The 143,548-nt window shown below is 34.5% G+C and overlaps 2 long non-coding RNA genes across 2 annotated transcripts; one reads left to right on the top strand and one right to left on the bottom strand.

Annotated features, from left to right (window-relative positions):
• Positions 1-22,916: 22,916 nt before the first annotated feature.
• Positions 22,917-84,856, bottom strand: LOC126979867 (uncharacterized). The gene is made up of 3 exons (XR_007732906.1): positions 84,760-84,856; positions 81,651-81,733; positions 22,917-23,052 (listed from the first exon to the last, which is right to left on the bottom strand). It is a non-coding gene; the product is annotated as an uncharacterized LOC126979867 (long non-coding RNA).
• A 23,404-nt stretch (positions 84,857-108,260) lies between these two features.
• Positions 108,261-112,652, top strand: LOC126979865 (uncharacterized). The gene is made up of 2 exons (XR_007732904.1): positions 108,261-108,937; positions 112,494-112,652. It is a non-coding gene; the product is annotated as an uncharacterized LOC126979865 (long non-coding RNA).
• Positions 112,653-143,548: the final 30,896 nt, after the last annotated feature.

Below are 143,548 nucleotides of genomic sequence, written 5' to 3'. Positions count from 1 at the left end.
CTTCAGACCGAAACACAGTAATGCTTAGAAATAGGCGCCGTTGTGGTACCCATAATCTAGCTGGCATCCTGTGCAAAGGAGCCTCTCACTCTTAATATAAACCTGTAGTTTTCCGGATCCGAACTGTCTTCTTTTTGTTGAAACGGATGGACAAGTGCTGATTCCCACGAGTCAGTGATTACGCCTTTTGAATATGAGTGCCGGAAAAAAAAACGCCTTAGCTCCGGACACCCATATCCATTATTTGCATAGTTTTGGGGATAAATAATTCTAAGTTGAGGGGCGTAATAGTTATATATGCAACTTTGTGTAATAAGCAGTATTAAAACACGAATGTGGGTTTTGATAATAATATCACACCACACAGTTTTAATACCTAATAATTATCAAGTTGCATACAAGATTTTATCTATACCCATAATATGAATCCTCTATAAAAGATTCTGAAACAGTTAACTTACTGCTAACATTAAAAAAGCCAGTCCTAGTAACTATAATATCATCCAAAGTAGTGTTATTATGTATTATGAAAACGGATGGTGTAATGTTGTACTGAATTTCATTACAACACTCGTTTGGATGATGTAATGGTTATTAGGACATTGATTGTTTTAATGTTGGCAATAAGCATAGATAAAAAATAAAATAAGGAAGTAAGTAGGCATGTCGTGTAAGATGTTTGTACTATAAGGCTTAACCTAAAAGAAAATAGCGAATATCTACACAAATAGTCACTGAATGACATTTCTAAAATACGGAAAATCGTCTCCAATAAGATGAAAAGGTGCATTTTACCACATTTTACTTCATTAGGTTGTTCCTTTGAGATGCTTTACGCGTTCATTCAAACTTCACACGGTCTACTTCTAGAGATAAAATGTAAAGAAAATTGTACAAGCTTGAGGACATTTCCTTTAAGGACGTAATGCTTTCTTTAAAGGTAATGTATATCTGTCTTTTATCAGAAAAAGATGGCCGGCCGTTCGGGCACGAGTAACGTAATGGACCGTTTAATTGCTACCATGAACTACCTCTGGCAGCTTCTTTTTATTAAAATATATTTTGACGACGTCATTTATAAACTATTTCTATTTTTATAAGTGATAACCCTTACATCTGGGATTAATAAAACAAATTTCATTTGAATTCTAAATTTATGAACGATGCGGAACTCGAACCTTAGACCTCTCGCGTTTCTTGCGAGCGCTCTTCCACTAAGCCAACTGTTCCAGTGACGTATCGTCATAAAATCTTGTATGCTTTGTTCAACTCTCAGGTTGTGGCTTCATTTACAGGATCTACTTTACAGTTGATAACCTGATCAATCCTAATAAATGCATATTAAAAAATTGACTTGAGATGTCGCTTTTTATTTTATAAATTGTTATAAAGTGATGTTGTTCATGCAATATCCAAGATGAACCCACAACCAAAGAGTTGAACAATACATTCAAGATTTGTGACGTCATTTCTTCTTCCAGTCCCAATTAATATGAAAACTTCATTTAGTCCGCACCGACCAAGCCATCATTACAATTAAACCAGTTAGCTGGCACTGTACGATTTATGGCAGACACTAGCATACGAATTTATATTTGATAATTAAATGATAAGATAGAAAAGTAAAAATATGGGAGATTAAATTGCCCAATAATTAGAGGAGCTCTCTAGAGGTTATTGAAAACGGCCGTAAAACTATATTGGACATAACTATGGATAGATAAGATCTTGTCATTAAGCGGTGACAGCAATGTATCCGTAAATTAAGCTAAGGATAGTAAAGTTATTGAAAACGGCCGATAGTCCAATGCTATCTGTCAATAGGTTATTGAAATGTAAGTAAGCCTAAAAGGATAGATTTGTCTACCACTTGTAAATTAAACTAAGGATAGATAGTTTATTGAAAACGGCTGTAAGTTCCCAAACATACGGTTACTGAAGCCAACATAAAATTTTGAATTTCTGATATTATAACCAGCAAACACTAACCACTAGTTGCAGAAAGCATTCTGAAAGAAAGTTAATGTTTCATTAAATATAATACCGTCACTTTCTTTTCCATTTTGACAGTCAAAGATAGCATGTGATATAATGAAACATTAACTTTAAAGATGCTTTGTGCAACTAGCGGTAAATGAAGCAATCTTATTGGACCTGCGTTCAAGGGATTCATTGAGAGAAAAGTTTAGTGCAATAAATATTATGACAGTACACTGCCAGTACATATACGAGAACCTCCTATACGCCCATAAGAATATTAGCCAATTTAAAAAGAATAGTGATGTACACAGTGTGAATACTCGAAACAAACATAAACTCGCGTTTCCATCTACTACGCTCCGTCAAATTGCTAAATCTTTTAAAGTGGATTGTGTTATATTTTATAATTAACTCCCAAATGAAATTAAAATGTTACCTATATTAAAAGGTAACATTAGTATGGTAAAAAATAAATTAACATCCAAGGCCTATTATAATGTGAAAGATTATTTGAATGATAAAGATAGTTGGAATTAATGTTCTAAATTTTGTTAATGAATATTGTTATACTCATTTGAATGCTATTGTAACTTTTGTACTTCATCCTGACTTGCACTAAATAACTTATAAAGTTTAACAGTGAATAAAGATTTTTTGACTTTGACTTCGACTTTGACTTTGCAATATATTGAGGCCGTCAGAATGTCTTGCGAGTAATGAATTGACGTAATCAAGTTACTCTGCTCAAAGTCAAGGTGCTCTGTCCAGGCTGTCAAACGGCCATTTTATTTTAATCTCAAGTAGGAGATAGACTGAATATTGCGATATTCAGTCTATCTCCTACTTGAGATTAAAATCGTTACTATCGTTGACTTTTCCGTCCCAATAAACTTATCGACGGTAACTCACGGATCGGAACAAACTGTCTGTCAATGGGACGACGTATATCTTACCAGCGATAGAAGTTTGTATGGAAATTGTAATTGTCGCGTCCCAATATAAGGCGATAAGAATGACGTATCAGGTATATTGGGACAACTTCAGATTATTGACAGCTACTTACTGACGGTAGAAGGTAGTAATTTATCTCTATCTGTAGATAGTATATTGAGAACGGCCGTTATTGAATTCTACCTAATCCTTACTACGAGATCTGTTACAAATGAAAATATAATCCTAACAAAAGGTACTTACAATAATTTCTTACTTAAATTAATAAGACAATTTATGCATATAAGTGAATTTGTTAGAAACTCTCATAACCATAATCTTAATACCAGGAACATACATAAACTTATAATGCCTACTACTCGGCTTAGTCGAGTAAGTAAGTCTATTGCGGTGTGATTTATATGCTTTTACAAGAAGATCCCAGAAAATGTTCAAAACAAAAGTACCTATTACGATATTCAAAAGAATTGTTAAAAAACATTTGTGTGGTAAAAGCTACTATAACATAAATGACTTTCTTAATTCTAACACAGATTTGTTATGGAGCGAGCGCCCTCAGGCTATTAAATAATGAGTTTAATTGTACGATATTACTTGATAACTATGTAATCATTTTTATGAAAAAAAAAGCTCGCTGAGTTTGTTGCGCTCGTTCTTCTCAAGTCTTAGGAATTTCTTTGGAAAGGGTGGTAGTTTTTGACTTTCAATAAGTGATTTTACACCCTATTTTGAATTATAATATTTGAATTGAAGTTGAATTTGAAAAGGCTCGGCTTTGGCCCACGTTTTGTTAAGACATTATGTTCTGTCATATTATATCAATATCAACTATTAGATTCTTGTGTGCCTGGCATCTTGACAATCAATGGTATCTTTAAAATTTTGTAACATACGCTTTCTGTCTTTCTTTTTTCTTGTAGTGTTATTTACAAAGTTTTACTAAGCAACCGGCATTTTAGTTTCAATTATTAGCAAAGTTTAACAGAACATGTGGAACGTCACACATTGTTCGAGACTGGCTAGAGTAGGAACGCCCGCTTGGGCATAGAATACTTTGCGACTATGCCTTCGGAATCTAGTTGGAGCGCAGCGGAATCCAATCCTTAATCTAAGACTCATGGCATAACTATGAGATTTTAGTTACATCGCTAACAATTAATAAACTATTTGATTGAGTTTAATTTATTTGTAAAACATAACAATAAAATTAAAATTAATTTAAGCCTTTTGCATCCTATTTTAGTGAAATAATACTATCTATCATACAGGCATAAATCATAATTAAGTCATCCAAATACTTAAAGGTAAAAAGGCATAAAAGGCATAAAAGGCATTAAAGACATTTATTTTCTCAAACTTGATTCCTTTAGAATTCTTTTTGATGTCATTTCTAATAACTACTAGATACTACTACCGCTTCGGAAACAAATGGCGCTCTGAGAGAGAAGAAGCGGCGCAAGAAAATCGCCCAGCGTTCTTTTTTTGCGCTCTTTTCAATAAAAATATACAATATTGTACAGTCATTTCTATCGCTATAAAATAATAACAATCAAGTCCCAGGCTGTCCGATCATTTAGATATTCAGCAGTGGAGTAATAGGATTTACGACAGAGCAATTTTTTTATAAAACATTTAAATATATTTATAGATAATCCCTGAACAGTGGAAAGTAAAGTACTAAACTTTTACTGTACGGCTATTCAAAGAATTCTAATTAAGCAGCTGCAGAAGTAAAGGTGCACTGAAGTCACGATGAACATAATTACAAGCGATGTCAACAACACGAATGAAACACCCACTTATCTTAGGTATACTGAATATATATATATAATATAATATATAATATATATATTTTCTGAACTGGCTTTATTTTATTTTATTTTAATTTTATATTGTAATCGCAGCGTTTGTATTTTTTGTTGTGTACTATATTTTTTTATCAAGTTTTGCATATTTTGTATCTTTTATATTGGTAATTTTTGTCTTTCTTTATTCTTCAATGTTGGTTTTTCTACGTATAAGGTATTTGGGTAGGTTTTTAGTTTTAAGTAAGTCTGTGTTATGCTGTAAGTAATTAAAAATTTTAAAACGTTTCCAAACCACAGCGCGAGTTTGTCTCGTAATGGGCTACGCTGAAAACCAGCTGTAGCATTTGCTACAGCATACGCTGAGCGGTGTCCATTTTCGCATCATTATCGATTCTATTGTAAAATATATAATTATGTTCACAAATATTATTTAACTTTAAGCGATATTGTTATGTTTGACTTTAAGGTGTATAATAAAACTTTGTAAATTAAATTGTGTGATGATGATGTGAAATAAAATATGTCTATGTCTATGTCTATGAATGTACACAAAATGCTTTTCAAGTGGAAATATCTCTGAACATATTGCTGTTAAACGGTATATTGAAACATCAGGGTTGTTCACTGTAAATTACGTCATATAAAACCAGATAATCATTTATTCTTTGGAATAGAATATACAGCTATATCACTGAATACTTTAATACCTTTTACGTGTATACTTTATTTTAATATTTACAAAAATAATAAAATAAAGTGTACACGTATATTCGAACACAACGTATAGAATCTCAGATCGATTAAAGTCTTACAATTTATAATGTATCTTCAAATTACATTTTATCATAAAGGCAACGGAGAAATAATTCAGTTTTATCTTACTACATCGCATGTAACCCTCGTTAAAATGTCATATTCTGTCTCTGTAGAGGAACTGAATTTTATTTGACATTTATATCTCCAACAAGGGATAACCTAGTGAATCATATATTTTTCTGAGAGTAATACTTTTCGCTGTTCACAGGAATGTTAAAATCAATACGAAATTGTTGTACGGTAATGGATAGATTAATTTAATTATCTTAATTAAAATAAACATTTTATTTCCTTCTACGACCGTACCACAAGAAATGTATGAGTTTTCTTTCTCTTTTCCTACTCACAATACCGTTAATGTTAAGCGACGCTACTCGTAGAGGACGAGCAGTGCCACTCGGGGGAGGTGTCTCTTCATCCATGGATGCTCAGGAACTGGAATACTGTGATGATTTGCTCCTCTTAGCTCATGCTACGGCGGAGCAGGGGTTTCAGCTAACCTGCAATTTGAATAAGTGCCGTATTTATTGTTTGCTTTGTATTTGTAGACTCGCACCGATTGGTGACAAATATACTTTATCTTTCTGAAGGCACCGATATTAATCGGTGCTCTTCGGGAGCGTCACTTGATACCTCGGACGCACTGGCGTCACCCTTGAAGGCGACAACTTTGGTGGGTTTGAACCCCAGTTCCTGTAGTGCACTACCTAGCTTCTCTGCGGATCTGTAGTTGCTCACCGGGGCTAGAGAAGCCCCTCTTCATGTCACAAAACAATCACTGGTTTAACTTATCACTGCCCCGAATATCTAAGAAGCGCGCGAGAGGGGCGTGTATAGTTGAGTATAAGACAACGAATAGTGTAATTATGTAAAAAAAACAATGTATTTTATTGTAAAATAGCGTGGTATTTCCTTTTATTTCATCACTAGCTGACCCGGCAAACGTTGTTTTGCCACATAAATTGTATTGATCTTGTGCTTGCTAGTTGATAAGAGATGGCGCTAGTTGTATTCATTAGTAACAATCACACTTCTTTTATATTTTGTATAATTCACACGATAGTTTTATAAATTATAGCCTATTTGTTATTCTGGTGTGTAAGCTATATGTTTGTAAAGTTTCATCAAAATCTATTCAGTAGATTTTGCGTTAAAGAAGTTCAAACATACATCCAGACATACAAACTTTCACATTTATAATATTAGTAGGATACATCACTTGGTAATGTTAACCAATAAATAGTACAATGGTATTATTTGCTGGCAAACAGTGCCAGAAGTCTATTCATCTACTCTTAAGGAAGAGGATTACAAACGAACATAGCGTTTGGGTCCTCTGACCAGTGGCTGTTACTCCCTTGAAATATCTGAGGAGTTACTAGAACATAGCCTACCGTATTTATACGTAAGCTTTAGCCTGGAATTACCAAACATTACATGAATTCGAAAACCGAAAATAGAACGTAGCGGGCGATCGAAGCCGGGGAATTGAATATAATGTTCCAATTCTATTTGTTTGTACAAAGTGCGAGTAAATTACAGGATGAAGATTCCAAGCTCAGGGAAAAGGGAGCACAATCTAGTTCAATTTGCCTTTGTGTTGTCAGTATCGACAGCCAGGCAGAAGTAAACGAAACAGAATATTGAATGAAAAAGTACTATGCCATGCATAATGTTGTCTGTGGAATATAAACTACTCAACTAAATGTGAAAGTTACTATTTTTTAATGTTTTACTTGTGAATAATTGAATTGTATTTATTGGACAAATTTTTGTATAGCTCTTTCATAACTGTATACCAGTTAATGATAATAATAATTAGTGATATAATATAAATCATAGCAAACATATATAAGTAACAACACATTAATTTATTCCGAGCTATATTCGACGTTTTCGCGGGGTTTTACTCAACATAAACAACATAACATGCCTGTCAAAATTGGTATAACCATTCTTGAGATTACCCGGAATAGACAGAAAAGGCATTTGGTAATGTCTCTCTCGGGAAATCGTCAACTAGTGCCGGATGACACATGTGTTTTCTATCGGGTCCTCTCTTGAGAAGGACGCGGAATCGAGTTGATGAACCTTGTCCAATTTAAGACCCCAGAAGACGTTTTGCGCGTTTACCACAACAAAAAACCCATTTGCTGTATCACCGCTCTTCGATAACACCTCCTTTGAAGCCTCACCTAGTATCGGAATACTGGTTCTCGAGCAATTGCCAATTCCACGGTTATCTGCACCTCAAAGTCACATTGGCTTCGAAGAAGCTGGGTGTAATAACTAGAGCATTCCAATACTCCAATCCGGCCCACATTCTAGCGCTCTATAAAGCTCAGTGTTCCAAAGAGCTGTTTCTCATGATTCCTGCGCAGAATAACACTTTCGCACGATACGCCACACATTAGGTCGTCATCCTTATCATCTGGATGTGTGGCGTTCGTCCACAGTGCGGTTTTCAAGAAACTTTCTTCCTAATACCACGAAGCTGTGGAATGATCATCCTTGTGTGGTGTTTGCGGGACGATACGACATGGGATGATTGCAACTAGTAGCGGGCACTTCTATTTTGTTACTTAGCCTAGGCTGGTTGTTATATGCGTACAAACGGTAACAATACATAACAGAACTCAAAAACAATAAGTGTGTTAGTTTTGCTTTCACGCTGTTGCTATACAGCCAATCAAGAAATTACACGCACCATGTGTTCGAAGAACATAGGGTACATTTTACTGCAAATATTTAAGATTTCCTTAAGATTAAAATGATGAATGAAGATTCCGGTATTTACGTCAGTAACCAGTCACGTGATCTAACTGTACACAAATTTTAATCAAGATCTTGTGAGCCGTTCTTAAGTTACCAAAGGATATACAGACAGAAGGACATGCAAAACTTTTAAAACTCAAAGAAGTTCTGTCAGTAATTTATTCATAAAAAAAATCACAAAAAAAATTTACTAGAAACAGAGGGTAGAGATTTATATAGTACATAGCAAAGCAATAAGAAATAACATAAGATAATTTTTGAATTATTTTTTAAAAAACCAACACTTTTGCTTGTTTATTGAAACAAATTTAATATTGAAAACGAACCGTTGAATTGTTTTGAAACGAGTGAGAATGTTCCGATCGTTAAAATGGTCTGCCATTAGGAAAGCAATTTATTTGGCTCCTGTTAAGTAATCCTCTAATCTTGCGTTTCGAGTGAGTGCTTGATTCCTAACTTTACACGAATTCGTTCAACTTGTAAACTAATTTTGACGATTAGAGGAGCTTTATATACGAAAGTTACATCATTTATCTTATTCTTTATAATTTATATATTCAAGTAAATTTCATATGTACAATCTGCCGACTCAATAATGCTACTTACAATAACCGCCGGGGCCGCAGCACACTGATTCCAAAAATAACAATAATCTAGAATAAAATTAATTACCTAGCCTTGCCATACATACAAAAACAAAGAAAGAAAAAAATTCCATTCCCTTTTTTTTATGATAATAAGGGACGAGACGAGCAGGACGTTCAGCTGATGGTAATTGATACGCCATACGCCATGCCCATTACAATTCAGTGCCGCTCAGGATTCTCAAAAAACCCAAAAATTCTGAGCGGCACTACAATTGCGCTCGTCACCTTGAGACATAATATGTTAAGCCTCATTTGCCCAGTAATTTCACTAGCTATGGCGCCCTTCAGACCGAAACACAGTAATGATTACACATAGTAATGTGAATTATTATATTATATTATATTATAATTAATGTAATTGATATGCTCTACCCGTAACAATGCTGTGCCGCACAGGATTCATGAAAAACCCAAAAATTATGAGTGGCACTACGATTGCGCTCGTCACCATGACGACGAGACATAAGTTGTGAAGTCTCATTTGCCCAGCAATTTCACTAGCCACGGCGCCTTTCAGACCCAAAACACAGTAATGTTTACACATTATTACTTCACGGCAGAAATAGGCGCCGTTGTGGAATCCATAATCTAGCCGGCTTTCTGTGCAAAGGAGCCTCCCACTGGTAAAATGTACAAAACAAATGTTTTTAGGAAATTCAAAAGAATATTTAAAAACACTTTTTATGTGGTAAGGTTACTATAACATTGTAAATGATATCACAGATTGGAAATGGAGTGAGCCCGCGACCTCTCGCGTTCCGTGCGAGCGCTCTTCCACTGAGCCAACCGTTTGAGTGACGTGTCGTTAATAATTCTTGTATGTCTTGTTCAACTCTCTGGTTGTGGCTTCATCTACAAGGTCTACCGTACCGTTGATAACCTGCTCAACCCCAATATTTACATATTAGGAAATTGACTTGAAATATTGTCGCTATTTCAAATCTAAACAATTTGTTTGGATTTGAGAGAGTTCAACAAGGTTTGAGTCCCGCATTGTTCATAACTTTTTTTTTCAAATTTAATTTGTGTAATTAATCCCAGAAGTGTAAATTATAACTAATTGTAAAAGATCGAATTTAAATAACCACAAAAAACAATATATATTTAAGAATATGTTTCATACCATATGTTGTAGATTTTATATAATATAATGTAATATTGACACACTTTTTACACAAATTATCTTGCCCCAAATTAAGCACATATAGCCAGTGTTATGGGTTACAAGACAACGATTTATTTAATACAATATACTTACTTAAACATACATAAATTCATATAAACTTACATAAATAAATTTAAGCATCCATGACTCGGAAACAAACATCCATAATCATCATATAAATGCTTACACCTACCGGGATTCGAACCCGAAATATATATGTATATTGTTCAAGTTAAGTATATTCTCCGTATAGGTTGAGACGTCTGTTAAACAAATTGAGTTTGTTCTTTATTTATGGGCGCCATCAATATGTCTCACCTTCTATATGTTATTCCTTCACTATGTTACAATCATTCGTAAAACTATATAAATGATTAAATACCTAGTCTATGATTATATTAAATGAAACGCAATTTCATTAAATCATCTTCAACCAAAAATCGACGCATTATATATGAAAGAGCTATCAATTAAAATAAATAATGGTATACAAAGAGTATGTGATAGATCACATATTTTATTAAAGTGCCGGTGAATGAAGTGTTGACGAGGGTCACACCTTTGTACGCAAAACTTCGGTTTCTATGAAAAATTCTGAGCCAATAAAATATTCTATCTTGTCCTCTATGGTGTTTCTATACGAAAGATGAAATACTTTTGATGCCAATACTTCAAGTTTTCTACCCTCGTCAAATAAAATTTATATTTCTTCGAGAAGAAAATAAAATAGGGTAAATATTTAATTTATAATATTCTACGATCTAATAATTAATCACCTCCATATTATATATACAACGTGATAGTTTTCGATGAATTTTCCCCTGTACCGTTCCACTACTAGTCAATTGAAAATTAACTTTCTTCTTCTTTGTCGTGGTGATTGAGTTTCTGGAGACTTTTCCGCTTTTTTTCCATTTCTGTATCTACATTAAAATATATTTTCATATATAAAGGAACAGTTGAAGATGATTTAATGAGGTTTTGATATCATAAGGTAGGTATTATAAATAAACGTATAACACAAAACAAACAATAATTGTTTCATAAAATAATTTCATATTTTACTAGAACTGATTGAGTATAGATCATATTTACATACATGTATTATAAAAACAAGGTAAATAATTCATCATTATTTAGTATAAAGGTGATAATGAAAGAGCTAGTTTTGTTCCAAAAGCTCAATGTTGAATTAAGGATAAACAGGTCACATAGGCCCCTAATTCTGCCGTGAAGCAGTTATGCTTACACATTAAGCGGTCTGAAGGGCACCGTAGTTAGTAAACTAACTGGGCAAATAAGACTTAAAATCTTATGTCTCAAGGTTACAAGTTTATGGTAGTGCCGCTCAGACTTTTTATTTTTTTCAATAATCCTGAGTGGCACTGCATTGTAATGGGCAGGATGTATCAATTACCATCAGCTGAACGTCCTGCTCGTCTCGTCCCTTGTTGTCATAAAAACAAAAGGAAGCAAGATTTTTTTCATTTTAGTGAAATCATAAACATATTAGCGTATGAAGTCTGACCTAACACTAAACAGTGCAAGACCATGCAGATAGTATCACAGCCACCAACCAGCATGTGCATTACTTTAAACACGCAGCGATATCACAGAAAACACAAATAGATTAAAAAACCTGTTTTTATGAGTTTAGTTAACTCACAGACAGATGTACAATCATATACTTTACTTGATAATAGGTGATCTCACTCAATACATATCTTTCAGATCTAGATGTTAGATATTTTTATTCTTTCGGGTTCTTTTGACGCAGGCAGCGTGTACATTGTTCTCAAAGTGTCGGTGATCACTTCTCAAGAGGTAATACGCGCCTGATACTTGGTTTATTAAACCTATTTTAAAACTATCCTAAATTTAAAAATTAATTTTATTTGATTCCTTGAGAGCTTTTTATTTAATAATCAATCCATCTCTGTATAATGTGAAAACCTGGCTGTATAGATTATACATAGGATTTCTGAAGCATAAAAAATATTAAAAGACCTTATATAAGGTCTTTCGTTCTAAGTCAATTATTTGGGAGACTTATTTTGATACCCGTAAATTAAAATTTCTGGCGAGCTGTGTAACGATCTATTGCCTACGTTTTATGCAATCTATTATTGCTATACTATTGAACAGCTTTTATTCGGAAAAATTATGAGCATTTTCAAAATGTTTTCTTAATTCTTTAATGTATAATTCTAATACTTCCATTTGTAATTTTTTTATGTATCTATATATTAGCATTAATTTGGATACTTACGTTCAAGATCTCATAGAAATGTAAAATAATGAAATTTGTCTTTTTTTTTGGGAAAGGAGGACAAACGAGCGTATGGGTCACCTGGTGTTAAGTGATCACCACCGCCTACATTTTTCATTCAACACCAGAGGAATCATGAAGGAGGAGCGGTGCCAACCTTAAGGAAGGTGTACGTGCTTTTTTTTAAGGTATCCATGTCGTATGACGTATCGTCCCAAAAACACCACACAAGGAAGTCATTATTTGAAAATGCTGTGTATACTTGTAATATGTTAAAATATTGTATAGTCATTGTTCTGATGCTTTGCTGTATAAGAGTATCTAAATAAATAAATAGACTTTTCTTATGTCAAAAGGATCCGTTGCAATACAGACTGCAGTGTTTTCAAATCGTTTCAATAAATAAGTTAATCCTATATAATATAAGAAAACGCTTTTAGCTGGTTACGCTTGGTTTTCCTTAAAGGCCTGCAACGCTCCTGTCATTCCTCGTTTGTCCTCCTATTCCAAAATAAGAAATAAACATTTTAGTGTATAGATCTGCTTCAAGTTTTAAAATTTAGGAAAAAGCAATCGTATTTCACAGATACTTTGTAGTCTACATATACCCGATCCATGTTATAAAAATAATCACGGCATCTTAGAACTGCTTAGAATTAGTATGGAGGTGGTATTCTATTTTCTATTAGGGGGCAAACGGGCAAGAGACATGATAGGACAAACTAAAAAAAAATAATATTTTTTAAATTTCGTTTTCAAGCGATGGACAAGTTGATCTATTTATTTAAAACATAAAATATATTTAATATTGATTAGATCAGCTACTTATGTATCAACTTAAGACAGAAGGACCCTTAAGTAGGGCCTAAATAAATTGACCGACTTGGTATTACATGGATCTCACAAATTTTTACGGTAGACGAGTTGCGAGACTTGGTTTTATTACATGTTGTGTTTTTGATGGCGTTTATGTATTATTGTTATCTTATTTTGTAATAAATAAATACTAAAACTACTTGAATTATATAAAAATCAGGGCTGTATTTAATGTGTAAAAAATATTTATCGTATACCTTCGCACGACACGCCACAAGTTACGATATCATCCCCACCATCTGGATGTGTGGCGGTCCTCCACAGTGCGGTTTTCAAGGAGCTTTCTTCCTCGTACCACGAAGCTGTGGAATGAGCTTCCTTGTGCGGTGTTTCCGGGACGATACGACATGGGTACCTTCAAGAAAAGCGCGTACACCTTCCTTAAAGGCCGGCAACGCTCTTGTGATTCCTCTGGTGTTGCAGGAGAGTGTGGGCGGCGGTGATCACTTAACACCAGGTGACCCGTACGCTCGTTTGTCCTCCTATGCCATAAAAAAAACCTATTGTATTATTGTAATAATAGGGTATATAAGTCGAGATAGCGTCTAGTCCAAAAATTCGTAGACACTATATACGATTTATTTTCAAAAATACTCGTTTTAAGGTGCAATGAACCTGAAAAATAACGATGTTGTTGTATAAAAGTAAACAAAAATATTAACATGAAACTCAGCAGTATCATGATAAAGACTGAATATAACGGTAAAAATTCTTAGCTCGCTTGAAAATAGGTTCTGACCTAATTTTATCAAATTGATGTCAGATCATTTCAGGCTATTACTGAAAGGGCTGCAAAATTAGTTATCCGTTCTGAATCATCTCAAATTGTATGGTAATTGATACGCCCTACCCATTACAATACCCAAAAAATTCTAAGCAGCACCACAATTGCGCCTCGAGACATAACTCTCACAAGCTACGGCGCCCTTCTGTGTTTCGGACACAGTAATGCTTACACATTACAGCTTCACGGCAGAAATAGGCACCGTTGTGGTACCCATAATCTAGCTTCCTGTGCAAAGGAGCCTCCCACTGGTGGTGGAGTGTAACTAAATTAAAAGACTGCAAATGGCCACCAGAACTTCTCTATATAACTTATTATTATAAGGATTTAGATTATTATAGATAAAATATCAATGTTCTAGTGGAACACGTGATTGGGCGTATCACGATATTGAAACTATCTAACATAATTTACACGTCTAGGAAGAACCTCTTGCTGTTAGACAATCGATGAAAACAGGCCAGGTTAATTACTTTAATGTGAGGGACAAACTACGTCATACACTCGCGATTTGTGTGACACTTTGTGTTAGTGTGCGTGAATTGCTCAAAATAGAGGTTAGTTCTAAACTAAATTCTTTTCGACGTTTTCACATCTTTCATAGTCTATTAGCTGACCCAGCAAACGTTGTATTGCCGATATTAAAATCGCGATACAAAAGTAACGGTTGATCGTAGATGGGTGAAAATTTGAAGTTGTATGTATTTTTTAAGACTGACTCTAAATTAAACAAATTTCAAAAAAAATTCAAAACAATTAAAAAAAAAATCGTGTGGACCACCCTTAACATTTAGGGGGATGAAAAATAGATGTTTGCCGATTCTCAGACCTACTCAATATGCTCACAAAATTTCATGAGAATCGGTCAAGCCGTTTCGGAGGAGTACGGGAACGAACATTGTGACACGAGAATTTTATATATTAGATTATACAGAGGCGCGGAGAATGTTCAAAATACTATCTTCGCGCCTCAATAAGGCTACTGGAAACCCAAGCGCTGGCAGCTATTTCGGTGAACGGATCAGCCTTGCTATCCAACGCGGTAATGCTGCCAGTATTCTTGGTACGCTTCCACGTAATGATTTTATGTAGTCGTAGTATTGTAAATATTGTTATAAGATTTGTTTTGATTAAATATGTTAATATTTAGATTATACATATATTTTAGTACTCTTTAAAGCCTATGTCTGACCACATAATGGACTTGTATTTTCTTCACTGGTCAGCTACTACGTCAGGTACTGCACCCCAGTATCAGCATTTTGTACACACTAACAAGCTCACAGCACAGACAACACAACACTTATATAGATCTCTATCAGACCAAATATTAGTATCTACCAAATATTTCAATTTACTGCCCATCGTATCACCGCTCTTCGACAACAACAACAAGGGAAGTCCTTAAAGCCTCGCGTAGTATCAGAATACTGGGTGTCGAAATCTTGAGCGATTGCCAATTCCGATGTCATCTGGAGGGCAAAGCCAAATTGCCTTCGAATCTGGGCGTCATTAATAGAGCACGGCAATACTTCAAGCCCGCCCACATTATATCGCTCTACAAAGCGCAGGTCCGGCCACAGAGGGAGTGTTGCTGTCATCTCTGATCTGGTGCACCCCAGTATCAGCTTGATCCATTTGACAACGTGCAACGCAAAGCAGATCGAATTTTCGGGGACCCAATGTTCTGTGAACGGCTGGATCACTTGGCGTTGCGTAGAGACGTCGCTTCATTGTATTTCTTCTACCGCATTTATCACGGGGAGTGTCCCGAAGAGCTTTTTAACCTGATTCCTGCCGCCGAATTCCACCTTCGCACGACACGCCACAAGTTGGGATATCATCCCCACCATCTGGATGTGTGGCGGTCCTCCACAGTGCGGTATTCAAGGAGATTTCTTCCACGTGCTACAGAGCTGTGGTATGAGCTTCCTTGTGCGGTGTTTCTGGGACAATACAACATGGGTACCTTAAAAAAAAGCGCTATCATCTTCCTCAAAGGCTGGCAACGCTCCTATGATTTCTCTGGTGTTGCAAGAGAATGTGGGCGGTGGTGATCATTTAACACCAGGTGACCCGTATGCTCGATTATCCTCCTATTCCATAAAAAAAATCCTTCAACCTTATATGAAGCCGACACACTCTCAGGCCGAAAACACCATCCACCTGTATGCATATTGCAATATTTAAATAAGAAAAATTAACATCTCTCTTTTAAAAAATAAACATCTTTCTATTCTATAACATACGGTTGGTTCTCTTGTAGCTGCCCGCCCGCTGAAGCGAAGAGGATTTTCGCGATAACAAAGATTACACGAAATATACCTACGTGCGAATGCGACTACTTTATACAGTGTCTCTTTTAAATTGATTAGTTACAAATGTATAGCCTATTTTGGAATTTCCCTTATTCCACCACCTTCTTCAATGTCGACTGTCTGAAAGAGCGTAATTTATTCTGTAAAACTCTGCGGTAAAATTGTTGTATAAGAATAGTTGGTGGTATGAAAGTCCATTTCGTGTGGTCAATGCAGCTCAACGTTGTCATCTTTTGGGACGACTTTCGCTTTACTACATCACTTAGAGCGTTCTCGCACTAAGTCCGATCCGAATCCGATCCGAACCCATGAAAATACGGTCCGGTGTAATCGTTTACTATTTCTAACGGTTGCCGGAAAGAAATTGGATGACGGAAGCCGGAGCTATACAATAGAAATAGTTCTACGACTACTTTGGACCGTGTTTTCACGGATACGGATCGGACGTAGTGCGAAAGTGCTCTTACTTGCAACGCTCCGGATATTGAAGGCAATTTGACATAAGATTAACAAGTCTCATTTGCCCAGTAATTTCAGAAGCTACAGCGCTCTACAGACCGATTCTTACATATTATAGGTTCATTTCAGAAATAGGCGTCATTGTGTTACCCATTATCTAGCCGGTATCCTGTGCAAAGGAGCCTCCCACTGGAAACAAATCTATCGTCACCTGTAAATCGACATTTTAAACGCGGCTTTGTCACTTTTAGTAAAGATTTTTTTGACTTCTGCAGCAGATAATCTGCCCAAAAATGTGACAGCTTAAAGCAAGCCATCACAAAACGAAATTTTCAGAAAATATTTATTTAGACAAGAGTATGTCTGTCACCGTATTTTATTAAAGAGTAACAGTGTTGTGCCCTTACAAGATTGTTTGCTTAGAATTTTAGTGAACAGGAAAATTAATACATAAATCACAAGATTAAGAATCTTAGTAAACAGCGAAATTCAGAAGAATTAATTATATTTACGACAGGCGATTTCCCTGCAAGGAGCTTAAGCAATTAAGTCGTTTTCAACATTGACGAGGCTATTAAATGTCTTTATTGAAGTCTTTACATAAATTGAGCCTTTTTACTCAAGCTATCTTAATTGAAACTTTAACAAATTACATTTTCAAACACCTTCAAAAATATAATATAGTAAAAATCTCAATAAAAAAATATAATTATTACTCATCATTATATCTTTTTTTGTACTATTTTTTCATTGTAAATAGAAGTATTATTTTAAATTTAATACCAATTTATATTAAATTCAATCGTAATTAAAATTATCGGATATTATAATTATAATTCATTTCCTGCTTTTGGCATTTGAATTAGTGATCTGTGGAATTTGTTCGTAATCGCTTTACAAAGCATATAGATGGGGATCCATAGGATTAATAAAATTAAACGTCATATTTGGCCCTAAAATTTGAAAAAAATAATCAATACATTACATCAAAATGCCGGTACCTACTGTTTAGTGTACTAGAGTTTGTCGAACACAAGACAAAGCGGAAACGAAAGTAAATAAATGTTGGAGAGAATAAAACTGCCGGTAAAGCAATTCTATTCCAAAGCCGAATAGAATTCAAACTAATGAAATAGCAAGAGGATGCTTTAGCTATTTCGAAATGTCTCCATTATCCCTACCAAAATACAAAAACTTAAATGTTGGAAAAGAAATTTTTTTTCATCAAAGAATATTCATCATTGTGTTATTTTATTTCGTTCATGGCGTGTTGGAATTAACATGTCTATCCAAGAGGTAAATAAAAACTTCAAATATGTTTAGCAAGAGACCTATCTCTTAATATTGATATCTAGATCGCTTATAGCTAGTTAAATTAAGGTACTTTTTAATATAGTGATAATGCTTATTAAATAAATAAAAGGCATTTACTTCGGGCATAATAAGACCCATAGTTACAAAGAAAATTAGACACTGAAAAGGGGTGCCAAGTTAAAGGTAAAATTAAATTAACTCAACGTTTATTGGCACTTCAACAGTTAAGGTAGATCAGCGCTGCAACCAGTATTGGTTTTAAGTACAAGCTTAGCATCGGCCTTTTCTTTTGCTACACAGCATATTTAGTTAAGTTAGGATTAGGAATATACATTAAGTATTTAGATTGTATTTTTATGTGTGGCATGGAAAAAATGTGTGTTGCCAGTGTTGACTTACGGTACGCAGGCGTGGTCGTTAACCATGGGCCTTATGAGGAAGCTCATTGTCGCTCAGAGGGTAATCGAGAAGGCTATGCTCGGAGTTTCCCTTCGAGATCGAATCAGAAATGAGGAGATCCGCAGGAGAACCAAAGTCACCGACGTAGCCCATATTATTGCGAAACTGAAGTGGCACATAGTTGGACGAACAGTTGGCCGGTGGGGCAGAAGAGTACTCGAATGGCGACTACGTGCCGGAAGACGCAGTGTTGGTAAGCCCCCCACAATATGGACTGACGATCTGGTTAAGATCGCCGGAATACGTTGGACGATGGCAGCGCAGGACCCGTTGCGTTATCGTGGAGATCTTTAGGGGATGCCTTTGTCCAACAGTAGACGTCTTTCGGCTGATGATAATGATTACCGAATTTTCATAATAACTGGTGTGACTCAGCGGGACCTGGAATAGAGACGTCTGTCTTGTGCGAACTGTCGGCACTCATAATTGTAAGAATAGTTCAGTTAGCTCTATACTGTCGATCCAACCTATGCTATGAAGGAAAGAGAGATTTGCTTATTTAAAATTTCCACATAAAAAATAGATTAACAGTACACGTCAATACATTGAAGTATTAAATCATTTAAAACACTTATTGTTTAAATTTCCACATAAAAAATTAAGAAAGATTAATAGTACGTTAATATTTTCATGAAAAATGTAGCTATTTTTCATGAAAATATTCTATTTAAAGCAACAAAGTAATCAATTCTCAATAATCCGCGTTATACGTAAAAATTGCACGCTCTGTGAAAACATGGATTTAATAGAGTAACAAATGTGAAATGTTTTCACTGTGTCAGAAGCTTGCAACTGCAATAATGAACTGTGAGCTTTCTGTATATTGTTCGGAGCTACTCTAAAAGCATTTCCTGAAGAAATGTGATAATATAATATTGATAATAATAATATTGACACACTCTTATACAAATTATCTTATGTTATGTTTGGAGTTAGTTTGTCTTGTGACAATTTATTACTCCGTAGTCTAGTCCGTCGGACTAACTATGATAACTTTGAGAAGAACTTGAGGAATATTTCTGGAATCTTACAACATATTTTACTAAATTAATATGAACAACAACATTATTTCACATTACAAATATTCTAGAAGTGAAAAACATGAAAACAGCAATTGATGTTTTGTTTACAAACAAAAACACGTGTCTTACAATATAAACAAACCAATCTGTTCAAAATGTCAATTGTTTGAACGTTCAAGTGGACAGGCCTCATTTTCAGTGTAACTCTATGGGAAATTTAAATTATACACTTTTTAAAGGATTAAAACGCGTGTAATTGTAACTTTGTTTTGCGTTGAAGTTAAATTTTTATAATATTTTAGCTAAATCGACGTTTCAAGACCTTTCCAGATCTCGTTTTCGGGGTGACTGCAGATGAAATGAGTCAAGATAGTATTTGTCAACATAGGTAGTTGGGTGTCTATAAACTGGTTTGTAACTGTGACCTGTCTTGCATTGGGCAAACCAAACGCAATATCTCAAGCTGACTTAACACATTGCGGATATCAAACACAGACATCACGATCATCACATCATAAGTTAGCTATATTTTGTCTACTGTGGCTGTATGTGGACACATAACAGACCGTCCTAACCACTACATACACTTTGACCAACCAAAAGTTTTAGATTTAAATGGGTAACACTAGCGTTAATTAAAGAAAATACTCTATGGGAAATGTTTGAGCCTTATGATCCCGACCACCTGGAAAACCAAATTCAACGATTTTAACCTTTTCATCAAGACCTTTCGAACGATATATTATGGGGATCTGTACTTATTGCGGTTGTTGTTGCCTTTTCTGTGTTTCATACATAGAGATAATAAATTGACATGAGTAAATACATATAATAATCCCTACTAATATTATATTTGTGAATGTAAGTATGTTTGTTACGCATCCACACCTAAACTACTGAACCGATGAAATTTAGTACAGAGACACAAGAGCTTAGGGAAAGGATATTGGCTACCTTTTATCGCGAATAAAAGGCTTGGTGGGGTTGAAATAGCGGTTGGAAATTAATATGAAAGTTCGTCATTATCGAAGATAACATCATGAAAATTTGTATTAGGAACTTGATAAGAAATAAATAAATATTTGTTCTATCGTTTATAGAATTTAGACCTGTGTGGGGATGAAAAAGGGGGGTTAAAGGTCTATACTTGGCAGCTTACAAAAATGTTAACCACACCAGTTTGTTGTGTATTAATTGCAAAGTGAGAATATAAAAAAATACAATTTGCTGCCCAAAGTAATAAATACACGCGCACGAAGTTGCGGGTAAAAGCTAGTATCTAATAAAAATATATTGAATTGAATTATAACAATTACATACAATGAAATTATTTTACACAAACCAAATGACATAACCCACTTTAATGTTTTTAAAAGCAAATAATTTAATTTGTTTATCTTAAATTCATAACAATATAGAGACTTCAAATTTTCGCTTCACTTCAACTGCACAATCGTTAAGGAGATGCCTGTTTCGTATAGATAAAGGCTTAAAGTTAGCATTTATCTCACGTTTCCCTTGAAATTGCCTGAATCCAATGATAAATATGGTACAAGGGTCAATGGTTTTAGATAAAACGTTGCAGAATTCGACAATTTGTTCCCTTCTAAGATATTTATTATAGCTTGCAGAAAATGTTTCTTCGCATTTAAATTAACACTCAACAGATTTTTTTTCAAAAAATCATAATCGTCTTCTGATCTCTTCGACGATTTGTCCTGCGATGCCCTCATCCAACGTATTCCAGCTATCTTGACCAGATAGCTGGAAAATAATTCTTTTATGGCTTAATAAAACAAAGATCTTAAAAAAAAATCCTCGTGCTATATTGTAGGTAATTAAGAAGGTAATAAAAACAATTAAAATATTATTCTACCGAATAATTTAGTTAAATAAGGTGTAATTAAATATCATTTAATTATTTTTATATAACTAGAGAGATTTTATTTTTATTTTACAACTTGTTCATTACTTGAAATTATTTCTTGAAATTTATTTAATTCTCGTCCATTGGTCATGGTTCAGAAGACATATGAGTTACAAGAGGCTTGCAATGGTCTAGTTGACCAGTTAAGGTCAGGGTGTCGAATTTGCGTGACGGTGTGATAATTTTTCCCTAACGCACCAAAAAAATATAATGTCAAAAATGCGACAAGTAATTTTGCTAGTCTTCTTTTGATCTTAACCTGACACTGCCTAAATAATTCTGAAGAGATCGAAACAGGTGGAAATCTGAAGGTGCAAAGTATAGCGGATTTATTCCCTCCCAACCAAACTCAATATTTTGCTGAGTGACTGAAGATGTGTGTGTTGTGGTCTTGCGTTATCGTGATAAAAGACCACACCTGCAAATTATCAATTTCGGCCGCTTTCATAAATCTCTTGGTGTACCCTCATCTGTTGTTGATAGTAGAGATCTGAATGGTGAAAGTATACTAATTACAAAAAGTCTACATTTTGACCGCAAATGCCATAATAAGTATGTGGCTACAATTAATTCATAAATGCAAAATCCATACTGACGGTTCAAGGCCGGTCACATAGTCAGGATCTTCGTGGTTGTTCTCTTTTTTGCAGGCGTTGAACACGATAGCAAGTAAAATACAGTTTTATAAACATTGCAACTGTAATGGTAGGTACCTACACTTCACATAGCTATATGATGCTTGGTGTTTCATGTATGCGCGTGCGAGACAACCGCCTCGCTCGATGGTTCTTCCCCGACTCACTGCTGGGCGCTCGCCAGACACCCGATCTCGACCGAACTCGCACCGCACCCCGATTACATACGAGCCAAGACGAGTACGGAAACATCTCTCTACTCGCTCGTGCCTCGATGTTCTTGACTACGACATATATAATAAAAAAATGAAACCTTACTTTAGAATTACATTAATTTTAGTTCAACAATAAAAAAAATGAAAGCAGTAACTTATGATATGTAATGTTTTCGCTTGAAAAATCATTATTAACTTATCTGTTCATAAAACATTCACAGCATATGAGTGATGATATTGGTAACTTTATTACAAAGCTTTCACCCTATATGAATCCATTTTGAAATAAGGTCAAGTTTCAGAGCTCTCTGTTTAATAATTTACGAGTACTGCTCTTATTCTATTTGCGACACAAATAAGAGTCGCGTAAATTGTAAAAAAATAATATCTTACCAAGTGTTTACTGACAGCTTCTAGTATCGTTACAAATCGTGTATTACGCATGCAAAACATAAATTGTATAATAGTAATAAAATTAAAAAAAAATAGAATTCACATCAGTATAACAGTTAATTAATAAAGGTATGATCAGCAATCCCATGGTATTTGACAAAGAAGGCTTTCTATAGTACAGTAGATTATAATATAGAGGATAATGATGTAAAGTTCTTGTCTGGTTCTGCGCAGGCCACCTGAAATTGTATAATATTATATCAAATAGGCTAATTTGTAAACAATATGTTATGTTTTTTAAAGTGATAACATTCACTTCTAGGATTAATACACAAATAAAATTTGAAAAACAAAATTTTATGAACGATGCGGGATTCGAACCCACGACCTCCGGCGTTCCGTGCCGGTGGTCTAATATGCAAATATTGGGGTTGAGCAGGGTATCAGCTGTAAAGTAGATCCTGTAGATGAAGCCACAACCTGAGAGTCGAACAAAACAAACAGAATTTTATAACGAGGCGGTACTCGAACGGTTAGCTCAGTTGGTTACAGCACCAGCACGGAACGCCGGGGTTCGAATCACGCATCGTTCATAAAATTTTGTTTTTCAAATTTTATTCGTGTAGGCTTATTTGTTATATGATTTACAAGATAGGCTGGGAGATGAGATATATATCCCATAGCAAAGCCACTTCATGAAGTTACATCGGTTCGTAAAGGGGCTTTATTTATTATTAATTTTTATTATTATTATTATTATTATTAATTTTCTTTGTATAACTGTGTGTGTTCTATCCAAATAAAGTGCTGCTACTTAAACAAGAACAATGTAAATACTGTTATTATCTGTCTGATCCAACGTTTTGAAGTCTTACAAACTTTAACCCTCTGCTTAAAACCTCTTTTCAGACTACGCTATACTATTGTGATATATGTGTGGTATAACAAATAAGAATCTAATGCTATACAATATAGCATGGCGTTCACATTACGCGATATAATTGCAAGTATTTATTATTTGCAAGTATATAATATAAGTACAATGCAAGCTCAGTTGCCCGCCATCTTTGAAGAGTGTGCACACGATCTACACTATCGATTAGTACTGGATAGTCTTGAAAGCTCACCGAGGGATGATGACAATGCGGAATTTGACACCATCTTGCCATTAATGGTATGAAAATAGATAAATGCCAGAGCATGGATATCAAATCATATAAAGTTCAGAGGAGAGCGTGGTGATTTGAAACATTTTGAAGATGGAAGAAGGAAGACCACCGGGACCACCTACCAGTGGGAGGCTCTTTTACACAGATTGCCGGCTTAATTATGGGTGTGGTACCCATAATTAACAGTAAGAAATGTGTAAAAATTACTGTGTTTCGATCTCAAAGGCGCTATAGCTTTTGAAATTACTGGGCAAATGAGACTTGACATCTTATGTCTCAAGGTGACGAGCGCAGTTGTAGTGCCGCTCAGAATATTTGGGTACTTCAAGAATCCTGAGCGGCACTGCATTGTAATGGGCAGCTCGCATCAATTACCACCAGCTGACCGTCCTGCTCGTCTCATCCCTTATTTTCATTAAAAAAAATAGAGCTTAAAGACAGCTGATACTATACAAACTTATTTCTTTTATTTTCTTTTGTTTTATTGACGTTTGACGTTAAATTTTCAGAAAGTTAGAATTAAAGTAATATGGTCTTACGGCCGTTCCCAATATTCAGTCTATCTCTTACTTGAGATAAAAATTGTAACTATCGTTGACTTTTCTGTCCCAATAAACTTATCGACGGTAACTCACCTTATCCATACACGCTGTCTGTCAATGAGACGACGAATAGCTTACCAGCGATAAAAGTTTGTATGGAAATTGCAATTCACGCGTCCCAATATAGACAGATATAGATAAGAATGACTTATCGGGTATATTGAGACAGCTTTAGATTATTGACAGCTAATTACGGACAGTAGAAGGTAGTAATTTATTTCTATTTGTAGATAGTTTATTGGGAACCGCCATTAGATTATCAAAAAATTAGAATTAAAGTAATAATAGATCTTATATTATTTAATAAGTATATCTTGTTAATCTCTGGCATAATGGCATGCAGATTTACCATTTTTTTTAGCTTGTGTTTGATTAAAATATGCGTTTGGAGATAGAATTTTTGTTGTAACTTTTTTCTGACTACGGTGTACACAACAGGATAAAAACTCGAGTTTGAAATAGTTTTTGAATTTCTCTCAGTTTACTAGCAAGTAACACAGAATTGGTTCAATATTTAATCTGATAACATGGACAAATATCAGCGTACGGTATTTTCCAAATATTAGCTTGAAATATTTAATAGAATTGGAGAACGATGTTGTGTTATTTGAGAAGGCTAATAGAAAATAAATTAAAGGTATGTAAAGTTTATTAAATCATAAATTTTCGCTATTAAAGCCAAAAATTTAATTTTTATTTTATTTACACCTGTAAAGTAAATATTAAATTTTATTCCACATTCCCCATCGCCAGATGTCTCTGAGCAGTTTGATATAGTCTTACACCGGATGAAACTGTTAATTGGGTTTCTTTGTTGGCCAGAAATTGTTGTTGTTCACAGCGATAATAATACAATATTTGTTACTTTCAGCCATTCATTTGGGGATAGTCGTTGAAAAATTAAATCTAGTAAAGACATTTTTAGTCCGTTTTACTTTTACAAAAAAAAGAACATTGTGTAAAATTTTAAAATAGAGAAGTCGCCATTATTATTTCATTACTAGCTGATGCTACTTCGTCCACGTAGATACAGGATTTCTAAAATAATAAGCAGAGTTCCATTTTTACCCTTTGAGTACGGAACCCTACAAATAGAATAGTAGAGTAAACTTTATTCTATGTAACTATTGGATGTAGTAGGACAGTACTTGTATAATAAAGTTTAGTCACGCTTGTTTACGGAACCACATTTCAGCTTCATGGTAAACTTAATAACAACTATCCCTTCTCGTCTCCACTCAACACTCTATGACGACGTTTTCGTAACAATGTTAAGTGGTCAATGTAACTTTGTCTCAATCGCATTATATGGACATTTGGATCGTGGAGCGGGTCGTTCCCTTCCCTAAACTATGGTCGTGGGAGGTGATGGCTGGTCCATGCGCCATGTTCGTGAACGGGCGCCGCTTGTGGTGTCCGAATGATTCTCTTACCGGGAAATCTGATGTATGTTTTGTTATTTTTTTCTTTATTTTTTTAAATTAAAGTTATTATATTATTTATATAATAGCTAATAAAATGCTCGCAAAATGCGTTTATTTTATTTACGGTATGTTGATATTGATGCAGTGATTATATCTTTAAGTATGTACACAATAACTATAATTAAGATTTTACTTATTAATTTACATTTTTGATTTACTCGTGTAAGGCATTTTTTAAGTGACGTTTGTGTATTTTTTGCATCACTTTGCATATTATATTGTAATTAAAATGATTTGTAAATTTAATTGAAAATAAGAACCTGTAATACCATTCTGTTTTGAAAAGAGCAACCATAGAGTTTCTTGCTCGTTCTTCTCTAAGGAAATCTGCATTCCGAACGAGCTGTATATAAAATTACATATTTCAAGTGTAATGCAACTTACCTGCGAAATAAAATATTTTTGATTTGATTTAATTTGATTGATTTGATTCATGAACTTGGGAAAACTTGAATTATGAGAGACCATAAACGAAAAACGTGAGCTTTATTATAATAACAATTCTCTATTCTGTCACCCAGATACTTTTAATATTTCCATTAGCAATAATTATTTTGGTTTTAACTGGAAATAGCTCAAATAATATGGCAAAAGGGATATTTTTAAAAGTAAAGTAATGGCCAACATAGTTTCCCATTATCACTTGAGTTATGAGAGATTAGTAATTCCAGGTTTATGAATATAAAGTTATTCAGATCCTAAGTGATGTATAAGGGGTCTATAACCCCCTTCACTTATCTGTAAATCATAACTTCCATGTTAATTCTTTGATGGAACAATTCAAATATTTCAAAGTTTCTATCAAATTTAATTGTTAAGCGATCGTTGCTAACTTGTGCGTGCAAGGGTTGGTACAAATGTTTTATAATAATATTATTTACAAGAGAGAAACTTATTATGGTTTATAAAATATCAGATCCGTATTTATAACGTGGACTGTTCTGAAGAGCTGTTTGACCTGATTCCTACCGCCCAAATTCATCTTCACACGACACGCGACAAATTAGAATATCATCCCCACAATCCTGGATTTGTGGCGTTCCTCCACCGTGCAGTTTTAAAGGAACTTCTTCCACGTACAACCAAGCTGTGGAATGAGCTTCCTTGTCTGCACAAGTCTGTCTGTTTCTGAGACGATACGACACAGGTCCTTCCTTAAAGGCCGACAACGCTCCAGTGATTATGCTAGTGTTGCAAGAGAATGTGAGCGGCGGGGATCACTTAACATCCGGTGACCCATACGTTAGTTTGTACTCCTTTTCCATAAAAAAAACTATTGGCTTTAACAAAAAGCTCCAACTCTTCGAGGCTCGTGTTGGACCTAGGGAGAAGACTCAAAAGAATTTAACCTTAGTGTAGTGAAAACTCTGTGGAATTATGTGGAGTGAACAATTGAGTTAAGGCGAAGACACTATAACAAGAGACTGTAAGAAGTGTTAACTGACACTTTTTTAGTCTTGAATTTACAAATTAACATAAGATTATTAATAATATAAATAATAGTAATTTTATTCAAAAAATATATCAACATCATTAATTTTCGCCTATATCTGCCGTGAAACAGTAATGTATATAAGCATACTGTTTTTTTGGTCTGAAGGGCGCCGTAGCTAGTGAACTAGGCAAATGAGATTTAATATCTTATGTCTCAAGGTGACAAGCGCATTTGTAGTGCTGCTTAGAATATTTGGGTTTTTCAAGAATCCTGAATGGCACTGCATTGTTATAGGCAGGACGTATCAATTACCATCAGCTGAACGTCCTGCTCGTCGCACCTTATTGTCACAAAAAAAAATTGTTTGACCAAAAAAACACGACACCATCCTGTTTCCAGAATGATACTACATGGATACTTTCAATGAAAACGTGTATACTGTTCTAGAAGACTGGCAACGGTCCTGTGAATTCTCAGGTGTTACAGGCGAATCTGGGCGACGGTGAACACTTATCATCAGGTGATGTGTACGCTTAATAATCCTCTTACATGTAAATGTTACGGGCAACGTGATTATCTGGGCATTATTAATAAGGACCGGCCATTATTAATAATGCCCAAGAGCGATGGGCAAAGTGATTAATTTATCACTTTGACCGGCCATTATTAATAATGCCCGACGACCCGTGGTCCATGTAATAAGTCCGTGTTTGATATAGCTTGAATTTTTCACTTATTACTTTCTTAATAACTTTCTTGCACAGTCCTTAATTATTTAATATTTTTGTTGATTTTTCTCAGCTTACTAATTTTTAAACTATTTTTTCTTAAGTAATATATTTGTCAAAATAAAAGTAGTTAACTAATGATTTTATTACATTTTTAACTGTTTATTTTTACTACTTTGTTCAATAGTTTATTTTTTGCTAACTTTTCATGATAATTTTGTAAGTTTAATTTCATTTAATAAACAAAAATACTACAGTTCACCTAGTTTATTACTTTGCCCAAGATAGGGTGGGCTTTATTCATAATAAAAAAAGCCGGGAAAAGTGATTAATCATGCTGTTTTAATCATATTGTCCAATTGAGTCGGGCATTATGAAAAAAGAACGGCCAATATTAATAGTGCCCGGACTTATCAAATTGCCCGTAACATAAACGACAAATAGCTATGTTTTACAAAGAAGTAAAAGAAGCTGTTGTTAAATAACTTTAAAGGGAAGAATATGACATATGTAGTACTTTTACTTAAGATATAACACTCGAATGTATATCAAATATCTTCTGAATAAAAATATTTGACTCAAAATGCGGCTATTCTGATAAAGAGGCGAGAATTTATAAATAACAACTAGGAAAAAGAGATTTTCCCTCAAAATATTAAATGAAAGATACAAAAAAGATTGGTTGATTTGATTTTTATTTCCCCAGATATAATATTCCAAATTTCACGTCTTTAGAGATTTCTGCGTACTATTTTCCCTTGAGTAATTTCCACTGATTGAATATAAGATACGGATAGTCAAGGATTTTCATGAATTTCGTGTATTCTTATTTCTATAAATACCTCATTCGTTCAATATTATATCTGTGTAAAACAGATTCAAGTTTTGGTTTCAATCTCAGGTTGTGTTTGTCCCCAGTAATCCTTGAAATAGCGGAAGCTCTGCAATATGCGGGGTATATCAACTACTATTAACGGCTGTACAACGATATTGGACATAACGATGGATAGATAAGATCTTCTCATTAAACGGTGACAGCAATGTATCCGTGAGTTAAACTAAGTGTAGATAGTTTATTGAAAACGGCCGATGAACACGATACTCATCCGTTAGCTGACATTGAAATTTGGTAGGAATATTCTTTTCACCGAGTAAAGGTCAGCTAAGAACGGATTTTCCAAAATTCCATCCGCAAGAGTTTATTTTTATTATGAACAGAACAACGTCTGTCGGGTCAGCTAGTTTGGAATATAAAACATTATTTCGAATTTAAAAAATTTCACATCATACATTTGACCTATCAACCAATAAATGTAACCAAAAAACAAACATTATTGTTTCACCAAAAGTTTATTTAATTTTACCTATAGTTTGCTACAATAGGATAAAATTTTCAACTTTAGTGACATCAACCAACAACCAAATGTTGTCAGGACAAATAATATTAGCTAAAATTTTGCAACCAATAAAACTATCGATAATTTTTTTATCAGTTAACTATAATCTAATATAAAATATCAACCAATACTGACTGAATAAAGATAACATTAAGATAAAAAATTGCGTAAAGCGTACGTTGTTTGAATTAAATTATGCACTTTATTATTATTTGAATTCCCGAATTAAGTACTTTAACAGAGAGTTGTTAAAGTAGTTATTTACGGTATTATCATTCTTGATGATCGATATTGTTATTACGAACTCTATAAATAAAACTATGTTTACATAATACCGCTGTTTTTACAGTAAGCGTTGATTTATGTTATTTACTCAAATTATCTTAGGAATTTTTTTTGATTGATATTCTTTTATTAACTTCCTGAAGTAAGCCTAAACGTTTCAAAAGCCAGGTTCGTGTACTAGAAGTTGTCTCTATGCGTAATCTGTGATCAAGTATGTTTTGTCTTCTTGGGGCCTATTTCATCAACGTTGTAGCAATCTTATTCTCGGAATAAAATTTTAATAACTCGCGAGTAAGCCCATTTTACGTTTCACCAACATTTCATCTCTATAGGTACTAGACTAAAATCATAAACCAACGATTTCGGTCGAGTAAGCTGTTATTCGTAGATCAGTACTGTTACTATATCTGTCACTGTGTACATTATAATATACTGAAAGACGGGATCTCTGTCAAGCTCACGTATTATCCGAACAAATAAAAGAATACGTAGCGCTATTGCACTGGCATACGTCAAACTGTCTATTTTACTTGGGTGCATTACATATTCATTGACTTCATTCGTTCAACGTCATAGAGTAAGAATGCGAGAGCAAGATATCTATAGACTAACGTGATGAAACGAAATTGAATTAACCGTCGAATTAACCGACAGAGTGAAGTTATACTGGGATAGACTCTAGTGTAAATTAAATTTTTGTGAAATCGGGCCTAAGTTGTTTAAAAGAGACAAAATACACTTGACCAAGAATTACGTATTGAGAAGCCTATACAGCTTATAGTATTTTGTAAAATTCCAAAGTTAAAAGAGTCGCTTTAAAGATGTGACAATAAGTTTATTCAAATCAAATCAAAAATATTTTATTTCGTTGGTAAATTGCATTACACTTGAATTATGTCATTTTTTTCATACAGCTCGTTCGGAATGCAGATTTCCTTAGAGAAGAACGAGCAAGAAACTCTAAGGTTGCTCTTTTCACAGCAGAATGGTATTACAGGTTCTTATTTTCAATTAAATTTACAAATCATTTCAATTAAATTATATGCAAAGTGATGCAACAAAATACACAAATGTCAATTAATAAATGCCATACCAGTGGAAGGCTTCTTTGCACAGGAAGCCGGCAAGATTATGGGTACCACAACGGCGCCTATTTCTGCAGTGAAGCAGTTGTGTAAATGTGTAAACATTACTATGTTTCGGTCTGAAGGGAAGTAGCTAGTGAAATTACTGGGCAAATGAGACTTAACATCTTATGTCTTAAGGTGACGAGCGCAATTGTAGTGCCACTCAGAAATTTTTGGTGGCACTGCATTGTAATGGGTAGGGCGTATCAATTACCATCAGCTGAACGTCCAGCTCGTCGTTATTTTCTTTAAAAAAAGTTTAAAAATGTCAATTAATAAGTAGATATATCAATCAACACATACTTTTGAAAAAAAAAAGCCCGCTAAAGTTGTTGCGCCCATTGTTCTCAGGCCTGAGGCATTCACTTTGGAATGGGTGGTAGTTTTTTTTTTGACTTTCAAAAAGTGATTTCACATCCTATTTTGAATAAAAATATTTGAATTTGAATTTGAATACCGTAAATAAAATTTTGTTTGGTAAATCGATGCATTTAATCTAACTGTTGTTAAATGGTATAATATATACTGAATTTTCTCCTTCATAAGAATAATTTCTTGACCAATATAACTAATGTTTTGTTTTATTTCATTTGATTCGATTTAATGGGGGTTCTCAATACTTCGTCACTGCAATGAGCATGTTTTAGTATGACAATAATAGCGAATAAACTATTAGCTCAAAACAAGGAGGGTTGTTTAATTAAACTAATTACCAATCGCTTTCTTGACTCAAGCGTGTGACATTTCTTAATCGACTGTCGCGAGTCTGGGAAACTTTGACATTTGTTAGATTGGAGTTCAAATTAAAGTCTTTACGCGACTATGACGTTTCTTGGAAGAACCTCTTTTATAATCACAACGCAAATTCTGTTTGAAAATAGTACTCTTTAAAGGTGTCTATGTTTAAATAAATGAATTAATAAATATTGATTATAAGCATTTAGCATGTTAATTTACGAACATTTCAATTATGGAATACTGCAATCTTAAAACTATAAAATAATGTGATTTAGATTTTATATTTTATTATCATAATTGTTTCATTAACACTATTAGTGACGTAGTAAAATATAGAATTTTAAAATAATTTAAGTCACACGATAGGGAAATAAAGAACATTCATACTAATAATATATTTAGTCTGTGCAGGCAGACGGGCGCAGTTCGAGTTAATTTGGTTTGAATCTTCTTACGCTAACAACCATTTTGTGATATTTTTTTACGACACAGAACGTATTGTCATAGATGGGGTATCTGCTCGAACGAGCTATTATTTTGATATGAAAAACATTTTCCAAAAAGACAATAGCATAAAGAACAGATCAACAGCCTCTCTACAATACAAGAATCTGTACGAGAGACTTGACTTTATTTACATAAAACTTTAGTTCATTGTTGAATGGCCCTATCGAATCACTTGTTCGAAGTTCTTAACAAAAGAGGCTTTTACGCTGAGAGAGTATTGAATTTTAATGCATACTCAAAGAATACAATCACGTTATAATACACTTTTCACTGGGAAGTTATGTAACTCTTTTAACTTAGCGATACTAAATTATTAGAAGAAACTTGTATTTTTTTCTACATACCCAAGGGGTATATATATTACTAGCTGACCCAGCAAACGTTGTATTGCCGATATTAAAATCGCGATACAAAAGTAACTGTTGATCGTAGATGGGTTCGGGAAAATTTGTAGTTGTATGTATTTTTTAATGCTGACTGATAATCAAACAAATTTAAAAAAAAATGTCAAAAAAATTAAAAAAAAAAAAATTCGTGTGAAACCCCCTTAACATTTAGGGGGATGAAAAATAGATGTTGTCCGATTCTCAGACCTACCCAACATGCACTCAAAATTTCATGAGAATCGGTCAAGCCGTTTCGGAGGAGTTCAAAGTTTAATACCATGACACGAGAATTTTATATATTATAAGATTAAGGTATTCGTTAATTGAAAATGCTCTTGATATTTTTATAATTTGCTGATTATATTAGAAACACTATTACTAACTAGTTTCGATAAATACATTAGTCTAGTACTAACTATTAATTGAGATCATATAATTAGTAGTTTCGAAAAATTGAAATATTCTTGTATTATCAGCAAAAAAGAAATTGTTATGCAACACAAATTAGTACGACTTGTAAATCGTTAGCTTGTAACTTGTATTATTCTCTAGTATTATTAGTAAACTTATGCAATAGGACCCTGGTTGCTATTACAGAAAAATAAACGCTCACAAAAATGGATCGATGCATCCAATTTTTTAACGGCCGTTTTCAATAACGTATTTCTAATTACGGATACATTGCTGTTACCGTTTAATGACAAAATCTTATCTATAAATAGATATGTCCAGTATAGTAATAGTCCAATGCTTTATGTCGATAGGTTATAGAAATGTAAGTAAGCGTATAAGGATAGATTTGTCTTACCTCTAGTAAGTTAAACTAAGGATAGATAGGTTATTGAAAACCACTGTATGTGTGTCTAATCTCAAGCTACTGAATCTATATAGGAACTTGTGTGTGGAAAATATCTTGGCGCAAATAGTTTATCCCATGGTGAAATACTAACGAACAAAACGTGAGCAAAGTATGACCATACAGATGAAAAACAATTGTCGACGAAATAGTTAACATGTTAGACCAAATCCAAATGAATTTTTTTGAATTCGATTCTGTGAAGAATTTGGAAAATATAATGAATTATGCAAATCTAAAAATAATGAAGTATTTATATAAATAACCTGGATTAAAAAAAAAACAATTTAATTTTATTTTAATTTTTTTGACCTCTTCTTTATCCTCGCACTACCCCATTTTAGTTGGGGTCGGCTCTCCTAATCAGTCTTCGCCAGGACGTTCTGTTCTGGGTCGTCTGCGGATCTATTTGGGCTTTTTGTAGATCTTTGTCTATTACTGATTTCCATGTTAATCGGGGTCTTCCGCGTCCTCTTGGTCCGGTGTTAATATATAATAAGCACTCTTTTGGTCATATGATCTTTTGGACGCCTCATGACATGCCCATACCACCTCAATCTAGTCTCCAACAGCTTTTCTGGGATTAGCTTTACTCTAAAAGTGCCGCGGATGTGCTCATTCCTCACATTGTCCAAGAGAGTGACGCCACCATACCATCTGAGCATTTTCATCTCGGCGACATGCATCCTGTGTTCCTGCTGCTTTTTGAGCGGCCAGCATTCCGAGCCGTACATTAGTGCTGGTCTTACGGCAGTTTTGTAGACTTTGCCTTTTATTGATATGGGCATTTTAGAGTCACACAGCACACCTGTTAGCTCCCTCCATTTCATCCAGCCAGTGTTAATGCGGTTAAAGACGTCGAGCTCTATGGTGCCGTCGCTCGTCAGGATAGAGCCAAGGTATTTAAAGAAGTCTACCCTTTTGAGTGGGGTGTTCTAGAGTTGTATGGTGCCATGTGTTGAGTTGGAGAAGCTACAGTGCATATACACAGTCTTCTGTCTGCTAACTCTCAGTCCAGCATTTTCCAAAGCACTGCGCCATTGTTATAGTGTGGTCTGTAGCTCCTCCACGTCTTCACTAATGAGCGCTATGTCATCTGCGTACAAGATGTTCCACGGGGGCTTTTTCTGAAGGTCTGCTGTAATGTGGTTCATCACTAAGTTAAAGAGTAATGGGCTGAGAGCTGAACCTTGATGCACGCCGACTTCCACGTCAAATTGGTTACTCAGACCAGCGGGGCTGCGCACCTTAGTTTTCACTTCTCTGTACATGTCCATCACCAGTTGTACTAGCCATTCTGATACGTTCTGAGCTCACAAGGACTGCCAAATGAGATCTCTGGGGACGCGGTCGAAGGCCTTTTCTAAATCTATGAAGACCATATATAGATCTTGCTTACTCTCCCTTTTCTTCTCCATAAGGACTCGTAATGTGTGGATAGCGTCGATGGTAGACTTACCATTGACAAAGCCACATTGGTTTTCAGTCACGCTGGTGATTAAATGGAGCCTTCTGCTAATTACTCTTTCCCAAATTTTAAGGGTGTGGGATATTAGTTTGATGGCTCTATAGGTTTCACATAGTCTTATGTCACCCTTATTTTTATAAAATGACACAAGAAAGCTGTCACGCCATGTAGCTGGTATCCCATCTGTGATAATTCTGTTGAAGAGGTACGTGAGAAAGGTTTCTCCGTGCTTTCCCAATTTTTTCCAGAGCTCTGCTGGTATGTCATCGGGCGCAGTGGCCTTGTTATTTGCCATGAGTCCGATGAACGCTCTGACTTCGTCTGGAGTGACAACCAAAATTGGGCTTTCAGTTGGTGGTGTTTTGATGAGTTTTTTGCTCGGATAGGCTTCATTTAATAAGTGAGAGTAATATTCTTTCCATCTCTTGCAAATATCTGCGTTGCTAGTAAGTAGAACACCCTGCTGATCCTTGATGTACTTAATTGTTTTAGTATCTCTCGTATTATTATGGCGTTGTTTTGCTATCTTGAAGATATCCCTGTCGTCCTTTGTATTATGTAGCCTCGCATAGAACTCTTCTGCGGATTTGGCTTTTGCTTGCGCCACAGCTCTCTTGGCTACTTTTTTAGCAGTTCTCTGTACGCCTCGAGATCTGTTTCTTCTTTGCTATTTTGCCAGGACTTGAAAAGGATTTTCTTCAGTTCCAGCTTTTGCTTGACATCATCTGTCCACCACTTGGTATTCTTGTTACCACAGACTGCTCCTTTTGATACACCTAAATGCTTTGACGCTAATTGGATACAGTTGGTTTGGAGATGAGTCCATATTGCGTCGGCAGTGCCTTGTGGTTGGTTTAGAGGTCTGAGCATAGCTTCTGCCCTTCTTCTCTAGCTAGTTTATGCCAGTTGATTTTTGGTGCCCTTTTTTCTTTTCTGACTTTTATTGGTCTTGGCATGTTATAGTCTGCAACCAGTAGTCGGTGTTGTGATGTGAGAGGCTCCCCTGGTATCACTTTGCAGTCGCGGAAGGTTTTGAGAAGGTGTCGATCTGCCATTATATAGTCGACTTGGGTGCTTTTTCCTCCACTTTTATGAGTGATGAGATGTTCTTGTGGCTCTGAGAAGAAGGAATTAATGATAGCAAGGTCATATGTTGTGGCGAACTGCAGAATATCCTTGCCTTGAGGGTTGATTGAACCGTATCCGTAACCTCCATGCACTCTCGCGTTGACAGGTGATGTTTGTCCTATATGCCCATTGAAGTCTCCCAGGATGTATTTTATTTCTATAGTGGGTATCGACTGCATTAGGTCGTCCAGGTCGTTCCAAAAGATTTCTTTTTCAGATGTTGTGCACCCAGTTTGTGGTGCGTACGCTGATACGACATTCATACATGGCTGATTATCAAGGAAAAATTTGATTACCATATGCCTGTCGCTTACGCGGTTGACTTCCACTACGCGCTCCTATAGGTATTGATCGATCACAATGCCCACTCCGTTTTTATTTGTGATTGAGCCGTTATAGAGTAGCTTGAAACCGTTTCCAATATCACGGGACTTGGACCCCTTCCATCTTGTCTCTTGTATAAGGCAGATGTTTACACGTCTTCTAAGAAGGACTTCACTTAGCTCTGAGCTGCGTCCGGTCATTGAGCCCACGTTCCAGTTCGCAATGCGCAGTTTTTGGTTAAATTGGTGTGCGGCAATGACCTTTTCGTCGCTTCTTTTAATTTTTTTGACCATTATTTGTAAAATAAAGTAATGTTCTTAGTATTATCAATGTGCCATATTTAGCTCAAACAACTGATTGAGTTAAATGTGAATTTGAGTTTCTCGTTATGTTCCAATTAACTTAACTTAACTTGTTATCTAGCACTACTCATTAACATCGATGTAGGTAAGTGTTCGTTAAGTTGTTAAGTTATAAAGGCGAAGCAATTTTGTTGTGCAATCAAATGGAACCGCCCTTGGGAAAATGTTAAGACATTAATAAGGATGATTTAGTTTACCTGCAGGCTTTCAGTATATATTCCTATTATATATTCTTATTATTATATATACCTTTTATTCGTCTCTATAATTGTTAGATCTAATTTTTGATATTTGTGGGGATATAATACGAATATTAATATTTGCAAATTTGCTATAGTTATATTATTATCCGCATTTTAGTTATACATATAATTTTATAACACACTTCTCAAATTCATTTGAAAATTTAAGCATTAGTAAGGTTTTAGTGTATTATTGTGAGCATATATGGTAAGTACCTAGTAACAGTATTTATATTATACTAGCTGACCCAGCAAACGTTGTATTGCCATCATAGTTAACAGCTGTAGTTAATCTACTAAGTATAGGTAGCTACAATAAAGTTCGTTTTTACCTCCCGAGAAACAAATATTCTAATTAGTTATTCATTTTTAAGTATTCTTTCAATTTGATTTCTGAACGACGCGGACGGGGGCACATCAAAGGAAAATCAGAATCGTTGGTTTTATTTAATTCCGAGCATTTTCATATTTATTCACTTTTTAAACCTTTCCTGGACTTCCACAAATAATTCAAAACCAAAATTAGCCAAATCGGTCCAGCCGTTCTCGAGTTTTAGCGAGACTAATGAACAGCAATTCATTTATATATATATATATATATATATATATATAGATTATAATGAAATACTTATCAAACGAAAATATGCGATTAATATATAAATCGAGCAAGCTCTCGCACATTACATAATGAAATATGCAGAGGAGATATTAGCAGAAGCCAGTGAACCGTGAAACAAGACAGAATCACCAGTTTCCGGGCAATATTCACGCCGCGCTACTCTATGATAGAGCCTTATGCAATATTCAAAGCCTTGGACTAATTATAAATTCCTCCCTTGTAAAATTTCACTTTTTCATATCTACCTTACCTTGTTATTAAATTGATACAAGGAATTTTGTTTTCATCAGTGTGCGTTAGTTATTTGATAAAATATTCTAGGAAATAAGAACAACAGGGTTTTTTTATAACAATTGACAAATTTTAATACTGTCTACTAAAAATTCACAAACAAGCTAACATCTGAATAATTTACTTTTAAATCAAATAGATCAATTTGTTAAGCTTCTAAGAATAAAGATATATAATAGCTTATATAAGATACATAATAGCTTTAAGGGTAAATGTATTCACTTTTATAATAATGTCCCAGCCACTGTTCAGGTATTATCTATAAATAAATTTAAATGTTTTATAAAAAAAATGACTCTGTCGTAAATCTTATTACTCCACAGCTGAATATCTAAGTGATCGGACAGCCTGGGACTAGATTATGATTATTTTATATCGATAGAAATAACAGTACAATATTGTATATTTTTATTGAAAATAGCGCAAAAAAATAATGCTGGGAGAGTTTATTGCGCCACTTCTTCTCTCTCAGAGCGCCATTTGTTTCCGAAGCGGGGGTAGTATCTAGTATATTAGAAATGACATCAAAAAGAATTCTAAAGGAATCAATTTTGAGAAAATAAAAACGTTTTAAGCCTGTTTTTTAACTTTAAATAACACCATGACTAATATTAGAACAGAAATCGGGCAGAGTAACGACCTAACTAGTCAACGATTGCAGCGGAAATGCAAACAAAGGGAAAGGGCTACCCTCCGGGATAACGACGGGATCCCTCCCGGTGGTGAATGCTCAAGCATACCAACGCAGCCTAAGTCTGCGTCAGTAATGTGGCACTCACACAAAACCTAGGTGCCTACCCACTGAACACCACCTGAGGTTGGCTTTGGCTCTAAGCGTTCATCGAGGGCGACCTTCTCTTGGGGAGAGAGAGGCGCTGCACTCCCTATGGAGTATCCGCTGAGTTGTGTCGATGCTAGGGAGACGTCGCCTTTTATTGACATCTTCACCCTGTCCACCTGTCACTGTCAATAATATATTACATCATTTAAAAAATATGAATTTCATGTTGGCATTCCAAATATAACAAACTCATAACATACATAATGACACTATAAAATATAATCATAATCATGGGATTGGATAACTAAGAGTTTTCAGTTCTGAGGAAGCCAGAAACTTTCCAGTTACGCATTAGATGGAGCTTCACAAGCTAGGATTGAGTCTTTTGTTAATTTTTATTGTAAAAAAAAGTTAACAAAAGCTTATATTTTTGTATATATACATCATACAGTCCTTCAAACTGCACGAATACATATTTCATTATTATTTTGTTAACAAATAAACGCACAAATGTTCACAGATTTTAATTTTGAAATAGATTTCAAGAACAACCGTTAAAACGATAAGTGCACGAACTAGAGAGAGAAATATTATAGAAATCTCAGAAGCATTCGTGCACAGAACCACACGTGAAATATGTTTTCAGTGTTCAGGAAAATGTAGACACTTTGTTCGAGTTCCATTTTTAAAACCCAGCTAAAGCTTTAATGGAGACAGTAGTAGTGAGATACGTAGTACATCCTTCTTAATAATAGTTTTATTTCGCATGATTCGCTAAAATCTGCAATACATCACCGCTCTTCGACAACACTTCCCTCAAAGCGTCGCCTAGTATCGGAATACTGGGTTTCGAAATCTCGAGCGATTGCCAATTTCGTGGTCATCTGGAAGGCAAAGCCAAATTGGCTTCAAAGAAACTGGGCGTCATTAATAGAGCACGGCAATACTTCAAGCCGGCCCACATACTAGCGCTCTACAAAGCGCAGGTCCGGCCACACATGGAGTATTGCTGTCATCTCTGGTCTGGCGCACCCCAGTATAAGCTCGATCCATTTGACCGCGTGCAACGCAGAGCAGCTCGAATTGTCGGGGACCCAGTGCTCTGTGCACTTGGCGTTGCGTAGAGACGTCGCTTAATTGTGTGTCTTCTACCGCATTTATCACGGGGAGTGTTCCGAAGAGCTGTTCAACCTGATTCCTGACGCCGAATTTCACCTTCGCACGACACGCCACAAGTTACGATATCATCCCCACCATCTGCATGTGTGGTGGTCCTCCACAGTGCGGTTTTCAAGGAGCTTTCTTCCTCGTACCCCGAAGCTGTGGAATGAGCTTCCTTGTGCGGTGTTTCAGGGACGATACGACTTGGGTACCTTCAAAAAAAGCGCGTACACCTTCCTTAAAGGCCGGCAACGCTCCTGTGATTCCTCTGGTGTTGAAAGAGATTGTGGGCGGCGGTGATCACTTGACAACAGGTGACTCGTACGCTCGTTTGTCCTCCTATTCCATAAAATAAAAAAAAAACCAAACAATACATAAGATATACCAAACTACTTCCTCTGAAATGTCACAGATTATATGTCGAAAATTTTGTAGCAATTGACACGAACGAATAGAAAGCAATTATTTAACACATCAATGACGGGACTTTATTATTTTGTACAAATTCACATAAAGGCTTTTGGTCAGCATTGCATTATTTATAGAGTATCTATCCATAATAGTTCTGATTGGAATTCAAGTTCGTCGAATATTTTAGTATTTTTTTGTTCCATCGTGTTGCAAATTATGTTCAAATATTTGTAAAATCTGAAAGCTGTTAATATTGATAAATTACGAATATTTATATCTTGTCACTTCTCATTTAAGTTTTTATTCTAATTCACAAATAATCTTTTTTCCTTAGTGATGGCACATCGTAAAATGTATTTATGACATGCACATTAATTATAAGCTTCATTATTTGGTCTGATTGAATTTATGAATTTTGATTCCTTTCGTGAGTCATAATTTATTTATTTATTTATTTATTACACTTTCCTGACACCACATTAACCAAATATAATTTAACTACTAACATACACTTCATTGTGTGTCCCCTTCCGCATTTATCATCGGGAGTGTTCCGAAGAGCTGTTTCACCTGATTCCTGCCGCCGAATTTCACCTTCTTACGACACGCCACAAGTTAGGATATCATCCCCACCATCTGGATGTATGGCTGTCCTCCACAGTGCGGTTTTTAAGGAGCTTTCTTCCACGTTTCACAAAGCTGTGGAATGAACTTTCTTCTGCGGTGTTTCCGGGACGATACGACATGGGTACATATATCTTCAAAATAAGCGCGTACACCTTCCTTAAAGGCCGGCAACGCTCCTGTGATTCCTCTGGTGTTGCAAGAGAATGTTGGCAGCGATGATCACTTAACACCAGGTGACCCGTACGCTCGTTTGTCCTCCTTTTCCATAAAAAAATACATAATAACATCATATCGTGCAAATGGCGGCCTTATCACTATATAGTGATCTCTTCCAGGCAACCATTTCTAATACAATAAGAGAGAAAGACTAACTTATTTAGTAATATGGTGACTGTAGTGGGTTTGCGATAACGTCCCGTCTCTGACTCCCGTCATCGCGAACCCACTATACTCACCCTGATAAAGGACCTCCGAATAGTCCGAAACTAGTCGGTACCCACACCGACAAATCATGAGTAAAGCCGTATTACTAAATAAATTTCATTCTGTTTGATTATAACTATAGCTGACAAAATATTAAAGTTGCCATATTCAAATTCAAATTCAAATATTTTTATTCAAAATAGGATGTGACATCACTTATTGAAAGTCAAAAACTACCACCCATTCCAAAATGAATGCCTCAGACCTGAGAAGAATGGGCGCAACAAACTCAGCGGGCTATTTTTTTCATCGAAAAAATATGTTTACAAAGTAATATTGTACAATTAAACTTATTATTTAATAGCTTGAGGGCGGTCACTCCATTCCTAATCTGTGGTATCACTAAGAAAGTAATTTATGTTATAGTAACCTTTACCACACAAAGGTTTTTTTACAACTCTTTTGAATAACGTAATACTTTTGTTTTGAACATTTTCTGGAATCTTGTTGTAAAAGCAGTTACATCGCCCCACAAAAGACTTACTAACTCGACTTAGCCGAGTAGTAGGCATCATAAGTTTATGTCCTGGTGTTAACATTATGGTTATGACAGTTTCTGGCAAATTCTCTGATGTGCCTATTAACATATTACATTAACAAGAATGCATTGAGAAGGAACAGTCAAGATGTTAATTTCTTTGAATTTTGCTCTCAATGATTCTTTAGGACCTAGGTTATAAATAGAGCGAATAGCACTCTACTGCAGCACATATATTGTATAAACATCGGCAGCGTTGCCCCATAGCAATATAAATACTGTAATAGACTCTTTATAATTAATTTGTTACACATAAAAAGTTTACAAAGTGGGTAAATACAGATTTCTCGTTAATCAATACGAACGGTAATGCTTTGTTTCACACCACTATCAATTAATAATAATAATATTTCACACACTTCTACACAAATTATCTTGCCCAAAACTAGGCATAGCCTATTTATACTACGGGTACAAGACAACGATATATACTTACATAAACATACATAAAAACATATAAACATCCATGACTTGGAAACAAATATTCGAACACGGGACCTCTAGCTTAGTAGTCAAGGTCACTAACAATTCGGCTATATGGGTCGTCAAGTATCGGAACTTTGCCACAGTTTCAAACGGTTACCATCTTGAAGGCTCAAATTGTGACGCCAATGGTGCAAAACATGGTTTATCATCATCGGTAAAGAATAGCACCTTACAAACTAAAGACCTACCACATAAATATGTTTAAATCTTCTTGTAATACAAGTTAAGGCATTTCATTTAATTGCCATTATAGATAATTATTAAATACGTTTTCTATGTTATGTTTATTCTACTGAGGAAATATTATAAGAAAAAAATCTTACAGAATACTGAAATGTATAGAATGTTTTAATGAAGAAGTCATCCGTAGATTTACGTTTCCAGTCGTTTACGCCATAGCAATCCCAATTAAGTGAACAGAGTCTATTTACTTTTCCAATGAATTGAAACATAATTCAATTTTGATGTTTGAATCAACTTTGAAAATTTGATTCAAACATTTTCAAATTCCATCGTTATAAAGGTTAACAGATTTATACTTTTATCGTTTTCCATATCCAATCCTCATTGCATAATATTATATTCAAGTGAAGACTTCTTTAGTTTCGTTCTTTATTTTGTGGGTGTTTAATGAGACTGAGCTGTCCCGCCAGGTTATGTAACGATCGTTTGTAAAGTTGGCTCGAGTTTATTAGGAGCGTCATCAGTCAAAGTAACCAGAGTAATTTACATATAATTAAGTATGTATATATACAGGATGTTACAAAACTACCCGCAAAGCCGAAAGGATGTTAAATGGGGCTTTATATCGAGTTAATTCACAATATTTAAGAACCGTAGCAACGCTGTATAACAAACCCCAAATAAAAAAAAAATATTATTATTTTTACTGATGTAAACCCTATTTCAGTAAAATTAAACTACGCAGAATATACCTACATTTCTATCTATTTATTTCGGACTTAAAGCAAAGATTCACTATCTGTGATACGAATATTATAAATCTACAGCTTATATACATAATAGACGATGCGAGAATCTAAAAAATAAATGGCAATCACACAAACTCAAATAAAACATATTCTAGTAGTATTATTCCACTTTTAACTATTGTACTATATACGAGTGTCATCATTAAATTTCTTCGGATAGTTGAGTCCTTACGAGTGGCCAACCCGTCATATTTTTCATACAAACGTCCGTGCACCGTTATAGCGTGATAAAGGATCTTTGTTAAAAAATATTACTGATAGGTATCTTATGCATTGTAAGTGCGTTTCTATCGCTACAGAAAATACAAATTTCAAGAAACAAATTCAGTATAACCCTACAAATATCTGCTTTATTGCACAAACTTTACCTGAACTTTGGCTGTTCATACTGTACTCATAAAATGTAAAAGTACAGAAAAGATTGCAATAGAAACCTCACGTATATAATGGAGATTATATATGATAAAGATATATTTCACAAATTTCTAAGGGTTACTCAAAAACACGTATTTACTGGAAGACGTTTTATGGAATTTCTGCACACTATTTTTTGTTCAATGTTATCGCTTTCTCTTGCTTGTCGTCAACAGACGATATCTCTCTCTTCTCAGTAATTTCCCTCACTGCTCTTTGGAAATTTGGTCAGAGCACCGTTTGGGACTCGGGCCTCTCGGTCTCTTTCTTTCTACCTTCCCTGTCACCATACGACGCTCGAAACTATTGGCATTTTGTGAACAATGTGGCCGATATGCATTGGTTGCAATAATGTGCTTTTCGACCATGTTCGCGTTGACGATAAACAGGATTGAGAAGAATCTCTTAAAGGGTTTATGTATATTTTGTGATTTCCATCCACTTTAAACTCAATTTCCTCTGGAACTCCGTACCAGACTCCTGCGATGTTACATTTGGCCCATTGTTTTATACAGTTGTGAGGCATTGAAGCCTTCGAGATGTGCATTTATCGTGGAATGCTCCGCATGAGTTGGAAGGCTAAAGTGTCTAACGCAGAGGTCCTTGTCCGAATGCATCATCGAGCTTGTGAGAATCATGAAACAGGGTACGATCTCGTACCTTGGTCATATACTGCGCAACTATAGCTTCCGCCTGCTGCAAACTTTTTTTATGGGGAAAATTGCTGGGAAAAGAGGTGTTGGAAGAAGAAAGAAGTCTTGGCTCAGAAATATAAGATATAAGGGAGTGGACTGGTATCAAGACAGTCCAAGAACTGTGCCGCGTAGCCATGGACAAGGAAAAATTTAAAAACTGACTGCTGACCCCCAGTAAGAGAGAGGCTCTTGAAGAAGAAGATCCACTTGAAAAAGTCAGATTATAATAAAACTTAATAATTAATTTTCGTAATCTCGTCCTTATGTATATCCAAACCAGGTTCACCAAGATATATCCATATATAGGAGATAAGAAAAAAAATCTTAAATTTTAAAATATTTTCTTTTTAACCAACTTCAAAAAGGAAGAGGTTCTCAATTCGATCGGTATTTTTTTATGTATGTACACCGATTATCCTGAGATTTAACCAACACTTAGAAGTAAAAAATAAAACAAACTTCGTTTGAAAAAACCCACTTCAAAAACTGAAAAGTATCAAATAACTAAGAAATTAATTTAATACACCTCTTATGCAAACCTCTACCTTTTAAATTAATAAAATACTATTATTTGTATATGCTACATATTGAAAGCATTGAAGTCGGTGCCAAGCCAAATGTATATAATAGTAGGTACCTACCTACACTAGCCACGTGTGACTTTAAGCGGGATAGCTTCGTCTAGAACAAAACAACCCAAACGGACAGACGCACGTGGCCAGACAACCTTATTAATTGCAGTAAGTAAGCTGTTTATAATATTAAGTTTTATTTTGTTTAGGACTTGGCACCGATTTAAAACCTATCATTAGATAGCTCATATAAATAATAATATTTTATTAATATATAAAGGAAGAGTTTTGCATAAGAGATGTATTAAATAACATATTTAGATTTTTGATACTTTTCAGTTTTTGAATTATTTTTTTAAACCTAGTTTTTTTTATCAAAAATATATAAAATATATATTTTTAGTTACCTTGTAAAAATATTTTTGTTGTATTTGGTTCATATGCTTATAAGACGTTGAAAATATAGACACATGTTGCCAAAATATTAAGGAATATGCAGGAGATATTAACAGAAGTCAGTGGACTGGGTACCAAGACGACATGATCAGTCTCAGGGCAATATTCAAGCTGGTCTGTGTTAGTTGCTTAAATATGGAATATTCATAACCTAGGTGCTCGTGTTTGCCATGAACGGTATATCTTATATCTTTAAATGAGTAATTCGTGTATAGTCTAGTTAGACTATGTCCCCGTAACTTAAACAATTACTTAATTACAACACACAATATTATATAAAAAATACACATTGAAAAAATATAACAAAAAACAAAAACCAACCACATTATTAACACATATTACGAGCGACCGCACGGCCATTCGAATCATATTATATATTTTTGATTTTTATGTTGTGAATTACATAAGAAACGGAAAAACAAAAAAAAATAAGTAAATCATTAATAAAACTTCAGAATGGTCGAGCTTTAACGATAAGATGTGACAAGATACTGTAACATTCAGCACACACTCTTCGTACCGGCTTCATGATAAGAAATCTCATATTTCACTTTATCAGTGTATACAATATGGTTATTGGTAGAATAGATCGATAACGATTTTCATATCTTTTAAATCAACACTTTAAGCTTTTGATTTACAAATAATTTTAATTATAATCTATGTAAATTGATATAAGAACTACTTGTTTTCTTCAGTTTGTAAATTTGCCCAATAATAAAACTGGACTTAAGTATTTGTAATGTTTACATATACTCAGCAATCAATACATATATAAGAAATAGTAAAATAAAAGAGAACTAACATATTTGTCACGTTGACCCACTCATCTTGTACGTTTTTCTAAAATTAAATTATCCTGTTAACATGCCCAATAAGAGCTAAAAACGCAACTAGCGTATTTAACCACCATTTACAATACAATTGAGTTTACCAATAATAAAGAGTACTGGAGTCCGCATGTCTAAATTAACTGCGGATATGCTTTCAAACTTTATAATATATAATAAGTTTTTCAAGTTCAAGTTTTTATTCGTATATACACTATTACACGTCATACATACTTAATTTAATACAATTAACTTATAAATTCATTATATGAGTAGAACGAGCGTTCAATGAGCCACCTTTTAAGTTTATATTTAAAAATGTTAAAATTTGACACGTTTGTGATATAGTCCGGGAGTTTATTATAAACCAGAGGGCTCATAGCATGTATTGTGAGGGAAGCTTTTTGCAGGAAGTTATGATTAGCTGTGACTGGGTTACAGTTAATTAAGACAGTTGTACGGCGAGAGATGGACATAGAATATTAAGTTTGTATTGTATTGTGGATTATAGATTTGTATATTATAGTGGAGGTAGAGCCATTGTAAGATTAGAAGCTGCTTATAATATACTGCATGCAGGACCTCATACAATAATTTACTATACCACGGTTATTGTAAAATATTCATTGATTTGAAAGGTTGTGTTTCATAAATGTTCTCACGAGCTCTACTTTTTCCGCACATAGATCGACAATATCTTAAACGAAATAGTCATATCAAAAGCGTCTGATTTAAGTTTATTTGACTTTTACGTAAATTAAAATTTAATACACTTACAATGAAATATTTTTTATTCGAGGATTTTATTTTAACTTCTAATAATTAGGTTCACACAAATAGATACCAGATTATCAATATTTATCATTAGACCTTAGGCCGTCCGCGTCAGTTTTACTGACAATAACACAAAGTTCTATATGATTAAGGTTCATGTTGTCACGCTTATGAAACTTCCTAAGTTTGTACAAGAGTAAATTAAATTTTAGTAGACAGGATCAAAGTTTCAAGGAACATAATTGAATAGCTCTCGTTGTATCACTAAACCACGTGGTTTATACAAGCGAAAGCGATAGAGAGTATGTTGGAAACGATATTCCAGAACTAAACTAACTAATCGGGGATTTTAGGGAGTTAGTAATAAGAAACTTATTAAGAATCAAGTGGGCGTGATACTGTGCCTGGAGTGTGATCTAGATTTAGTTAAAAAAAATCAAATTACTCAATCACATTAGTGAAAAGCATAGCGTCCAATTAGCGAATTCTCAGAAAAGCATAAACGCACAGAAAAACCGAAAAGTAGACGTAACTTCATAAAATATCTTAACTAGGTGTACAAATCGTTTATAATAATCATTATGAAAGTACAAATTTCCAGTACTGGGGCCTGAATGTGGGGGAGCCGATGGAGAAATGTTCAGTTCCCCCAAATGAACAGTCTGAACTGATAATCATATGCATGGTTAACTACGTAACATCGCACCATCAAGTTGTCACAAATATAGAAAAACTTATTCTGTACTATAGTCGCCCATGATTTTTTGTCGAATAACACCACAAACATGTCACTATCACCTGTAATATCCATATTATAGATGGATATAGTATAGACTGCCTGACGGCCGTTTTTAATAACCTTTCTATCCCTAGTTTAACTTACTAGACGTAGACAAATCTATCCTTTTACGCTTACTTACATTTCAATAATATCCTATTGACAGATAACATTGGACTATAACTGTATTGGACATAACTATGTATAGATAAGATCTTGTCATTAAACGGTGACAGCAATGTATTCGTAAGTTAAACTAAGGGTAGATAGGTAATTGAAAACGGCCGTGAGTCAATACCATTAATTATCCATGAAAAATGTCATGACTAGCAATTTAGAAAACAGGCTAACGGTAAGTTATTACAAGATTAAATAATGCAAATGACATATTGCAATGCTCTGAAAATAAATGCAGATTCATATATTAGAAAATGTTTTAATAGAAAACAAGAGTTCCATAGCTACTGCTAGTTGGCGCTGCACGAAGCTTAACATGCGGATGCCCTATATCTAACAAGAGTTACAAAGCTACTGCTAGGTGGCGCTGTACGTAGTTTAACATCCCCTATATATAATCACTCAAAGTTATGTTAGCCCTGAATTTTACAAGTAACCGTCACATTTAATAAAGCAAGTTGTTAATAATATTATTTGGTGTTATTAAGTTGTTAGCTATTTTTGGGTATCCTGTCCTGCCGTCTTAACGGTAACGACAGGTATTAAAGATGAATGGTGGTTGGAGTTGTGTCATTGAAGATTTAAAATTAATTTAATTTAACTGTGTTATGTCAATGGTCAACAGGATGAAAAAACTGTTAAATCGTCAACGGGTTTTGAAAAATCGGTTAATGCATTTATTTAGGTTTTTATTAGGTTCATAATATATTAATAACATTGCTAAATGTAATTAGTACGTAGTAGCTATTTTTTCAATGTAATATCAACTCAACGTTTTCTTTCGCAACTTCGTCAACTGTTTTGAAGTAGGCTTTTTTAGTGAGGCATTCAATCATTAATTTACTGTCGTTGTTTTGGCGGAAGTGCAACTGAAAAAGGGATAGGTGCAAAAGGGTCGGAATTATGCTTCATTTATTGTATGTATATGCGAGTTACGGCCCGGGCCGTTGATTGAATTTATTAGCTTATTATGTTAAAAAGGTTTTTTCGTTGAAAAAAAAAACAGTTAATTCGTTAACGGATATAAAACTGTTAATAAAAACCGTTTATTGATTTAACGACCACCTATAAATTGGTGATTGGTGATATCGATCATAATTAAAATTTAGAATTTACTCATGACACAAAGATTCCATTGAAATTCTCTATTAAACACACACATCACTGCACTCGCCATATCATATATCTACGGTTTTCCATTCACATAATTGGTTTATAGAATTCTTTATTTGCATTAACACAAAAAAAAGTCACTTACATAAAGAGATAAGACAAACTAACGGATTGCAGTTTGCACTCCAAGAAGGCCGACAGAAGTGAAAACTTGAACATTAACGTTGTGCATTTTTAACATTTCGGAATAGTTAGGGAATAATTTCGCAAGAATTACTCTATTTATTCTGATAAATAGAGTTATTCTTGTGAAATTCTAGAAGCTAAAACAAAAGAACTAGAATTTATGTGGTTAAAATATAAATTTCATTTATTGCGCTATCGTACACAAATATGACAATTTATATTACTAGCCAAATTGGCAATCTACAATCCTCAACGCTTATAGAAACCTAATCTAATATGGCAATGACGTCACAAAAACGTTAAGGTCACGTGGTCAAAACCAACGAATAGAAAATTGGTAGCCAAGTTTACATCGTTCAAAATGATAGAATAGATATGTAATCGTTTCTACAATGTTGATTTCTACCACAGGCTAAAATCGCTACATCACATGTTATATCGTAGCCAAGTTTTAATTTTGACAAGCGCTAACGAAACACAATCTAAGTTTTTGTGCGACATCTTAGCGTTCGCCGAGACGCACTTGAAAACGATAAAAAAATGGCGTCATTGGCGTTTATTTGATCCAGTTGTGTTGAGACGGAGAAATGTTTTGTTTAATAGTTGTTATGGTAACTAAGTGGCGAGACGTTGAGCTTATGGTAATTTATACGCCCTGCCCATGACAATGCAGTGCCCCTCAGGATTCTTGAAAAACCCAAAATTTCTGAGCGGCACTACAATTACACTCGTCACCTGGAGACGAAAGATGTTGTCTCAGTTGCCCAGTAATTTCACTAGCTACGGCGCCCTTTAGACCGAAACAGAGTAATGTTTACACATTACTGCTTCACGGCAGAAATAGGCGCAGTTGTGGTACCCATAATCTAGCCGGTATCCTGTGCAAGTAGCCTCCCATTGGTTTTTGCAAAAGTTGGCCCTTAAAATAATTCACTGCGGTTAGTTTCTTATTTTTGGCTTGAATTATTATATAGGAAGATCAATTTTGAAGTATGTTTTGGTTCTCCTGTATCTCTTTTATAGTTAGTTGTTTTTATGTAAGTTTATGACTTAAATAAAACAAACATCTATTATAGCACAGAGGGTCAAATGGCCCCTTTAGTCCTATATTATTTATGTATTTTGTTTAAGATTTAGGATTAAGGGGCCATATTTATCGTCTATGACAGCAATCAGCGATGTTGTCTTTTAAGTTCAAAGTCAATATCACTCTACTCAGATACTTCCTAGTTTATATAAAGCCTACAAGCTTTTGTCTAGCCCAGATCGTAACCCCTGAACTAAAAATCACGAATTTTCCAGAATTAAATTAAAACTTCCCAAGAAAACAGTGCGTAAATCTATAAATTCGTGTCCAGAGAGGTTAAAGACCTGCATGTAAACAAAGAAAGTAATTTGAATATATTTCTATTTACTTTGCTTGCTGGGACTTCAATAAATATAATAATAATAACAAAGCCTTTATTAATGATTTTCCATTTGATTTCTACATTTTAGTGTTAGTATGTTAGTACGGTTAGTCGACAAACATGATTATTTTATTATTAACTTTTATGTTAGTAAGTTATAATGCATGCACTATGTTAGTTTTCTTGATTATTTTCAAATGGATCCCAGTAGGGTAAAGGCCTCCTCCATTCCTTTCCATTCCTTTCTATTTTTTCCTTTTTCGAGCCAATTAGTTCCGCCAGTCTCTCTCATCTCATCGGTCCACCTTTTATGTGGTCTGCCCACATTTCTCTTTCCTACAGGTCCCTTCCATGTTGTGGTCTGAATAGTCCATCTAGCGTCTGTTAGTCTGGAAATGTGTCCGGCCCATTGCCACTTTAATTTTAATGCTTGATTTAAGGCATCAGTTAATTTTGTTTTCTGCCTTATCTTCTGGCTATGTATCTTATTAATTTTTCTTAATTTAAGCATGCTTCTTTCCATTCCGCGCTGACATGTCCTAATTAAGTGTTGTATTTTCTTCGTAAACACCCATGTTTGGCAGCCATATAACAAAGTTGGATGAACACAGGATTCCATTACCGTTTTTTTGAATTCTAAGCTGTAGTTTCCTTTTAAAATTTCCTTCTGGCTCCAATATTTTTTCCAGGCTAGATTTATTCGTCGGTTTATTTCCTCTTCATGACTTATTTTATTGAAGGATATCAGCTTTCCTAGGTATATATATTCATTCACAAAGTCAAGTGTTTGTGATCCGGCGCTTATTGGTACTGATAGACCATTTGTCATAATTTTTGTTTTCTCAAAATTCATTTCCAAGCCTACTATGGCACTTGCTTCATGTAACTGATTAACCATAGATTCCAGTTGCTTTGGGTTCTCATTAAAGATGACTATATCGTCGGCAAATCGAAGATGACTTAAGAAATCTTTATTGATCATAATACCTCTATTCACCCAGTTTATGTTGTTAAAAACTTCTTCTAGTACGGCTATGAATAATTTAGGAGACAGTGGGTCTCCTTGTCTGACTCCTCTTTCAATCCTGATGTCTTTTCCTTTAGTTTCTAATTTAACTTTGCAAACACTGTTCATATATATATATTTTTTATTATCTTTATGTATTTTGAGTTGACCTTTAGATTATTTAGAGTATTCCATATGGCTGTGTGGCTAATGCTATCGAAAGCTTTGCTGTAGTCCACAAAGGCTATGTAGAGGGTTTTATTATATTCTTTGTACTTCTCAATTATTTGTTCGACCGAATGTATATGATCCATTGTTGAGAAACCGGATCGGAAGCCAGCCTGTTCTTTGGGTTGTGTGGCATCTATGCGTTCTGTGATCCGGCTTAGTATTATTGATGCAAACAATGATGAATGAATGAATGAATGATGATGTTTATAAATACTAGACATAAGACTAATGGGTCTATAGTTTGTTATATTATGAGGGTCTCCTTTTTTGTATACAGTACTATTTCTGAAATAGTCCACTGCAAGGGTATGGTTTCTGTGGTTAATATTAAGTTGGAAAGTCGAGTGAGATGAGTTGTTATGTGTGTCCATCCGTACATTTATAGAGCTTCCTGTAGTAGACAGTAGCCTGTTCTAGTATGTCTATTCTTGAATTCGTTTCTATTGATCCCCTACTCAGTTTTTGGATCCATTTTTTATGTGATATTAATTCTTTCTTTGCCTGTTTTGTACTTTTATATTTAGCCAGATTGGTTTCTATTATTCTTTTTCTATATATTTCGTAGTCCTGTTTAATTGATTTTTTTGTTTCTTTGAATATTTTACTAAGTTCTTTTCTAGTTTTTCTATCTTTAGGTTTTGTTTTTATAAGTTCTGATCTTTTTTTAAATAGGCTTTTTATTGTGTCATTTAAGATATTTTTTGACTTTTTTGTATTTAGTTTTAAATTTAATCCCTTAGTAATAGCTTTTTCCAATGTATCGTAATATGTTTGTACATTATTTGTGTTTTGTTTTCCTTGCTCGAATTCTGATAAACATTTCTTTAGTTGTGTGATATATAGTTCTATTTCTTCTAGTGTGGTCGGGTGTTTTAAAGTTGTTTTAAAGTTTGTTCTTTTCTTCTTTTGAGTTCCAATGTTTAATGTAGCGCGTAGGGGTCTATGGTCTGAAGCAAAGTTAATATTTGTAATAACTTCTATATTTGTAATAAGTTTTGGTTTGCTACATTATATAAAGTCGATTTTATTTTTTGTTAATTGGTTTGGAGATATCCACGTCCATTTTCTACTCTCTTTTTTTTTGAAGTACGTGTTCATTATTGACATTTTGAATTCATTTGCAAATGAGATAAGTTGCTCACCTCTTTCATTTCGTTTACCATAACCGTATCTGCCCATAATAGGGTATTCATGTTCTTTCGGCATTCCTATCTTTGCGTTAAAATCTCCTATAATGAGTATAGTACCGTGCGATAGGTCGAGAGCCGTTCTGATGTTATCATAGAACATTTCTATTTCATTTTCCGGTGCTTTCTCAGTTGGGGCATATACTTGTATGATAGAAAGATATAGCTTTGCGAATTTTAACTGTAGGAGGGCTTCTCTTTCCGAGATTCCTTTATATTTTATTATATTGTTTTTATGAGTTTTATTTATAAGGAATCCGACTCCGTATAAGCCTATGTAACATAATATATGGTCAGTGTACTCTTCGATGTTGCAGTTGTTCCTTCTTACTTCAGAGAGTCCCATTACGTCGAAATTGATGTTTTCAAGAGCGTGTAATAACTCTAGGTACCTTTCATAAGATGATAAGGATCTTACATTGTATGTACATATCCTTAGTAGATTGTTTCTTGGGTTAGTCTTACAATTTTGTATGTACGTTTTAGATGGAGGGTATTGGTCTAATTTCCCACGAAGACCACTCGGGTTGGGAAATGTTTTTCTAATGTTATGGTTACTTACTTGTTCTTTTGTGTGCGGGTTGTTTTGGTGGCCGATTGCTATTTGCTAACTACTGTGCTCTCCTGTGTTTTGTTGTTTTGATGAGGATGGATATGAATCTGATCTGCAGCGTATTAAATCGAAAGCGTCGACGAGACTTGTATTCGTTGTAGTTTTTTTGTTATATGAGGCGTATTGCTTTCGCGGATTTTGTGCTACCTCTGGTGATGTCAATTCTTTTCTTTTGCGGTTCTTCTGGTTTCTGTGTTTACCTTCCTTGATTATTAGTTTGTCATAACTTATTACCGCAAAGTTTCCTTTCTTTCTTTCTTCCATCATTTTTTCCTGTAGTTGTTTTCTTATTGCTAGTACTTCCTTGGGGAAATCTTCTGTGATGTAAGCATCTTTCAATTTTCTTTGATTTTTTAGTAGATCATTTCTCAACCAATAATTTGTAAAGGATATTAGTATTGGTCTGGGCTTACCTTTTTCTCCTTTTCCAATTCGAAAAATGTTGTCAATATCCCTGTTGGTAACATTTTTTGCATTTCATTTTTAAATTTTTCGACTGTCCATTCTAATAATTGTTTCTGTGATTGTTCCATTTCTTTTATGCCGAAAATTATTAAGTTTTTCTTCCTTTCTTTGCGCTCGTACATTTCCAATTTGTTTTTTAGATTACTGTTATTTCTTTTTAGTTCTTCAATTTCGAGTAGAGGTTTTAATTTTTCGTCTATTTGTGATAAAATTTCTTTAGTTTGGTTGTTCATTTCTGTCTTTATTTTGTCAAAAAACAATTGTAATTGCGATTCCATGTTGATTCTTAAAGTTATACTCGCCCGTGGACTATAGTGGAGCGTAGCGGTTCGTTTAAGCGAGACGTAGTATTGCGTAGGTCGCTACGTAGCGGCAGATACTTGTTTCGTAGCTGGGGTAGCACGATGACGTACACTCGACTCGGCGACGATGTTTGTGTACTAGAACCGGTTCGTGTGACTTGCCGTTCTCTGAGCGAAGTGCTCGCTATTACACGTCTTATGTGTCGTAGGTCATGGTTTTTTATTTATTCACTGCACTGGTCTTGGAGTTTTAAGTGATTTTGCAATTAAATAATTGTTTTTGGCACTATTTATTATAATACTTTATTAACTTATAGTACGTATTTGAGTATTTTACACTTTTTTTATTTAGGGAAACTGTTTATAGTAATATAAATATAATTAATTCACGGAGCGTAAAGAGACGCAGTCTACTCTTTCGGCGCGCGCACACGATTTCAATATTTATTTATTTATTTATTTATTTATGATTCCTTACAGCTAACAAAATGAAAAGAGTATATTAAAAATTATACAGAATAGATACGCCAATTAAAAGGAATACTATTAACAGTACAATAAGTATGTGACAAAGTAGTTTAAGACAAAAACGAAAAATACTAGAAAAACTTACAAGAAAAAATTACATAGAAAGAAAAGAAGAAATCGTATCCATATTGAGTAACTGAAACGGTGAGTAGGTTGTGTGGTGTGAGTAGTGTGAGTGAATGTGAGTAGTGTGAGTGAATGTGATTGGTGTGAGTGAATGTGATTGGTGTGAGTGAATGTGAGTGGTGTGAGTGAATGTGAGTGTTCGAATATAATGTTTAAATTACGATGTGAGACTAATAATTTATCCTGAATATACTGATGATTAACTCCTGCAATTTAAACAGTTTAATATCAGTTTTTTGAACCTCAGACGTGATAAGTTGAAAATGTCGACGGAAGAAAATTTCTTATTATATATGTCAGGAATTCGAAATAGAGGTGAATATTTAAGATACTTAGTAGAGGCAAAGGGAATGTTAAATAAATTAGTATTCCTAGTACGTAATGTTGGTACCTGGAATGATATTTTATTTAAGATATCTGGACAGTCAAATTTATTATGTAATATATCATAAAGGAGTAACATATCAATTACATCTCTTCTATCTTCCAAGGTATCGATTTTATGATAATTACAGGCTTCTTTGTAGTCTATAGGAATGAATTGAGATTTAAAATTCAATTTTTTTATAAATATCTTTTGTATTTTTTCAAGGCGGTCAATATAACATTGATATGTAGGCCTCCAGATAGGACTTGCGAATTCAAGGATGCTTCGCACGTAAGCATAATATAGCACTTTTAGGCACAAGATGTCATTGAAAGGTTCGCAAGTGCGAAGAATAAACCCTAGATTTTTATAAGCCTTCTGTGTTATTATTTCGATGTGGTTATTATGGGTTAGTTTGCTATCATGGATCACACCTAAATCCCTTATTTGAGTAATTTTTGGAATAATTTCGATTTCTTATATACGATTCTATGAGCGAATGAATAATTCTGTAAAAATTATCCACGGCCTCTTCAACGGAGCCATTTAGGATGTCGGACCAGTTTGTATTTTTTAATTTTAAATTTATCGTCTCATAGTCACCCTTAAAAAATTTTTTTATCACGCAAAAATGTGGTTGTAGGGCTTTCATAAAAAGGTCTTTTACGACGATAACCAGGGGACTATGAAAGTGGTCAATATTTACAAGTGAATCGCTACATATGTTACACTGTAAGTAAATATGATTTCAATAAATATATATTAGTTTAATTAAGATTACATTACTTCATAAAAATACTTGGCCTGGCTATAAATACTGTTACAATTAAAAATAAGCGAAATATTACATTTGAATTTGGAATCTGTCATTTTTATATGATTTTTCATTTAGTTTTCCCATTCTGGCGCCCATACATTATACAATATATTGCAATATTGAAATGGAGTGGGGTAACACAGAGAACCGAATCGGTTAATATTAATTTATTAAACAAAATAGGTATTGAGCCAAATGTAATTTTTAAAACTCTCCATACGCTTGGTCCATTATGAGTCCAATTGATACGAGTATTCTCAGTGTAGTTCTCAGCCATAGCCGCTAGGTAGGGCTGTTGTTAATACCATTGTTTTTTCGGATTACTCACATAAAAAGCCTATATCCTTATATCATTTGTACGACTATATAGACTGTGACAGCTGTGAAAACGTCGAAAAAATATTATATCTGAATAAAACCTCTTTTTGAGCAATTCACGCACACTAACACAAAGTGACATACAAATCGCGAATGTAAGACGTAGCTTGACACGCACACTAAACTAATATTCCTGGCCTGTTTTTATCGGTTGTCTAACAGCAAGAGACTCTATCTAGACGTATAAATTATCTAAGCCTTTATATCCAGAAGCCTTATTGTAGTAATCATATTCATCACGGAATTCAAACTTGGCTTAATTCGCATCTTAAGTATAAATTACTAACTAGGCAATAAATTTGCGTAATATCTATGTTGATTATTTTAACATTATCAAAGTTTTCGTTGAGATATACAAAAAAAATACCCCACAAATCACTCAAATTCACGAAGTGTAATTGTGAATTTAAATAATCCACGAACGAGAAAAAGCGGGGTAAATAATATGAAAATAGTTACTTTATCATTAAGTAATATTTTTTTTTATTAAAATAAGGGATGAGACGCGCAGGACGTTCAGCTGGTGGTAATGAATACGTCCCGCCCATTACAAGGCAGTGCCGCTAAGGATTATTAAAAGCCAAAAATTCTGAGCGGCACTATTTCAAGTCACATCAAGTCTTATTTGCCCAGTAATTTCACTAGCTACGGCGCCCTTCAGATCGAAACAAATTGATGCTTAAACATTACTTCTTCATGGCAGAAATAGGCGCCGTTGTGGTACCCATAATCTAGCCGGCGTCCTGTGCAAAGGATATAAATATATATAAAACGTAAAGTTAAAATATTTTAGTATGTGATGAACAACAATAAAATATTAATTAATAATTAAATGATTTGTTAATATAAAAGTACTCATTAGTGACAATTATGTTTCTACTATACAGCATAAATTTGCAGTTTTAAAAAGTTCTGGTTTATAACAGAAAGGGTATATGAAAAGCGAAATGCCGTGGAACTTTTTAAGGAAAAGGTAATAATGCAATAGGTTGGAAATGTAAAAAGTATTTGTCGCCGTCTGGAGAAGAGAAATAACCGATGCGTCACTTTATCCATCAGGAGGGTTTTATGGCCTCGGTGATTTTATAAATGTGTAAGGCAAACATCTGAGAACTAACCAGAGCATGACTGATTCCATCCCTGCTTATGACTTCTATTATATTTGAAGTAGAAAAATCCTGCTAATATCGAATTAAATATTATCACAGACTTTAGATAATATTTATTATATTCTCTTAATTACTTTTGTTATTTAATTTTGCCTTTAAAAAGCAGAATATATTAAACAAAAGAACTAAATAAAATTATATTATTGGATTTATTGGATTGTATGAAAATACGCGATTTATTTTTATAATTTTTAGTCAATGACGTTCTATGACGTCATTGTTTTTAGTGCATTTAATATGTACTATGACAGATAAAAGTAGTGGAGTGGAGCAATATTTAATTTGGTTTATGAAAATGTAAGTTATTCAATTTACTTTGTATCAGAATAAGAGTTTATGTTAGTCATAAACATATAAGTATCAGATGCAAGGATAGTTCCACTCATTAATAAAAGAGAGCTCTAGTAATTTACCTTTGTAGTATCAGAGTTCTTCTACCAAATTTGGGGGAATTGTTGTGCTTCTTATTTTAAAAAGTAGTACAGGCCCTTATAACGTCTTAAAATGCTTTATAGCCATATTGCGATTTTCCAGTTTAACGCGTTTTTACGACTTCTTAATTCAAAATAATCATAATAATTAATAAAAATTCGTTTTTTCAACTCTTTGCCTAGTTTCACTATTTTATTTAGGTTTTTAATACACAAATATAATAAAATAAATTAATTTTGTTATAACACATACACAGAATTTCGACACATGTGCATTGGTACCCGAAGCTAATTATCATACCGAAGAAAATCATTATAAATTTGACAGTACAGAAATATGTATATATGGGAAAGCCCGAGTTATATGGGGACTCCCCCATTCCATTCTCCCTGTGTTATACGGCCGATTGAAATCGCGTAATATTAAAACGCGTTATAAGCCCACCGTGTTATAGGACGCATAACATTTCTACATTTTTTTCATTCATATCATTCCTAATTAAAGAAGTTATAATGTAAGAGGTAGCTCCTACCTTTTGACTGTACATATAGATACAAGCAAATATCATGAAATTTTCAGATGGTATTAACAGTAACAATTTCAATGAGAAGTAATTTCATTTGTAATTTGTAATGTACCCATTTGAAGACAAACACGGCACAATACATTTTTAATTCTCCGAACATTCCGGAGCTTAGGCCTCGTCATCAAAACCTCAACCAACCTCACGATCTTTACGTAGAAATTATGTGAAAGTTGTTTCATTCAATTCCCTTTACTAGTGAACAAGGGCCGATTCAATTAAGATAACAATTAGTTGATTACACTAATGCATTACTAAAAAATTATAACTATATAATAATACAAGAAACAGACCAATCAGAGACGGCCTCATAAATTAACGACTAGTTAAATAGTCAAAATACCATTGTCTTACAATATCACTATAAAGACTGAAAATCAGGCCGTAAATTGTAAGAAATAAAGTCGACTAGCTGACCAAAGAAAGAGGAAATTGCCAATAATATTTCGAAACATCAAGAATTATTTCGTAACAAATGCTCCTTGTTGTTCCAATGAAATTATTTCACAGCAGAACTGTCAAACAGTGCGTCAATAAATTCTCTCACAGAAAATATGTCCATACAACACATATATTGGAAATAAAAATAATTATGGGTCCCAAATCGAAATAATAAGAATCCTATCTCTCAAGGTAGACTAAACTGCACTCCATGAAGTAATCCCCATTAAAATCAGTTCTTTAGTTTAGGAGTCCATCGTGGAGAAACAACGTGTCACGTAATTTATATATATTAGGATTGATAATCTACCGGTTAATTATAATATAACTAGTGAAATTATATTATCACGCCTATGACAATATACCTGCGACATATGTAGAAATTTAAAAAAAATTGAATACATGTACGAATAAATATAATTTATTCTTCCAGTACCTGTAGAAATAGTCACTTTGTAATAATATTCGATCTAATTTCAACATGGAACTTCAATAGAAACACATATCCTTCCTTTATCTTACATCTTTAAACGAGCAATTTTTCACATAAATTGTAGTGGCCTTACAAATAAACTTGGTATAAAGTTATAACTAAGCATACACAAAGAATATGCAAAATCTTTACAATATCGTTGACAACTCGTATCTCGTATCTCGAATTCCGAGATTCTTAACTAATTTAAGTTTAAATGACTGGACTAAATTCTGAAGTTTTCTGAATGACAAGCAGCCTTGCAAATAAACGTGGGAAACGTTATATGTTCGAATAAACCAATCATAAGCGAAATGTCTATTTGTATACATTTTGCATATGAAAATGGTTTATGATTAGTTATAACTTTATGCCAATTTTATTTGTAAGGCCGCTATAGTTTCATCCGTGTTCTAATGAGAAACTGCTACAATAACATTAGAATACAAAGCTAAATTTCACCACTATACAAGACTATAATAGCTCAAATGGGACATTGGGTACCCGGTTCGAATCCAGTTGTCCTATGACTTTTTTTTTGTTCAAGTTTTGTACCTTCTTAAAAACCCATGCAAGGCTCGGTGGTTCAGATACTTAAATAAAAAAACTCAAATGTATGTCATAAAACTACATCAATATACACATAATGTAAATAAATAAACGTTTTAAGCGAATATAGACAAGTATTACTTGTTCGGTTGTTATATTCTAAGTAAATTGTCCCGTAATAAACAGTCTGCATTGCATCGTAGTAAGCACTAACAATTTCCGGCCACCAAGGAAACCCAATTAGCAGTTACATCCGGTGTGAGACTATAACTAACGCTTAGCTGCAACAAACAATATTATGGAATATGGTACACATTGTAAAATTAACTAAATGGCATATGCATTGATTTAATAATATGTTTGGCTTAATTTTATTGCAATAGCAGATGTTAAATTGGAAGATAAATTTTTATTTGTCAATTTGTGCGTTTAATATTCAAAATACAATGGAGCTAGTGCCAAACGTGGCTGACTATTTACGACCTTTCAATCGAAATCGGTAACAGTAACAGTGGATTTGCTTACCTTTTCTATTTTACTGTACCTCTATTAGGTATGTTTTCTCTCTTATAGGAACAAACAAGAAACATTAAGATTCAAATTGATGATCTGTTAATGCTGAAATAAAGTTGACAATATGTAATATGTCCGTCTAAAAAAATAATTTTGAAGATACCTTAAATTCAAATTCAAAAACATGTAGGTCACAGAAATGACACTTATGAATGTCAAAAAAAAATAGAAAAATATTGTTTCTTATTGAATTTACCGCTACTTCGTAAAGGGTTGAGCTAATTAGAAGTAGCAAGAAACTCATTGCCACTCTTTTAAGTCAAGATTTACATTTTAGTTGTTTTACAAATCATTTTAATTACAATATATGCAAAGTGACGCAACAAAAATATCAAAAACTGAAAGGCTTAATGAGGCTTACATGAGTAAGTCAAAAGAAGAAAAAAAAGTAAATTAATACTTATAAACACAAGAGTTATTGAGTATAGTAGATGCATCAATCCACACATACCGTAAATAAATAGAGGCATTATGTGAGCATTTCATTAAAATAAAATATATAATAACTTTAACTTTAAAGGAAATAATAATAATAAAAAAACACATCAAGCAGACCTCCCGGTAACAAGATCATGAAATACATTTGAATACACATGAAACACATTACACATACACATACATACCTTGATACATGAAATAATATATTAACAAATTGATGAATATGAAAACTTTAACAGTAAACAATTGCAGCTTAATCCACGAGAAAGGAAAACACACAAAAAAAAGTTGAGTTTAAGCCTTTATCTGTGCGAAACAGCAAATTCGTTATTCCCGTTCAAGTAATTTAGCTAGCTTACTTAGTGCCTTTATTTATAATATTTAATTTTTCATTTAGGTGTTTACTAAAAAGTGTTTTAATTAAAAGTATAATAATATTATTAGTTTGTTGTATATTTATTTTACATGGTGTTTTTCCTCCATAATATGGTAAGGATACTTGGATAAATAAATGCAAAAAATTATAATACAGACACTAGAATTTTACTGTGCTTAACCACCTTTTATTTTTTTTAATGAAAATAAGGGACGAGAGGAGAATGACGTTCAGTTGCTTGAAATTGATACGACCTCCGCATTACAATGCAGAGCCGCTCAAGATTAATGAAAAACCCAAAAATTCTGAGCGGCAATACAACTGCGCTCGTCACTTTGAGACAAAAATGTCAAGTCTCATTTGCCCTGTAATTTCATTAACTACGGCGCCCTTCAGACCGAAACACAGTAATGCCTACACGTTACTGCTTCACGGCACAAAAAGACGCCGTTGTGGTACCTAGCAACCGGTGCAAAGGAGCCTCCCAAGGCGCTAAGTTAGATGGCCATAGATATTATAAAAATTAAAACACATTTAATAACAATCGATCGAATGTGTCACTATTATTTTATATATTACTAGCTGACCCAGCAAACGTTGTATTGCCGATATTAAAATCGCGATACAAAAGTAACTGTTGATCGTAGATCGGTGAAAATTTGAAGTTGTATGTATTTTTAATGCTGACTCAATCATAATCAAACAAATTTAAAAAAAAATGTCAAAAAAATTAAAAAAAAATGTTGTGTGGACCACCCTTAATATTCTCAGACCTACCCAATATGCCATCAAAATTTCATGAGAATCGGTCAAGCCGTTTCGGAGGAGTTCAATGTTTAACACCATGACACGAGAATTTTATATATTAGATTATTTAAAATTCTCACCAATCTGTTTTTTTTTATGGAAGAGGCCAATCGAGCATACGGATCATGATTGTAAGTGATTCATATTCTCTTGCATCACCAGAGGAATCACAGGAGCATTTTAGAAAACTGTACGTGCTTTTTGGAGGTACCCACAACAGCGCACAAGGATGCTCATTCCATATTTATATATATTTTAAGCTTGGTTGAAAGTGGACGAATAATCCTTGAAAAACAAACTGCGGAGGAACGCCACACATCCAGATGATACGAATGATATCCTGATTTGTGGTCGTGCGAATGTGGAATTCGGTGGCAGGAATCGGGTGAAACTGCTCTTCAGAACACTCCACGTGATAAATGCAGTAGGAGACACACAAAGAAACGACGTATTTACGCAACGCCAAGTGATCTAGCCGTTCACAGAATCCTGGATCCTCGAGAATTTGAGCAACCCTGAGAGTCGAGAAGTTGCACGCGGTCTAATGGTTTGAGCTGATACTGGAGTGCGCCAGACCAAAGATGACATACTCCATTTATATATAGCCTGCGCTTTGTAGAGCGCTTAAATATTTATCGGATTGAATTATGCTGTATTTATGACGCCCAGCTTCTTCGAAGCCATTTTGCCTTCCAAATCACCGCGGAATTGGCAAACCTGCTGTATGGTGTTAAAAGGGTTAGTACCTACTTTGAATTAGAGTCATATTTTAGTGAAAAAGGTGCCAAAACGTCGGCACTCTATATCATGATATGGTAATTGTTAAACGTTTTAACAACACCAAGTTTCATAACCAATTCACGAAGCTCCATGTGGTTGGCAACGAAAGTTCTTGACTTCATCAGAGCTGAAAACTGGCTTTCTTCATTTTTTGGTCTTCAATCATACTAATGTATAGACTTACGGACAATAAATATCACATACAATAAAAGAGTTTTTTTTTTGTAAAAATATCTATGGCAATACAAGATAACTTAAAAGTAAAAACATAAAACTGTAAATAGATCAGTTCTGTAGCATCAATCGTAAAAAGACGAACGAATTGAGAACTACTTTTAAAGTTGCTTAAGATATTTTCAAATGTAATTATTTTTATTACACTTTCACACATATTTTCTTGCTTCAAACTAGGCATAGCCTATGGGTACAAGACATCGATATATTTAATACAATATACTTACTTTAAACATACATAAATACATATAAACTCGACTATAAATGTTGGCACCTAACGGGATTTGAACCCGGGATCTCTAGCTCAGTAGGCAGGGTCACTAACCACTATTAGGGCACAACAAGGCTATCGAATCTATATAATAGAATAATGTCTTCTCTAATTATTTTAATAATTCGAGCTATTATAGACAGCTTGTAATCTACTGACTGAAAACCTATAACAGAAGAGAGATAGGTTTGTTAAACTCTCACAGGACATTACTGCTAATTGCATCTACTAACAACCGGAAATAGTATAAAGTTTAATTTAACATGAGTATCTAGCAACCATTACGCAGTAACGGTAATTGTTAACTAGCTGGAGACAGCTTTGAAGTAACACGATCTCTGTCTTAATAGCCACATGATAGCACCCTCAGACAGAACATATTCTTTTTTCAAATTATAATTATTTTTAATTTTATGATAGGTAGAGTTACAGTGGAGTGATAAAAATGGTATATATTATTTATTTAATTTAGGTACAAAAACGATTACAAAGTAAAACATGTGTAATATAAAATAAAAATAAAGATCTTATCACTATAAAATTGTTAATCTAACTATTGTACACAGCGTTATATTATTTACAATCACATTGAAAATATGTAAGTACAACTAATATTTGAGTTATATGGTACAGTGCTTCTTAATTGTTATTTTAAAATTATATAAACTGATTAAATATGTCAATTTCACAATTTTTAATACTATTTAACTCGTTATATAATTGGCACATACGATGAAGTGGATGCGACATTGTTATAACAGTGCGGTATTGCAAAAATTGTAGGCATACGAGTGGCTTGCTTGCGAGTAATAAAGTGAACATCTGTTAATAAATCATTGCTAAAAGTCCCATGCACAATCCTGTGTAGGATAGCCATGTCAGCAATTTCTGGCCTGCATTTAAGAGTTTGAAATTTAAAATATACCAAGTGGTCCTCATACTCAGGTATGGCTCGTCTCAATCCCATTCTTATACATAATTTTCTAATGAATCGCTTTTGAACTGTTTGTATACTATCTTTGTCAGCTTTGTAAATGGGTGCCCAGACTGAGGAACAGTACTCAAGTTGCTGTCTTACTAGTGAGGTGTAAAGTATCTTTAGCGAATCTATGTGCTTGAATGGTTTTGATGTGCCCATCATAAATCCTAGCATCCTACTAGTTTTTTTGACTATGGTTTCATAATGATATTTAAAATTTAATGATGAATCGAACCACACACCTAAATCACGTAGAACACCAATCCTAACTAAATTGGTACCATCTATGGAATAGTTAAAATTTATTGTATTCCTTTTTTTTGTGAAGCTAATAAATTGACATTTTTTTATATTTACTGACATGTCGTTAGTTTTACACCATTCATTTAAAGTATTAACGTTATCCTGAAGTAAATAGCAATCTTCAATTCTTGATATCTGGGTGTATAATTTAATATCATCAGCATAAGCTAAGCATTTACATGTCATTTTATCAAGAAGGTCATTGATGAAGATCAAAAATAGCAGGGATCCTAAATTTGAGCCCTGAGGGACCCCGGAAGTGGGTTCAAAAGGAATAGATTCAAACCCATACAATGCAACTATCTGGGAACGATTCATGAGATAACTATGTAACCAACGATGAAGATTACCATTAAAACCTAAGTGTTCTAGCTTGTTTAAGAGAATAAAATGATTGACCCGATCAAAAGCTTTAGAAAAATCAATATACACTGAATCCACTTGGGATTTACTATTAAAAGATTGACATAAGTAATTTGAATATGTTAACAGATTGGATGCAGTAGACTTACCACTGACAAAGCCATGTTGAACCGGATTGAGTCTATGCTTGAAATGATTATAGAGTGAATTATAAACTATACTCTCAAATATTTTGACAAAACAGTTTAATATACTAATAGGCCGGTAGTTTGTTGCGTCAGTTTTGTCACCTGCTTTATGTATGGGAGTGATTTTAGCAATTTTCCATAGCTCAGGAAAAACCCCTTCACTTAGTGATTTGTTTATAATAATTGTCAAAGGTACTTTCAGAGACGACGCACACATCTTAATAAATATTGGTGGTATCATATCTGGTCCACTACCTTTTTTAATATCGATTTTGTTGATGTGCTTAAAAAGGCATAAAAGGCATTTATTTTCTCAAAATTGATTCCTTTACTACCGCTTCGGAAACAAATGGCGCTCTGAGAGAGAAGAAGCGGCGCAACAAACTCTCCCAGAATTCTTTTTTTTGCGCACTTTTCAATAAAAATATACAATATTGTACAGTCATTTCTATCGCTATAAAATAATCACAATCTAGTCCCAGGCTGTCCGATCATTTAGATATTCAGCAGTGGAGTAATAGGATTTACGACAGAGCCATTTTTTTATAAAACATTTAAATTTATTTATAGCTAATGCCTGAACAGTGGCTGGGACTTTATTGTTGAAGTGTATACATTTACCCTTAAAGCTATTATGTATCTTATGAATCCTACTAGAATTAATTACAAGCAATCCCTTATTTCAAGTGTTATAATAATGAAAATCACTATTAAGAGCAAAAAGGTGACGATTTTTGTGAACATATATTAAATTTTCATAAATGTACTGACAATAAACAGTCATAATATTTATTTCTTTAAAATTTTCTTTGAGAGACTGTCTATAACCAAGCATATATATAGCACGAACAGCTCTCTTTTGCAGTGCAAATACTATATCAATGTCAGCAGCATGACCCCATAGTAATATGCCGTACGTCATGATGCTGTGAAAATAACTAAAGTACACTAATCTAGCGGTCGCAACATTCGTGTACTCTCTAATCTTTCTAACTGCATATGCCGCAGAGCTGAGTCTATCTGCTAGATGGGTAATATGTGGACCCCACTGAAGCTTTTTATCTAACGTGATACCCAAGAAGACCGTAGTGTCCACAAGTTCCAATCTCTGGCCATTTATAAATACGTTGGTTTGTACCTCCGCTGTGTTTGGTGTAATGAACCGTAAACACTTTGTTTTTTTACTGTTTAAGTGCAGATTATTCGTCTCAAACCCACGCACTATCTTTGAGAGTGCATTGCTTACCTCGTCATCAATATCCGCACGTCGCTTCACTTTAAAAATAAGTGAAGTATCATCAGCAAACAATACAATCTCATGGCTATCATCTACCACAAACGGTAGATCGTTAATATATATAAGAAACAAGAAAGGACCGAGAATAGAACCCTGTGGAACACCTATTCCCACAGGTTTACCCGAAGACCGTTTGCCATTTACATCGACTATCTGAACTCTTTCGCTTAAAAATGATTTTAACAGATTAAGGGCTCTATTTTTCACTCCATAATGCTTTAGTTTTAGAAGTAAAGTTTCATGGTGGACGCAGTCAAATGCTTTTGACAAATCACAAAAAATGCCCAATGCATCCTGTGACTCTTCCCAGGCGTCAAAGATGTGCTCAATGAGTCTAGTACCCGCATTAATTGTTGATAAGCCCCTAGTGAAACCAAACTGATTTTTGTTCATTAATTTACAAAAATGCATTTGTAGCTGTTGAAGCAAAAGTTTTTCAAACATTTTACTAAAAACAGGCAGCACAGAAATAGGTCTGAAATTAGCAGGGTCAAAAGAACTGCCCGATTTAAACAAAGGTATAACTTTGCTGTATTTCATGAGGTCAGGGAACACACCCTCATCTATGCATTCATTAAATATTATTGCTAATTCAGGTGCTATAATGTCAAGTATGTATTTAACAATATTAGTCGAATGGCCCCATAGGTCTTTTGTATTTTTTAGGTTAATTAATTTGAAGATTTTTATTATATCGCTACCTGTTACATACTTAAATTTCAAGTCAGTAGAAGATACTGGTACGTGTAATTTAAGCATATCATATGCTGCTTTTGGCGAAGAGTTAAGGTATTTGGTCGTGACAATCGATATTTCGGAGAAGTATTTATCAAATTCATTTGCAATTTCTATTTCCGAATTTATAACGCGATTATTAATATTTAAACAGATAGAGGTGTTACGGCAATTCGATCTACCAGTTTCATTGTTAATTACACTCCAAGTCGCTTTTACTTTATTATTACTGTTTTTAATTTTATCTGCAATGAAACGTGTTTTCGCTTCATGACAAACTATTTTAAAGAGCTTGGAGTATTTTTTTACATATATTTTAAATTCTTCACTATTATTGTAATGTTTCTCATAATAAAGGTCATATAAGCGTTTACGACTTTTGTGGATACCCATTGTTGCCCAATCATTAAAACTATGTTTGTTGTTTACTGTCACCGTTACTGGAGTAAAAATCCTGTCAAATTCCTCACAGAAGAAATTGAAGACTAAGTTGTAGTGAAAATTAGCAGTTTCGCCACAGTGTAAAAATGGTATTGTATTTACCAAATTATTTCTAAACCTCTCAAGACGGCTACCCGTAACTAGTATAATCGTCACCTTTTTTGGTCTGACATTGTCCAATCTTGTATTTACTTTTATAAGTTGCCCACTATGGTCGGACTGAAGATTATTAATTATGAGTTTACTAGTAATAGTAACATCTGTAAAAATATTATCTAAACAGGTTGCTGTTGTAGAAGTGATTCTAGTTGGTTCCCAAAATACATTGAACATATTAAAACTTTGAAATAAATTTTTAAGGCTAGTACAATTGGCCGAAGGTTCAAGCAAGTTTATATTAAAATCTCCACACACTATAATTGACTTGCTAGTTTTGCTAAATTTTGATAGTACCTCCTCCATTCTATGTTGGAATTGTTCATATGATGCAGTGGGGGGGCGGTATACACTTACAATAGTAAATTGCTCTAGTTCTATACAAGCTATCTCAATTAGTTGTTCTATAGAGAGATTAACAATATCTCTTCTATTTTTACATTTTAATCTATTATTAATAATAATTACCCTCCATGTATTGCCCTACTTCTACAAAACGAACTGACTACTTTATGTTCTCTAAAACTAAACTGGAGCTGATGACTCTTACGCCAATGTTCTGTAATACATAATATATCTATATTACATCAGCTCAAAAACAGTTCAATTTCTAATTCCTTACTTGAGGTACCTTGTATATTCTGGTGAACAATATTTATGAGCTTTATATTATGATTATCTATAGCAGTAACATTTATATTTGGTGAATGTTGCCTATTTTGTATGATATTGCAAGAGTTGTCCTCCTCCTCCTTGTCAAATAACTTAATTTAAATTAATTGAAGAAAAATCTTCATTGTTATATTTTTGTACATTAGTACTAATACATTCTCCAATTGGGGCTTGTATGTCGATTATTTTACAATTTTGCCCAATAGAGGCATGTTTATTAAATAATACTACAGAGGAAGTAGTTTGTTGACTAAGACTATAAGCTACTAAAGTAGCCAGCTGTCGCTTAACTCTAAATGGTAGGTATAGGTTACCATTGGTTATTTTAGTTTATAATTAATGAATTTATTTGTGTCAAATAAAATTAAATTTTCATTGTTGTGGAATGTCGCATTATACAAAGTTGTATTTAATTTAAATATTTTTCTATTTTGCTCCTGTGTCAAATCCGAGGAGTATGGGAATGTACACATCATCACTTTAGATTTTGTGTTATTGGAAATATTAATTAATTGTTCTATATTTTTAATTAGGTCCTTATTTCTAATATTATGAGAGTTATTACCAAACATTATACCTATGATCGTTTTTTCTTTTAGATTTATTTTTGGTATGGAATTTATGAGTTAATTGAAAGTTATATTGGGTTTACATATATTTATCAACTCACAATTCTTTGCAACTGCATTATTTAATAAAGGTCCAAACCCTTGGCGAATTTTGTCTGAAAATAATATAAACCTACTTGATGCACTTGTCCATACTTTGACTAGTTTTTAATGGGGATACACTTAGGTCTTGATAATTTTCTAATTAATGTTTATTAGTTGTGCTGGAGCAGTGGCACATATTATTATTATTATTATTATTATTGTTTATAAAGGATTCAAAGCGTTCCATGTTTTCATTGCCTAATTTAATTAAGCAATCAGCCTGCTTTATATGTTCTGATATTTGCTCCTGCGCTGAATTATATTTTTGAGTAATGTTTTGCAACATTGTTTCTAGAGAAGATATTTTATTATTTAATATATCTGTATCAATTTTATGTTTTGCATGGGACTCTGTTAATTCTTTATTATGTTTTTGTAATTTTTTCAGCAACTCTTGGTTTTTTGACCTAATTTTGCAAAATTTTTGGCCTAGGAATTGGTTATTAAGGAGTTTGCTACTTTTTGCTATAAACCTTTTGATTTTTAAATATTTCTTTACTTCATATTATACTTAATTGAACATATTCAGAAAATTTAATTGAACATATTGAGTAACTGGAACTTGGAAAATCTGGATTATACGCTGTAGTTGAGTTATTAGATTTGTAAACAGATGAGAAGTATTCGTATTAATGGTATATATTATAATGGTATATATTATAATGGTATATATATATGGTATTCAAACCAGCAAACATGCTGAGTTGGAACGACTTTGTGACGTATAGATACTCCACAGTTTTTTGATCTCTCTTAGGCCTGCTTTTACCAAAACTGTATTTACATTAGAAATCTATGAGGTGGTCTACGATTTTACTCTAGTATAAAGATTACTCTAGGTTAAATGTTGGTGAAAAATAAAATAGGCTAATTCGCGAGTTATTAACAAATTATTTTAGGAATAACATTTATGCGACGTTGGTGATATCGGCCTTTTAAATATTAAGATCTTGTGTATTAAAACGTACTATACGTAATAAATAAACCTTTTCCTTCCTTTCTTTCTTTTTATATATATAGACATGTCACAAATTATACTTCTTTGGCACTACTATCTACATCTGTGTCCGCTACTTTGTTAAAGTGGACTTAAAATCTTTCTCGACATGTTAATATAAGATTTAAGGCATCACGTCTTTATTTGCTAAGTATACTTAAATAGGATTCGGTAATACTTATAATAATAAATTGAATTTCCAGGGATGTACCCTTTTTTGCGGAATATATAAACGAGAAAAGCAAACTCTCACTTAGCTACTCCTAGAAGGGAAAGAGTTTTTCTTTATACTTTTTTAAAGTTACTAAACATCAAAACATAAGCATAAGCTCACGAAAATTATATGTACTATATTATAAGTGTATTTATATTCTTGTCTTTATTATACTGTTGGCTGCTTTGGCCATGATATATACACAATAAAGGGAAGAGATCACTAATTTTTTAAATAGAGGAAAATTCATTACAGTTTAAACGTTGGATAAAGTGAAAATACCATCTAACGTAAAAAACTGAAAAGAAAACCTCATCATCAAACTACAAAAGATTTCCTGGAGATTTAAATGGTCTCGTAATAGTTAAAAGGAAGGTAAAATAGTTGCACGATTAAATGAAAACTCATATATCTCATATATCTCATATCATGAGTATATCATATATATACTCATAAAATCACAGTACTCATATAATGTGTGAAGTGTGAAGTTGTTCAGTATACCTCTGTGTTATTTTTAATTTAATAAATAGTTAAACGCAAATATCCAGATTAAAATTGAAATAGATATATAAATTAACAACTGACTTAAGTGTGCTTAATGTGTTTTTTAAGAAATAGTTAATGTTTACATTATATTTAAGAAAACCAAATTACTAAGTGTGTGTGTTCGCAGTACATTGACCTTTGTTTAATCCAGCAGTTATTTTGTGTTCTTATAAATTTAAAATAGTGAAAATTAAATACTTATCCCTGTGAAAATTAATAAATATAAAGATAAGTAAAAAAAAGTGTTCATAAAAAAGTAAATTTTAAAAATCTAAAGTACATATTGAGGGTAGGAGTTAAAAACTTTGCTGTTGATTCGACCTAGCATATATTGTGTTGTTTTGCTCAATTACGGAACGCTATTTACAGTTTCAACGTCACGAGCTTCGTGGCAACATGCGTAACTAGTGTGATAAGCATTAACGCTGATCATCGAACTGAGTTCGAATCCCATCCGCACCTCAGTTTTTATTTTTATTTTAAAATTTGTCTACCGATATAAGTCTCTGCAAGACACCCGTCGACCCCAAGTTCATAGATTACATACTTATTGAGTAAAAATTATTCAAGATATTGATTGTACTATGGATTGCAAAGCTTGCACCGAGCAGTTAAAACCGGAAATATCAATAAAATGCACTGCATGTCAAGGTATATTCCATTACGCATGCGTGGGCTTAAGTGAAATTGAGTTCAAAAAAATTTTACCCATGAATAAAATTAAATGGAAATGTCCCTCGTGTAAGCCGGGTAAGAAATATAGTCCGGGCAATTTACGTTCTGACTGTAGTTCTATTATAAATATCGATGCAAATGCTATCATGGAACATTTTGATATAAAGTTCAATGAATTACGAGTATCCATCGATTCTCTTAAGACCGATGTTAATGATCAGCTGATGAGACTCTGGGCTACTGTTAATGCATGTGATACAAAAATGAATAGCTTTGCATCTACCATCTCATCAGTCAATGCACAGCTCTCGGATTTAAACGAAAAGAATCGTAAATTAAAGCAGGAGCTCGACAATTTGTGTTCAAATTTGAATGAGATTTCTGAAAGTAGCCATCGTAATGAACAGTGGGTTCGTCGATCAAACATTCAAATTAATGGTGTTCCTGAGAAGAAAAGCAAGAACCTTTTGAGCATGGTAAAGTCTCTAGCAAACAAATGCAATTTCACTATCAACATAGACACCGACATAGATTTTGTAACGCGAGTAGTGGTCAAGAACGATGTTGATAATGAAACACCTAAACCAATAATATTAAATTGCATTCCAGATTTAAAAAATATGATTTTTTACTATCACTGCGCAAAGTAAAAAACTACACCGCACGTGATATTGGTATCCAGGGCGCACAGGGCGATAAGAAAATATTTTTTAACGACCACCTGTCTGCAAGGAATAAATTCCTACTGAGAGAAACCAAGCGTTTAGCTAAGGAGAAAGGCTACGCGTTTTGCTGGGTAAGAAATTGTACGATCATGGTGCGCCGGAATGACCAGTCACCTGTAATCCATATCACGTCGAATGATTCGTTAAAAAAAATAGTATAAGTACTATGGCCGCCGCTTGTGTTGATCTAATTTGTTGGTATTTGTTATTTTATTTCAATTATTATTACTTAAGGATTCCTTTTTCAAGTTACAAATTTGTACAAATTAATAATTATAATGAAATTAGTTTAAATAATACTTGTCAATGTGTTTTGTTGCAAGCAGTAGTGCTGTATTACATCTATGTTTTAAAAATATACAGATGTCCATTGGAGCTACCAAAATATTCGTGCTGCGTATTATTTTATTTTATCAGTATGGTTACGATATTATATTCAAATATCATAATAAATTTATTAGTTACAATGGGTCTTAGTATATTTTATCAAAATGTTAGAGGAATTCGAACTAAAGAAAAATTTTTTTACAAGAATGTGCTGAACTCTAATTATGACATTATATGTTTAAGTGAGACATGGCTGTGCCCGGGAATATATGACACAGAATTATTTGATTCTCGGTACACAGTGTATCTAACTGACCGTGATTACATCAGAGTAGGTGGTCAAAGAGGAGGAGGAACCTTAATTGCAGTTCGTAGTGGGTTAAGTATGCAAGGCTTGCAGTGATTACCGTACGTGTATGACGCTGATATGACCTTTGTTAATATTTTCTTAAATAAAGTATCTACTATGACCACGTTACGAATATTTTGCTGCTATTTTCCACAAAATGATACCCAAATACTAGCTGAATAGTCTTTTTATGAATATATCTCTGACCTCAAGATTAAATATCCTAATGATATTTTTTTATTAGTAGGAGACTTTAATATTAGACTAGCTAAATGGATCCCAGATCCCAATTCATCAGGTATCAAATTATGTCTAGAAAATCCCTACGAAAACACATTAACATCTCAGATATTTGAGTTTTTATGTTTTAATAGCTGGTCTCAATATAATTATATTAACAATAAGAATAATCGACACTTGGACCTGGTTATATCTGACTCTGAATGTTCGGTGCAACGTGTTGACCCATTGTCACTACCTGAGGATGGTCATCATCCCTCTTTCTGTATAGATTTAAATATTAGTTATACGTTGACTTTGCGCCCAGCGACTCGAGTGATACGACGTTTTCATGTAGCTGACTATGACAAAATAAACTCAGAACTGTCGGATATTAATTGGTCAACTCATCTCGATTCAAATAACATTGATAATTTAGTAGAATCCTTTTATAAAATAGTTAATAGTCTAATAGACAAGTATGTGCCTTATAAAGTGATTAAAACTAATCACAATTACCCAATTTGGTATAATAAGCATCTGATAAAATTAATAAATAGGAACTGAAATATCATAGGAAATGGAAAACATACGGTAGGCTAAATAATTATAGCGAATTATCGATTGCACGATGAAAAGTTAAGGAATACATGATTCAGTGCTATGATAAATATGTAAGTCATACCGAAGGAAATATCCGTTCAAACACTAAGTATTTCTGGTCTTTCATAAAATCTAAACGGGATAGCAGTGGTATACCTGATACTCTTTTCTTGGGTGGCATCCATGCATCCGACGGTCAAGAAATAGCGGATTTATTTAACACATTTTTACAGTCTGTTTTTGAACCTTCCTCTACTGGCAACACATAGGTACTGGATGCAATGATTGTGTTATAAATTCTGTTTATATTAATAACTCCGTGGTTGAAAAATATCTAAAGAATCTTGACGTTAACAAAGGAACTGGTCCCGATGGTATTCATCCGATTTTTCTCAAGTGTTGTAGTAAACAACTAGCAACTCCTCTTGCTTATATTTTTAAGGTTTCTTTAAGAACAGGTGCTATGCCCAGAAAATGGAAAAAATCTATCATTGTGCCCATTTTTAAACAAGGGGATAAGCATAACATTGCTAATTACCGCGGTATCTCCAAGTTGTCTGTAGTGCCTAAGCTGTTTGAAAAGATAGTATATGATTCATTATTACCAGCAATTAGACCGTTCATAATAATGAATCAGCATGGATTCATTAGTAGTAGGTCCACCGAATCAAATCTGTGTGAGTTTCTAGAATTGACATTAGACGCAATGGAGAAGGGATATCAGGTGGACGCCGTGTATACCGATTTCTCAAAAGCATTTGACAAAATTTCACATAATCTATTAATAAGTAAGCTTAATAACATCGGTATACATGGTGACCTCCTGACATGACTATCGTCATATTTACACGATAGGTCCCAAGCCATAGCAGTAAAAGGCGAAATACGTCTAGTTTTGTACCAGTTACATCTTTTGTGCCTCAGGGCTCTCATCTTGGTCCGCTTCCTTTCAACGTTTTTATCAATGATGTGACAAAATGTTTTCATCATTCCAAAATTTTACTGTACGCAGATGACACAAAAATATTTTCCTTTGTTAATTCTGTTGAACATTGCCGGCGTTGTCAAGAGGAGTTAAACACATTTTATGAATATTGCTCTGTAAACAATCTAAAGTTAAATATAGGTAAATGTCATGCCATGACATATTCTCGAAAGAAAAAACCGATCCGTTATTATTATAGGTTAAATAACAAAACAATTGATAGAGTGACCAAGGTCAGAGACCTAGGAGTACTACTTGACAGTGAACTAAACTTAGCCACTCATATTGAAAATATTACAGCTAAGGCTTATAAAATGCTGGGTTTTGTTTTCCGACAATCTAGTGACTTTAAACATATAAATACGTACATTATGTTAAACAACTCCTTAGTTAGAAGCCAATTGGAGTATGCTTCTTCGGCATGGAACCCCTTATATTCTACCTATATTAATCAGATTGAAAAAATCCAACAAAAATTTTTAAGGAGACTAAGGTACAAATTTGGTGATTCAGTGCCGGAATTACATACTTTAGAATTAAGGCGTGAACACAGAGATCAGACGTTCTTGTACAAAATAATTAACAACTTTGTTGACTCTCCACTCCTTCTTAGTCGTATTTGCTTCAAATGTCCAATAATAGGTCATCGATCCACCGATCAAATATGTTTAGTGCTATTCTTTAGGACTAATTATTGTAAGAATAGATTTCTTATCAGAGCTTGCAGAACACACAATGACTGTTATAACCACATAGACATATTTCGATGTAATAAGTACGATTTTGTATCTTTTGTTAAAAAAATTGGTATCTAAAGGTTATATTTGTATCAGTGAATTTATTGGCTCTTTAAACTTTCGTTTTTTTTTTTTTTTGTAATTATTTTTAATAAGTCGTAAAACTTCACTATGTAATAAGCATCGTTAGGAACTATTTTGGCTAGTGTAATATTTATAGATTATCATACCTTTATGTAATATAAATAGCTGTAAGTTTCTTTATACAAATAAATAAATAATAATCGACAAGATAAAGTTACCACTCTCTATATTCCTTGTTAATTTATAGCAGATGTTCTGGCAGAAGTAATGAGATCTTATATTAACATACTAGCTGACCCGACAGACGTTGCTCTGTACATAATGAATATTTTTTTTTATGAATTTGGCAATAATATTTCATAACATTAAGAATTATTTTGTAAAATATACTCCCTGGTATTTGAACGAAATTGTTTTACAACAGAACTGCCAAACAGTGCGTCAATAAATTCCCTCATAAAAAATATAACTATACAAAACAGATATTGGAAGTGTCATAAACCAAGTATAGTAACTAGACATCATCGGTTTGGCGTGGCCAACATGAGACAGATAATATCCTATATATTATATAGGTACCATAATATAACACAAGTGTTTGTTCACTATCACTTTTACATCGTAAAATACAACACCGCACTAAATTTCGTTCGATTCTACTTAAAATTAAGTTTATATTTTTACCTCTTGAGAGAGATAGAAAGATATAAAAATTCTAATTTGTTATTCATTTTAAACTATTCTTTCAATTGTTCTTTGAACGACGGGGGACACATCAAAGAAAAAACAAAATTATTGTTTTCATTAAATTCCGAGCATTTTTATATTTATTCACCTATTAAACCTTCTCTGGACTTCCACAAATAATTCAAGATCAAAATTAGCCAAATCGGTCCAGCCGTTCTAGAGTTTTAGCGAGACTAACGAACAGCAATTCATTTTTATATATATAGATAGAGAAGAGATGATAATATAAAGCGTTTAATTTTCGTTACAGACATGAGTTAATTTTACGTTGAAAATGCTCTTTTACAAATTACTTACACAATATTAATAATGACATAAAAATTGTTGAATTCAATTGAAATGTTAAACTCTTTTATGGAACATATAAGTTTTTATCTAAGTGTTTTAGAACCATGTCAGAGGATCTCTATCTCAATTGGATTTTATACGGCTTTGATGTACAATTGCTTAAAGCGCTGTTTTATTTCTTCAAGCGAATGTCCTAAATTTCAACTCACGTAAAGTTCACAGACAATCTGACCATTGAATTGTATAACGGACACAATTTCGTGGGTTATTTTTTACATGGAATATTTCATATATAAAAGTAACCAAAGATACAAATTTGCCTAATCCGTTTCTGAGATTAACTGGAACAAATCGACAGACAGACGAAATTAGTTCAATATGTTTTCTGCCTTTAATTCATGTTATGAAGGATTGGCTAATAGACAGACTTAGTTCTGTAGCATATGCGGTTAAAAAAATTAGACAATTTACTGATATAGATTCGGCGCGACTTCTTTACTTGTAATTTTCATAGTATTATGTGCTATGGTATATTTTTATGGGGTAGTGCAGTGCATTATTAATACCATATTTGAGCTGTAGAAGAGGGCTTTTCGCGCTTTTTATAACCTAGGTCCTAAATAATGAAGATATTTTTTTATTAATAAACATATTAACTGTTGCAAACTCAATATATTCTCTATAATATTCTGAATGTTCATACCATAACATAAATTACTTTTGTAATGATACCACAGATTGGATCCGCAATTTCCTAATATGCAATTATTGGGGTTGAGCAGGATATCAATCGTAAAATAGATCTTGTAGATGGAGCCACAACCTGAGAGTTGAACAAGACATGCCAAGAGTAACGAACCGTAGGCTAAGTAGATAAGGACGATGGGACGGAACCCGAGGGGTGGTGGGTTCGAGTCGAGAAATTATGGGTACAAATCTAATTTGTATAAGTATCCCCAGAAGTAACGGATATCACTTTAAAAATAACAAAGTGTTTGAATCTAAGTCTGCTGAATTTCTTGCACCCGAAGGTACTTGTCAGGTCTGAGGCAAAAATGATGGCGTGGATGGTAGATTTTGAAGTTCAAGAAATGATTTAACTACTATTGAGAATGTAAATATCTGAATACGGCAAGTGATCACATGGTAGGTAGTAAGAATCGTCACTCAAAGAAAACCTGTAGCACCAGATTATATAAGAGATGCAGACAATTTAGAAAATTAAAAATAAAGAAATCTACTTATCTACGAGATAAAGGTACAAAAGCAGATTTAGTTGAGCTTTTGAGCGTTGAGCGGCACTACAATTCCGCTCTTCACCTTAAAACATAAGATGCTAAGTCTCAATAGACCAGTAATTTCACTAACTAGCGCGCCCTTCAGACTGAAACACAATAATGTTAGACATTATTGTTTCACGGCAGAAATAGGCGCCGAGGTGGTACCCATAATCTAGATGGCATCCTGTGCAAAATGTATCCACTGGTAAAATGGAACATGATTGAATTAGATTGAACATGATGTGGAAAGGTCTCGAAACATCGGGTTAACTAAAATAATAATAATTTAACTCACCTCAACTCAAAATCTAATAGTAAAACTCAGTTACAATTACACGCGTATTAATCTTTTAAAAAGTGTTTTATTTAAAATATGTGGCAACACTCGCGTTAGTAAAAGAAAATACTAAATGAACATTGAGATAAATGCCAAACTTCCGAGACACCGGGTTCTGTACCCCGAGTTTGGATATCAAATATGGATCCACAGTGAACATAAACATCATATTATTAGGAATGGAGCAGTATTGTTCTGTGAACGGCTGGATCACTTGGCATTGCGTAGAGACGTCGCTTCATTGTGTGTCTTCTACCGCATTTATCACGGGGAGTGTTCCGAAGAGCTGTTTAACCTGATTTCTGCCGCCGAATTCCACCTTCGCACGACACGCCACAAGTTAGGATATCATCCCCACTATCTGGATGAGTGGCGGTCGTCCACAGTGCGGTTTTCTAGGTGCTTTCTCCTTCGTAGTACAAAGCTGTGGAATGAGCGATCTTTGTGCGGTGTTTCCGGGACGATACGACATACCTTCAAAAAAAAGCGCGTACACCTTCCTTAAAGACCGGCTACGGTCTTGTGATTCCACTGTTGTTACAAGATAATGTGGGCGGCGGTGATCACTTAACACCAGGTGACCCGTACGCTCGTTTGTTCTCCTATTCCATAAAAAAAAAATTAATACCGTATAATAAAAATTGAGATGAAACTGGGTAGCAATACGGTGAAATCCGCTAACGTTGGTGAAAATACTCGACGTGATTGTATCAAATTAATGTCAGATTTTCCATTTCAGTAATTTCTGAAGAAGTTTTTTCAGCGAAACAGATAATTGAATTAAGGCTATGTCAGTTTATTATTTATGCCGGAAAGTATGAATTTTACAACTTTGAATTGGACTCAATGCTTAAATTTGTTGTTAAATTTTGACGGTAGAAATAAACTAATGGACTACATATATTTACCAGGAGACTCCATTGCTCCGGATGCCAGCTAGATTATGGGTACCACAACGGTGTCTATTTCTGCCGTGAAGGACTAATGTGTAAGCATTACTGTGTTGCGGTTTGAAGGGTGCCGAAGCCAGTGAAATCACTGGGCAAATGAGACTTGACATCTTATGTCTCAAGGTGACGAGCGCGATTGTAGTGCCGCTCAGAATTTTTGGGTTTTTAATAATCTTGAGCGGCATTGCATTGTTATGGGCAGGGCGTATCAATTACCATCAGTTGAAAGTCCTGCTCGTCTCGTCCCTTATTTTCACTAAAAAAAACTTATTTCGGGGTATAATCGCATGCGTATACCCCGCTGCTCGTACAATGAACTGTTAGTTAAACATAATACCCTATCCTTGAGTAACCGTAGACGGTTAATTGACGCAGTGACGCTGTATAAAATTTGTAATAGCGAGATAAAGTCATCCCAATTGTTGTCTGAGATTAATTTCCGTGTACCATCTATAGCCACTAGATCACAAAACTTATTTCACCTCTCTAAAACTAGGGCTAATATTGGTAAACGTGCGCCACTTCACAGAATATGTACACTACATAATCTCACGTTGAATAACATTGATATGTTTTCGTGCTCCCTTTTTACCTATAAAACTAATCTTAAAAAAAAATTCAGTTCTAATCAAACTAAAATCTTATTATTTCTGTTTTCTACATTCTAGTTTTACAATTATATAGCTTACTTTTACCAAGTTTTACTTACCTTTTCTACGATTAACTTGTATTGTAAATTGTACGTGCCCGCTTGCACCTAAGCAGATGTTGCTTTTATCTTTAACATCTATGTTCTCAGTGAGACGTTCCAAGGGAATAATTGTAATTATTTTAGTTAGTTATAATTTGTATATGTATTTAATCTTTTGTTTCTGTTTTTGTCTCCAATAAAGTAAATAAATAAATAAATCGTACCGCAAAGGTCTGAATAATGATATACCTAAGGTAACCCTTAGAGAATACTCCCCAAAGGAGGGCAGTACCTCTGGTATTGTAGATGTCCATGGGTGCTTGCCTGACCACTTTCCATCACATTAACCTTTTGCCTTTCTTATAGTGAATTTTGTATTAAACACTGGATAACCTTTCGAATACTTGGCACCATAACAAGTGACTTGCTCACAGCTTGACTGGTAATTGAGATACAAACATGAATCTATTAAGAGCAAAATATATTACTTTCTTCCCTCATTCTTTGTCTTTTGCTTCTTATCAGACAGAGATGTTTTCTCTTCATCGAAATTATAATTACTTTAATTACTTTAAAAATTCCATCTCACTTAATTATCATATTATATTCTTGTTTTTTAATTACTTATTTTAATTATATCGCAATATTCATGAAAACCAAAATATTAAAGCGGATTATGTACAATTCAAATTTGCGGGTTATCCAAATTGCATTTATTGAGAGTTGTATTGACCTTTCCGAAGGGTTCTTTCAGTCAATTGCACGACAAAATTGCTTCGTCCACATAATTGACTGCTGTAACAAACATTGGCTTGGAAAATTTTAACGGTATTACGAATTCGTTTTCAAATCTGCTTTCGATCAACCAATCATAATATCAACATTAGTTGGTCTAAACATATATCGAGTTGGTTGGTGTTAGGGACTTTATGTTTCATGTAGGATAAAAGATCATAGGGTCACTGGTTTGGCTCGTTTAATGGATGTATTTATGTAGTCACTTGCAATCAACCAAGAATCATGAGGTAGAGAGAGAAGTAAAATGCACTCCACTAACCTTTGAACACTCCCACGTCACTCAGGTGGCGGCGACGCAGCAGCTCCAACGGTCGACTCTGGTATTCCAAGGTGAACGTTACTCTGGCGATCGCAAGCATGCAAAATTTGCATGAATGAGTACGAATGATACTACATCGAACGTCAATACTGGTGGAGAGTCACGCAGCTTGTGGTAGACTTGATGACCACAGGAGATACCTCGAGGTAAATACGGTTTACAGATGTAGTGTCAGTGACTACGCCCGAGCAAAGCTCAAAAGCCTCTCCACGCTTGTCAACCCAAGTGCGACTTATTTCATTAGATAGTGGAGCACGTACAACTACCCTCATTCCTAATAAAATCAACGAGTACCGTACAGTTGGTATAAATTAAATCTTTAAAGTGTGGACGTGTAGTATTCACTTATATCCACGTTGTTCCTTATTTTCAGCATACTTTTTGTCATCGAAAACCTCGACCATACCGTAGAAGGTTTTAATTTTGCTGAGAGTTCGGAGAAGAATGCGAACATAACATTTTCTGAAAAACTATTTGCTGTTTCTCTTCTCTCCACGCAATATATTCATCGTATGTAGATATGTAGCAAGTTTTTGACTTTTCCGATAAAATGTTCTCCGGAGCATTTAGTGCAATTATACTGAGTTCCGGTGGTAATATTTCAGATAAAATATCGTCGAAGTTACTCATTTTGTACAACAAACAACTAAACTCGTAAAAGAATATAAGCAAAGATTTTTTTGTTTTCTTCACCCCTGGGTAGGCAAAATTAACTATTCAGCCAAGTCTTTAGTAGATTTTTTTTTATTGATATGAAATGAAAATGAAATTTAATGAAATGAAATGAAACCTAACCTAATTCATTGAATCAAATCATTAAATCTGATATTTAAACAAATTTGTAGCTTCTTTTCAGAAATATTTGCATGAATCATAGAAACTTCTAAGATATTTTTTTTTTTGTAAAAACTTTGTGGTTGGTTTTTTTCTTTTTAATAGACGTTATTTTGACAGTTGTGAAAGAGGACGCACGAGTTCGGAAAAGGTAAAGAAAAAGCTCGAGTATGTTATAGCCCACATCCCGAACGCTATAAGTCCCTGCAATACGCCACTTTTTGAGCAACTGTATTAAAAATACATTTACAAACTTAGATCCTGAAACATATGTCGGGCTCGCCATCATGAACAAAAAGGTCATGGTAAAAGGTTAAGAGGGTAAAAATCGTTCCGAATCCCCCTACCAACTAAAAACCACCGCTGAGCTGGTAGCTCGTAAGCTTTTTTTTTATGGAAAAGGAGGATAAACGAGCGTACGCGTACGTAAGTGATCACTGCCGCCCACATTTTCTTGCAACACCACAGGAGCGCTGCCGGCCTTTAAGGAAGGTGTACGCGCTTATTTTGAAGGTACGCATGTCGTATCGTACCGGAAACATCGCATAAGGAAGTTCATTCCACAGCTTTGTAGAACGTGGAAGAAAGCTCCTTGAAAACCGCACTGTGGAGGACCGCCACACATTCAGATGGTGGGGATGATATCCTAACTTGTGGCGTGTCGTGCGAAGGTGGAATTCGGCAGCAGGAATCAGTTGAAACAGCTCCTCGGAACTCCACATGATAAATGCAGTAGAGGACACAAAGTGAAGCAATTTTCCAACGCAGTCGGGCGGGGGCTGTTTATTTTAATAATTACTGACAGTAAGGGTCGAGACGAGCAGGACTTTCAGCTGATGGTAACTGCCCATTACAATGCAGCGCCGCTCAGAATTCTCGAAAAACCGAAAAATTCTCAGCGGCACTACAATTGCGCTCGTCACCTTGCGACATAAGATGTTAAGTCTCATTTTCCCATTAATTTCAAAATCAATCCAGCATCCTGTGCGAAGATGCCTCCCACTGGTATGCCAAAAATATAAGCACGGGGCGTCTCGCCAGGTTGGATGGAGAGAAGATCACTAACGATCTAATAAAGGCATAAAAGGCATTTATTTTCTTAAAATTTATTCCTTTAGAATTCTTATTGATGTCATTTCTAATATACTAGATACTACTATCGCTTCGAAAACAAATGGCGCTCTGAGAGAGAAGGAGAGGCGCAAGAAACTCTCCCAGCATTCGCTTTTTGTGCTCTTTTCAATAAAAATATACAATATTTGACAGTCATTTGTGTCGCTATAAAATAATCACAGTCCCAGGCTGTTCGATAATTTAGATATTCAGCTGTGGAGTAATAGGGTTTACGACAGAGCCATTTTTTTATAAAACATTTAAATTTATTTATAGATAATGCCTGAACAGTGGCTGGGACTTTATTATAAAAGTGAATACATTTACCCTTAAAGCTATTATGTATCTTACGAAGCCTACTAGAATTAGTTACAAGCAATCCCTTATTTCCAGTGTTATAATATAGGAAGTGATTAAGCAACCGCCCATGGACAGCTGCAATACTAGAAGTCAGATTATCTTGAAGGTCCTTGAGTCGTTGAAACAAACGGTTAAAGAATGTATTAGGCTGCTGGTATCAACAGGAGAAACTCCCCTGAGCACTCATCGTGAGTTAGAACACAGTCAGTAAGGAATCAAAGTTCAATTATAATCGTATCGTGTTCAACACAAATCAACTAAACAATTTGTTTTTAAGTGATAACACTCACTTTTGGGATAAATTACACAATTAAATTGTAAATATCATCAAAAATGGTTCAGTAGCTCAGGCGTAAAAGCATAACACACAAACTTACATTCACATTTACAGTATTAGTAGGGAAGTAGGGATGAAGCCAAAGTCTCTCAGTTCATTCTTGAGTGACAAGTTTTTTGTAAATTGTTGTGAAACTGGATCGTTATTTACTCGGACACGTCTCTCTGCGTCGAGGACAATAACCAACGCGTTTTTCTAAATGTCACAAACGTGAGTTGAATTTCATTATGCCTATTTTAGCGTGAGGATGGATGGGATTCATTTGGGGGAACATTGCGGATATTATTAGAGTAACAATATTAATTGTATTTACATACCAATTGTAGTTGCGTGTGCGTAGGAAAACATAATATTCTATAAATAAAATTGCAAAATCAGTTATGGCTAAGTAATTGGCCGTCGTACCTGAGATTCTGAGGCGCGATGGTCTGCAGCTGGGGGCCCCCGCTAATCCTCTTGGAACTCCTGGTGCTAAGGTGCGTGTAACTTCCTCTCCGCGTGTTTAAGAAAAGGTTTTATGCGATGCGTTACACCGAGAACTAAATGCGAGGCGATTAGGTCGTTGATCACTGATGACGTCTCAATTTAATATTATATTAAGAGTATATTATGCGTACGACTCGGTGACAATTTGGTTTTGCGGTGTATGCGACTGTCATTAGATTCGCCTCTCAGATGATAATACGTCTGTTGTCTATGGTATTTCTCCATGTTTTTTTTCTTTCTTCAGAAATCGTCTGCACTATAATTTGCCATAACAAAATTACAAGAATAGAGCATGGATAATTGCGGCGCTTCCACCAATAGGAAATTTAAAATTATGTGGTAAATGCTTCAGTGGGTTTTAATTCAAAGTCAAAGTTAATTTCAAAATCAAATTATACTTTCTTCAAATAGGCATAAACGAAGCACTTTTGGATCGTCACTTAGCTTTATGTGTTAAAAAATAATTGTATTTACCCTTACCCTAGCATGTTGTCTCGGAGATTTTAATTTGGCCTGTTATAAATAAAACTTTGATAAGAAATAGCTTAAGGTTAAGATGGCTTTCGTCATGTACCTCAATTAAATGAGAAGATTGTTTTTATTTCACTTATTACTAATATAAATATATTTTTTTTGTTAAAACTAGGTAACACTATTATTAGAAAAGCAAACTAATATCCTATGGAAATATAATATTCTTATTTATATTCTTATATTATTTATTAGCAAGCCGTATTACTGATATTCTTCGATATTCTTATCTTAAATTCTATCAGTGGAAAATTGTTAGCAGAAAATCTGTGATACGAATCGAGATTATTATGTCCCGAGATATAGAAATCAAATCAGGTAACTCTACTTTCTAAATAAGTATGCTACAGTAAATATGTATTTATGGCAATAATGGACGAGACGAGCAGGACGTTTAGCAGATGGTAATTGATACGCCCTGTGCATTACAGTGCAGTGCTGCTCAGGATTCTTGAAACTTGAAAGACTGAATTGAAACACAAATTCTGAGCGGCACTACAACTGCGTACTCGTCACCTTGAGACATAAGATATTAAGTCTTATTTGCCCAATATTTTTACTAGCTACAGCGCGCTTCAGACCGAAACACAGTAATGCTTACAGATTACTGCTTCATGGCAGAAATAGGCGTGGTTGTGGTACCCATAATCTAGCCGCCATCCTGTGCAAAGGAGCCTCCTACTGGTAAATAATAATATTCGTACTGTATATTTTTATGATAATTGGTAACAGGAAGCATCCCTTACTGTACGTTAGATTCCAATGTCTTTCAGGATTCTTCATAAACATAAATTCTGAGCTGCACCACGGTGACAAAATACAAGTCAGATTTTCACGCAGGCGAAAGCAGCATCATCAAACAGTTATAGTATAAACATAAAAAGCAAAAACAAATGGATTTTATAAAAATATAACTAAAGGCAAGTCTGATTGCCACGTAGACTCGAAATAAGATCAAAAGGTGTTTTTTTGTAACAAATTTTAATACCAACCTTCTAAAATCAAAAACAAAAGCTAACATCAAAATAATTACTGTAAAAAAATGTGAGAAAAGTTTAAAAGAAACGACATCTAAGCTGGTAAGAATAATTTACGAATAATGACACAATTACTAATATTCGAACAGTAACCGGCAGAGTAACGCCCTAAGTCGTCTGCAGCGGAAGTGAGTCGACGCAAAAAAAAAGGTCTAAGTTATATTTAATATTAACTATTGAAATATGTACATATATATATATATATATATATATATATATATATATAATAATAATAATAATAATAATAATAATAATAATAATAATAATAATAATAATAATAATAATAATAATAATAATAATAATAATAATAATAATAATAATAATAACAATAATAACAATAATAACAATAATAACAATAATAACAATAATAACAATAATAACAATAATAACAATAATAACAATAATAACAATAATAACAATAATAACAATAATAACAATAATAACAATAATAACAATAATAATAATAATAATAATAATAATAATAATAATAATAATAATAATAATAATAATAATAATAATAATAATAATAATAATAATAATAATAATAATAATAATAATAATAATAATAATAATAATAATAATAATAATAATAATAATAATAATAATAATAATAATAATAATAATAATAATAATAATAATAATAATAATAATAATAATAATAATAATAATAATAATAATAATAATAATAATAATAATAATAATAATAATAATAATAATAATAATAATAATAATAATAATAATAATAATAATAATAATAATAATAATAATAATAATAATAATAATAATAATAATAATAATAATAATAATAATAATAATAATAATAATAATAATAATAATAATAATAATAATAATAATAATAATAATAATAATAATAATAATAATAATAATAATAATAATAATAATAATAATAATAATAATAATAATAATAATAATAATAATAATAATAATAATAATAATAATAATAATAATAATAATAATAATAATAATAATAATAATAATAATAATAATAATAATAATAATAATAATAATAATAATAATAATAATAATAATAATAATAATAATAATAATAATAATAATAATAATAATAATAATAATAATAATAATAATAATAATAATAATAATAATAATAATAATAATAATAATAATAATAATAATAATAATAATAATAATAATAATAATAATAATAATAATAATAATAATAATAATAATAATAATAATAATAATAATAATAATAATAATAATAATAATAATAATAATAATAATAATAATAATAATAATAATAATAATAATAATAATAATAATAATAATAATAATAATAATAATAATAATAATAATAATAATAATAATAATAATAATAATAATAATAATAATAATAATAATAATAATAATAATAATAATAATAATAATAATAATAAATATTGACACACTTTTTACTCAAATTATCTTGCCCCAAGTTAAGCATATATAGCCTGTGGTATGGGTTACAAGATAACGATATATTTAATACTATATACTTACTTAAACATACATAAATTCATATAAACATACATATCAACATACATAAATACATTTAAACATCCATGACTTGGATGGTGGGGCTGTTATCCTAACTTGTGGCGTGTCGTGCAAAGGTGGAATTTGGCGGCAGGAATCAGATGAAACACCTCTTCGGAACAATCCCCGTGATAAATGCGGTAGAAGAGACACAATGAAGCGACGTCTCTACGCAACGCCAAGTGATCCAGCCACAGAGCACTGAGTCCACGACAATTCGAACTGCTCTGCGTTGCACTCGGTCAAATAGATCGACCTGATACTGGGGTGCGCCAGACCAGAGATGACAATAATACTATATGTGTGGCCGGACCTGCGCTTTGTAAAGCGCTAGAATGTGGACCGGCTTGAAGTATTGCCGTGCTCTATTAATGACTGAATGAAATATATTAAATTATGTAGATCTTTTTTTTATGAAAACATAGTCAAAAACTTTTGGTGCGTAGGCGCTAATATAAGACGCAAAAACAATTAGAATCCTTAAAACTGTGCTCAAATTATCACCCAGACAAAAGCAGCATGTCAAAATAATGTGTCGCTTAATATATTACAACAACGTTAAGAAATTTTCGTCAAAGAGGTTTAGTGCGTAGGCGCAAATATAAAAAGCAAATACCATTAGAAAAATTGTGCTCAAAGACATGTCAGATTTCCACGCAGATGAACGTAGCTAACGCGCTTTGAATACAAAGCCACGCAATTACAAAGCGTTCAGTGAAAGACTGACCAAATAACAGCATATACAAACTTAAAAAGGATGGAGTATTACAGGTAAGTGCTCCTTTAATTTAACTTAGATATTTAATCACTAGCTAACCCAACAGACATTGTTCTGTGCATATTAAATAAAATACTGTTCTTTATGAATTTGTCAATAATATTTCATAACGTCAAGAATTATTTCGTAAAATATGCTCCCTGTTGTTATAATGAAATTGTCAATTGTCAAAAAATCATAGAAAATAAGTCCATACAAAACAAATATTAAAAACTAGCTGACCCGGCAAACGTTGTTTTGCCATATAAATTGTTTTGATCTTTTGCTTGCTAGTTGATAAGAGATGGCGCTAGTTGTATTCATTAGTAACAATCACACTTCTTTTATATTTTGTATAATTCACACTATAGTTTTATAAATTATAGCCTATTTGTTATTCTGGTGTGTAAGCTATATTATTATAAATTTTCATCAAAATCTATTCAGTAGATTTTGCGTTAAAGAAGTTCAAACATACATCCAGACATACAAACTTTCACATTTATAATATTAGTAGGATAAAAATTATTATTATGGGTCCCAAATCGAAGTAAAAACTATCCCAACTCTTAAGTTGGACTAAACTGCACACCATGAAGTAATACCCATTAAAATCCGTTCATTAGTTATATATTATTTAGGTATTGTGTGGTGGGAACAAACATCAGGACACTGGATTTATGTAGGTTAATATTTTGCAAAATTATTTCGTTTCAATTGCTAAAACAAATAGCTATTAAAACAAAATACTTTGCCAACGAATATATGTGAACAATCAATGAGCTTCTTATCTGCCACGAAATAAGGTGTTAAGTTGAATGAATGGTTTTATGTTATCTCTATATCTGTTAATGTATGTATGTATACATAACGCAACTTGGACATTAAGTACGTCAGTTGTCAAAATTGAAAAAAAAATCCAAATTTTCCAGACATTTTCACATTCGTCTCGTGCCAAAGATTGGCGAGTCAATATCTCCTGAGGATGTCTCGTGTCTCTACACGACTCTCTAGTTCGATCGTATCGAATTGTTTGAAGACAAATATTCGCAGAATAAACACTAAAGAAAACTCAAAGCATTTGTATAATTATAGATTTCCGCAAAGTAACGCCTACTTCAATAATTCTTTATAGTGTTAGTGTGAAGGCAAAAAGGCGCAAAGAAAACTAAGAGTTGCTCATCCATTAGATATCAATATAATTGGACCATATTAAGCAAATAAACGATGTTTGTTTTCCCAACAAAGTAAATCCATTAAGGGGAAAACTTTTCTGACCGTAAATCAATATTTGCGGCGTGCTATAAAATCCTTCATTGCTTGGATTTTGCACGATAGGGAATATTAGAGAAGTTATGATCAATAAAATTATGCACAATTCACTGAACACTTTCCAAACATATTATGAAGATTTAGAAGTGTATGTTAGAATATACTCATTGGTTACTGTGATAAGTTACAGGCGAGAAAATTAAATCTAGTGTCATCGTGTCTAGTGAGTGTTAGTTCGTATGAAACGTGCAGTCATTTGACATAAGTTTGAAATAGTAGTAATAACAGTATTGCGATTGGCCACGAATTACAATCCAGCTAAGTTTGACAGTTGCTTGAGACGTAGTGGATTTCGGCTATCACCGTTTTTTACAAGATTATAGCCGTCATCTGTCAATCTGTCCATGACTGCACGTTTCATACAATCGAGTGAGTCGCTTGTTTCGTCGAGAGTTTCGCTAGGCTGCTTCATAATTGTTAAAATTTCGTTAATAGTATTCCCAAATCTATTTTACCTTAGTAGGTATTAAGAGGAATTTCGTTGTCCGTACTTCAACAACAAGTCAGGTATCCGACGCATATTTCCCGTATATCTTGCACCAGCAATGTAAAAGGTTCCACTAGTTTAATAAAACATTCTCATCTACAGTTTTAATAGATTCTTTTTTATGACAGTAAGGGACGAGACGAGCAGGATGTTCAGCTGATGGTATTTGATATGCCTTGCCCATTACAATCGGCAATGGGCACAGCTGCCGCACAGAATTCTTGAAAACCCATAAATTCTAATCGGCGCCACAATTGCACTCGTCATCTTGAGAAATAAGATGATATGTCTCATTTGCACAGTAATTTGACTAGCTACAGCGCCCGTCAATCTGAAACACATTAATGCTTATACATTACTGCTTCACGGCAGAAATAGGCGCCTTTGTGGTACCCATAATCTAGCCGGCATCCTGTGAAAAGAGCCTCCCACTGGTTTGTTAAATAACATATTTCTTAATTGGAATTTTCGATTCATCTATAAATTACCTTCATATAGTAAAAACATACTGAAAACCATTAAATCTAAGGTTGAAATTAAAATTATATTCTTTTTAAAATAATCATTTTCCAAAAGGTTAAATTCAGGTTTAATTATTGCTTCGATAAAGAAAAAGTAGATTTGCAAAGAACCTAGAGCATTCACCAATAAATGGAGGCCCCGCAGTTAACACCTCGTTATATTACTTATGGATGAATAATTATAACTCAACAAACCTACAATAATTCTTTGACAGCTTGAGTGTTAAGCTAAAGAGAATTACTACGGTTTATTCCGCACGCAAAAATAGAAAGTCTGAAATGCAAGTAAATAGTTAAATAATGAGTTTCTTGCTCCTTCTTCTCATTAGCTCAACCCTTTACGAAGTAGCAGTAGTTTCAATTAGATAATATTTTTTTGACATTCATCAGTGTCATTTCCGTGAGACCTAAATGAATAAAGTTATTTTGATTTGATTTGAATATGACCCATTTTTACCATTTCATACCTCCCTTAGCCGAATTTATCCGCACGATCATTACACGTGTGACAGCGTGACAGATTATGATAGTTTTAATAGTAATCTATTATTTCTTCAATAACAAATATTGCTCTTATGAATATTAATATGAAAGGCCCCGCAGGGATCGAAGTAGATTTTTTTTGCACCACAGACTTAGTTTCATACAAGACCCACAAAGTGCAACCAAGTTTTCACTGCAAAATAAAAAGAGCGGGCAAACAAGTCGAAGTCCACAGTTCGAACTAAAGTTAGAATAAGTAATTAGACAGTGCAAAGTTTACTTTGCAATCGATATTATAAGTATCGTGTGCTTGACTTACTTGATTTAAGTTTCTATTTCCCCCAGATACGGGAGAGTGCAACACCATTAAGGACTTTTTTGATTTTCATGTTTTACTAACTACTACTGGTGTTTCCAATAGTCTTCTCCTTGTAGCGTGGTAACGATGGTCGCTTTTACATCACATCTCTTGGGGATTCAAATCTAGGAAGAGCTTTATACTACTAATGATGTTCTCATCAGAATCCCTTCGGATTGTTTGCCAATCGAGTTCCAGTTAACTTGTACAGGGAGAACTTTTTTGACACTTAATATCATGATAAGTTCCGTGGGTTAATTTGATTCAATTCCGTGTAAAATTATTAATTAGGCTTATACGAATGATTCTTTTTATTATGAATAAAAAATAAACTTCTAAATCTTATCTTTATTTACAGCTTCACGAGACCGCAGACGTTAAATATTTAATTTTAATTTCGACTTGATCTTTCCATGCTTTGAGAAAACATACAGATTCTTTTTGTAGGTACTACTTTATTAAAAAAAAATTTTTCATCATGCCATATTTAGTTCCTGTCATAATCTGTTCTTTTATGCCTATTACTTGTATAAAATTATTTTGATGTTTCACCTCTGCCAGCTGTCACGTGACGGCTCACATTTTCTTTTTTTAAAGTAAACTTTCATTTATAAACATGAAATTCTAGTAAAAGTTAAACACGCAAGGTCACTAAAGAACTGAAAATACCTTATAAATACACAATGATAATTAATTGAAAATAATTTATGCTATTTTTAATGGAGTTCCAGTGTACCAGGGCTGGATCGAGCCTTGTGAGTGTTTGTTAGTCACAAACAATGAATCTGCAATTTTGCCGCCGACACTTAGGCTCCGCGCACACTAAGCGAAAATAAAAGTACGCTTAACTGATTGAATATTAGATCATTTTTTAAAATCGCCGATGATGTAATTTAACTTCGATATTGGTATAATTATGATGAAGCGTTTGTTGTGCTATCTCATTTAAATAATATTGACCAGTGCTTTTTTCTGCCATGAAACAGTAATGTGTAAACATTATTGTGTTTCGGTCTGAAAGACGCCGTAGCTAGTGAAATTACTGGGCTTTGTTATTGTAGTGCCGCTCAGGGGCCGTTCATTTATAATTTTTTGACATAAGAGTCCTATTACGAATCGTCAACGCTCGCTTATAGTGTTCGAGCGCTAGTGTTGGCTCTCAATACACGAAATTACGTTGGTGTGCGTTGCGAGTACAATTAGTATGATTCACGAAACAATTCTGATCCAAAATTAAAATTTTCGTAAGACATTTTTAGCTTTATTTATTTAACACGGCTTTGGGTATGAGATGGGACAAAATTGCGAACCCACTACACTCACCCTGACCTCCAAACTGTCCGAAACTAGTCGGCACCCAAAACGATAAACCGTGAGTAAAGCCGTGTTAATTAAATAAAATTTTGATATTAGTCTGAATACTAAAATATATATATTTTTTAATTCAGAGTCTGAACACTATTAGGCAGGCAACCAGAGGTGATTATAATTAATGAAAACACTCAAAAAGAGTCCACAAATTAAAAAAATATTATAAAGTTAAAAAAAAATTATAAGGTTTGAGAAAAAAAATTACAAAAACATCTCTCGCAATGGCATTGATCGTACTTTACGGGGATCAATCAACTTGGGAATTACACAGTTATAGTAAAATGTTTTCAAATTCGGTAACATTTTGTCACGCCAAATTAAATCATCTTTACAAACTTTAACGACTTTCATCGGGTAGTAATCCCCAGTCCACACCGCGAACAAACAGACATTTTTATCAGCAATATGGAGCTGGCCTTGGACTTGGTTCCGTAGTCATGATTCCAATCTAAAATAACTTCAGAGCGATTATTCAATTTGAAACATTTTAGCTTCTTTTGTCGAATAGCTTCTTCAGGATCTAATCCAAACGCGGAGAAGGGGCACTTTATTTCCACCAAACCATCTTCAAACAATCCATCCGGAGTGGCTCCTAAGAAAAAAAATTCCTTGTCAATGAACAATCCACACTTGTCAATAATAATGTTCACTTTAATGCTTAGTTTTGCCAATGCTTTATATTCATTTTCTTTTACATGTTTCACTGCAGGTACGCGATCAAGGCTACAACTGTATAAAACGTTCTTCACAAGAGGTGCAGAGTTCTGGTTTGGCAGTCTTTTGCAAATTTTACTAAATATTGACGCAGTTATAACACATCTACGCAATTCTAGCCATAAGCAGTTTCGTCCTGCAAAATAGTGCTCCTTTCTATTTCTTGCCGGTTTAAAGCTTGTTGTTTCAAATGGTCTAAGAAAATCCTTTTTGCTTGTTCATATTGGTTACTATTCATATCTGGACGTTCACAGTTTTGACTGTAGTTTGGGACAATGGGATAAAATTAAGCTTTTGCGATGATGGGACTTTGTCAGGTGTTTTAAATTTTGAGGATATCTTGCTTCTTCAACGTATTTCAGATACTTTCCTGGACTTTGATCGAAGACAGACTTATATGTATAAAGTGTACTGTGGTTTCCTAGTGTTGAAGGCTACTCTACTTCTGCATAACATCCCACACTATAGGTGTCTTTAAGAGAAAAATTTACTCTTTTGCCACCCACCATTTTGGCCACGACACTGTTGAACTGTTCAGCACGATTACTTGTGAAGGTGTGTAAAAGGCTTCTTGAGTGGAAGGCAAGTTGAGAGACATTCTTTTGCAACTTTAACATTGAAGTCGCTGCTTCCTGCCATTATAATTTCGTAGGTTATGGTTAGTGCATTCTATTTTCTGAACGGGAACATCTGGATATGGCCTACATTCTAAAATATTTTAATAAGTACTCACTAGCGTCCCCATCAGTAATCAATGTTTAATATATCAGACCTCTTTTTTCCACCGACTACTTATATAGCCTGTTCCATAGAAGTCGAAGAACCCGTATGATTTTTTGTGCACTTATGTGCTTGAAGTTCTTCTTTTTTCGCGTTACTACGTGCGCAAATTACACAATATTTGATTCGAACTCCTACGTGTAAGACTTTACCTGTATGTTCGCCAATTATTGCCGCAACAACAAAAAGAGCCGAATAATGACTTTTATACGACCGCTTGCTCCAACAAGCATCTGCTTCCACAGGTATCATGGGAATACCCGCGTTGCTGGCATCACCCCGTAATATGGCTGCATCCTTCTCTTCTTCGGCAGCATCTTCCATCGTTCTTTAAGCAGCAAATTTCCACATTTCATAAAGAGAATCATGTGTTTTTCTGTATATACGAAACGGCACTGTAGGCCATATATATTCTTTTTTATTAATTCGTTTCCAATCAACGTGTATTAAACTTTACTAAATAATGCTACTTAAAGTATATCATGATTAACATATACATCAATTAAATGGAAACACTTATGATGGCGTGATATATAACTTATATGTAGAATTCTACAATGAAAAAGTAGATTATTGTACAAGTAAGCGTGTTAACTAATAAAAAATATATTCAATAATTTAAAACACACATAAGATTATATCCTCAACATTATAACATAAAATGAGCCAAAACATATTTTTAATATGAAGTAAAAAATACTTAGTGGATCAAATTATTTCGATGGGCGCACACTAGTCGAAAATAATAGCGATCTCCGGACTACTGCGCGCGAAAATTTCGTAGGTCCCACCTCGACAAGCGCTCGCGCCAGACTGAGGAGCTAATTGAATTGATGCAGAATATATAGTCCTTTAATTTTATTTATTGTAATTTTGTCTTATTATATTGACAAACGAAAACCAATTAAATGTATTCAATGGAGATCGAAGTTTTATATGATATTAGTTTATTTGATAAAATTGTGTTTATTTGGAATATAATATATATGAAAACTCAGGGAATTTAAAGAAATTCTAGAACTCCAATAAACAAGTAAAACATTCAGCTCGTCATATAGTAATTATAGTTTTTATAAGAATTTAATGTTACAAGGAGAATTAGAGCTTCAAAGTTCCATCGGCGGCGGTTTTTCTTGCAAACTGAGTTATTAAAATATTTATAGTAGATTACATGAAAAGAAAAATGAAAATATGTAACTCCAACTTACAAGAGGAAGAATTATACAATTCTTCCTCTTGTAAGTTATTATTTTATTATCGTTATTCATAATCATATAATTAAAATATCTTACTGCTGCTGAGAAATACAGCGTCAAAAATCATGAATTTGCATAAAAAATGTAATAGGACTAAGCCTTGCGATCCGTCACAACTGGTTTCTTTTTTTTTCCAATACTTGAGAGAGTAACGTTCCAAGCAAATGAAAATACTGCTTCTCATGTATTTATTATTATTTTATTCCTTCTTTCGCCATTTCGTAACGAACTAATATAGACGCTTTTTTCATCTTCTCAATTTGAGGGGGGGGGGGGGGGTTCTTAGTTTTTGTGAATATTTCTAGGGGGGGTCACAGAAAGTGTGACACAATCAATGGGGGAGGGGGTCCAAAAAAGCTGATTTTAAGTGTGACGTATTTTATGAACGGCCCCTCAGAGTTTTTGGGGTTTTCAAGAATCCTGAGCGGCACTGCATTGTAATGGGCAGGGCGTATCAATTACCATCAACGGAACGTCCTGCTCGTCTCGTCCCTTAATGTCATGGAAAATTATATGAAATGCCTAGCAGGAGTAGAATTTTTTTTCTCCACAGACTGCTACTGCATCCGATCAACGGGTTATAAGACAAAGAGTGTTAACTGATAAGAAAATAGCCTGTAGTTGTGAACACAAGATAATAAATGGAAAAATGTTAATTTTATAATGCAAACATATTAAATATTTGGAGAATATTCGAGTGCTACGTATACTACCTTGTCAGTGTTACAATGATAATTATAGTAATCAAATATTTTTCACTTGCACGTTCCAGAGTAACCGTGAGACTATTTATTTAATTTAACCAATATATTAAAGTATCCATAGAATAACCTAAGAAAATTCGAAGTGAAAACTTCTTTAGCATATTTGTGATTTGAAAGTTGATGAAACGAAAAAGCGCGACAGTAAAAAGATACAGACACACATAAATTCATAAGATTTAACGTGAAAAAAATTGATAGGAAGCATAATACAGTATTTTGGTACCAGGCAATCATAGTTGAAGAAGAGATAATCGTATGTATGACGCGAGTATACCTTAATATATTCTGACGTCATGCGCATGACATAATAGTACATAGACACCAGGAGAGCATAAATACGGTAGCGGTGATAGTAATGTCTTTCATAGCAGTTGAAATCATGTATAATCCTAGCAACATGTACCAGGACTTCATATGCAGTTTAGAGGTTTATGCACAATGCAGGTTTCACTTCTGACACGTGTACTTTGTCCAGACTTAATTTTTTTTTCATTACAGTTTAAATATTATGTTAACAGCGTTCTAGATGAATCTCAGGTTCTGACTGTGCCAAGAATGTCAAATGTATAGTTAGAAATATTTGCCTAACCTCAAAACAATAATATTCTTTGAAAGGCATATTTGAAGCCCCAGGGAAACAAAAAACCACTATAGGTGATTCTAGAGACCATCAGACTTGTTTCACTCGCACCATCCCGTATTGAATTTTTTATACTAAGAACCAATCGATCTCTGGCAAGAAAAATATCATGAATGGGTAAATAAGAAAGAATATCTGGCATAGTTAGAATCCTTAAATTATCAAGTTCTCTGCTAACTCCAAACTAATATTATTACTCAGATACAGAAAAAATCTTATATTAACTTAGTTGGAATAATTTGTGTATAGGGTCAAGTCTCTTGGAATAAATGAATATTCATATTAGAGATAAATATAAGAGTCTAATCAATAATTATTAGTTTTAATAAATGACAATAGAAAAAACCTATGTTTAAGGCAGTGTTAATAATAAGTTTTCTAGTAAGAGTTCCTTCCATTGACAAAATTGATTCATGCCTCTTACCTGATAATATTTTTTTTTGATTCTACGACTATTAACTGTCGGTGTCTAATAAAAAAAATTAACAAAAACACAACCGCATTCAATACCGCTATCACCTCTCGTCGTCTCTTCACGTCGCGTGTGCGACTCAAGCACATCTCACCTATATAAATATGTATGTAGTTACAAACCTACGATCGAAAAAATTACCGAAATCGGCTGGCGCGATATTGAGTTATTCGTAAATTTGTTGCGCATGTACTTATGGCTTTTATAATTTTCTCATGGTTGCCATTGTCAGATCTGGACCAATGCAATGGGAACACACAGGACGCACCAGCTATCAAATAAAAAAAGCATTATCAAAAGTAACAAACATAAAAAAAATACCGACGAATTGAGAACCTCTTCCTTTTTTGAACTCGGTTAAAAGTTATAACAGTTACTTATTAAATGTATGTTCAAACAAATTTTGACCGACTTGTTTACTATGACTGTAGATAAATGACAATAAGGTGGGTTAACGATTAAATTTTGTCGATAGTACTTAGGTCCTTATAATAACCACTACATGGCTACTTTATATGTGCTCCTCGCTAAAACGTGAAGCCTTTCCCGTTCCCCTTTCACCCCCTCGCGCTCACCCTGTTGTCTCAGTACGGCTTGTAGTTTCATTACCGTTAGATACGTGTCGTGATATTTTCATGCTATCACTGCTTTGTGTTTGAAGTGTTCTTTGTTACCTACTTTTGAACTTTTGTTGTTAATAATTCTGTACTTTCTGTTGCTCTGTGTTATAATAGAACAGCAGGAAAATAAATATTTGTTTTACTTAACCCTGATTCTTTCATTAATTTTTTATCATTATTTTTATAATAATCAGCATTACAACACAACACCTTTACAATCAAATAAACAACAATCTATTTTTTTAATATACTATTTTAAATAGGTTTATTATATTAAAAAATAATGAAAATAAAAAAATCGTGATAAAGAAAATAAGGAAATTAAAAAAAAATCAAGATGTACCCCAGGCTCGAACCTGGGACCGGCACAGCGAGCATATGTGATAACCGCTGTTCCACGGCAACTGTAAAAAAAATTTGAAATATCTATATACATCAAGTAAGTAAGTGTTAGGTTATTTTCATTACGGAATTTCTGGATTCGGTCCCCACGCTCAAGGCCCGCGATAGAAGCTATGCAATAGCTTAATAAATCGTTGTTTAATTATTAATATCCTTGTCATGCTTGTTTTGTACACCGTATCAAAGCGACGACGTAGCGTACGTATTTAGTAAATACGGTAGGCGTTTTTCAAAATTCTATAACCATTGTCATCGAACTCCAACACAATCCATATAGGATACTCTACATATACTTTTTTTAAATACATACTATTCATTTCCTCGATTCATCCTTCGATTAATTTCCTCGGAGCTGATCAAGTAACATATCTTATAACGACACTATTTGTACTTGATATCATTGTTCTACTAACAATTTCCGGTCGCCAAGGGAATGCAATTAGCAGTAACATCCGGAGTGAGACTATAACTAATACTCAGCGACTACTGGCAATATGGAATATGGAATACAGCATTAAATTTACTTAAGTGCCGTACACGATTGGGTTGTTATTTTGCTGGCTGTACCTCGAAGACTTTATCAATTGCATTGCAGTGTTTGGAGCTTAGTTTTAAAGTTATGGAGGGTAGAAGCAAGGAGTATCATCTCTTAAGGGAGAAATGTTGAAAAAGTGTCCAGTTTATTTTTTTTTTATTGAAGTTATACTTCTTTTGGCGCGATGGAGAAAAATGATGAGTGTGAATTTTTACGATGCGCGCGCACACCGACACCTGAATTCTACATCGTGAAGTTAGTTCTAGGTGGCATGAAAATCGATAACTATGTTCAAGTTGTATATTCTAGTATTTTTATATTTAGAACACGTGTTTCGTAACAGTACAATTAAACAGTGTGAATAAATAAATATTATTTTGGTGTTTTTATTCAATCAATTTCTTATACGACGGTGATAGTATTTACTAATAATTTATTAGTATATCTATATATATTGAATATTAGTGATAAAACTGATTTGAATAAACTGTTTTGAGTGCATTTATAGATTTGATGTTAATTGTCGTTTTGTTTTATTTTTTGTATATTAACTAATTTTAATAATGTATAAATAAAAAAAATATTAACTTTCTATACTTGTTTATATTAACCTTAAATGCTGAGTGTTTATAATATCTTTTATCTTAACTATTTGTTAAAATTTGATTTATTTTTCCATACGCCAAAGAAGTATAACTTCTAACGCGTGTACATATTTTATAAAACATACAAACTTATGTAGTAATTAATTATAAGTTCAAAAAGCTTCCACAATGGCGCAAGTGTAGGCACAGAGTATGGTAGGAAGAATGGTGAAGTTAGCAATTGTAAAAGAATTGAAGTATGCCGAGTTCAAATTTTAATAATATTGTCGACTAAAGTAGTTAGTTATTTAAAATTTGCTGCCCACTGCCACTTCAGTTTCACAATCATTTGGGCTGTGTCGGGAAATTTGGTTCTCCTACGGATCTCCTTATTTCTGATTCGATCTCGCAGGAAAACTCTGAGCATAGCGCTCTCCATTGCCCTCTGAGCGACTGTGAGCTTTCTCATAAGGCCATGTAACCCTGAATGCTGTTAATTTATAATTTGTCTGTAGATCGTTGATAAGTTGATAAGACATAAGATGTAAAGTCTCATTTGCCCAGTAATTTTACTAGCTACGGTGCCCTGCTTTCGGTCTGAACCGAAACACAGTAATGTGTGTACATTGCTGCTTCACGGCAGAAATAGGTGCCGTTGTGGTACCCATAATCTAGCCGGCTTCCGGTGCAAACGAGCCTCCCACTGGTGTATTAACTGTGTTCTAGTTCAGTGATGAGTATTTTCACCTTAAGTCCTATATTCAAATTCCAAATTGCTGTCACCAGAACTAGTGTGAAAATGGTTATCTGGTCGTTTCGACGCCTCGACTTTGGCGTGTTTATGACAGAATTGGCCACACAGCAGAGTCAAACGCTTCGTAGAGTCTACAAAGCCGATACTGAAGCCAACACGGCCTGTTGGAGTTTCAAGCCTACTTGATAATCCGTCAAACAATGAGAATCTGTCCGTGACGGCCTAACCTCTTCACAGATGCGGTTCATTCCAGATCAGTTTCTTTAGACAAATGTATTCAAGTGGGACAATGTATTCATGTATACAAAATAAATTTACTATTTTAATAAAAATAAATTTGTGATGATTTTATTATAATAAATTAATTAAATTTAGTATACAAATGTTTTTTACTTTTCTTTTTGCGAATTTTGTATTTCGAAGTAGTTATTTGTTTATTTTGTTGTATTTATTATTGAATACATTACATATATATGATTGACAAACTAATTCTAATGCTTACGCCAACCTAATTACACAACTATTTACGGAGTGGTTATTTACAATACAAGACAATTTTTGATGTTTAATTTTAGTATCATAGACTCTTAACATAATATTATATTAACACTACCGTATTTTGCCATAATTAATAATATTAATCAATTTCGTATCTAATTTTTAAAAATTTTATGGTTAATATTCTAGCTAGCTGACCCGACAGACGTTGTTGTGTTCATAATAAAAAAACTCTTGCGGATGGAATTTTGTAAAATCCTTATTAGCTGACCTCTACTCGGCGAAAGGAATATTCCTACCAAATTTCAAGTCTCTGCGCCTTATGGTTCCAGAGATATCGTGATGAGTCAAAATATAATCTCTTATCTTATATCTTATCTTATATCTTATCTTATCCTTATATATATCGTAATATATATGTTGTTTGTCTGCGATGGACTCCTAAACTGGACTTCTATACATTAGGTACGGATTTTAATGGGGATTATTTCATCGAGTGCAGTTTAGTCCAACTTGAGAGCTAGGATAGTTTTTATTTATATTTGGGACCCATAATTATTTTTAATTCCAATATTTGTTTTGTATGGATATATTTTCTATGAGAAAATTTATTGACGTCCGGTTTGACAGTTCTGCTGTGAAACAATTTCATTATAATAACAGCAAGCATATTTTACGACATAATTCTTGTTGTTGTGAAATGTTATTGACAAACTCATAAAAAAATCAGTATTTTATTTATTATGTACGGAACAACGTTGTCGGGTCAGCTAGTATATATATTTATGGAAAATGTTAAACGGCGTATAGTCCTTTTTGATGCTTTGAGTTAACTATAACTCTTTTACCTGGAATTAGAGCCCTTTAGGTTACACATGGATTTGTCACGCCTATACGGATTGAATATATTCTGAGTTTTAATAGTAAGTTAGTTTGCATAGTACTTTATTTATCTCGTACAAACGCAGTCAAACGCTTGCCTTTATATCGAATTTGTGAAGCTTATAATGTAAATTTTAATCATATTGATATAATGGCACGTCAGTTGGAATGTTTAAAAATCAAATAGTATAAGCATTAAAAACATTACTAATAACCTTTTATATTCTTTTAAATTTATAGTTTCTTGTACGTTTTTCACTAAATTTTTTTTTTGTATCTATTAAATTTTAACCTTGTTAACCTTTCTCAATTTTTATAATTAATCTGTGGCTAACGGTGCCAGTGGCAGATGTAGTATTACCTTATAACGTACTTTAGTTAGTAAGATCTAATGATACACTGTTTGTTTACCCCAATAAATAAAATAGTATATTCATATTAATGTATTTGGTAGACCACCATAGGAAACACGTGTTCCACCAATTAAAAAAATAAAGCAATGAAATTTGTTTTTAGTATCGTGGAATGTTCTCGAGGTTAGTAAAACATTGCTTCTCCGGGGCTTACGACGAGGTACGACACAAAGCCGAGAATGGCAACGTTGTTTTAATTACATGCGACGTTTGCGTCACACAGCTTCTGGAAATGCTTTTCAAGTATGTACAGAGTACACGGAGCTCAGCGAACATTATTGCAGCGGAAAGCTTCTAACAGTCGGTACACATATCAAATCACACGAAGCCAGCAATTTTTACTTATAGCTGGGATTATTGAGAATTGATGACGCTGTACCTTTATTTTTAACCACGATAATATTTTTTGTGAAAATTGCATAGCGATTTGTGAACATAAATATAAATATACGATATAACATATTCATGATTATATAAGTTTTATATTGGTAATTAGTTATTATCCAAACAAAACAAATCTTATAACTATATTTACAATACTACGGCTACTATTTTTGTACTTTCCGACTTACATTTACCTATATATTTCAACAAATACGCTGTCGCATCATCATTATTTTTTTACTATGATTCCCGCTTTGTACTTGTTTGCTAAAATCTTACGTAATGTGAGCCCGAGAGACACGAACACAGTACCTTCCTTGACAGTGGTCACGGGCGTACTGCTGGCTTGAGCGAGCATGCAACCAAGGCGTCGCGTTTAGTTTATTTCGAAAAAAATTAATATAAAATAATTCACAAAGCGTATTGATAAATCCCACAGTGAAAAAGTTTTCACGATACGACGATATCCATACTGCTGAAAATATAATTTTGTGCGGCGGCCATCTTGGATTCCAAAAATGATCCCAAAATCATTCTCTGCACCCTCGAGAACCTCGGACACGATATCCAAATTGCTGAAATCATAATTATGAGCGGCGGCCATCTTTGAATTCAAAAATGATCACAGAATCGTTCTCTGCACCCTCGAGAATCTCGGACACGATATCCATATTGCTGAAATCATAATACTGTGCGGCGGCCATCTTGGATTTCAAAAATGATCCCAAATTCGTTCTCTGCACCCTCGAGAACCTCGGACACGATACCCATATTGTTGAAATCATAATTTTGAGTGGCGGCCATCTTGGATTTCAAAAATGATCCCAAATTAGTTCTCTGCACCTTCGAGAATCTCGGACACGATATCCATATTGCTGAAATCATAATTATGAGCGGCGGCCATCTTGCATTTCAAAAATGACCACACAATCGTTCTTTGCACCCTCGAGAACCTCGGACACGATATCCATATTGCTGAAATCATAATTTTGTACGGCGGCCATCTTGGGTTTCAAAAATGATTCCAAATTCGTTCTCTGCACCCTCGAGAACCTTGGATACGATACCCATATTGTTGAAATCATATTTAAGCGCAGCGGCCATCTTGGATTTCAAAAATGATCCCAAATTCGTTCTCTGCACCCTCGAGAACCTCGGACACGATACCCATATTGTTGAAATCATAATTTTGAGCGGCGGCCATCTTGGATTTCAAAAATGATCCCAAATTAGTTCTCTGCACCTTCGAGAATCTCGTATACGATATCCATAATGTTGAAATCATAATTTAGCACGTAATATAACATTTCCCTCACACGTCGATAAAAAAGATTTACTTCAAGAATGCATAAAAAATATTATCACAGTAATTCCGTACTCTAGCACAACTGTAAGTTTTAAAAAATATTACGCGGTCCTTCTGGGTCGGCGGTCGTTGACCCGCATCTCTCGGTTCGTTCTCAGCCATGCCTAACGTTCGCGCAATTTTTACCTAAAGTGTTGGGAAAACCTCGCTTTAAATAAATAATTTCTGTATTTTAATATTATTTAAGTCTCGTTCCTAATATAGAATTGAACTAAGCATTTTTTTAATGCAACACTTTTGAGTTATAAAAAAAATGTACTTTCCCCGGGACGTAAGAAGAATAGGGGAGTCCCAGGCCCATGGGTAAGATGCGAATAAGGGCTTTTTAGAAGTGGGAGAGTCACGCTGCCATCTTATGACGTCAGCGAAACGGGTCAGACTCGTCCGGGTTAATTACCACACTCGCACAGAATACCGGCGTGAAGTAGCGGCCTTGTGCCGCTTTGTTTCTCAAAGGTTAGTGTCGAGGACCTGGGGCCATTCCCCCCCCCCCCCTTCCCCCCAAACAAGATTAGGAAAGCGGCCCTAAAAGAGATATTGACCATTGCCTGGCCAGGAGTGTAGTGCCTATCCAACGCCAACGTCGCAGACCTCCAGCGACCCGCCGCGTTTAAAGGCAAAAGGCATTTATTTTTCTCAAAAATTGATTCCTATAGAATTCTTTTTGATTTCATTTCTAATAACTTTATGGCAATACAAGTTAGCAGATTGGGATAGGATGCGTTCCTTTTTTGCATCCTACCCTTGGGGCAAGGTTTGTTTCCCTTCGGATGATCCTAGTGCCTTTTTATACCAAGCTCTGTAGTACCGATCGGTGTTGGATCACAGCCCTGGTTCGATGCGTCACTTAAAGCAGCAAAAACAGGCGTACCGAACTTGGGTTGCGGCGCTGGGCACAAAGGATCCGAACTGCAAAGTTCTTAAGAGGAAATATAACCGTGCCTCCAGATTTTTTGAGTTACCCGATCGGAACACGCAAGTTCTGGTCGTTGTCGAAAGCTGCTCTTGGTAACTTCAACCAGCCGTCCCTGCCGCCGTTGCACATGAGGCATGACACCCTGGCCCATACGGCAAAAGCGAAAGCCGATCTCCTGTGCGTTCTTTTTGCCTACAACTCGACTCTTGACGACAACGGAAAAACACCGCCAATCATCCCGCGATATTGAGATATTCGTAAATTTGTCGTCCACATACGTATAGCAAATGTAAGACTTTTATGGTTTTCTTATGGATGCAGACCTGGACCAAATTACAATGGGACCACACGGGAAGTACCAGCTTTCAAATAAAAAAAGAATTATCAAAATGGTTCATCCAGTCGAAAGGTTTGAGGTAAGAAACATATAAAAAAACATACCGACGAATTAAGAACTTCCCCTTTTTTTGTAGTCGGTTAAAAATATAAGTTAAGCGTACCATAACAATTAATTAAGAAAAGCGTAAATCCGAATGTTAAACACTGTATAATTGATTACTTCTTCTTCGCCAGATCAGATCGTTGGTGTCATTTTCATTACCATCCTTTAATTTTAGTTGGTATAATTAAGCGACTTGTCGCTAGATCGTTGACCCAATAGATAGATCTATTGACTCTCACCACGGTACCTTTATTGCACAAAAATAATGTTACAATTTTTTGCAGAGTTATGGTAGTACAATTAGGCGACATTTTCGATAATCAGCGATCTCCTCCAGGCAACACAAAGTTGTAGGCTTTTCTTATTATAAAATATTAATTGAAGTAAGTAAGTTATTAGTTTTTGTTTTTTTGTATTAATTTGAATTATTATTTGCTCTAATTAATATAATGAGCTTAATTTTATTTATTCTATTGTTAGTAAATTGTTTTTTTTTCAACCTGTCATAAGTAAAAACTGTAGATACATTTAATTATTATATAAGATACTATAAAATTAATAATTTAATTATGTATGTATTGCAATTTAATTTTTAAAACATAGAAATTTTTACATTTTAATGTACTTGCTTTTTATATAAGAATGTTATATGCGCCTATAATTGAGGTAGCACTCAACTTGTATTTTTTTCTATATATATATATATATATATTTTGCATGAATTCGTGTATACTTTGTTGGTGCAATAAATAAATTGTTTTGGCAATAAATTCCTTACTATAGGATATATATACACATATTGTTTCAGAAACGCACAGATGAGGAGAATAAATTAGGATTTTCTTTTATATATTAATCTCTTTCTCACTTTAATCATTAACTATTTTATGAACACTTAGAATGGTGAACCGCCCGCTGAAAGCTATTCTAATGTAATAAAAAACAAAACTTCTTACATCTTTCTAATATATAAAATTCTCGTGTCATGGTGGTAAACATTGAACTCCTCCGAAACGGCTTGACCGATTCTCATGAAATTGAGTGCATATTGGGTAGATCTGAGAATCGGACAACATCTATTTTTCATCCCCCTAAATGTTAAGGGTGGTCTACACGATTTTTTATTTTTAATTTTTTTGACATTTTTTTTAAATTTGTATGAGTCAAAATTAAAAAATACATACAACTTCAAATTTTCACCCATCTACGATCAACAGTTACTTTTGTATCGCGATTTTAATATCGGCAATACAACGTTTGCTGGGTCAGCTAGTATAATATAAGATCTATAAGTGTAGTTCATTTCAGACCAAACTATTCTTAAAACACAACTTTTATAAAAGTATTTAACTAAACTACTCACCAATTCCATTTATAAGAAGGCAGGGCAAGATGAGATTGAAAACGTAAAACATGGGTCTCCGTCTAAGTTTGATGACGTAAGTTATGTCCGGGTAAGGCTCGTCACAAGACGAGTAATGTTGGTTGTTCTTTATGCCCTCGAAACTGACGAGATCAAATTCTCCGTTAGTTTGATAGTTTGTGGTGTCTCCTTCATCAAACTGCTTCTGAAAATCCAGCTAAAACAGAAAAAGTCCAATAAATACAATTAAAAAACACATACAACTTCAAATTTTCAGCGATCTACGATCAACAGTTACTTTTGTATCGCGATTTTAATATTGGCAATACAACGTTTGCTGGGTCAGCTAGTAAAAAATACAAATTTCAAACATTTATTTTAAAACAAGGTAACTAAAGACTTAGAAGGAGAAATTCTGTGTAATATTTTGAAGTTGTCCGTTGTCTAAAAATCTTAAACAAACATAAATTGTAGTTCACAACATGTTAGTCTAATAGTTAGACGGATGTGACGTGCACAATTATAGTCTATTGCATGCTTGACGTACAATTGAGGCGCTAGATTAGCATTGTTTTGTCTCTCTTTCTCTCTCTCTCTGCCTTCTATCACCTCGCTTGACCTGACTTGTAACTGTGGCCATACAATTAACCCTCAGAGTACAGGTACTATATTATTTTACAGATATTGTTTGAGGCGGGAGTGGGAGGGTCCTTTGCACATGATGCCGGCTAGATAATGGGATAACCACAACAGCACCTATTTTTGCCGTGAAGCAATAATGTGTAAGCATTACTGTGTTTCAGTCTGGGCGCCGTAGCTAGTGTTATTACTGGGCCAATGAGACTTAGCATCTTACATCTCAAGGTGACGAGCGCAATTGTAGTGCCTCCCAGAATTTTTGAGTTTTTCAAGAATCTTGAGCGGCACTGCATTGTAATGGGCATGGCGTATCAATCACCAACAGCTGAACGTGAAAAGGTGGCTCATAACTTAATATTTAACTTCACATGTTTTTTAAATCAGTATAGGATGTTCAAGGATCAATTGATCACCGTTGTAAAGTTATTACTCGTCATTTTATATGTGGAACACTGGATGTATTAGTGTTTGCTGTTGTCTTTGATAAAACATCTCGTATACAAAAGCCGTATTAAAACTGCACATCGCATAACAACGTCCAAAGAGGATATAAATACGCCACAAGTTAGGAGAGGAGGGTACGTGACCACGTCCACGTAAACATCGTCTCTGTTGTTAAAAAGCGTTTTGATTTAATTTCACGCAGCAATTTCAGTATAATTGTGTTTTTTTAAGAAGTTTAACACCCAATACCCAACTACAAGTGTGGACAAGCCAATTAAGTGTATTAAAAGTGATAAGATACATCAACAAAATTTTCTAGAGAAAAACGGAGCGAAAGTTACAAACTAGTGTGTATATTATTAAACAGTGAGTATTTGGTTAAACAAGTGCATATATTGGTATTCACTAGTGGTATATATTTAAAAGAGAACTGTGACTTACATGCAAAAGTGATTTTAAATATAATTAAGTTAATTATTATTCTGAATGACTTGCAAATTCTTACATACTTTTATTGCCTACGGCGTCATCTAGCAAAAACACTCGTTACTAGCTTGTTCGCAGAGTGATCGAACCGATTAACGATAATTCAAAGCGAGCTTGATATACATACTACTAGAGGGCGCTGATTAGAACTTTATATTTCACAGTAATTTTCACATAATATATTTGCTATGGATACCCATCAAAATTGCGCTGGATGCCAAAACAACCAACCTAGAAGAGAATTTTTAAAATGCTCTAAGTATAAGAGTGAATAATAATAATAATAATAATCTTTATTTGCATTCGAATAAGGTCAGTTTTACAATTGGTCTTATTTTATTTAGATTATGTTTCTCTTATTCTACCTACAAGGCATGCAAATATATGTAGAATAAACTTTTATTTTACACGAAATTGAACCTAACCATTAAGTAATAATACTTAATGGTTAACAATTATAATTCTAATAAAACAGTAATATTCATGTCAAATTTTATATGTAAATTTTCGTTAAATTTAAATAGTCATTTATTGAATAAAAACAATTTTTTGTAAGCCATGTTGTTAATCTATTCTTAAGATTATTACTAGTCATGTCTTTTAAATGGTCGGGTAACTTATTATATATTTTTATCGCCATGTAATATAATTTTCTTGGCGGAGTGTCTATTCACATTTGGGTACAAGTAATTTGTTTGGGTATCGAGTGTTCCTAGACGAGTGATCTTTCATTTTGGTGAAATATTCCGGGTGTTTATGTACAAATGCACACATATCCCGAATATACAGAGAGGGTACTGTTAATATTTTCTTTTTGATAAAAAGTGGTTTGCAGCTATCCATCCAGTGTGCATTGCATATTGCACTTATACATTTTTTTTGAAGTCTGAAAGCGCGAATTGCGTCCAAAGAATTTCCCCAAATGATGAGTCCATAGCACAGAATGGATGACACATATCCGTGGTATGCACACCACGCGGCTTGTTCTGATACTGTCTGTCTTATTCTCCTAATGGCAAAAATAAACCTGTCCAATTTATTACAAATGTCTTCAATATGTTCTCTCGATTTAAGATTTGTATCAATTATTACGCCAAGAAATTTAATATTATTTATGTGTTCAATCATTGTACCATTATATTTTATGTTCAAATTATTATTTAAATTTCTGTTAGTATTAAAATGGATTATTTTAGTTTTTAATATGTTTAAGTTTAAGTTAATTTTTAAGTTAAGTTTAAGCCATCTGGTAATGTCATTAAGTGAATTAATAATTGTATTTTTTAGTGTAATTATATCTTTTTCTTTAATAATTTATGTGGTGTCATCGGCAAATAGCACACATTGATTAATTGTAGAGTCTGGGAGGTCATTGATATATGATAGAAATAGCAAAGGGCCAATAATGCTACCTTGTGGAATGGCGCAACTCTGATTTTCTCTAAATTCCGAAGTGTAAATAATTTTTGTCGATTTATTATGACACTTAACTATTCTCGATATTTCGGTTCGTTGTTGCCGACTTCTTAGGTAACTTTTAATCAAGTTATGGGCATTGCCTCTTGTACCGTATTTTTCAAGTTTATCCAATAAATTTTGATGTAATACCAAATCATAAGCCTTCGACATATCTAGAAATATCGTTGTTACGGGTATTCTATTATTTAAGCTTTCGCAAATACTTTTAATAACGTTAAATGAAGCTAATGTTGTGGAAATATTTTTTCGAAAGCCAAATTGTTCTCGTCGTAATATATTGTTTTCATTGAAGAAAGATAACATTCGACTGTTCATCGCTTTCTCTATTACTTTTGAAAATATTGGGATGAGTGTAATGGGCCTGTAATTATTTACATCGCATTTATCACCTTTCTTAAATAAAGACTACCGATTTTTTAAGTTTTTCCGGAAAACATCCTTCTTCAAACGCTAAATTAATTATATAAGATAATGGCTTACATATAAACTTTGCACAAAATTTAATAGATTGTGTGTCGATGTCATCATATCCCACAGATTTGCTATTTTTCAGTCCCATTATTATTCTAAATACCTCAAGAGGGTTCGTTGGCGTAAGGAATATGGTTTTCTGTATGTATGACCGTATGTATGCCGAGTATGACCTCGACTACTTGGAAAAGTGCACTTATAACGCCTATACCCAAAAAAAATACTGTTACAGATTTAAACGATTTGAGACCAATTTCTATTCTACCAGTACTTTCAAAAGTTTTAGAGAAAGTGGTTCTCAACCAAATGACAGTATATTTAGAAAGCCATAATTTTATTCCAAAATATCAGTCTGGGTTTCGTAAAGGTCATGGCACTGAGTCGGCTTTGTTACATATAACCGATGACCTAACTGAGGCCACAGACATGGGATATACTAGTATAATGATACTGCTAGATTACTCCAAAGCATTTGATTGCGTACTCCCGGAACTACTTTTGACAAAACTCGAACACAATGGTTTCTCTTTTAACACCTGTCAATGGTTTCGATCCTTTCTATTGAATAGAGAGCAAAGGGAATGGACGGACAGAAGAGGTACTCGACTGCTATGCCAGTACAGAGAGGTGTTCCCCAAAGCTCCTTATTGAGCCCAACCCTATTCTCCATATTTACCTCTGACTTACCTTCACAGATTCATCACTGCAAACACCATCTCTATGCAGATGATACACAATTATACTACTCAATCCTTGTTAAGGACGTAAACGAAGCAATTATTAAAATAAATAGTGATCTCAATAACATTTATACCTGGTCAAAAAATAACTGTCTCAAGATAAATCCCTCTAAAACACAAATGATCATAGGATATATCATATATCATCATCATCGGAAATAAACATAAAAAAGAAAGTGTGCTGAACTGTCAGAGCAAAATTAAAACAACACTGATATAGCAATAGTCGAGAATGCGCGCAATCTTGGACTTATCTTGGACGGTGAGCAAAAGTATGTGCAACATATAATTAATAAAATTAAGACAGCTTTCTTTAAGTTAAAAACTTTATACAAAATAAGGCCTTATATCAATGAGGAACTTCGTCATCGGTTAACTGAAGCTATCGTGCTATCCCACTTTAATTACTGCAGCAGTACTTATGGTCCAAGACTAAACCAAAATATGGAATCAGCTATGCAACGGGTGCAAAATGCTTGTTTACGTTTTTCTTATAATATTCCCAGACGTGAATTAATAACCCCTTATTTAAATAAGAAAAATATACTTAATATGAAAGCTAGAAGAGAACTACAATACGCATGCTCAATTAAAAAAATAATTTATAGTAAAAAGCCAGAATATCTGTTCGAAAAACTGCATTGGATAAAAGATACACGCAGTTCTACAAAATATTTACTTAAACTACCTAGACACAGAACTTCACACTTTAGAGGTTGTTCTAGATTTCTATCAGCAAGTATATGGAATGATCTGCCTCCCCCCCTCCAAGGGAAAATGAGTGCATATACATTTAAACTCAAGTTTAAAACTGCCTTACTAAAACGACAACTTGCTGGTGAAAATCTAAAACACTCTTGCTTAAAAGATTTAAAACTAAAACACTTTTTTTGAATCTCCATATTATACACACCACACACATACACATACACACACAAACAAACAAGACTATAGCAAAGAGTAGGGATAGATACTTATGACTATAGTGTGATATATTCTGAATATGTAATATAAATATGTTAGATATAGTAAGAATAAATAGTATGATAGATTTTAAAACATAATTATATGAAACTAAGTATATGTATAATTACAACATTTGAAAGTTTATTGTAAATTTTCTTGATGATTTATATCTGGTGGATGTGGACTCTAATAGTTCCCTTATAACATCTCAGGGAGAAGGGCGGCTGAAAACCAGCGCTGCTTGGAGTAATGTACGCCGAGCAACAGAAGCTGAGCCGCTACCTTTTGTTTTCATTTTAATTTGTAATCTGTAGTATGTAAGTTATTCTGTAATTTTTTTCTTTGAAAACAATAAATGTGATTTTATTTTATTATTTTTATTTTTATCATCCCCACCATCTGGATGTCGGTCCTCCACAGTGCGGTTTTCAAGGAGCTTTCTTCCACGTACTACAAAGCTGTGGAATGAACTTCCTTGTTCGGTGTTTCCGGGACGATACGACATGGGTACCTTCAAAGAAAGCGCGTACACCTTCCTCAAAGGCCGGCAACGCTCCTGTGATTACTCTGGTGTTGCAAGATAATGTGAGCGGCGGTGATCACTTAACACTAGGTGACCCGTACGCTCGTTTTTCCTCCTTTTCCATACAAAAAATAATACTACGTAATAAGTGGCGGGACTGCCTAAGAAAAAATTGTAATTTAATTTAATATGAAACGCGCAGTAATTTGACATAAGTTTGGAATCGTAGTCATTACAGAATCGCGATTGGCCGCGAAGTATAATCCAGCTAAGTTTAAAAGTGAACAGTTGCTTATAACGTAGTGGTTTCGTCTATATTCATTTTTCACAAGATTATAGCCGTCATCTGTCACTCTATCAATGACTGCACGTTTCATACAATCGAGTGAATCGCTTTTTTCTAAAGGAGTTTCGCCATCCTGACAACGTTCCAAGTGACAGTGACACGTACATACGTCAATAAGTGATAAAGTTGATTGAACCAACATTTATAACCTGTATAAACTGTGTTGTCGAATATAGTGCTCTTCTGGACAAATGCCTCCTCCAAAGATCTCCACGACGATCGGTCCTACGCTTTCCTCATCCAACCTATTCCGGCAATCTTGACAATACCATCGGTCGATCTTGTGGGGGGCCTACCAACACTGCGTCTACCGGTACTTAATCGCTATTTGACGACTCATATAGCCGAATGGTTAGCGACCCTGACTACTAAGCTAGAGGTCCCGGGTTCGAATCCCGGTAGGTGCAATCATTTATATGATGGTTGTGGATGTTTGTTTCCGAGTCATGGATGTTCATAAGTATTTATGTATATTTATGTAAGTATATTGTATTAAATATATCGTTGTCTTATGCCCATAGTCCAGGCTATGCCTAGTTTGGGGCAAGATAATTTGTGTAAAAGTGTGTCAATATTATAATATTATATTCGAAGACTTTACTGCCCCAACAGCCATCTGTCCATCAAGCTGTGTGCCCTGACAATTGCCACTTCAGTGTCGCAATTATTTGGGCAATATCGGTAACTTTGGTTCTCCTACGGATCTCCTCATTTCTGATTCTATTTATGATCTTTGATAATGATTTAAGTACAGAATTGAGTGAATTACTGTGACTTGACATTAGTAAATTACATTATTTGTGCTACGGCCAATAAAACCAACACCATAAATACTTAATCATAACTGATAAAACTTCGCCAGCTGAAGAACTACTGTTTTAACTCAAGCGTTTTCACCACTTAAATATATTTTAATAATAATAATATTGACACACTCTTACACAAATTATCTTGCCTTAAACTAGGCATAGCCTGTACTATGGGTACAACGATATATTTAATACAATTTACTTATTTAAACATACATAAATACATATAAACATCCATGACGCGGAAACTCTGGCTCATTAGGCAGGGTCACTAACCACTGGGCTATAGGGGTCGTCGTCTATTTTATTGTGAATTATTGCTATATTATTATAATAATAATATCATTTTATTGATTTCAATTAAACTTAATATATCTCTTTCGATTTTCGTCTGTTTGTCAGTATGTATGTATTAAAATTTTGACTGAATATTCACAAAATGTAAGGACAAAATATTAAACAAATTAAAAGTACATACGCTAGATGTTATACTATTTTTGCTGCTACTAAAATTATAATGTAAGACATTGGTTTTGTCTTTATCAATGCTCTTATAATGATACTTTACCCTAGATACCCTAAAATATAGTATAGTTCTCTATATTAGATATCTGTAGAGTACGCCTCTAATAATCTATAACAAAAATAGAGTATGCTAAAATACTCTTTTTTGCAACAATGTTACAATGTTTACTACACTAGTGCCAGTCATGTAATATTAAGCAATACCATTATCATTACCAAAAAAGTCAACTATTTAGTGTTATCACGGAACAAAAAAAAACTAGTGGAAGTGGCATGTGGCCGTTACCCTGTCGCCACCATTGTGTACAAATGTAACTACTCGAGGCTCAAGTGAGACCAGTCATTTAATGTCAAGTGAAGCATAATTATATTTTCAATAAAAAAATACAAATTTGCCTAATTGTGCTATTTTTGACTGTAGAAATCATAGCCGCAATAAAAATAAGTCCAACGAAGAGATTCACTATCACCGGTAATCATAACTTTCCGATTTAAATACATTTAATATTTTAATGTGTTGTGCAAAATATACAAATAAAAATGAACCATATTCCTATACGTTACGTTTAATCGATGTAACTTATGTTAGAATAATTAATGTAAACAAAAAAAATATCTTGCTACTGAACAAGTGCATACATGTACATTTAGATATATCGATATAATTTTGCTCTTTTCCATGCATCATGCGATAAGGGTGTTAGTAAGCAAAATGTTACTATATGGTTGTGGTAATTGTGTACAAGAGAGACTACGATGAATTCAAATTAATAGTTTTAATTGTCTCTTAGGTATAGAAAATTATTATTTAACAGGTTTGTGTAAGATTCCAGTTAAACTAAATAAGACTTAATTTTTAAATATAGACAAACAATTTTTTTAATTAAATTTTAATTATTGGCATAAATTGAGGTTCCACCGATAAGGTTGAGTCGAAGTGGAGTAGAAGAAAAACCTCATCACATCATGGAGTAGAGGAATTACGTCATAGAAGTGTAACAAATAGATCGAAAACCATCAATTCTGGGAATGTTTGCCATCATTGTAGCATAAAATGTACATCATTATTATCATCGTAGTACATCAACAAGATTATTAATACTTCATCATAACTTATAGCTTCACTTTTTATTGATCATTCGTTAATGCTTGTTTTGGATTTTTATTCACACGTGATCGCACGCAATTATTATTTTAGCTTAAGACGTACTTTATCGGTAATATACTTTATCAACCCTGATTACATCATTTCTAGTTGTCACTAACTTATCGATATGTTTATTCATTTTCGTACAACACTACATATTTTGAAAGAATTCAAATCTATGGTTATAGAGTTCCTTCAAGTTTTTTTTATGTTATTTTTCGCAATTTAAGAAAAAGTTCTGAGGTTGTCATAACCACTTTAAGAATATGAGTTTAGCGTAAATGTTGTAGATAAATTTGTAGTTATGTCTTTTCGTGATTGTGAATTAAGTGTGTGTATTACATATTTAATAGATAAATGTGTGAGTTTGGCGACATCGGTTTTCATAGTAAAATGCCACTTCTACTAGTTTTTCTGTTCTGTGACTGTTATTCTGTTGGAATTCCCAATTCCCTAAGCCACATTCGGACGTTTCTTAACGCAGCCACAAAGAATATAATCACTACGTTTTAAACGTAGCCACTAATGTCATTATGTCAATGTCATATTACAAATTGTTTTGCGGAGTGTTTTGAGGTTACTTTAAGTTTTAAAAATATAAAATAAATCAAACTCTTTTTTGGAAGTCCGTTCTCATTAATTACCTTATTTGAAATAAGACATACTCTATTTTTTCTAATAAAAGTTGGCAAAACTAGACTTAGGGATTGTAATTTTTTTTAGTGAATATTTCTTTTGGCTCACCGCGCACACATTTTTTCGTCTGTAGGCTAGTGGGTAAGGCTGATCCGTCACGCTTTGAACTGAAAGGCTCGATCGGGTGAACTCGAGACCGCCCAGTGTACCCGAGCGAGAAAGATACAGTCAGCTGCTCTTCGCTGTTGTGTCGCTGTTTCAAGTTTTTAGTTTCATATTCCGGCGATCTTGACCAGATCGTCGGTCCATCTTGTGGAGGCCCTACCAACACTGCGTCTTCCGGTACGTGATCACTATTCGAGGACTTTACTGCCCCAACCGCCACGTCACAGCTGTTGACGGGTCATGGGAATTGCAATGCCAGGCTTAGAGACTTGAAGCGGGACCGTACTTGTTATGTAATGTGACGAATGAGTACCGCGACTACGTGCTGTGGGAATGCAGTTTGTACGATGAAGCTAAAGGCGAACTATTAAACCATCCGGAGAGGAAGAATCCGGGACCAATTTATTACGGAGACCAGGCGTCCTCCGAGGAGAACTCCTCGTGGTTAACAAGATTTGCCATAAGTTGGTACTGAGACAGGAGAGTGATGGAGGGGTAAACCAGGACGGTAACAAAGATGCAGAAAGGTAGACTTAGAGAAGAAGACGAAGAAGGAGTGGCCGACGACGAGGAGAGCCATTTAGGGACGCAAAAAATGAGAACCTTATAGAGACCTCAAATCCGGTACATCTCCCGTTGTTTTGGTCGGAACCTAGGTCTTGATGACCGAAAGGTCGGTAAGACCATGGGAAGGAGGTGGGTTATGCCCTAACGGCCATTTGTTCGTCGAACTATATGCCCTGATCACTGCCACTTCAGTTTCGCAATCACTTGGGCTATGTCGGTGACTTTGGTTCTTCTACGAATTTGATTTATATCGAATTAAATAAATAATAACCTTAATTTTTGACTTGTTTCTCATTTATTCTAGGCATACGATCCATAATAATACTACATAATTCATAATATTATTAACTACACACATATATATATAAATTGATTGCATGTATGCGATGTATGTCACTTCTGCCGTGCGACAAAGAGAATTTAAACATTGCCGTGCGGTCTAAAGCACACTCGTTTTTTTTAAATAGATTTTTTGGGTTGGAGTCGGGTCGGTGCAACAGAATGCCTTTATTATTATAATTATTATTTATGCTGCTTATAGCGACAGTTGGCAGCTGCTAGTTACATTATATATTTTAATAATGTTAAGATATAACAATAATTATTATTATTATTATATTGACACACTTTAACACAAATTATCTTGCCCCAAATTAGGCATAGCCTGTGCTAAGGGTTGCAAGACAACGATATAATATTTAATACGATATACTTACTAAAGCATACATATAAACATCCATGACTCGGAAACAAACATCCATATTCATCATATAAATGATTGTACCTACCTATTCGAACCCGGGACCTCTAGCTCAGTAGGTAGGGTCGCTAATCACTCGGCGACATATTTCGTCAAATAATATAATAAGGACGTAAATTAAATTAACTTAATTGTCATTCGCCTTTTTGACACGACCGAGCGACACGACATTATTTCCTCGACCTTAGCGAGTCTGGCGAACTTTCAAATTTTGTTAATTGAAGTTTAAAATACAGTTTCTCCTCAACTTCAAACTTTCAGTGAAATATGTTTCTTATGACTGTTCTTTGAGATATTTTTCAATGTATGTTAATATCTTTATTATAATTATCATCACAAATTTAAAAGGAGTCGTTTTTAGGGTTCCGTAGCCAAATGACAAAAACGGAACCCTTATAGTTTCGTCATGTCTGTCTGTCTGTCTGTCTGTCCGTCCGTATGTCACAGACACTTCTTTCCGAAACTATAAGTAAGTAGATGTATTCTGTGAACCTCATTAAGATTTTCACATTTAAAATAGAAAAAAAAAACAATAATTAATTTTGGGGGTTCCGCACGCTTAGAACTGAAACTCACTAGTTATTTTTCATCAAACCCATACGTATGGGGATATCTATAGATAGGTCTTTAAAAATGATATATGATATTGATGTTTCTAATATCATTTTTGTCTAAACTGAATAGTTTGCGCGAGGGACACTTCCAAAGAGGTAAAATGTGTGTCCCCCGCTCTAAAATAAGAGAAAGATAAAACTAAAAATCAAGTAAGTAGTTTTTTTGAATTAAAAAAAATAAACTATTATTAAAATATCGTTCAAAGTTACAACAATAACTTTTATATTATGTTACTTGCTGCTACGGAACCCTTCATGGGCGAATCGGACTCGCACTGGGCCGCTTTTTTACATGCTTGATCCCGATATATAAATTAATAAATAAATACGGTTATGAAGATACAGGGAATTTAAAAGAAGGTAAGACACCTCCTCCCCTCCTAATCCATTTCCACCGAAGCTAAAAGAAGAGGAAATGTGGAAATAACGAAATCTGATTGAATATCAAAATGCATCTCCTCTTCTCTCCGCTTTAGTGGATACCGGTCTATATGCAAAGCAGGTACGATCCTAGAGCAGAGCTCATCAATATGGACGTCCCAGATGAGGCTACTATCCAAATGGTCTACTTGACCAGCTAACGTCAGGTGTCTAATTTGCGTTACGGTGTGCGCGCGCATCGTAAAAACTCTCTCCAATAATTTTTCCCTACTGTGCCAAAAGAATTATAACTCCAATGATAAAATGATTTTCCCCGTTACGTTGTATAATAGTAGTTTTACGTTTAGATGTTTTGATTTCTCTCACGGACCTTGGTTGACGCAACCCCTACTCCCAGTATCTGTCCGATGCTGGGTTTGGCGAATGGTTTAGAGGAATATCAATACAGCGACCCTCTAAGCAAGGCCAGTGGACTATCCTTCTCGAGGTTGCCGCCCGTTTTTTGGCCAAGTGCCTCCATAGAATCATCAAATAATTTACACTAAGGTAATTGGCAGAACAGAAACTTCTGGCCGCCCTCCCCCAACCTACCCACACAATCCTTTCCTCCTTCACCTCACCTCGCGTGATCGAGAGGTCGAGGGCTCACTAACATCATCATCTACATTACTCGGCCGTCAGTCATCAGGTATTCACGGTGAGGGTTACTATATCCTCGCAGTAGTCCTGGCGGACATGTACATCAAGGTGCATGACGTCCCCTACTGAGGCTCCAAGGCGGGTGGGGCGCTGACGAGGACGAATCTTAATAAATCTCTACCCATGGACCGAAAGAGAAACTTCGACCAAAACAAACGAGCTGCTCCCTCGGGAGCGCTTAGCCAATCCGTCCAGACTACGGCTGCTCCCACAGCCCCGAAAGAGTCTTCCTCGCTGGATCTTTCCACCCTAAAGGAAGCCATACCGGCAACTACCTTCACGGACGATGCCTGGATGCTACCCATCAGGAAGGGAGATGCCAAGCCTACATACAAGGCACCTAGCAGGACCGCACGAAACCGCGCGCGAGCCGAGGCTAGGAAAGCGAGAATAAAAGCCGCTAAAAGCAACCCCCCCAAACCCAAAGAGGTTCAGGTAGACAGCGCTACTGGAGATAAAGGCAAGCCCGCAGGACAGCCGACTATCGAACCAGTAGCAGGCGGTAGTAAGCCCTAAAAAAGGCCACGAGGGAAACGCGCTGGCCGAAACGTTCAAGAGAGGGCGGAAGCTCGTGCTGCTTCCGGGCAAGGTCCACACCTACCCAAGGGCAGCAAAAGAGCTCGCCCGGATGACACTCTGTCACCCCGCGAGGACGTTAAGCGTACGCCGACATGTGTAAATCTAACGATTTACTAGTCGCGATCATGAATGAGCCCTTCAAGGACTTAAAAGCCGAGCAAGCCCAGGCGATACAGTCGGCAATAGAGGGTGCGATAGACGCAGAAGTCTGCGCCGCCACCTCTTCCACTGATCCCTTCAGGCCGCCCAGCTTCAGAGGCAGAGCCAACCATGGTGAGGGTACTCTCAAGCTTTGGTGCGAGGACACTTACACCGTGGAATGGCTTAAGAAGACTGTCTTCAATATCACTTCGCCACTTCCACACACCAGACTCGTGGTCAAACGCCAAGCCGACATCCCTAGGAAAGTCAAGGCAACCATGATCATCCCAAGGTTTTCCAAGGACGAAAATCTTAGCATGCTGCAGACCAGATTCGCCGGGCAGAATCCGTGGTACAACGTCCGCACTTGGAGCTTGTACCACATCCCAGAACCGGACGAAAGTGGCAGGGTGCGCATAGTCCTTGGGATACCTGAGGCAGATGTAGCTGAGCTCAAGAAGCGAGATCGCAGGGTCTCGTACAAATGTGGCTCAGTATACGTAAATTTCCCCGAAGAGGAGGGTAAAGGCAGCGAAACACCGAAACCAAACCCAGACGTGGCAGCGCAGCCGAAAGTACCAACCTCGACCGCTCCTGAGGCGGCGCCCGACAACCGCATGGATGTCGTGCCGGAAGGAGGGCAGCAGCCCTCAGGTGCAGCCCCTGACGCTACACATCAGAAGAGGACCGACGGTGTCTCTATGACCGCCACTTGTAAAGAGGTCGGACTCCCATAGAGACTCCCATAGGGGAAGAGGATCAGACAAAGGAGCTGGAGGACAGTCTACTGCACAGCGATGGCAGCCCAGACCGATCCACCTCCACTCCTTAAACTCATACAAATAAACCTCCAGCACAGCTACACCGTGACGGCTAACCTTCGACGTTTGCTGGAGGGAAACACCGAGACCATACCCCTAATCCAGGAGCCGTGGATTAGGAAAGGCAATATATGTGGTCTCAACAACATCGGAGGCAAACTTTTAACTGCTGCCGAAGGTAAACCACGTTCATGTATTTATACTCCACGACATGTAACGACCACCATTATAAATGAGCTATGTTCCAGAGATCTAACCGCTGTGAAGCTCCAGGCAGATGACCGCCTAGGCCTATCAGACGTGGTGATAGCGTCGGTCTATTTGCCGGGGGAAGAGGAGGTACCAACACCGGAGCTCAACGCGCTAGTCAGCTACTGCGAGACAGAGAGGCTGGAACGCATCATCTCCGCTGACTCCAACGCACATCACACCATCTGGGGCAGCCAAAATACCAATAAAAGAGGTGAGGACTTACTAACATACCTTTTCTCAACTAACCTTAATATACTTAACAGGGGCTCCACGCCTACCTACGTTACGGCGCGAGCCCAAACAATAATCGACCTATCCCTGGCAACCGACCATGTCTCTTCTCTCGTCAATGACTGGCACATGTCAGACGAACCTTCACGCTCGGATCACAGATGGATTAGGTTCAACCTTCGCTTAAACATCAAACCTGCCCTGCCAAGGCGGAACCCGCGTAAAACGGACCGCACCAAATACGACAGATTGGTGAGAAATGAGCTTATGGCCATTTCCCTACCAGACGATTATAACGGTACCGCAGGTATAGAAACTCATGTAACTAACATAACTCAAACACTTATCAACAGCTATGAACAGACGTGTCCTCTTACTTCGACAAAGCCCAACTCAATCGAAAAAAGTGTGTGGTGGGGTCAAGAGTTAGATAGGCTGCGCTGCAAAGTAAGGAAGCTGTTCAACAGAGCCAAAAATACCCGGGCACCAGACGACTGGGATGCATACAAACAGGACCAATATCGTTTCAAGAGGCGCATCCGCGAAAGGAAGAGAAAAAGCTGGAGGCACTTATGTACTAACATTGAATCCACAAACCAAGCGGCTAAAGTAAAAAACATCCTTTCACGTGACCCAGAGCGTAATCTATGCTATATATATATATATGAGCACAGCTCACAGGGTGGTAGACAAAGACAAGGTAATGTGGGCAATTAACAGCTTTCTTCCATTTAAATCAGGAGGCCTGGACGGGATTTTCCCAGGACTGCTACAATGGAGCGGTATGGGGCCACTAGCAGCGCATTTAACTGCTATCTATAGGGCATGCCTGGCCTACAAATACATACCGCTCCAGTGGAGGGAGGTAAAAGTGGTATTTATCCCTAAGCCCGGCAAAAGTGATTACACAAATCCCAAATCGTACAGGCGAATCAGTCTCACATCATTTTTGTTGAAGACTCTAGAGAAACTCTGCGATAGGGATATTAGGGAAAATGCCCTCATACAAAAACCGCTACATGACAACCATCACGCCTATACTCAGGGCAGATCAACCGAATCCGCACTCTATTGCGTAACATCTCTCGCAATGAAAGGATTATCACGTAAACAATCAACCTTAGGTGCTTTTATTGATATCGAAGGCGCCTTCGACAAAACCTCTTTCACTAGCATAGGCCGAGCGCTAGCCGGTCATGATGTAGATCCTACAATTGCCGGGTGGATAGACAGCATGTTGAGGCATAAGGCAATACGATTCACTGTGAACACCAGTACTAGATGTGTGGTGGCAACGGGCTGCCCACAAGGAGGGGTACTCTCGCCGCTGCTCTGGAACCTTGTGGTAGATAAGCTCCTCACAAGGCTAAACAAAAAGAAACTGTACACGGTGGGCTATGCTAACGACCTCGCCATTCTAATAACAGGACCAGTCGAGAGCGTCTTATGTAGCCTCATGAGATCTGCTTTTAAGATTTTAGAAGAATGGTGCGCGCAACACAAACTCACAGCTAATCCGTCAAAGACGGAACTAATATTATTCACTAACAAACGCAGCCTTGGTAATCTAACATTACCAAAGCTGTTCAACACCGAACTAAGCCTTACTAAAGAAGTTCAATACCTGGGGGTTATACTGGATAGTAAGTTGCTTTGGAACAAACACCTTGAAAACAAGCTGGAAAAAGCATGCATCATCTTTTGGCAGTGCAGAAGACTCATAGGCAGAACCTGGGGCCTTGCTCCAAAGATAAGCAGATGGCTCTATACAGCAGTCATCAGACCAATTATCTCCAACGGAGCAATAGCGTGGTGGCCCAGGACAGAGCTTGTGACAGTACAAACCAAGCTGCAGCGTTTCCAGCGGCTGGCCTGCACAGCCATAACAGGATGCATGCGCACCACGCCTTCCTCGGCCCTTGAAACTATTCTAGGGCTAACACCACTCGACATACACTTTCAACAAGAAGCGACAATGGCGACTCTACGTCTAAAGCTGTTGGGTGTATCGAAGAATGAAGACGGCCTAATAGATAAGCTCTGGAATAGGGTAACAAAGGATTATCCACTCTGTGAGGCATCATGTGATAAGATACCTAAAACAAATACCTTCCATAAAAACTATCACATACAGCTATATGAGAAAGATGCTGACCAGTCAGGTGTAAACGAATTAAGAATTTACACAGACTGGTGGTGGAACTGGTGCCGACATATTCTCACAGGAACTAAACATACACATTTCCATACCCTTGGGCACGAACAGCTCCATCTTCCAATGTGAGTGCGTAGCCATCAAGGAAGCCGCCAGCGCTATATTAAGAAGAAAGGTATGTACCTTTCTTCTTAACATTTAATGTTCTTTCTGACAGTATGGCGGTACTAACAGCGCTGAAGGGTACACAGAACTCAGCGCATACACGAATGTCACCAAACCCTGGAGCAAGTTGCCTCTTATAACCAGGTAACTCTGCAATGGATCAAGGGACATAGTGGTTCGTTGGGTAATGATGCAGCGGATGAGCTTGCAAGGCGGGCATCGGCAAATATAGTGACTGTTCCATTGCCACTTCTGCCCCTGCCCTTCAGCCAAATGCGCTCATGGATACGCTCTCTCACCAACGACCTATACAACACCCGATGGATGAATGTCTGACACGTAGACTTATCAGCCTCAACAGACATGACATCCGTATAATGGTGGGCACCCTAACGGGTCACACATCACTAAACAAACACCTTTTCACAATCGGCGTAACGGACAGTCCTAAGTGCAGAGGTTGTCTGACCGAAGACGAAACGGTCGCTCACGTAATCCTGGAATGTGCGGGGGTGGCCAACCAACGGGTAAAAACCTTAACCAATACGAGGTCGCTCCAAGAAGTCTGTGAACACCCCAGGGATGTTCTGAACTTCTGGAAGGAGCTGGGCCGATTGGAGTAACTGGCCATTACTGCACGCAAAATGGACCCATGCTAGTGGTTTAATTGCGGAAACAGGAGCCCCTATACCATACCATACCATAGATGTTTTGATTTTGAGCGTTGATTCAAATATAGATTTCCGTTGGTAACACTAATAGGACGAACAGCACCAAACGTGTAATGTATATGTAAAGGATAAAAACCCCTGCAGCCCTTTGATAAAAATGTGGCTTTTGGTTTGACATTGGCAAACGTGTGAATGGATTTACTCGACAAGTGAGCACAATCAATGCCTCTCTCTCTTTTGACAAACTTATTCAAGCGAACTATGATAGACGGGAATTCACAGAGTTATTCAAGTGTAGTTAAATGATAGGACATTTTTATTTAGCTGTGCAATGTTCTATATCTGTGATAACTTGCGAGTGTAAAAATAGATTTGGTAAAAACTATAATTATAATATCACTAGTGTTAGAATAGGTTGAGGTTAAACGTATAACTATATTTATAATATCACTATTTTTAATCTGGTTTTCCGCAAAGTATTCATTTATAAGTTAATTCAAAATAAGATGAAGAATATTTTTTATTACTGTCTTCAAGTCGTCTTTTGTTAAAATTTCTATACAACATCTTAAATTTGAAAACAATAAAATAACTACATTCAATACTCTATTACATGCCCAATCTAATGACAATACTGAATATATTGTTTCAGAAGGTAGAGAAAGCTTATAATCTTCTTTTAAAGTTACCTTTTTTTTAAAAGATTTAAAGTGGTTATTTTTTATAAAAATTGTATTTTATTCTGATGTTATATATAATACGAGATAGATAGTAAAATTTAAAATAAGATTTAAAAAAAAATAATTAAAAGTCGTAAACTACCCATTCGAAAATGTATACCCCAGTACAGAGAAGAACGGGCGCAAGAATCTTAGCGGGCTTTCTTTTTTTAATAAAATTTTATATTAGAGGGTCAAACGGACAAGTGGATCAAAATTGAAAGAAGCCTATAGACATCAGCAATAACAGAAGTGAAAAGTTGTGTTGCCGGCCATTGAAGAGAGAGTTTGCTCTACGCTTGAAGGTTCTTGTACTGCACGAGAGTATTACAGGCCGTATGTGATTCCGCAAAGTGGCTGTGCGAGACAAGAATTAATTTACTACTAGCTTGTACCCGCGATTTCAAACGCCTACGAGCATGTCTGAGCACGCAGTATTAATAACAATCGGGGATTCTTAAAAAAATTTATAACTTTATATTAAATGAAGATATCACAATATTGAAGTGAAAACTTGTTTAGCCGCGTTGGGCACTTTTTGGTAGTGGAAAATCTTGTGTTCTCGTCACTGACATTCTCATGAAGTCGTGAGACATTATTTGCACACTTGTGCACGCGATAAATAATTAAATAAATATATATGCTTAACACTTTTTGGATAGATTAAGTAATATCTTTAACGGATAGGAAATATCTTATAAGTGAAATTGAATAGATTAAGTGAACAATTCAATGTCCATATTATACTTACTATGCATATACTAACGTTGAAATAGTATTTTTGTTTTAACAATAAAATAATTATATAGTTTTGAAATATTATGAAATTTCAAATTTTAAAAGTTTTCACTTTTATCGGCTATCACTTGTAGAGACTACAACTGCATTTTTTTTTTCAGTTAAGGGCCAAGTGTCTAATGAATAAAACTTAGAAGTCTTAATTGAAATCTATCCAGTGTTCCTATTCTGTGATGCGTGCACAAATGAAATTATTATATTTCTACACCATAAAAAAAAATTGCACCTACATTGATTGATAAAACTATGTTATTGCTTACACTAATATAGGATTGCTTATTCTTTCAGAAATATAATGAATATTTATTGAAACAAAACAATATTATCTGTATTTACAATACTCTATGAATTACATTAAATTAAAACTATCATTACGGGGAAGTGTACCAAGAATACAGGCAGCATTTCCACGTTGGATAGCTAGGCTGATCCGTTGACCGAAATAGCTGTCGGCGCTTGGGTTTTCATTAGCCTTATTGAGGCGCGTAGATAGTAATTATATTTAGTCAATAATTTGATTGTAATATAAAGGTATTTTGAACCCTGTATTAGAGGGTTTATTTTATGTGAAGGCTTCAATAAAACGATATAATGGCTCCACTGTTGTTAACGACGTAAACGTAATTGCTTAAGCCCTTTACAACGAAACACTCTCTCACAACAACCAATATTTAGGTTATTTCAAATAGAACAATAGTGGCTTAGGATATTAATCTACGTTTTTGACTTCATTGAAAATGAGAATTGAGTTAATTGATTTTTTATCTTGTGGACGAAATTCAACTTAACATTTAATATTGATTGATTGAAAAATTTACCGAAAAAAATACCATCTTCGTGTGACGTGACGTTGTGATGTGAAGTGAATTGACTGTTACATGGTGCTCTTATTATCTGTCTTAGTACTAGAGTAATGGGTAATGTTTGTAACTAATTCTAGTAGCTTGTAAGAATTCTAAATGAATCAATTTTGAGAAAATAAATGCCTTTTTACTATGAATTCATTTATTTATAAGCAATAACGTAATCATAACCACTAACGAGGTATATCTAAATTTTCTTTTTTGAAGTCGTGGTTTCAGTAATATACCTTCGAAGGGCATAGTCTTTTCGTATAAATTTGAATAATTATCCTTGTGTCGGGATAAAATGGTACAGAAAACACTATTATAGTTCCGAAAATAATTATATGTTTAGAACATCATTGTGTACACGTTTCAGCTGTCAGTAAAATGTATCTTAGTCAGTTCCTCGCTGATACGTTTGAGAGAATACTTTTATGTATTAAGTATTTGATAAGAATTCATTAAATTTAAGAAGAAATAATAAACTGAACGTGCCTTGTAATATATTAGACAGGGTTGTTGTTACGTAGATGAGAATATATTACAACACGTTCCAACGCGCCAGGGTTAAAAGTGACTATGTAATTGTAGAAAAAATAGTATATTGCTTCGCTCGTGCGTTCAAGTTCACTTTCGTGGGCAATCGGCAACGTCGCACGAGTTGCACATAGTATTTTGTATTACAAATGTGACGATTTATGTGGGTCCAGGGGCAAAGCCAAGAAACAATGTCCATAAATAAACTGTCAGACGCATCAATCTCAATTCAGTTTTGATATTTCTATTGTGTTTTTTAGTTATTATTTTAGCGATTTTATCTAAATTTGCGTGTGGCAAGTATAGTTTGCGTGCGACAAGCAAACTTTTTGCACTCAAACAACAGTTTCATTTACGAAAAAACTCACGCGTAATTTTAACATGGGGAAACAGCACCAATCAAATTTAACTAACAGTGAACGCCAAGATACTACTTTTCCCGCATGAGTAATACAAAACTACGTTTAAAAAACTGTTTTGTTTTTTTTAACGTTTTTTTTTATTTTATACTTTTAATCAGGTAATAAATAGATTCCGTTGCTTTTTATTGCAATAATATAATAAATAGTGATTTTTTTAAGTAGCTATGTAGGTAGGCCTACGAAAGGTTTCGCGTACCTTAGACAATATAGATCCCCTATTTTACCTTCTTGTGAGACACTGAAATATCGTGAAAAACGTTTGTTAGCTATGACTGCCAGGTGGCCACTTATCAGCAAACGGGTAAATAATAATAATATATAATTCAACCAAATGAAAACTCCTAAAAAACCAGTACACAAACTATAATTACATCATCCACCAAAATGAACACTACTGGGCCAAACTATATCAAATTTTTATGGTACCAAAAGGCAAACATTCCTCATTAAACTAAAGATGAACTATGAAAAATTGGATCATAAATCTCAGCGTAATCGGTGTATAGTCATAAAAAATACCAATCTAATTAAGAACCTCCTCCTTTTTGAAGTCGGTTAAAAACAAATTAAAAAGCTTACAACAACCTAACTGTTGTTTGTGATTGAATTTAGTGATCGAATTAATACTATTAAACATTGTAGTGATCATCATAGGAAATTATAACTTAGCCATTTAAGTAATAGTTTTCAATCAGAGATTGTATCTATATAAAATGCTGTACAAGTTTTATTGTTTCATAGAGAAAGAATACAGTTGCGGTTGAAATGGAAGGCTGTGACAAACGGTAGAGCAAGTGGGTATTGCTTAGACAATGAACATTGCGGCGTAGCTTGGTTCAGGTGATTACAATTGGCAACTATTTGTACATTTATACATACAGATTACTTTATCAACTTAGGTTATTGTAGTATATTTGCTTTCTAATTTCCGACATCAATTTTTTTTTAAATCAAAATAAGGGACGAGACAAGTATTTCTTTCAGCTGATGTAAGTTGATACGCCCTGCCAATTACAACGAATTGCCGTTCATGATTTTTAAAAAAAAAACTATTCTGAGTAGCACAACATTTGCGCTCATCACCTTGAGACATAAGATGTTAAGTCCCCCCATTTGCCCAGTAATTTCACTAGCTACGGCGCCTTTTACACTGAAACACAATAATGTTTACACATTGCTGTTTCACAGCAGAAATAGGCACCGTTATGGTACCCATAATCTAACCAGCATCCTGTGCAAAGGAACCTCCCACTGGTATTTGTTATAAATTGTTAATTTCATTAGCTACATTATTTTGTATACCTACGTTACGTTGTGACAATCTTATCTAATATATATAAGTGACACGTTGTTTATCCTCGATGGACTCCGAAACTAATGAACGGATTTTAATGGGGATTACTTCATGGAATGTAGTTTAGTCCAACTTGAGAGATAGAATAGTTTTTATTTCGATTTGGGATCCATAATTATTTAATCATCATCAGAGCGTAAGATCTGAGTTAAGAGTTACAACGAGGATAAGATCTGAGTTTAAATTACGATGAGGGTAAGATCTGAGTTAAAATAACGATAAGGGTAAAATCTGAGTTAAGAGTACCGATGAGTGTGAGATCTGAGTTAAGAGTTATGATAATAATAATAATACTTTTTATTTCATTTTCTTTTACACTCACTGCAAATAACTTAAATTACTAAATGTACAATATTTATTACATAATACCAATTATTTTCATCTTTTGACAAACGAAACAAAAATTAAAAATTAAATGTGAATGTATGTGTGTGTGTGTGTGTAATTCTTAGTGAGTAGGTTACAGTAGACTTTCCGTTTCTGAATATGATAATTGTTTAAGATAAGTGGTGGTTTTCTTTTTTACCTCAAAATTGCTTAGTGTGTAGATAAAAGTCTTCTCATGAATCTTATTGTAAAGCTTAGAGGAGAGAGCATCATATTGACGTTTTGCGAAGGCCGTTTTACATTTTATTATGGGACATATATGGGTGCGGCGTCGTTCAAGAACAGTCACGTTGAGGGGTAGGGTCGCATGTTTTCTTAATACACTCCGAAGAATATATAGTTGCCGGACCGTTAAGACTTGGCATTCTGAGTAAAGGAGGTTGGTAGAGTATCGGATAGGTTTATAAAGCATTATCTTTAGAATAGCTCTTTGAGCTCTTTCCAGACTTAACATAATAGTTACGCGGGCTCCACCCCAAACAGGGATACAATAGGTCAAAAGTGATTGGCATAAGGCAAGGTATACAGTTTTCACCGTATTGGGATCAGTCAAGTGTCGTAACGTCTTAAATATGTATATTAATTTCCGCAGCCTCACTTTTAACGCTTCTATTTGTGTATGCCATTTTAGGTTAGAGTCTATGTGGATTCCGAGGTATTTTACGCTGGAGACAATATTGAGAGAGGGGCAGTTACAGGTGGGTGTTATTGGATGACAAGTATGTATAATGATATTTGAGTTTTCAGGTGGAACCGAGGAAGCAGATGTTAAGGAAAAAGGAAGAATTTGTGTTTTCCGGATATTTAGTGTGAGTAAATTAGTTGAAAGCCAATCGGCCACGATGTTAATCGCTTCTTGGGCGTGCTGTTTGGCACTACTCCAGTCATTACCATGTACAACGAGTGCGGTGTCATCTGCATACGCGTATATGCTGCAGTATGGTATGTTTAGTTTGCACAGATCGTTGACATACAGCTGGAAGAGTGTAGGTCCCAAGATACTGCCCTGCGGGACACCGTGGTCAATTAACTCCGTGTCACTGATATGCTTGCCTATTTTCACACTCTGTTGCCGATTCAAAAGATAACTCCGGAAAATTCCCAGCGCTTGACCTCGAATTCCATAACGCTCTAACTAAGTGATTAAGGTCGGAATTGATACCGTGTCAAAGGCTTTGGAGAGATCTAAGAAGATTGCAAAACATTTTATTTTATTATCAAGTTTACTCACTACGTTACTAATAAGATTTGTGGTTGCAATTTCTGAAGATATACCCTTTCTGAACCCGAATTGATTTTTAGCTAAATGATGAGGATAAGATCTGAGTTAATAGTAAAGATAAGGGTAAGGATCTGAATTAAAATAACGATGAGAGTAAGATCTAAGTAAAGAGTTACGATGAGTATGAGATCTGAGTTAAAATAACGATGAGGGTAAGATCTAAGTAAAGAGTTACGATGAGTATGAGATCTGAGTTAAAATTACGATGAGGGTAAGATCTGAGTTAAGAGTTACGATGAGCGTAAGATATGAGTTAAGAGTTACGATGAGCGTAAGATATGAGTTAAGAGTTACGACGAGGATAAGATCTGAGTTTAAATTACGATGAGGGTAAGATCTGAGTTAAGAGTTACGATGAGCGTAAGATATGAGTTAAGAGTTACGATGAGCGTAAGATATGAGTTAAGAGTTACGACGAGGAAAAGATCTGAGTTTAAATTACGATGAGGGTAAGATCTGAGTTAAAAGTAACGATGAGGATAAGATCTGAGATAAGAGTTACGATGAGGATAAGATCTGAGTTAAAATATTAAAGTAACGATGAGGGTAAGATCTGAGTTAAGAGTAACGATGAGGATAAGATCTGAGTTAAGAGTTACGATTAGGGTAAGATCTGAGTTAAGAGTTACGATGACGATAAGATCTGAGTTAAGAGTTACGATGACGATAAGATCTGAGTAAAAATTACGATGAGGATAAGATCTGAGGTTAGAGTTACGATGTGGATAACATCTGAGTTAAAATATAAAAGTAACGATGAGGGTAAGATCTGAGATAAGAGTAACGATGAGGGTAAGATCTGAGTTAAGAGTTACGATGAGGATAAGATCTGAGTTAAAATTTACGATGAGGATAAGATCTGAGTTAAGATTTACGATGTGGTTAAGATCTAAGCTAAAATTACGATGAGGGTAAGATCTGAGTTAAGAGTTACGATGAAGATAAGATCTGAGTTAAAAGTTACGATGAGGGTAAGATCTGAGTTGAGAGTAACGATTAGGGTAAGATCTGAGTTAAGAGTTACGATGATGGTAAAAGCTGAGTTAAGAGTTACGACGAGGATAAGATCTTAGTTAAAACTTACGATGAGGGTAAGATCTGAGTTAAGAGTTACGATGAGGGTAAGATCTGAGTTAAGAGTTACGATTAGGATAAGATCTGAGTTAAGAGTTACGATGAGGATAAGATCTGAGTTAAGAGTTACGATGACGATAAGATCTGAGTAAAAATTACGATGAGGATAAGATCTGAGGTTAGAGTTACGATGTGGATAACATCTGAGTTAAAATATAAAAGTAACGATGAGGGTAAGATCTGAGATAAGAGTAACGATGAGGATAAGATCTGAGTTAAGAGTTACGATTAGGGTAAGATCTGAGTTAAGAGTTACGATGAGGATAAGATCTGAGTTAAACTTTACGATGAGGATAAGATCTGAGTTAAGATTTACGATGTGGTTAAGATCTGAGCTAAAATTACGATGAGGGTAAGATCTGAGATAAGAGTTACGATGAAGATAAGATCTGAGTTAAAAGTTACGATGAGGGTAAGATCTGAGTTGAGAGTAACGATTAGGGTAAGATCTGAGTTAAGAGTTACGATGATGGTAAAAGCTGAGTTAAGAGTTACGACGAGGATAAGATCTTAGTTAAAACTTACGATGAGGGTAAGATCTGAGTTAAGAGTTACGATGAGGGTAAGATCTGAGTTAAGAGTTACGATTAGGATAAGATCTGAGTTAAGAGTTACGATGAGGATAAGATCTGAGTTAAAAGTTAGGATGAGGCTAAGATTTGAGTTAAAAGATACAATGAGGATAAGATCTGAGTTAAGATTTACGATGTGGTTAAGATCTGAGTTAAAATTACGATGAGGGTAAGATCTGAGTTAAGAGATACGATGAAGATAAGATCTGAGTTAAAAGTTTCGATGAGGGTAAGATCTGAGTTAAGAGTTACCATGAGGATGAGATCTGAGTTAAAATAACGATGAGGGTAAGATCTGAGTTAAAAGTAACGATGAGGATAAGATCTGAGATAAGAGTTACGATGAGGATAAGATCTGAGTTAAAATATTAAAGTAACGATGAGGGTAAGATCTGAGTTAAGAGTAACGATGAGGATAAGATCTGAGTTAAAAGTTACGATTAGGGTAAGATCTGAGTTAAGAGTTACGATGACGATAAGATCTGAGTTAAGAGTTACGATGACGATAAGATCTGAGTAAAAATTACGATGAGGATAAGATCTGAGGTTAGAGTTACGATGTGGATAACATCTGAGTTAAAATATAAAAGTAACGATGAGGGTAAGATCTGAGATAAGAGTAACGATGAGGATAAGATCTGAGTTAAGAGTTATGATTAGGGTAAGATCTGAGGTAAGAGTTACGATGAGGATAAGATCTGAGTTAAAATTTACGATGAGGATAAGATCTGAGTTAAGATTTAAGATGTGGTTAAGATCTGAGCTAAAATTACGATGAGGGTAAGATCTGAGTTAAGAGTTACGATGAAGATAAGATCTGAGTTAAAAGTTACGATGAGGGTAAGATCTGAGTTGAGAGTAACGATTAGGGTAAAATCTGAGTTAAGAGTTACGATGATGGTACAAGCTGAGTTAAGAGTTACGACGAGGATAAGATCTTAGTTAAAACTTACGATGAGGGTAAGATCTGAGTTAAGAGTTACGATGAGGGTAAGATCTGAGTTAAGAGTTACGATAAGGATAAGATCTGAGTTAAGAGTTACGATGAGGATAAGATCTGAGTTAAAAGTTACGATGAGGATAAGGTCTGAGTTAAGAGTTACGATGAGGATAAGATCTGAGTTAAAAGTTAGGATGAGGCTAAGATTTGAGTTAAAAGATACAATGAGGATAAGATCTGAGTTAAGATTTACGATGTGGTTAAGATCTGAGTTAAAATTACGATGAGGGTAAGATCTGAGTTAAGAGATACGATGAAGATAAGATCTGAGTTAAAAGTTTCGATGAGGGTAAGATCTGAGTTAAGAGTTACCATGAGGATGAGATCTGAGTTAAAATAACGATGAGGGTAAGATCTGCGTTAAGAGTATCGATAAGGATAATATCTGAGTTAGTACTTACGATTAGGATAAAATCTGAGTTACAAGATACGATGAGGGTAAGATCTGAGTTAAGAGTAACGATGAGGATAAGATCTGAGTTAAGAGTTACGATTAGGGTAAGATCTGAGTTATGAGTTAAGATGAGGGTAAGATCTGAGTTAAAAGTTACGATGAGGATAAAATCTGAGTTATGAGTTACGATGAGTATGAGATCTGAGTTAAAATTACGATGAGGGTAAGATCTGAGTTAAGAGTTACGATGAGGATAAGATCTGAGCTAAGAGTTACGATGATGATAAAAGCTGAGTTAAGAGTTACGATGAGGATAAGATTTGAGTTTAAAGTTACGATGAAGTTAAGATCTGAGTTAATAGTAACGACGTGGATAAGATCTGAGTTAAAATAACGATGAGGGTAATATCTGAGTTTAGAGTAACGATGAGGATAAGATCTGAGTTAAGAGTTACGATGAGGATAAGATCTGATTTAATTGTTACGATGAGGATTAGATCTTAGTTAAAAGTTACGATGGGGATAAGATCTGAGTTAAAATTACGATGAGGGTAAGATCTGAGTTAAGAGTTACGATGCGGGTAATATCTGAGTTAAGATTTACGATGTGGTTAAGATCTGAGTTAAAAGATACGATGACGGTAAGATCTGAGTTGAGAGTAACGATGAGGGTAAGATCTGAGTTAGGAGTTACGATGAGGATATGATCTGAGTTAATAGTTACGATGAGGATAAGATCTGAGTTAAGATTTACGATGTGGTTAAGATCTGAGTTAAAATTACGATGAGGGCAAGATCTGAGTTAAGACTGACGAAGAAGATAAGATCTGAGTGAAAAGTTACGATGAGGGTAAGATCTGAGTTGAGAGTATCGATAAGGATAATATCTGAGTTAGGAGTTACGATGAGGATTAGATCTTAGTTAAAAGTTACGATGGGGATAAGATCTGAGTTAAAATAACGATGAGGGTAAGATCTGAGTTAAGAGTTACGATGAGGATAAGATTTGAGTTAAAAGTTACGATGTGGATAAGATCTGAGTTTAAAGTTATGATGAGGATAAGATCTGAGTTAAAATAACGATGAGGGTAATATCTGAGTTAAGAGTAACGATGAGGATAAGATCTGAGTTAAAATAACGATGAGGGTAATATCTGAATTAAGAGTTACGATGAGGTTATGCTCAGATCTTATGATCTGAGTTAAAAGTTACGATGAATATAAGATCTGAGTTAAAAGATACGATGAGGATAAGATCTGTGTTAAAATTACGATGAGGGTAAGATCTGAGTGAAGAGTTACGATGAGGATTAGATCTGAGTTAAGAGTTACGATGAGGATAAGATCTGAGTTAAAATAACGATGAGGGTAAGATCTGAGTTAAGAGATACGATGAAGATAAGATCTGAGTTAAAAGTTTCGATGAGGGTAAGATCTGAGTTAAGAGTTACCATGAGGATGAGATCTGAGTTAAAATAACGATGAGGGTAAGATCTGCGTTAAGAGTATCGATAAGGATAATATCTGAGTTAAGAGTTACGATAAGGATAAGATCTGAGTTAAGAGTTACGATGAGGATAAGATCTGAGTTAAAAGTTACGATGAGGATAAGGTCTGAGTTAAGAGTTACGATGAGGATAAGATCTGAGTTAAAAGTTAGGATGAGGCTAAGATTTGAGTTAAAAGATACAATGAGGATAAGATCTGAGTTAAGATTTACGATGTGGTTAAGATCTGAGTTAAAATTACGATGAGGGTAAGATCTGAGTTAAGAGATACGATGAAGATAAGATCTGAGTTAAAAGTTTCGATGAGGGTAAGATCTGAGTTAAGAGTTACCATGAGGATGAGATCTGAGTTAAAATAACGATGAGGGTAAGATCTGCGTTAAGAGTATCGATAAGGATAATATCTGAGTTAGTACTTACGATTAGGATAAAATCTGAGTTACAAGATACGATGAGGGTAAGATCTGAGTTAAGAGTAACGATGAGGATAAGATCTGAGTTAAGAGTTACGATTAGGGTAAGATCTGAGTTATGAGTTAAGATGAGGGTAAGATCTGAGTTAAAAGTTACGATGAGGATAAAATCTGAGTTATGAGTTACGATGAGTATGAGATCTGAGTTAAAATTACGATGAGGGTAAGATCTGAGTTAAGAGTTACGATGAGGATAAGATCTGAGCTAAGAGTTACGATGATGATAAAAGCTGAGTTAAGAGTTACGATGAGGATAAGATTTGAGTTTAAAGTTACGATGAAGTTAAGATCTGAGTTAATAGTAACGACGTGGATAAGATCTGAGTTAAAATAACGATGAGGCTAATATCTGAGTTTAGAGTAACGATGAGGATAAGATCTGAGTTAAGAGTTACGATGAGGATAAGATCTGATTTAATTGTTACGATGAGGATTAGATCTTAGTTAAAAGTTACGATGGGGATAAGATCTGAGTTAAAATTACGATGAGGGTAAGATCTGAGTTAAGAGTTACGATGCGGGTAATATCTGAGTTAAGATTTACGATGTGGTTAAGATCTGAGTTAAAAGATACGATGACGGTAAGATCTGAGTTGAGAGTAACGATGAGGGTAAGATCTGAGTTAGGAGTTACGATGAGGATATGATCTGAGTTAATAGTTACGATGAGGATAAGATCTGAGTTAAGATTTACGATGTGGTTAAGATCTGAGTTAAAATTACGATGAGGGCAAGATCTGAGTTAAGACTGACGAAGAAGATAAGATCTGAGTGAAAAGTTACGATGAGGGTAAGATCTGAGTTGAGAGTATCGATAAGGATAATATCTGAGTTAGGAGTTACGATGAGGATTAGATCTTAGTTAAAAGTTACGATGGGGATAAGATCTGAGTTAAAATAACGATGAGGGTAAGATCTGAGTTAAGAGTTACGATGAGGATAAGATTTGAGTTAAAAGTTACGATGTGGATAAGATCTGAGTTTAAAGTTATGATGAGGATAAGATCTGAGTTAAAATAACGATGAGGGTAATATCTGAGTTAAGAGTAACGATGAGGATAAGATCTGAGTTAAAATAACGATGAGGGTAATATCTGAATTAAGAGTTACGATGAGGTTATGCTCAGATCTTATGATCTGAGTTAAAAGTTACGATGAATATAAGATCTGAGTTAAAAGATACGATGAGGATAAGATCTGTGTTAAAATTACGATGAGGGTAAGATCTGAGTGAAGAGTTACGATGAGGATTAGATCTGAGTTAAGAGTTACGATGAGGATAAGATCTGAGTTAAAATTACGATGAGGGTAAGATCTGAGTTAAGAGATACGATGAAGATAAGATCTGAGTTAAAAGTTTCGATGAGGGTAAGATCTGAGTTAAGAGTTACCATGAGGATGAGATCTGAGTTAAAATAACGATGAGGGTAAGATCTGCGTTAAGAGTATCGATAAGGATAATATCTGAGTTAGTACTTACGATTAGGATAAAATCTGAGTTACAAGATACGATGAGGGTAAGATCTGAGTTAAGAGTAACGATGAGGATAAGATCTGAGTTAAGAGTTACGATTAGGGTAAGATCTGAGTTATGAGTTAAGATGAGGGTAAGATCTGAGTTAAAAGTTACGATGAGGATAAAATCTGAGTTATGAGTTACGATGAGTATGAGATCTGAGTTAAAATTACGATGAGGGTAAGATCTGAGTTAAGAGTTACGATGAGGATAAGATCTGAGCTAAGAGTTACGATGATGATAAAAGCTGAGTTAAGAGTTACGATGAGGATAAGATTTGAGTTTAAAGTTACGATGAAGTTAAGATCTGAGTTAATAGTAACGACGTGGATAAGATCTGAGTTAAAATAACGATGAGGGTAATATCTGAGTTTAGAGTAACGATGAGGATAAGATCTGAGTTAAGAGTTACGATGAGGATAAGATCTGATTTAATTGTTACGATGAGGATTAGATCTTAGTTAAAAGTTACGATGGGGATAAGATCTGAGTTAAAATTACGATGAGGGTAAGATCTGAGTTAAGAGTTACGATGCGGGTAATATCTGAGTTAAGATTTACGATGTGGTTAAGATCTGAGTTAAAAGATACGATGACGGTAAGATCTGAGTTGAGAGTAACGATGAGGGTAAGATCTGAGTTAGGAGTTACGATGAGGATATGATCTGAGTTAATAGTTACGATGAGGATAAGATCTGAGTTAAGATTTACGATGTGGTTAAGATCTGAGTTAAAATTACGATGAGGGCAAGATCTGAGTTAAGACTGACGAAGAAGATAAGATCTGAGTGAAAAGTTACGATGAGGGTAAGATCTGAGTTGAGAGTATCGATAAGGATAATATCTGAGTTAGGAGTTACGATGAGGATTAGATCTTAGTTAAAAGTTACGATGGGGATAAGATCTGAGTTAAAATTACGATGAGGGTAAGATCTGAGTTAAGAGTTACGATGAGGATAAGATATGAGTTAAAAGTTACGATGTGGATAAGATCTGAGTTTAAAGTTATGATGAGGATAAGATCTGAGTTAAAATAACGATGAGGGTAATATCTGAGTTAAGAGTAACGATGAGGATAAGATCTGAGTTAAAATAACGATGAGGGTAATATCTGAATTAAGAGTTACGATGAGGTTATGCTCAGATCTTATGATCTGAGTTAAAAGTTACGATGAATATAAGATCTGAGTTAAAAGATACGATGAGGATAAGATCTGTGTTAAAATTACGATGAGGGTAAGATCTGAGTGAAGAGTTACGATGAGGATTAGATCTGAGTTAAGAGTTACGATGAGGATAAGATCTGAGTTAAAATTACGATGAGGATAAGATCTGAGTTAAAATTACGATGAGGATAAGATCTGAGTTTAGAGTTACGATGAGGATAAGATCTGAGTTAAATGTTTCGATGAGAGTTAGATCTGAGTTAAGAGTTACAATGAGGATTATATCATAGGTTAAAGTTACGATGAGTATAAGACCTGATTTAATAGTTACGATGAGGATAAGATCTGAGGTAAAAGTTACGATGACGATAAGATCTAAGTTAAGAGTTACGATGAGGATAAGATTTGAGATTAAAGTTACGATGAAGATAAGATCTGAGTTAATAGTAACGATGTGGATAAGATCTGAGTTCAAATTACGATGAGGGTAAGATCTGAGTTAAGTGTTACGATGACGATAACATCTGAGTTAAAAGTTACGATGACGGTAAGATGTGAGTTAAAAGTTACGATGATGATAAGATTTGAGTTAAAAGTTACGATGAGGGTAAGATCTGAGTTAATAGTTACGATGTTGATAAGATTTGAGTTAAAATTACGATGAGGGTAAGATCTGAGTTTAGAGTTACGATGAGGATAAGATCTGAGTTAAAAGTTACGATGAGGATAAGATCTGAGTTAAAAGTTAAGATGAGGGTAAGATCTGAGTTAAGAGTTACGATGAGGATAAGACCATAGTTAAAAGTTACGATGAGTATGAGATCTGAGTTAAAAGTTACGATGAGGGTAAGATCTGAGTTAAGAGTTACGACGAGGATAAGATCTGAGTTAAAAGTTACTATGACGGTAAGATCTTAGTTAAAAGTTACGATGTTGATTAAATCTGAGTTAAAATTACGATGAGGGTAAGATCTGAGTTAAGAGTTACGATGAGGATAAGATCTGATTTAATAGTTACGATTAGGGTAAGATCTGAGTTAAGAGTAACGATGAGGGTAAGATCTGAGTTAAAATCAACGATGAGGGTAAGATCTGAGTTAAGCGTTACGATGAGGATAAGATCATAGTTAAAAGTTACGATGAGGGTAAGATCCGAGTTAAAATTACGACGACGGTAAGATCTGAGTTAAGAGTTACGATGTGGATAAGATCTGAGTTCAAATTACGATGAGGGTAAGATCTGAGTTAAGTGTTACGATGACGATAACATCTGAGTTAAAAGTTACGATGACGGTAAGATGTGAGTTAAAAGTTACGATGATGATAAGATTTGAGTTAAAAGTTACGATGAGGGTAAGATCTGAGTTAATAGTTACGATGTTGATAAGATTTGAGTTAAAATTACGATGAGGGTAAGATCTGAGTTTAGAGTTACGATGAGGATAAGATCTGAGTTAAAAGTTACGATGAGGATAAGATCTGAGTTAAAATTACGACGAGGGTAATATCTGAGTTAAGAGTTACGATGAGGATAAGATCTGAGTTAAAAGTTAAGATGAGGGTAAGATCTGAGTTAAGAGTTACGATTAGGATAAGACCATAGTTAAAAGTTACGATGAGTATGAGATCTGAGTTATGAGTTAAGATGAGGGTAAGATCTGAGTTAAAAGTTACGATGAGGATAAAATCTGAGTTATGAGTTACGATGAGTATGAGATCTGAGTTAAAATTACGATGAGGGTAAGATCTGAGTTAAGAGTTACGATGAGGATAAGATCTGAGCTAAGAGTTACGATGATGATAAAAGCTGAGTTAAGAGTTACGATGAGGATAAGATTTGAGTTTAAAGTTACGATGAAGTTAAGATCTGAGTTAATAGTAACGACGTGGATAAGATCTGAGTTAAAATAACGATGAGGGTAATATCTGAGTTTAGAGTAACGATGAGGATAAGATCTGAGTTAAGAGTTACGATGAGGATAAGATCTGATTTAATTGTTACGATGAGGATTAGATCTTAGTTAAAAGTTACGATGGGGATAAGATCTGAGTTAAAATTACGATGAGGGTAAGATCTGAGTTAAGAGTTACGATGCGGGTAATATCTGAGTTAAGATTTACGATGTGGTTAAGATCTGAGTTAAAAGATACGATGACGGTAAGATCTGAGTTGAGAGTAACGATGAGGGTAAGATCTGAGTTAGGAGTTACGATGAGGATATGATCTGAGTTAATAGTTACGATGAGGATAAGATCTGAGTTAAGATTTACGATGTGGTTAAGATCTGAGTTAAAATTACGATGAGGGCAAGATCTGAGTTAAGACTGACGAAGAAGATAAGATCTGAGTGAAAAGTTACGATGAGGGTAAGATCTGAGTTGAGAGTATCGATAAGGATAATATCTGAGTTAGGAGTTACGATGAGGATTAGATCTTAGTTAAAAGTTACGATGGGGATAAGATCTGAGTTAAAATTACGATGAGGGTAAGATCTGAGTTAAGAGTTACGATGAGGATAAGATATGAGTTAAAAGTTACGATGTGGATAAGATCTGAGTTTAAAGTTATGATGAGGATAAGATCTGAGTTAAAATAACGATGAGGGTAATATCTGAGTTAAGAGTAACGATGAGGATAAGATCTGAGTTAAAATAACGATGAGGGTAATATCTGAATTAAGAGTTACGATGAGGTTATGCTCAGATCTTATGATCTGAGTTAAAAGTTACGATGAATATAAGATCTGAGTTAAAAGATACGATGAGGATAAGATCTGTGTTAAAATTACGATGAGGGTAAGATCTGAGTGAAGAGTTACGATGAGGATTAGATCTGAGTTAAGAGTTACGATGAGGATAAGATCTGAGTTAAAATTACGATGAGGATAAGATCTGAGTTAAAATTACGATGAGGATAAGATCTGAGTTTAGAGTTACGATGAGGATAAGATCTGAGTTAAATGTTTCGATGAGAGTTAGATCTGAGTTAAGAGTTACAATGAGGATTATATCATAGGTTAAAGTTACGATGAGTATAAGACCTGATTTAATAGTTACGATGAGGATAAGATCTGAGGTAAAAGTTACGATGACGATAAGATCTAAGTTAAGAGTTACGATGAGGATAAGATTTGAGATTAAAGTTACGATGAAGATAAGATCTGAGTTAATAGTAACGATGTGGATAAGATCTGAGTTCAAATTACGATGAGGGTAAGATCTGAGTTAAGTGTTACGATGACGATAACATCTGAGTTAAAAGTTACGATGACGGTAAGATGTGAGTTAAAAGTTACGATGATGATAAGATTTGAGTTAAAAGTTACGATGAGGGTAAGATCTGAGTTAATAGTTACGATGTTGATAAGATTTGAGTTAAAATTACGATGAGGGTAAGATCTGAGTTTAGAGTTACGATGAGGATAAGATCTGAGTTAAAAGTTACGATGAGGATAAGATCTGAGTTAAAAGTTAAGATGAGGGTAAGATCTGAGTTAAGAGTTACGATGAGGATAAGACCATAGTTAAAAGTTACGATGAGTATGAGATCTGAGTTAAAAGTTACGATGAGGGTAAGATCTGAGTTAAGAGTTACGACGAGGATAAGATCTGAGTTAAAAGTTACTATGACGGTAAGATCTTAGTTAAAAGTTACGATGTTGATTAAATCTGAGTTAAAATTACGATGAGGGTAAGATCTGAGTTAAGAGTTACGATGAGGATAAGATCTGATTTAATAGTTACGATTAGGGTAAGATCTGAGTTAAGAGTAACGATGAGGGTAAGATCTGAGTTAAAATCAACGATGAGGGTAAGATCTGAGTTAAGCGTTACGATGAGGATAAGATCATAGTTAAAAGTTACGATGAGGGTAAGATCCGAGTTAAAATTACGACGACGGTAAGATCTGAGTTAAGAGTTACGATGTGGATAAGATCTGAGTTCAAATTACGATGAGGGTAAGATCTGAGTTAAGTGTTACGATGACGATAACATCTGAGTTAAAAGTTACGATGACGGTAAGATGTGAGTTAAAAGTTACGATGATGATAAGATTTGAGTTAAAAGTTACGATGAGGGTAAGATCTGAGTTAATAGTTACGATGTTGATAAGATTTGAGTTAAAATTACGATGAGGGTAAGATCTGAGTTTAGAGTTACGATGAGGATAAGATCTGAGTTAAAAGTTACGATGAGGATAAGATCTGAGTTAAAATTACGACGAGGGTAATATCTGAGTTAAGAGTTACGATGAGGATAAGATCTGAGTTAAAAGTTAAGATGAGGGTAAGATCTGAGTTAAGAGTTACGATTAGGATAAGACCATAGTTAAAAGTTACGATGAGTATGAGATCTGAGTTAAAAGTTACGATGAGGGTAAGATCTGAGTTAAGAGTTACGACGAGGATAAGATCTGAGTTAAAAGTTACTATGACGGTAAGATCTGAGTTAAAAGTTACGATGTTGATTAAATCTGGGTTAAAATTACGATGAGGGTAAGATCTGAGTTAAGAGTTACGATGAGGATAAGATCTGATTTAATAGTTACGATTAGGGTAAGATCTGAGTTAAGAGTAACGATGAGGGTAAGATCTGAGTTAAAATCAACGATGAGGGTAAGATCTGAGTTAAGTGTTACGATGAGGGTAAGATCCGAGTTAAGAGTTACGATGAGGGTGAGATCTGAGTTAAGAATTGCGATGAGGATTAGATCTGAGTTAAAATTACGATGAGGATAAGATCTGAGTTAAAAGTTACGATGACGGTAAGATCTGAGTTAAAAGTTACGATGAGGATAAGATCTGAGTTAAAATTACGATGAGGGTAAGGTCTGAGTTAAGAGTTACGATGAGTATAAGATCTGAGTTAAAAGATACGATGAGGATAAGATCTGAGTTAAGATTTACGATGTGGATAAGATCTGAGTTAAAATTACAATGAGGGTAAGATCTGAGTTAATAGTTACGATGAGG

This window comes from Leptidea sinapis, chromosome 4 (assembly GCF_905404315.1).
Source record: "Leptidea sinapis chromosome 4, ilLepSina1.1, whole genome shotgun sequence".
NCBI lineage: Eukaryota > Metazoa > Arthropoda > Insecta > Lepidoptera > Pieridae > Leptidea > Leptidea sinapis.
This window is presented reverse-complemented; position numbering and strand designations above follow the sequence as displayed.